Below are 121,896 nucleotides of genomic sequence, written 5' to 3' on the forward strand. Positions count from 1 at the left end.
CCAACTTGATCCTGGTGATGTGCAGAGAAATAACACAAGGAGACAGATAAGACTAGACAAAAAGGGACTGGTCCATCTGGCATTTGCCGGAAATTCCAGATGGCCAGTCCAGCCCTGATATCCATGCATGATGGGAATTGTAGGGTGGCAGTTTGGGCACCCCTGTTATACCAGATAGGCTAATCCCACTAGCTCGGGTACAATTGAAAAGTAGAGATGGCGCCTATAGAAGGGAAAACTATACTTATACTATATGACAGCCTATCCTTACACTTTACATATCTAATTTCTCCTTTTCTCTTTCAGCCAAGAGTTGCTGCACCATCTCGACTTTTTGTAAGATAATCAATCACCTCCTTGAACTTGTACAAAGACTTTAAACCAGGACTTTTCATGTAAAAACTGGTTCCTTGAGAACACGAGTGACCATGGACACTATGGACAGCTGATTCTAAGGAGTAGCAGAGACTACTACACCCACAAGCACCCACCGTGGTGGTACCAAAGTATGTGTGACCACAGAACATGCACTAAGACGCCCAGGGCGGGACGTTATTGAGTGACTGGAGGGGGCAGAGTGGGGGGGGGGGGGGGGGTGCCTTACTCTGGATCTCCACACTGTGTACCATAGCAGCGTCGCCCTCTGCTGGCTCAAGTCTACACCGGCATTGGTCCAGGACTGGACAATGACTGATGCCGGAGCCTCTGTCATTTTACTCTGCCTGCTGTATGGGATAAGCCGTACCCTCCGGGAAATAATTTTACAGTTTAATATTAAGTGTAATTAAGAATATAATCTCTGTTCTCAAAGTATTTATCACTGTTCTTGTAGTTTCTTTAATATTTATGTGGATAAGAATCTATAATAAAAGCTATCAAGTGGTAACTCAGCTTTTCCATCAGGTTCTGTACTCAACGCTCAGGTTGGCAATGTAAAGCATGGAGGATATAGCAGATGGAGGAAGTTATGGTCTGCTATTGCAGTTTGGTTCCATACAAGTGAATAGGTGTGAACTGCAATACCACACACAACCAGGTGTGGCACTGTTTTCTAAAGCAACTATGTTGGACAGCCCCTTTAAATCATATACACTGTATAGTCTCCAGTGTAACTTGTCCTTGTCCTGCAGGGGGAGCTCTACACTGTACGAATGTGTGCAGATTCTTTTTATGGCAATTGTAGCAATAAAGGTGAAAAAGTAACTAATCCAAGACTTAAGCTGCGCTACTCGTGTGCCATAAACCTTCATCTACCTTGATAAGGAGGCAGCTCCCACAGGTAGAGCGCAGAGCGGAGATACTGGTAGCTGAAGCTTCACGCCAGGTAAGAGCCATGGCTATAAAACCTGGGATTGTAAGAAGCTGTTTCTTTTGTGTCCAAAGAATGGAATGAGATAGACAGATAAATAAATAGATAGATAGATAGATAGATAGATAGATAGATAGATAGATAGATAGAAGATAGATAGATAGATAGATAGATAGATAGATAACAGATAGGAGATAGATAGATAGATAGATAGATAGATAGATAGATAGATAGATGATAGATAGATAGATAGATAGATAGATAGATAGATAGATAGAAGATAGATAGATAGGAGATAGATAGATAGATAGATAGATAGGAGATAGATAGGAGATAGATAGGAGATAGATAGGAGATAGATAGATAGATAGATAGATAGATAGATAGATAGATAAATAGATGATAGATAGATAGATAGATAGATAGATAGATAATAGATAGATAGATAGATAGATAGATAGATAGATAAATAGATGATAGATAGATAGATAGATAGATAGATAGATAATAGATAGATAGATAGATAGATAGATAGATAAATAGATGATAGATAGATAGATAGATAGATAGATAGATAGATAGATAGATAGATAGAGATAGATAGATAGATAGATAGATAGATAGATAGATAGATAGATAGATAGGAGATATATAATAGATAGATAAATAGATGATAGATAGATAGATAGATAGATAGATAGATAGATAGATAGATAGATAGATAGGAGATATATAATAGATAGATAGATAGATAGATAGATAGATAGATAGGAGATAGATAGATGGATAGATAGATAGATAGATAGATAGATAGATAGATGATAGATAGATAGATAGATAGATAGGCGATAGATAGATAGATAGATAGATAGATAGATAGATAGATAGATAGATAGGAGATAGATAGATAGATAGGAGATAGATAGGAGATAGATAGATATAGATAGGAGATAGATAGGAGATAGAGAGATAGATAGATAGAGATAGATAGATAGATAGATAGATAGATAGATAGGAGATAGATAGATGGATAGATAGATAGATAGATAGATAGATAGATAGATAGATAGATGATAGATAGATAGATAGATAGATAAATAGGAGATAGATAGATAGATAGATAGATAGATAGATAGATAGGAGATAGATAGATGGATAGATAGATAGATAGATAGATAGATGATAGATAGATAGATAGATAGATAGATAGATAGATAGATAGATAGGAGATAGATAGATGGATAGATAGATAGATAGGAGATAGATAGATGGATAGATAGATAGATAGATAGATGATAGATAGATAGATAGATAGATAGATAGATAGATAGGCGATAGATAGATAGATAGATAGATAGATAGATAGATAGATAGGAGATAGATAGATAGATAGATAGATAGGAGATAGATAGGAGATAGATAGATAGATAGATAGATAGATAGATAGATAGATAGATAGGAGATAGATAGATGATAGATAGATAGATAGATAGATAGATAGATAGATAGATAGATAGGAGATAGAGAGATAGATAGATAGATAGATAGATAGATAGATAGATAGATAGGAGATAGATAGATAGATAGATAGGAGATAGATAGATAGATAGATAGATAGATAGATAGATAGATAGATAGATAGGAGATTGAAGACCTGAAGACGCCCCATCTTGCGTAGCGTGGAGGAGAGTGGTTTCGGTCACATGCATTTCTCTACATGTAGAAACATTGTCTGAATCGCATTTTCATGGTTTTTAACTGCTTAAAACATAAATTTCCACATTAAATCAATGATTAGAGCAGTTTGCATATTATCTGAAGGAAATAGGTAGGCAATAGCTCCAGGCATCACAGCCATACCAGACCTGACCATACCTCCCCCCCCCACCCCTCTCAAAAACACACCAGATTTACTGGCAAGTCTGAACAAGAGGTGGGAGAAAAAAAAAAAAGTTGTTTCTTCCACCTGCTCCCTGGTGCTGCCCCCCTGGAAGGTGCTGCCCTAGGCACCGGACCACGGGTGCCTAGTGGTAAATACGGCCCTGTCTCTGGCAATTGCACTGTATATATCAGACATCAAAAATGTATCTGGTGGAAGAAAAACAAAGGGGCTTCTTTCAGTAATAGACAGCAGAATAGTGAGTGCAGCTCTGGGGTATAATACAGGATGTAACTCAGGATCAGTACAGGATCAGTAATGTAATTTATGTACACAGTGACCCCACCAGCAGAATAGTGAGTGCAGCTCTGAAGTATAATACAGATGTAACTCAGGATCAGTACAGGATAAGTAATGTAATGTATGTACATAGTGACCCCACCAGCAGAATAGTGAGTGCAGCTCTGGAGTATAATACAGGATGTAACTCAGGATCAGTACAGGATAAGTAATGTAATGTATGTACACAGTGACCCCACCAGCAGAATAGTGAGCGCAGCTCTGGAGTATAATACAGGATGTAACTCAGTAAAATATAAGTAATATAACATATATATATATATATATATATATATATATATATATATATATATCAGCTAATTTTACATAGATGATTTTTGGAAATAAATTATAAAATGAAGTGTAAGTGCAGAGACACATCCTATAGTAGAGTCCTCCAGGTTCCTGTCGGGCTATCACTGTACATTCTCACTATTGTTCTGTAATCTTTGTAAAGTACCTAATAATGTGTGATTGGATCCCGGCAGTAATCATGGGAATCCCCACTCAACAAAAGTCTGATTCTTTGAGGGATCAGACCGAGCTGCTTTCTGCCAGAAACAGCACCACTCCTGTTCCTATTTTGGGTGTGGTATTGCAGCTCAGGTCTGTTCAAGTGAATGGAGCAAAGTTGTAATAGCGCACACAACCCGAGGCGGCTCACCATATCTATACTCATGTAAAACTGAACATCCAGTGGTCCCCTGGACATAACACTCCCCTTTAAACAGTTTATTGTCCCACTGACGTCTGTATTACATCTGGTTACCTGTTTATGTTGTTTTATTAAAACAAGATCCATCAACAAGGAAGCTAGTTGCTGTTGATGGATCTCATACACAGATTTGTATAATACTAATACCTGGGGACCAATAGGACGGCTTCTGTCCATATGCCCCATTATGACTTATGGATATCAAAGGCCTGTGGCCACTATTAGCCAGAAAGGAGCGCTGCTGCAAATGTGGCCTCCACTTGATGCAAATCCTTTAAGTTGCGCCAAATCCCCCTACAGACATTGCACACAGCCTGTACAGAATGTATGTGCCCTATAGTTTATAGTAACAATTTATTTTGCAGGATGTCGCAGGTTATAAGTCAAGCTGACTCATCGAATGTTAAAGGTACCTAGATGATTAAGAACTTTTGTATAAATTTCGCGTAAACTTTATCTATATCTAATTTGCAGCTATAATCCATCTAACCCTATAGTAATTTAAAGGGGAAGTCCGGCAAGAGTTTAATTTTTTTTTTTCTTTCTAATATCAACTTGTACCAGAAAGTTATATAGATTTGTAATTTAGTTCTATTTAAAAATCTCAAGTCCTCTAGTACTTTTCAGCTGTTGTATGTTCTACAGGAAGTGGTGTATTCTTTCCAGTCTGACACAGTGCTCTCTGCTGCCACCTCTGTCCATGTCAGGAACTGTCCAGAGCCGGAGAGGTTTTCTATGGGGATTTGCTACTGCTCTGGACAGACTGGAAAGAATACATACCATATATACCAGCCAGACCACTGCTTTCAGAGCAGAGTGGTGGTCGGTAACCTAGACAATAAGCTGTCAACAATGGGAGGAAAAGAGCAGCATATCAGAAGAAGAGAGGTCTGCTAAATGAAAGTGTTTCCATAAGGAGACCAGTACTGTATATATAGGTGATGGTGAGGTACGGGACCTTATGATAGATTTTCCATCAGGGTCTGGGAGCTTTAACTACTAGTATGCGACTGCGAGAGAAGGCGAGATTGTTGGGTCTCTATTACTTGACTATTTAAACAGCAATAATGAAAACTTTTATCAATATTTTCAGATCCTGCCAATAAGGCCTATGAGATCGCCATGGTGGCCTTGGGTGGAGCCATCATGCTGCTGTGCGGACTCATCTTCATAGTGCTCTTACTGAAGAGGTAAGGTTCTCACATTCATATGTGTCCAAGTGCATTGCTGTGTCGCCTCTTACTGCAGCTACTCAATGTAAAAATGTAAAATAAATATATTATTAATTATTATTATTATTATTATTATTATTATTATTTATATTAATAATAATAATAATAATCATCTTAAAGATGGCATAACTATCCGAATTTTCAACATTCGGACATGGAGAGAAAGGAGCTGCTGTGCCTCAGACCTATGGCTCACACTGATGCCCCTTGGTTACATTTAAAAACCAACGCCAGGATGTTGGTATATAATTTGATCAAATTATATTGCCTCATGTACCACATGCAGGTCCTCTGGCCCACATGAGTGCCTACACTAACTCAACACTGTGTCAGTCAGCGACCGCCAATCCCGCAAAGCAAGTGCCAACAGGGGAGGGAGGGCCACAGAATGGCCCTGCAACCCCACTGTCACAGGACAAAACCCCAGAAGCCCCCCAAACCCAGCAGGCACCGCCAGCGGAGAAAGCGGCCACCGAGCAACACAAGTGGTAGAATGGGAAGAATAGGAGGTACTTGCCATGTGTTCACAGGTGCCTTCTGCTTATTGGGGTCACATGGGTCTTACAAGGAGGAGTGCTAGCCACACAGAAAAGGGGAGAAATAAAATACCTGCACGTGGTACATGAGGCAATATGGTTTAATCAAATTATATACTAACTTCTGATGTTGGTTTTTAATGTAGCTGAACAAGCTTTCATGTCAACCATGGGTGCGATGTGCAGCCATTTCTGTGCTTTAGGCCTGTGCATAATTTTTAACATTGCGCCAATGTCTCTTTCTTTGGTCAGGCGATGGTCTAGGGGTGCAATCTCTTATGATAACTGCACTGAAGAAAGCACAGTCTCCAACATCAACCTAAGCCGGACCTCTGATGACAACATCTCCACGGCCAACCTCCAAGGCCCGGTATACGTCAGCTATATCAATGAGAAGGGGGTACCGGCCACAGAGATACCGATCGGAAAAGTGAAGCTATCCAGAGACGCTCTGCTCTACATCTCCCTCATGACGTGTATGAACCTTCCCGATGATATAGACTCCGAAGCAAATCTCTAAAGTGACATCAATCGTATTCAATCCATTGACATCGAAATCTAACCGGTCATCGTATAATTAGGATATAGATAATGGATAAGTAATGGTCTCTGTGGCCACCATTCAGCTGTTGTGTCCATACCTGATGGTGGTGTACTCTATACTTAGTAGATAGAGTCATGTATATGGCACTTGTCATGACTATGAGATGATGGCCGGTGTTCACACCATACAGAATAGGTCAACATAGCAATGAAAGAGAACAATGATGATGTAAGAGATCCAGGGTAACAATGGCTATTGTCCTTCTATTAAGGTCCCCACAATACTGAGGCATACTGAATGGGGCTTCAGATAGTTTGAGGGTAGAGACTATGTGTGTGGTTCCTGTGCAAGAAGTGAGTGTGTGACCCTCTCTAGCGAACCACTTACACGTCAAACACTTTCCGCATAAACACCATTCACAACTGGACAAGTGCCACATATCGGCTGGACACATGGTACATAGACACCATACACACACTGGACAAGTGTCACATAAACACAACACACACTACTCAAAACCTAAACACATACCACACATGGACCACTTACACAGTGGACATGCACTACAAGCACCACTCACACTGGGTTAATACTGGACATTTGCAGTACAAGCACCACTCTAATACTGGACACATATAGTACAAGCACCGCTCTAATACTGGACACATATAGTACAAGCACCACTCTAATACTAGACACATACAGTACAAGCACCACTCTAATACTGGACACATACAGTACAAGCACCACTCTAATACTGGACACATACAGTAAAAGCACCACTTTAATACTGGACACATACAGTACAAGCACCACTCTAATACTGGACACATATAGTACAAGCACCACTCTAATACTGGACACATATAGTACAAGCACCACTCTAATACTAGACACATACAGTACAAGCACCACTCTAATACTAGACACATACAGTACAAGCAGCACTCTAATACTGGACACATATAGTACAAGCACCACTCTAATACTGGACACATATAGTACAAGCACCACTCTAATACTGGACACATATAGTACAAAAATGTAAAAAAAAAAACTATCCTTTTTTAAAAAAAAATAATGTAAGTCAATGGAAAATGGATCAAAACGCATGGCATACAACAGCATCAATTTTTACCACAATTTTTCATAGAGCGAATACATTAAACGGATAGCAAAATCGTGATGTGAACCTAGCCTTACACTGCTTACACAATGGACACATGGCACACAAGTATCACTTACTTATATGTATGTCACACAAACTCTGGTGAATTTTATTTGTTTAAAATCTCCAGGCTTTCAGTACTTATCAGCTGTTGTACGTCCTGCAGGAAGTGGTGTATTCTTTTTAGTCTGACACAGTGCTCTCTGCTACCTCCTCTGTCCATGTCAGGAACTGTGCAGAGAAGTAGCAAATGGCCATAGAAAACCTCTTCCTGACATGGACAGAGGTGGCAGCAGAGAGCACTGTGTCAGACTGGAGAGAATACACCACTTCCTGTAGGACATACAGCAGCTGATAATGACTGAAAGACTGGAGATTTTTCAGTAGAAGTAATTTACAAATCTGTATAACTGTCTGGTACCAGTTGATTAGATTTTTTTTTAAATTTAATACCTCACTGTGAACAAGAATAGGCTGATAACCACACTTGTATATTCTGTCCTATAGATCCTATCCCTTATGTTGCATAGTCACCATTTGGCATAATGTATATATGTTTTATGTGTTCTAAATAAATTATGTTGTGTACTGTACATTAAATATAATGCGGCGTCATGAATCTCAAGAAATAGATGGACATGCAAAGCACTGGGTTAGATTCATGAATAGTCTAATACATTGCTGTAATAGTTGCATTAACTTGTCTTCTAAAGTTCAGTTCTGATGCCAGGTTTTGCAATACAATGGGGGGGGGGATTTATCAAACATGGTGTAAAGTGAAACTGGCTCAGTTGCCCCTAGCAACCAATCAGATTCCACCTTTCATTTTCCAAAGAGTCTGTGAGGAATGAAAGGTGGAATCTGATTGGTTGCTAGGGGCAACTGAGCCAGTTTCACTTTACACCATGTTTGATAAATCTCCCCCAAATGTCACTATATGGGGACTTACTATTATCGAAAGGTGTACATGCTTTATATTATCAATGGTGATAAATGGGTCACACATCATTGCCCAAAAACACCAAATTGAACACCATATTGAACCATGGTCATCTGAATGGGGTGGATTACCCTGGATTGCTACCCTCCATATGAAGTTTGTGTATTACTGCATAATACTGCCACCAAGCAGGAAGAGAGCCGGCTCCAAGCCTTCCCGAATTCCCAGTAATAAGGCTTCCAAACCAAATGCCATACTGCCAGTATCCTGGCCATTCACTGTGAACCATAAAGCAGCGGACACGTGTCTATGTTTAAAGGGGTTATCCAGCGCTACAAAAACATGGCCACTTTCCCCCCTCTCTTGTCTCTGGGATTGGGTGGGGTTTCAAACTCAGTTCCATTGAAGTAAATGGAGCTGAAGTGCAAACCACACCTGAACTGGAGACAAAAGAGGGGGAAAAGTGGCCATGTTTTTGTAGCGCTGAATAACTCCTTTAAGGCATAGAAACATGTACTTCGCCATACATGATCCCCTGCCAGTGTCAGTCTCTACAGTTAAAGGGGTATTCCACCCAAAAACTTTTTTCTATTGTTAAATGGCCATCCATAGGTCAACATATTGCTCATAGTAAGGGACTGAGCTGTTTTCTGGCTTTTTCCCCTAACTCACCCCCTCTGGACACAAAAAAGGAGCTAAAATGAGTTCACTCCATCCTGCTCCCTGCTCTTGGCCCTTAGCTTTTAGGACATAAAACACGTGTCCTCACTCTTCTTAATGGGCTGGGTTATTTATTATAACCCTGCCCATTAAAGAAAGGAGGACATGTTAAATTGCCCCCCCCCCCCCACCCTCCATCCAATGCCACCCTGTCCCTGTGCATCCGATGCTACACCCAAGCAAACCCCCTCAGTACAACCACCTCCTGTGCTGTGATACCGCAAATGTGGTGTTGTAGAAGTATAATACCAGGAGGTGTTGCAGGAGTTATGCCAGGAAGTGTTGCAGGAGTAATGCCAGGAGGTATATACAGTAATACTATATTTTATAATGATTTCACAGATAACTTTTTTCAGGCATTGGTCCGCTCTGTCCGGGCTGCTTTCTTTCAGTTGCACATAGTAATAATAAGCAGTGGGCAGGAGAGAACGTTAAGGGGTGGGTATGTGAACTGACCAATCAGGGAGAAGAACTGCATAGGAAATGTAGTTTCCTGGCGGGCGCCATCTTAGATACAGACCAGCTTTTAGAAAAAAATTTAACTTGGGAACAGAGGCAGCTAGAAAGCCAAGAGATGGCTCAAATATTCAGAGGGACTAGGTGAGTAAGACCAGCTAGGTTTGGGAGCATTTCAATTTTAAGCTCTTGGGTGGAATCCCCCTTAAACATGCCTACATGGCCAATCACTGGTCTTGTTAGTTGCTTCCCTTATCAAGGGAGTAAAGATTTTCTATGTGTTGAGAAGAATTTAGGAAACACTCTGTCGGAATGGAGGCTTAGTTCTGCGGCGAGAACTACGGCTGTAGTTTTACGTAGTGTGAACATAGCCTTAAGTTGTATTACTATGAATAGTCACATCCCTAACAAAATAAATGTATATAAAGACCACAGGTCACATGGGCCCCATGCAAAACCATGAGGCCTATGAAGGAAATAATGGCTACCATCATTGAGCAAATCTATTTTAACTCTTCCTGGCACAGCTATATAACACAACCCATAATAACACATATGCCAAAGGTCTCCTCTTATCTCTATTACTCATCAATATTATCAGCTCAATAAATCTACAAATACTGATCTGTTCTGATAAAGCCGCCTTTCCCACTCACGTTTCTCTGGATGATAGAGTTTTATGATGTAACCAGTCCATAAGGAAAAGGAATTTTTCAATGTTTTGCTGCTTTAAAGGAGAACTCCAACACTTAAAACTTTGTATATAATTCTTCCCTTATATAAAACATAATAAGCATCTTATTCTTACCTCGCTCCCTCTGTGTCCTCCTGCAGTGTCTGCCGCTGCCAGTTCCGAAATGAACTCACTGGCCAATCACTGGCTGTCACTCTCCTTGCCTCACTGCTGCCACCACATGCCTCTACCTGGTGATGCATGAGGAATTTCTGCCACATCCAGGATTAGAAAAAGCACAGCTACTTTCTTGAAAAAACAGCGCCACCCTGTCTTCAGTTTGTGTGTAGTTTTACAACTTAGCTCCATTCACTTCATTGGAAAACCCACACCCAAACTGAGGACAGGACTGGTGCTGTTTCTGGAAGAAAGCGGATGTGTTTTGCTAAGGATAAATAAATTATAAACAGATGGAATGATTTTTGAAGGAGAATGGTGAATTTATTTTGCAAGTAAAACTGCCAAAATGTAACAGTGCCTAGTGATTCTCAGACTAATGGTGCGTTTACACAGACAGATTTATCTGACAGATCTTTGAAGCCAAAACCAGAAACAGACTATAAACAGAGATCAGGTCATAAAGGAAAGACTGGGATCTATCCTCTTTTCAAATCCATTCCTGGCTTTGGCTTCCAAAATCTGTCAGATAAATCTTTCTGTGTAAACGCACCATAACGCCAATGTATTTCAGGTGCAATGTGCACGCTTAGGGCCCTTTTACACAGAAAGATTATCTGACAGATTATCTGCCAAAGATTTGAAGCCAAAGCCAGGACTGGATTTGAAAAGAGGAGAAATCTCAGGCTTTCCTTTATGATCTGGTCTCTGTTTATAGTCTGTTCCTGGTTTTGGCTTCAAATCTTTGGCAGATAATCTGTCAGATAATCTTTCTGTGTAAAAGGGCCTTTACTTATGGCCTGACGTCCTAAGCCTGGACTACTCCTTTAAATGGAGAGACCCGTGTTAGCTGGTCAGTACTCGCTCCATGTCTGACTGACAAGGTTCCTCACCTCCTGAAAAGTTATAAAGCTTCTTCATAAATTAACAGGAGGTGAGGAATCTTGTCTGTTGTTATCCGCTGTTTTGGATTTGACCTGGACTGCTTCCCGTCTCCACATCGCCGCCTGCCCGGACCTGTACTTCTTTTGTGAACTAAGTTTACTTTATGCCCTGGAAAAACTCCATATAACAGTCTATAACAGTGATAGGGAACCTTCAGCACTGCAGTTTTTGCAAAACTACATTTCCATATTTGAACAGCCAAAGCCCTTTAAAGGGGTACTCCGACAAAAATGTTATTTCTTTCAAATTAACTGGTGTAAGAAAGATATATTTGTAATTTATTTCTATTTAAAGTGCTCTTTGCTGCCACCTCTGTCCATGTCAGGAACTGTCCAGAGCAGGAGAGGTTTTCTATGGGGATTTGCTACTGCTCTGGACAGTTCCTTACATGGACAGGGGTGGCAGCAGAGAGCACTGTGTCAGACTGGAAAGAATACACCATTTTTTTTTTGCAGGACATACAGCAGCTGATACGTACTGGAAGACTGGAGATTTTTTTTAAATAGAAGTAAATTACAAATCTATATAACTTTCTAACACCAGTTGACTTGAAAAAAAGAAAATAATTCACTGGAATATGACTCCTGATGGAATTCCAGCACAGTCCAAGTCTTGCCTTAGTCCAATCCCATTGGCCCACGGTTCAGATTCCTGTTAGGACAAATGCAAATGATGTCATATAAGCCCTTATGGTGCTTCATGGTGTCACTGTGTATACTCTATAGGTGGAGGCAATGTGACTGCAGGCCTCTCGTCTCTTCTTTCTCTCTAAGCTCAGGTGCCTGAAACTTCAACAATAAAGGAATTAAAGATCAACTGGAAATAAAATAAAACAAGCGGCCAAACCCTTTGTACATGTGATAAAAAGGTAAATGTACACAGCTTGTGAGGTCACGGAATCGGAACAATTTATCACGTGTTTTATCTGTGATTCATCTCCAGGTTATGTAGATAATAGATTCTGGATCAGATAAGATCCTCATATCTTGATTTTATCATTCACGTCACTACAGTAACTTACATAACACAATGAGCTGATCTGAACCACAACATCATCTTAATACTTAAAGGGATCCCTCCCTTTGTAGCACATGGGTAGGGAACTTTGACTCTACAACTGTTACAAAACTACAACTCCCATCATGCCTGGATAGCCAAAGCTTTAGCTGGGCATGATGGGAGTTGTAGTTTTGCTACAGCTGGAGAGCCAAGGTTCCCACCCCTGCTGTACGACTATCTGCTGGCAGGACTCCCCATGTGGTTGGGTTGTGGGTTCTTTTTTATTTACTAGAGTTTTATTAGATCATTTCATTAAGAAAGTCTCTAATTGCCCTATTACTGACCCTGTTTGGGACCCCTCTGTGTGAGCCATAGCAGAGCACTACTAGGAACGGCTGACCTAACCTGACTTTACTATTGGATGCAGACGTTAGCTGTTTCTCATACCCAAACTATAACTATGCCACCTTTGTCAATGTCAGGAACTGTCCAGAGCAGGAGAGGTTTTCTTTGGGGATTTGCTCCTGCTCTGGACAGTTCCTGACATGGACAGAGGTGGCAGTAGAGAGGTAGAGAGCACTGTGTCAGACTGGAAAGAATACACTACTTCCTGCAGGACATAGAGCAGCTGATGGAAGGATTGAGATTTTTAAATAGAAGTAAATTACAAATCTGTATAACATACTGACACCAGTTGAAAAAAATTGCTGGAATTCCCCTTTAAATTGCCTCCATAATCTATTAAAAGAAGAGATTCCTTGTACAATCTTTACACAAATTAGCTTGCACTGTTCATGAGTTACAATCTAAGTTATAGTTCAGTTATACTCCAGAGCTGCATTCATAGTTCTGCTGGTAAGCTTGTGACTTTAATGCAGGTGGACTGTTTTTCCTTCATCAGACTATTGTACAATAACTAGTGAAAATAGGAGTCAGATACAGATCCCCGTAACAAGCTGTGTGCACATAGTGAAACAGCGGAGAATAATAGGAAATTTTACCTGTGTTATAGTGATACTGTCACTCCCTGTAATCCTCATTTCATCGGTTATCAGTGTCAACTGGGCGGGGCTTCACAGCGGATGGGCCCCGTCGCCTGCCTGGGGAGAAGGCCCAACTGTCATATAGCCCCGCCTAGGTGACACTGTTCACCAATGAAATTAAACAATTTTAGAGCAGAAGACACAGACAAGTGTTATACATGTGGTGTCCCACTGTTGGTGTTGCTATTTTCCACACCCCCTCAGAAAAGTCTGTACTTGTTTGTGGTCTTGTTATAGCTGTAGTATTACCAAAGATGACCACTGGATGTCACTGTATAGTATAACTAAGGTCCAGAAGTTGCACAGCTGAAGTATCTCAAGGGTTATTTGTGTGTGTATGTACCAGATTCTGTTAGCAAGTAGGATCACTCCTTTCTTCTATCCTATTCTCTCTTTCTTTTCCCCTTCTCTATTGCACGCTTTCCACTCAACCACAGCGCATCGTACACGCTGGTTAGGAAGTTATTCCCTTGGGTGGAGGAGGAGTTTTAGCCAAGCTTTGATGGAGAAAGGACTCAGCTCAGATAGCACTCCGCTATTCTAGCTGGGCCCTGGCCCTCTGCCAGGTCCCCTCTACAAGCTAGTTCTTAGTCAGCACTCCGCATTGGTAGGACGCAGAACAAAACTTCTTTCTTGAAGCACCACATAATTTGTGTGATGCACTGCTAAGCCCTTCAAGAGAGGACTAGCCTACAGATGACCTCAACCCACACCGAGGACTAGGAGTCAGTACAGTGCAGCACAGTCTCCGCAAAAGAGCCAAAGAGCTAGGAATTGATCCGTAACTAAAACTAAAAGTCCATCTCGCTGCGCCGTTGTACTTAGGAAATCCTAACCATTCTGCTCATCCCAGGTAACAGGGTTTGAGGCCTGTGTCACCCATTAGTACGGTTCAGCCAAAGCTAGTGGGCATCAGGTAGTGTGAAGACTATAGGAAAGGTCAATACACAGACACAGGTTGTTTCTTCTTCTTCTTCTTCTTCTACAAGTATTCTTCTATGCACTCCAACATCCCGGCAGAGCACATAACTGCTGGGTTGAGACTCTCACGGCACCCCCCTCTCTACTATCTCAGTACAACCTTATCAACTCTACTACATCCTACTCTGCACCTCTCACACAGATCTGGTGGTTCTATGTTCATGTATTTATTGGAACTTTATCAAGTGTATATCAAGATTCATTGTATTACCTGCTGCACCTTAACAAGTAGTAAACCAAGTCAACATTATGTCTGTGATTACTCACTACCACCTGCACAGCACTTGTACCACAACCTTGGGACATTTCCCCTTTCTGTGGGTGGCGGGTCCTACCACTATTCGGGAGGGTTACTACACCACTCTGGACACCTGTGACTACACTATCCCAAAGGACCCGACAGGACACCAACCACAGGGGAGAAGGGTACAACCGGCCTTCACAGCTGTGTGCCCACTAGGCACTGGCATCACGTGACAAAACCCTTAAGGTCCGGCTGTATCTTGGCCATCAACCCCAAGTAGTGGCATCACATTTCCATCTAGCAAGTGGCGGGCTGTCCCATTGCTACAACATTCTCCGGGGGTCACCACATACAGATTTATATATCAAACGTGCAGCATCTAAGTTTGTGGTTGGTGCGGAGAGCCACACATAGAGTTAGGGGGTGACAGAATCACTTTAAGGGAATGCTGGGATATGAAGCACTGCAACAACTGGAGAGAGTACGAGTGTGATGTGATGTCTCCCAGTGGCCGTTAGTAGTACTGCAGCTTTTTATTACTATGTAACCTACTGAAAAATGTTAAGAGAGGGTTGGATTTTGGCATCCAGTGGTCAGGATATCTGTGGCCGGCGAGGCTCGGTGGTAGCCGGCTAACAGTACAAAGTCCAATCAGAACTGGTGCATTGTGCAACCTGAGCTCAGGAGATGGTGATTCATTATAATACCTGTCTGTGTTATAATAGGGGATTGTAATACTATGTGTGGGTTGCACCATCTCCATCTGTTACTATGTGGACATCAGGAAGCTGAGGATCACACCGGGTGTTTTAATACAGTCTTGATAATGTTGTAAACTGTGATTTATGTCCCAGTACATACACATAAAAGCGGACAGTGACGTATATGGGAGGCCTCTCCCATCCATGTGGTTAAACAGCCATTCATTGTACAAGACCCCTACTTGTCTCTACAGAGGACAGGGATGCCCATGCTAAAAAATATTATAATTTACATCCTACATTGTATAATGTTAATAATAATAATGATAATAATAAATGAAACAATAACATTATTTGTGTAATGCAAAACGTAAAAGTGATTGTCCAGTTTATATCCTCTTAGTCAGAGAGTAGAGCAGTAGAGGACCCTGCCACCAATGGCTGCACTGGGAACTACAGGGTTGCAGAAGCACTGTCTATATATTACATGCTACCACTAGAATAGACATTGCACAGGGGGAAGCTGTCTGTGTCACTAGTGCTGCAGCCTCCCCTGATGTCTATATAATACATATTATCATTAGAATAAACATTACACTGGGGGAAGCTATCTGTGTCACTAGTGCTGCAGCCTCCCCTGATGTCTATATAATACATATTATCATTAGAATAAACATTACACTGGGGGAAGCTATCTGTGTCACTAGTGCTGCAGCCTCCCCTGATGTCTATACATTACATATTACCATTAGAATAGACATTATTCGGGGGGGAGCTGTCTGTGTCACTAGTGCTGCAGCCTCCCCTGATGTCTATATAATACATATTACCATTAGAATAGACATTACACTGGGGGGAGCTGTCACTGTCAGTAGTGCTGCAGCAGTCGTTATGCTACAAAGTGCTGCACCAGCTGCGCTCCTAAACAGACAGCTTCCACAAATCCAATGTCTAGTCTATGACTAATGACCATCAGAACAGATATCGGGGAGGCCCAGTGTCTGCATGCAGCGGTGATAGTGATAAGTCACTGTGCCAGGACCAGGGCCTGAGCAGCCCTGTAGTTCCCAACACAGCCACTGGTGACCGCAGAGAGACCACATTACTCCTTGCTGCTGCTGCTGTCACTCTATATATATATATATATATATATATATATATATATATATATATATATATATATATGCATTTTCTTTAATAAACTTATCTAACTTTATTAAAGATTTTTTTTTTTTATGTATATGCCAGAATACCCCTTTAAGGAGGCTGCACTTAACAAAGTATCAGTTGCTGATTATCATAGACACTATCAAGGTAGTCACTATCATCCAATAAGCTTGGCTCAGGAACATCACAGTATATGGTGATGTACTTTTTAGCAGATACCCGTATCATAGCCCAATTTTTATTTGCAATGTTAATAATTGTCAAAGTCTATGTACCCTATAAGAATAAGTCCCATCTGAGCACTGACAAACAAGGTCTGCCCGGACTCCAATGGGACCTTTAAGGCATTGTGTAAAAAAATCATGAATGTAAATTTCACCGTCAAGAAAACAATCTAAACTGGAAAATGACATCTTGAGGGAAGGGACATATTTCCCATGGGGAGGACTGGGAGGTGAGATGGCGGTGTGAGGGAATGCTGGGTAATTCATACTGCCCGGTCCACCGCACACATATGAATATATAGCGTCTCTTATATACAGGTTTCAGGCTTATTATTAGAACATTGCATGACAAATCTGGAAAGATGTCACCAACCAAAAAATACAATGTGATGGTGTCCTCTCCCTGTTGAGGGGAGGAAATAATGCACTGCCACTATTGTAGCTGGCATATAGATGCCAAGGGTATATTATGTTGTAAAGGGCCGACGTATTTTATGTAAATGAAACTTCTTCATCATGTTCTGATGGTTTCCAATAGACTTGGGGGGGAGATTTATCAAACATGGTGTAAAGTGAAACTGGCTCTGTTGCCCCTAGCAACCAATCAGATTCCACCTTTCATTCCTCACAGACTGTTTGGAAAATGAAAGGTGGAATCTGATTGGTTGCTAGGGGCAACTGAGCCTGTTTCACTTTACACCATGTTTGATAAATCTCCCCCTTGGTGTTTCAATTTTCAAGACCTCTGCTTGCTGTCATTCAATGGAAACATTCTCGCAGCCCGACATTTTTTATTTACGACCCCAAAGAAAACAAAACAGGGAAATGGAGGATAAGTGACCACTGTTGGAGACAGTGGTGGGTACAGAAATCTATGGTACTAGGGACATCTAAGTATTATGCTTTTAGATTGGTACTGTTGAAAGGAGTGTGATGGTTGGTCCGGCAATTTTAAGTAAGCCGCTGTACTATGCCTTTGGGACCAGATGTTGATGGTCTTCGGCGGCCCCTAAGGTCGGTAACCTGCGGGGGTGTTTAGGGTCACCTTGACACTTGTCACGGTAGCCTGGAGTGGTAACAGACCCACCCCACGTTGTTGGTACCACCACTGACAGAAAGGGGAAATAACCCAAGTATACGATGGTGTGTGTCTAGGTGCAGGTACTAAAGGAGCAGACCAGAGTCCTGTGCGTTTAGTAACAAATATAATACTTTACTGTATAATAGCTCAAGATGAACAGTACACGTGATGAATATAATGCAATATTAATATACTGCAATAATAATAATGCAATACTTAACACAAAACGTAGGTGCTGACAGTGAGGTAGAATCAGTGCTTAAAGTAATAGGTGCTTTGAAGAGAGAGGAGAGGAGTTGCCAGAAGAGCCCTGCCCAAAGTAGTGAATGTGCTCTGCCGGAAAAGGTGTAGATACAGAAGAGATTGGAAGTTACTCAAACTCACGGATGCCTATAGTTGCTCTGAACCGCCTTATGCCCCCTAGTTGCAGGATACCCATCCTAAGTGGGTAATACGAGCCCTAGACGTCGGTTATCTGTGTGTGTAGCAGACTTCTGAAGTTTACCAGTCGTCCTGCACTGCACAGTAGGATACGTAGACCTTGCACTGAAGCTTTGTCCTACTGGGGTCAGTTCCTCTTGCTTCAGGTGCCCTTTTTAGAGAGGTTCCTGGCGTGAGCAAGGGTTTTTCTAGGTGGCTTCTCTCCTCTAAGTAGAGCTTAGGACTGTATACCGATCTTAGGATCTAGTAGGAAAACTTTGTAATGGAGTAGTGTCCCGCACATCTGTCCGCTTGGACCTTCAACTACTAATTCCCAACTTTCTCCCACCAGAAACTAACTCCTCCTATAGGGGCTAAAACTAAACCGTCTGTAAGTGGTGGGGCTGAGTGTGTGAGTGAGAGAGAGAAAAGAGATAGGACAGAAAAGAACAAGCACCTCAGATTGGTCAGAATGTAACACATGGTACAAAACAAATAACCCTTTGACTCCTTCAGCTGTGCAACAGGTTAAACAGAACAGTACTGACACCTAGTGGGGAAAACACAATACCACATCTCCCACTCTTGTGAACCTGAGGGAGTAACTTACTAAGGTGCTATAGAAAGCACCGGTGATGGGACACTACAGGAGCATGTGAGGATGGGGCAGGTATGGGGGCATTGTTATGTTGGTTTTGTATTATTTAATTCAGTATAGGTGCGGTTCACATGTATCCTCAGGCATCTCCAGTTTTTTCCCTCTTTGTGAGGGACACCTGCAAATCCTGTACAAGGACTTGTGGGCTATTGTAAATACCTCATCCCCAATCCACAGGACAAAGGATACGTGTCACATCCCAGGCCTGGACTGACAATGTTTCAAACCGGGCAGATTACCGGTGGGTCACAAAGTATTTTGCCTGAGTGGGCTGTTGGGCTACATATTAAACTAGTGTACCTTTCATCATATATAAAAAAAAAAACTCTCCAGCTTCTTCCAGGCTTCCTCCCTGGCAGTGTGCTCCTACATCATTATGATGTCATAGAAGGTTGTGATGTCATAGATGGTTGTGACGTCACACGTCTGTAAGGCAGGGGGATAGGTATGGAAATATACAGGAGGAGGCAGATATATAGACTGTATAGCTATATACATATTGGAGGAAGTTGCTTCAATAGATGGACAGCATCTTTGATACAACAATGTATAAAGATTTTTTTCTCCCATAGGGAATCACTTATATTATATAACTTCTAAGACATTAATGTAAAAGGACACAGCACAAGAATTCAAGTATTTTAAACAGAACAGATAAACCTATAAACTTTTTCATATATAGAATTAGTCTCACTTCGCGCTTTCATGCTTTATGTCCTACTATGCGATCCGTCCCAGCTGATGCCTCCGCTCGCCACTAGTCGCCGCCACGTCACACGGGGAGTCCACCAACAAGATGGCGTTCACTCTGTATACGCTGCTGCAGGCCGCTCTGCTGTGTGTGAACGCTGTGGCTGTGCTGCATGAGGAGCGGTTCCTGAGCAAGAGTGAGAGCCCCGGGCACCGGGAGGAAGACGGGGAGGAGGCGGAGAGCCCGGGGATGGAGTATGGAGGGCGGGTATAGGGTTGGCAACCTGTGGCTACGAAGCTTCTAGAGAACTACAACTCCCAGGATGCTTTGGTGTACCGCTAGACTTGGAGCTGTAATCAGAGGCTGTAGGGCATGCTGGGAGTTGTAGTTTCAACACACCCTTGCCTTAGAGCAGTGGTTTCCAGCCTGTGGTTGCTGTGGAACTAAAACTCTCAGCATGCTCTGGCTGGAGGAGTAGTTTCACAAGGAAGCCATTGGTTATAGAAGTGATGGGGAACCTATCGCCCTCCAGCTGTTGCAAAACTACAATTCCCATCATGCCTGGACAGCCAAAGGCTGTCCAGGCATGATGAGAATTGTAGTTTTGCAACAGCTGGAGGGCCAAAGGTTCCCTATCCCAGGATTATAGGCATCAGATCAGTGCTGTCTAGCTATTGCAAAACTACAACTCCCAGCATGCCCTGACCTGTGGCCCTTTAGCTATTGGGAAACCACAACTTCTATATATCTATCTATCACCATTGGTGGCTATACCACCATCCTGTTACTGCTCCCTGGTTACTTACTCTGGTGTCTTGTGTGTCTCTGCAGTCGGCTGGGGGGCAGATCAGGGGATCGGAGGTTTCGGAGAAGAACCAGGAATCAAGTCCCAGATGATGAACCTGGTGCGCTCAGTGCGGACGGTGATGAGAGGTAGGTTCCCCCTGGAACTCCAGGATTGCTCAAGCCCTGGCCCCGTCACAGAAACATATTACTAGTGCTGCCACCAGTGGTCACGTCTGGTACTGCAGGATTGCTCAAGCCCTGGTCCCGTCAACAGAAACATATCACTAGTGCTGCTACCAGTGGCCACGTCTGGAACTGCAGGATTGCTGAAGCCCTGGTCCCGTCACAGAAACATATCACTAGTGATGAGCAAACATTGGAGAAATGGGGTCGCACACAAACACTCAGCATTCAACTCCCGGCGTCTGTACAAATTGGATGCAGGATGTGGGTCTGGAAAGCATGGATACAGCCATAGGCTGTATCCGTCTTTTCCTAGCATCCATAGGGTGGCATCCAATTACTCCAGACACCGGAAGCTGAATGCCGAGTGTTTGTGTTAGGCGGAACATGGTCATGTTCGCTCATCATTAATCACTAGCTCTGCTGAATGCAGATACTGAGCCTCCCCTGATGTCTATGTAATACACAGTGTAATAGAGCAAGCGATGACTGACAGCTACCCCCACTTGTTCTGCTACACTGTGCAGCACTAGTGAGACAGACAGCTCCCCCCAGTGTAATGTCTATTCTAATGGTAACATGTATTATATAGACATTACACTGGGGGAAGCTGTCTGTGTCACTAGTGCTGCAGCCTCCCCTAATGTCTATATTATACATGATATCCTTAAAATAGACATTGGGAGGCTGCAACACTAGTGACACTGACCACATTCCCCAGTGTAATGTCTATTCTAATGGTAACATGTATTATATAGATATTAAGGGAGGCTGCAGCACTAGTGACACAGACAGCTCCCCCCAGTGTAATGTCTATTCTAATGGTAATATATTGACATCAGGGGAGACTACAGCACTAGTGACACAGACAGCTCCCCCAGTGTAATGTTTATTCTAATGGTAACATGTATTATATAGATATCAGGGGAGGCTGCAGCACTAGTGACACAGACAGCTCCCCCCAGTGTAATGGCTATATATTACATGTTACCATTAAAATAGACATTACACTGGGGGCAGCTGTCTGTATCACTAGTGCTGCAACCTCCCCTGATGTCTATATATTACATGTTACCATTAAAATAGACATCGGGGGGAGGCTGCAGCACTAGTGACACTTACAGCTCCCCCCAGTGATATCTGTTCTAATGATAACATGTATTATATAGACATCAGGGGAGGCTGCAGCACTAGTGATACAGACAGCTTCCCCAATGCAATGTTTATTCTAATGGTAACATGTAATAGACATCAGGGGAGGGTCAGTATTTCAACAGCACTAGCAGTTTGTAACAGTGCTGCAACCAGGGTTTGATCCTATCATCTCTGTGAACAGTCAGAAAAACATTCACAGCAAGTTTTAATTGATGTCACATTACTGTAGTCGGTGTCCAATAGTTAGGAGCTGACCTCTAGGGGAGAGTTTTCTAGGCATGCTCTGTGACCTGTACAAAGAGAGGCAGGAGGAGAAGCTGTGATCATTACCTATTCTGGGTGACCTGATCTTATTTTATCTATATACTGATGTCACACTTAACTGTACTGCTGGAAAGTGATCTCTACAGAACAGGAAGTTTCACATTATTATTAGGCTTAGTGGTCAGAATGAAAACTGCAAGTTTATCTTTTAACTAGTTAGTGACTTGAAAAGTGGGTCATTGTCTAATTCTTTTTTTGCAGTTCCCCTGATAATCGTCAACTCGGTAACCATTGTGCTGCTTCTCTTATTTGGATAAAGACTTCTTTGTCGCCTCTTGGGAACACCAGCGGGACTGATGGCTCCACCACCTGGCAGTGAATAGCCCCCACCTTCCTCCGCTCCTGCACTGACACCTCTGCCAGAGATTTTCTGAGAACTGATCTGATGCATTTTTGTAAAGTCTGCCATGTGCACCTGACCTGAAGACCAAGCGTTATTGGAATATATGAGCGCTGCTCGCCGTGCCCGCCAGTTACACTGTGCATACAGTCACTGACATGTACCACACTCCTAGATGTAGGCTGGTATGGGACTTGGTAGCGGTGTCCAGATTGTAATAAATAATATGGTGACAATGACCAAATCATCTGCAAGTCTCTCGATAGCATTACTCATGGATGGCAGTGGTGTACAACCTAGGGATCCCCAGCTGTTTGCAGGGCTACAGCTCCTATCATGCAGGTAGTAGTAGTTTTGTAACAGCTGAAGATGCACAAATTGCAAAGCATCAGTCATTGGTTTCTTTTATTCAGTCATAGATACATGCAGTCGGTCTCCAACCCAGTAATCTAAAACAGAATGGCTTCCTGGCTTTGGTCTTTTTGGTTGATAGGAGTGAGTTGGGATCTGTGGTGGCTACCAGAAGTCATAAGCCACCATGTAAGTTTACTGTGATCAGGTATCAAGGCCTCAGGAAAGAAGCTCGTACCTAAAATTCTACAAGTTATAGTCTACATTAGGCTGTCATGTGCCGTCTCTTTCATTCCATGTGTGAATAGTCTGCGTACACAAGTCTACATTCCAGTCCATGGTGTAGAGACCTGAGGGATGTATGGCCTGTACCTTGTGGATAGCTTTGCCTGAGAGCACCTATAGCTTTATTTGTCTGACAATGTATGCACAAGGACCTATGAATTTGAGGGGTTGTCCAGCGGAAATTTTTTTCCCTTCAAATCAACCTATAAGTCACTATATGTCCTACAGGAAGTGTTGTTTTATTTACATTCAGACACAGTGCTCTCTGCTGACATCTCTGGCTGAGACAGGAACTGTCCAGATCAGAAGCAAATCCCCATAGAAAACCTCTCCTGCCCAGGACAGTTCCTGTCTCAGCCAGAGATGTCAGCAGAGAGCACTGTGTCTGAATGTAAATAAAACAACATTTCCTGCATGACATACAGCAGCTGATAAGTATGGGAAGATTTTTTTTTTTAATAGAAGTAAATTACAAATCTATATAACTTTCTGACACCAGTTGATTTGAAAGAAAATTTATTTAGCTGGACAACCCCTTTAAAGGGGGTTATTCAGGGTTAGAAAAGCATAGCTGCTTTCTTCCAAAAATAGCACCTCTTCTGTCCTCAGGGTGTGTGTGAGCGGCAATACCACACACAAGAGCGGTGCTGTTTCTGGAGGAAAGCTGCAATGTGATTGTAATCCTGGATAACCCATTTAAGGTACTAGGATAAAAGCTGAAGCAATACACCAACTAGCAAAGACCTTGAGAGCCCTGATAAGTCTACCATTATCTATCACTATTTCAGTATAGCGCTATGACTGGAGGGGGAACACTCACTGAGTATGGCCAATGGTGATAGTCCCTAGTGTGTAAACATATTTTAGAGTCGACGTCTCTGATACTGATGTGTCCACCATTTTAGTGTTGCTAAAGAAGAGGGAGAACTCCAGGCCTGGGAGAATTTTGGGCAGCGCTGGTGCCAGTATCCTGCAGCTCTGGTCTGAGCGGGAACCTCGGACGTAACGTGTTAGGCTCGTTCAGCCAGTCAGCAGACGTAGTGGGTTCCTGCCTCAGTCACTGACTGGCTGAGCGGGCCTAACGTCACAAGCTGCGGGGGAGAGGAGAACATGTTGCTTCTTTCATGCTCCCCAGCACTCTGCCAAAACTCACCCCAGCCCAGAGTTCTCCTTTAATCCAGACTATAGCAGCAGAACATCTTTTGTATTTTGTCCTGTTTTTATATAAAGATCACGGGGGAAATGAATTAAAAATATCTTACAAAATCCTGTCTGAAAAAATGTTATTTATGGGAAAAAAAGAGCTTCTGCAACTATCCAAATGCAATGAGTGACTGTATAGACGTAAAGGGGTCATCCAGCTCTACAAAAACATGGCCACTTTCTTCCAGAGAGAGCACCACTCTTGTCTGCAGTTCAGGTGTGGTTTGAAATTAAGCTCCATTCACTTCGATGGAACTAAGTTGAAAACCCCACCCAAACTGGAGACAAGAGCGGTGCTGTCTCTGGAAGAAAGTGGCCATGTTTTGTAGCACTGAATAACCCCTTGAAAGGGGCTTTTGAGGCAAAACAGACTAAGGGTGGGTTCACACTACGGAATTCTCATTGATAATGTCCGCGTAATTTCGCTGTCCGCGTGCCTTTCTGCCGGCTCCATGGACACCATTCTATGGGCCGGCGTATTCCGCTATCCGCCGAAAGAAGTGACATGTCACTTCTTTCGGCAGATAGCGGAATACGCTAGCCCATAGAATGGTGTCTATGGAGCCGGCGGAAAGGCGCGCGGACAGACAGCGGAATTACGCGGACATTATCCATGAGAATTCCTCAGTATGAACCCACCCTCATGGCCTATCCACAGGATGTCTCACTAGTGACTGATCAGTGGAATTCCTGTGACAATCACCTGATCGGTGGCCACACTACACAGTGAAGTGTTTCTCTCCATTCACTGTGTGGCGATGTGTAATTGCAGCTCAGCTCCTATTTACTTGAATGGGTCCTGAGCGGCAGTTACACAATCATTCACACACAAAATCTGTTTATTAGGTTAGGATGTCTATTTGTCAGCGAATTGGGGAGAGTATCAACATATGGAATTGTACTTTTTTTTGCTGAAACGAGAATCCCACTGGTATTCAAATACCAAATGATTGGGCCTGGGTTGCACTTATTTCTATTCTTATGGTACTTGCACCATGACATCTCCGGAAGAGTCCCGTATGTTGTAAGGTGAGAGGTGCGGGCTCCATGGATGGGACTTGTTTCTCCAGCACATCCAAAAGATCATCGATCAGATTAATATCTGGGGAATCTGAAGGACGAGTCACCACCTTGATCTCTCATTCCTGAACAATGTCTGCAGTGTGGCCCTTGGGGCATTATCCGCTGCCATTAGGGGGTCCCACTGCCATGAAGGGGAGGACTTGGTGTGTACAACAGTTGGGTAGGTGTCACAGTAACATCCATATGATGCCAGGACACAAGGTCTCCAGCAGAACATTGCCCATCACACTGCCCCCGCCATCTTGTCTTCTTCCCATAATGCATCCTAGTGCCTTCCCCAGGTAAGTGACGCACATGGTCGTCCACATGGTGTAACGTGATCCATCAGTGCAGACGCCTTCCTAGGGTGGGTTCACATAACTTCACACTACGGAATCCGCGCTGAAAAGTTCCGGCTGACTCCACATCTCATACCAGCTTGCGGTGGCACGCATCTCTGCCCGTGCCATACACAACATTTTATAGCCGGGCAGATTTCGCCATCCGCTGAAAGAATTGCGTCAATTGTTTTGGCGGATGGTGGAATCGGCCTGACCATAGAATGGTGTCAATAGTACGAGCGGTGGAATCCGCCGGAACTTCTCTGTGCGGATTCCATAGTGTGAACCTACCCTTAGACAGTTTTAGTGATGCACAGGGTTTAGCAGCTACACAGCCCCATATATATATATATATATATATATATATATATATATATATATATATATATATATATATATACATACATACAAGCTGTAATGTTCCTTGTGCTCTGACACCTTTCTATCCCACCCAGGCACTGTCACAATAATTGACGTTAATGTTATTGCCAAGTGTAACTACAATACCCAGAATACCCTGCCAAACATCAGGAAATTAAAGATCTACACTTTCACAGCACTGGTTGCTGAATCTCTATGCGTTCCAGCGCTGTAGCACATAGCTATAATAACGGGAGTGAGGCGTGGAACGCACGATTTTAACTTCCTGTATGCAGGACCAGGGACCTTTTTAAATTAGCGCGTCCTGAGTATTGCCTGACTGAAGGGTATTGTGATCTAACACTACAATTGAGCCGGCTTCATTGAGGACACCTATAAACTGTCAGCACAAGGACTACATTGCTGCTGGTTAGGAGGTAAGGCTTATCTTATATATAGCTCCTGCTTTAGCACTGTGATTTGCTAGTTTATAACATGTACCTATATTTCTTCATATGTGTCCAGTGCATTCAGTATTTGCATCAAAAAGAGTTATAGCAAGAGATATGCAAGCAAAATGCAACTAATACAGAGCTATGAGTTCACAGCATGCTGAGACTTGTAGTCCTGACACCTTGTAGAACCCATAGGGTGCAGGAAGCATCCACTGCCTGAAAGGATTGGGTAACCAGGGCATGTATGACATGCACAGGCCCCCTGGTAACACCCCCAGTACTGTATATGATAGTGATAATGATGCTTAGGGGAAGGATCACACGTATATAATCCACTGACCTCAGTGGTTCTGCAAAACTGAAGGATTGGCCGTTGAACCATTGAAGTCGATGGGATAATGTAGGTGTCAGCGCCCATTATTTTACAACGAACACTAAGGCTACATTCACACACTCCTTTTTTGTGAACCGTATATTACGTCTGCAATTTTGCGTCCGTAATCTGCCAGAATGCATCTGTAATGTGTCCGCATTTTTATTTATTTTTTTGGGAGTGAATCTGATTGCAAAAAAAAGAAGGAAACAGATCTGTAATTTGTGGACATTATCGCCGCAACATCCGCAAATTATCGACCATAGACCTCAATTGGTTAATTCATGCCGCAATTATGGTCCTTACTAGGGCTTCTTAGCATTTTTTTGCAGAACAGGTTACGGCCAAATCACGGATCCTTTAACTGTACCTGTGGTTGTAAAAAAAAACTTTAGATATAAGTTTTGATCTCTGAGTGTTCAGAGCGGAGAGGGGATCGTGCTGCTGCGTGTCCGCTCCCTGCTCTGTTTGACAGTCGGGCTCCATAAACTTACACTATGAATGCGACTCATCATGTAAAATAACGGCCATCATTTGCCGTTAAATGGCGGCCAGCCACTAAATTTCAACAGTGTGTGAACTTAGCCTTTCTGTGTTTTCAATCCCCTCCTGGTTTGGGTTGAATAATACTAACCGAAATACTGAGCAAAAATACTTTGTGTGAACATAGTCTTATACTGTTGTATTTCTTTACGGTGATTTTTTTTTGTAAAATGATATGGTTCTGCAGCAGTTACAAGATTTGCAGCAAAAAAAAAACAAAAACTTTTTCCAAATTGGGAAAATGATGCATGAAAAAAAGTAATGTGTTCCTAGAATGCAGCAACATCAACCAGACACCCCAGGTGGATGGTAGACATTATGCAGTGAGTTGATCATGGCCTTGGTCTCAGTTAAAGGCAATGCAATCTTCATCTCGAAGTTGTAATCGATGTCTTGCTGATAAGTGTGAATATTATGTGTGCTTGTCATGACGGCCGATGGCTCATAGCTGGTGCTCAAGGACATAGATAATAACTCAGATAAGATAATGGCAGGAATCTCACTGCAGAATGTTTCCTACTTGGACAACAATGGGATATAAATAGCGTTCTAGAACAGATGTAGCAATGTAGCAGCCATTCCTCCATCCTGTCTATGCACAGGTACACTCAGGATGGCTGAGCGTGCATGTATTCTCAAAAGGTGAATAAGCTACTGCCAAAACAAAAGAATAGGGTAGTCGGCAGAAAAAGAGCACTGGGTCCATCTAGTCTGCCCCTTTAAGGCCCTATTCCACGGAACAATTATCGTCCGTATTCGGCCGATACCCGTGGAATAGAGTGCAACAATCAGCCGACATTGTTCATGTCGGCTGATCGTTGCAGTCGCTTGTTTCTCAACATGTTGAAAAACAAGCGACTGATATAGCAGCGATCTGCTGCCGTTGCTCCGTTGAATAGGAGCGTCGGCAGCAGACGCTGCTGTATCCTATGGGCTGCCCGGACGATCAGCAATCACCCAGGCAGCCGCCCCTCCCGCACTCACCCGCGGGGAACGAGGAGCAAACGAGCGTTGAGCGCTCGTTTGCTCCTCTAGACGACCGGTGTAATAGGCCCTTAAGTATTTCTCTTCTTACTATGTTAGGATAGATATATATGTTTATCCCAGGCAGGTTACATTCTGTTATTGTAGATTTACCTACCACATCTTCTGGAAGTTTGTTCCAAGCATCTACTACTCTGTCAGTAAAGTAATATTATATCATGTTGCTTCTGATCTTTACCCCAGCTATCCTCTCACTTTGTCCTCGTGTTCTTGAGTTCAGATTTTTTTTTCTTCTAAAAATACTTCCCTCCTGATCCTGAACCTTATTTAGACCTTTAACATATACCGGCACCGTGTTGTAGAGGTACTCATGCCGTGCACGGTTCGGGGGTGTGGCCTGTTTCCCAGTGCCGGTATTTAGAGGAAAAACGACTTTTATCAATGCAGGGCGGGCAGTCAAACTGGCGCGGCCTAGTGCCTGTGGCGCCTCTCTCCCTGCCACCATCCAGCCCAGGGGCGTGGTGAAAGTGAAGTGAGAGAGGCGCCGCAAGCCTAGGGCACTGATGCTCTAGGCCGCGCCAGTTTGACTGCTCGTCACGCTGCATTGATAAGTTGTTTTTCTAAATACATTTGGAGACAGCCGACCCCCGAAACGGGCATGGCGTGGGTACATCTACAACACGGTGCTTGCCATTTGGGGGCGGCAAGGTGTCAGTACAGAGTTGCTTTAAAGGCTATGATCATATCCCTCCTTTCTATTCTTTCCTCCAGACTATACAGATTTAAAACATATTGCAGTGTATTAACAACATTTTGTCATGTTATACTGGTCGCAAGTAGGGATCCATAGTGTTCAGGAAGTATTCAGTATATCCTGACCACAGTCCGTAATGCATCCGATCTGGAAATGTACTCACTGCCAGGCTTGGGCCTACAACTGGGAAAAGCCCTGCCGTTGCCTAGCAACGCTTCCGGAATTATGAACAGCTCTAGATATGTCTCCTTTGCTGTCTGTAATTCCGGACAGAAATAGTCTCATATTTCCACCTCATTTCTATGGGACGGACACCCTTCAGTAACTACACAGAAAGGTGTCCCATAGGAATGAATGGGTCAGGAAAATATCTGTTTTTACTGATCAGGAAACGCATAAGGCCTTACACATTAATTCAGATTTTTTATGTCTTGGTGTCACCAGTGTATGACTGGTTCATATATTTGGGCAATATATGGCACTTTATTTAGTACCATAAAGCATGGTTATTAGGCCTACATAACCACTATGGCAAAAACACACGTGGACGGACATATGTTTTCCTTTTATGTTGCAGGACTCTAGCATGATGGTCTACTGTAATTTTGAGTCATGCTAAATACTAGTTTACGTATGGTATGATGAGTGTACTCTAAGGAAATTCAGTAAAGATTGTAAGGTTTAATCCTGTTCCTTACTCTTTTGCAGAATGGCCGCTCGGCGAGCCCTTAAGGCCGTGTTGGTGGATCTCAGTGGCACCCTCCATGTTGAAGACACTGCTATACCTGGGGCTCAGGAGGCTCTGAAGAGGTAAGGGCCGCCATATGTCTAAAGGTACCTACACAATTGTGTGAGCTTCTTGTTCATAGTGCATGGTGGGAGCTTAAATGAGAAGAGGCAGATTGTGATCCCGCTGTATAGAGCTCTAGTGACATCACATCTGGAATACTGTGTCCAGTTCTGGAGACCTTATCTACAAAAAGATATTGATCAAATAGGACGGGTCCAAAGATGGGTTACAAAATCTTGGAGGGTGTGAAGCATAAAACATATCAGGAAAGACTTCTAAATCTAAATCTGTATAGTCTGTAGGAAAGAAGAGAAAGGGGGGGACATGATCAAAACCTTTATGTATGTTACAGGACTAAATAAGGGCCATATTACATGGCCCGATATCCTGGTTAAGTGAGCACCAATCTGTTAGATCGGTGCTTGCCTATTGAGCTTATTATATGGCTTGATTATCATGCAGCTCTTGCTTTAAAGGTGTAAAATAATAAAGATGTACTTACCTGTCCAGGCTCCCCCAGTCTCCTCCAGCCATGTTTGTGGGATTATCCTGGTCACCTCAGCCGCTTCCAGCAATTCCGAATCAGTCTCTGAAGTGACAGGCCGCTCAGCCAATCACTGGCTGAGATGGTAGAGCACCTCGGCCAGTGATTGGCTGAGAGACCTGTCACTGCAGAGATTGGTTCTGAAGTGCTGGAGGTAGCTGTGTTGACCGGGGGAATGTGGGCAGGTAAGCATACATCTTTATTACTTTCCTTTCCCTCGCATCAGCTGTTGGCTGCACATTACACGAAGTGATGCATGGCTGGCGATCAATGGTTTTTAAACATGTTAAAAGACAACAATCATCCATTGTTCGTTGCCTTTATTACACAGAGAGATATCTGCCTGAATCGGTCTGATTCTGCAAATAATCGCTCCATGTAATAGGGCCCTAGGGTTCAGGATGTAAGAAACTGAACACAAGAACAAAGAGGACACACTGAGGTTATTGGGGGGAAGTGTTAGAAACAACACAAGAAAATATTACTCTACTGAAAGAGTAGTAGATGGTTGGAACAAACTTCCAGCAGAGGTGGTTAGTAATTCTACAGTAAGTGATTATAAACCTGCTTGGGATAAACATATACTGTATATTTGTTACTCCATATGCCACATAGATTTACATTACATTCATTATGTTAAAGAAGACCCTGTCCCCAAATCCATGGAGAGTGGCCACATATGAATCATGACAGTGGTTTGTTTTTGGGGTTTTTTGTCTTTAAATGGGCACTGTCAATTTAAAAAACACATTTGCTATGTCTTTAGAGACATATCAAAAGTTTTGGTCAGTCTAAGTGAAAGTTTTCAGACCCCAAGCAATCAATAGAACAAAATGGGAGATGCATCCGCAAAAATGAGAAAAATGGGGCTGGATTCTTCCAAAAACAGCAACACTGTCCGCAGGTTGTTTGTAGTATTGCAACTTTGCTAACCTAATCCTGTGCAATCGCTTTAAAGGAAACTCTTTAGAGATCAAACAAACTGGGTTGTGTACAGATGTTGCGGAGTGACTCACTTTGTGTTCCTTGCTTCAGATTGCGCGATGCTCCTGTTACCATACGGTTTGTCACCAATACCACCAAAGAGTGTAAGAGGACACTGCTAGAGAGGCTGAGGGGGCTGCAGTTTGATATCAGTGAAGACGAGCTCTTCACCTCTCTGACTGCTGCAAGGAACCTGCTGGAGCAGAAAGATGTCCGCCCCATGCTGCTGGTTGACCATAGCGCTCTGCCGGATTTTGATGGTAATGTACTATTCATAATTCTGGAAGCACAAAAAATCTCAAATTAGTCCCAATCACACTTCGGCTGTCCAGGCATGATGGAAGCTGTAGTTTTGAGGAGCTGCAGGTTGTGCACCACTGTTCTACATAAAGCTTATTCAAATTTTGGCGATGAATCAGCCTTTGCAGGATGGCATCTTTTTATAAATTTCAACCATAAGGCTGAGTTCACACAGAGTATAACTGTCTGGAATCCTGCCAGCCTCCGTGTCATGCTGGCAGTCTATAGGAGGCTTGCGTGCCTCCTTTTTTCTCCCCTTTCTGTTTGGAAGAATTGACATGTCAATTCTTCAGCGAGAGAGAGGAGGCGCGCAAGCCTCCCATAGACTACCAGTATGACACGGAGGCAAGTCGGATTCCGCTCAGAATTTCCACCTGTTTTCCTCAGTTTCCTCAGTTCTCCCTATGTCAATTCTTTGAGTGGAAAATGGAACTGTGGCGGAATGTTTTGCCTGTAAATTTTGTGGTAATCCTATTGCACACTATGGGATATTGCTGTGTACATATTATACGGGCATAATTTCAAGCGGAATATGCATAAAATTAAAGGGCATCTGTCACTAGGTTTGTGCCACTTTAAACGAGGGCAGCATAAACTAGTGACAGAAATACTGAATAGATCGGTGTATTACTTACATCATTCTGGTCAGTCGTTCTTCTAATATGCAGGAGAATAGGATTTTAACCACATCTTTCCCCCCACCAGCTGCTGATTGACAGGTGACTGCCTATACACAGCATGGACAGATAACTGCTAGTCAGCAGCTGATGGGCAGATTTTTCTGCTTCTCATGAATATCCAGGACTAATGAGCTCATGCACATAATAGAGAGGACTACTTATTGCCCATGTTATTCAGGAGGATATCTCTGGATCAGCTGCACAGAACAATGTAAGTGATACATCATCCTGTTCAGCTTCGCCATCACTAGTTTATGATACCCTGAGATAGGACAGCAGAAACCTACTGACATAGCGGATTCCACTTAAAAATTCCTTGCCTATTCCTCAGTGTGAACATACCCTTGTGCTTGTCAGCCATTTCTTTAAAGAAAAAAAAACTGGACACACCATACTATGTTCTGCTCTAAGGCCAGGAAGGCCATTACTATGAGTTGGATGAATAGTCGTTCTCCATCAATTGAGCAATGGGAAAATATAGTTAGAATGTTTTTCCTATGTGAAAAAGTTGTATTAAAAAATTTGAAAACCCTGTTGCAAGACCCCCAAAAAGCCCTCAGGAACTAACCCCAGACCCTCGCGGCGCGGCCCCCATTAATACTCCTCAATCGATATATGTACTATGAAGAGTCTATATAATGTTAAATGTTTTTTTTTTTTTTTTTATTCAAATAAAAAGAAATTCAGTTGAGAGTCAGAAGGAAAAAAGGTTAGGGAAAGTTTGCGGCATCCGTCCCAGCCAGTAATGTAATGGCCGCCGTACGGATATAATGGAACAGAGGACAGGTATTTTAATACCGGGGCGAGAATTAAAGGTTTTTGCATTGATGAGAATTTTCTCCTTGGGCTTTGTATTGAAGCATGACTAAATTATAGACGCGACGTACAATTCAATTATGGCAGAGTCTTCCGGCTGTGACCTCTCTTTTCTCCGCTGGTAGGAATCGCCACCGACAGTCCCAACGCGGTGCTGATAGGATTAGCTCCAGAACACTTCAACTACCAAAGCATGAATCAGGCCTTCAGGTGAGTCCTGGCCTGATTGCGTTTTATGGCTCGTGTAATTGGCTGGTTACTTCTTAACAGACGGATTAATCCTTCCTGCTCCGGAGGGACTCGCTAACGTACGGAAAGCAGCTCCATCCGCGCCGCGGCTTTAATAAGGAACACACATAAAGACGTGCGCGGCCGTGCCCCAATTATCTGTCAGCTGTGCAGACATTTTCCTTCAATTTTTTTTATTTAAAGGGGACAGATGTAGCAGAGTTGGGTTTGTCATGGAGTTGTTTTAAGCGGTCAGGTACGACTTGGGTTATATGGTAACGTTCATTTGAAACTGCACAACGCCTTATTGATTTACGGGGACGGTTAAGGCCTTAAAGGAGTTTTAGAGAAAAAAATGCTATTTTCTTCCAGAAACAGCTCCACCCCTTTCTTCTTGTGTGCAGTATTACAATTCAGCTCCAGGATTAGGAAAAACAGTTACTTTCTTGCAAAAACAGCGCCACCCCTGTGCTCAGGTTGTGTGGGGTATTACAGTTCAGCTTCATTCACTTTAAAGGGGTTATCCAGGATTAGCAAAAACACAGCTACTTTTTAGCAAGAACAGCGCCACCCCTGTCCTCAGGTTGTATGTGGTATTACACTTTAGCTCCAACTTAACTGGCTTAAACTAAGAACAAGAGAGCTGCAGTTCCTGGAAGAATGCGGCCATGTTTATATGGTCCATGGTAATAACTAGCTGATAGAATGGGAATCTGACCGCTAGAACCAACTATTTATTTACTTTAAAGGGATTATCCAGGATTAGAAAAATCACAGCTACTTTCTTGCAAGAACAGCACCACTCTGGTTGTGTGGTGTATTACAGTTCAGCTCCGTTCACTTTAAAGGGGTTATCCAGGGTTAGAAACAACAGTTACTTTCTTGCAAAAATAGACACACCCTTGTCCTCTGGTTGTGTGCAGTATTGGGGTATGTTCACACGGAGTAAAATAGGCAGAATTCCGCCTGCCTCAGTGTGTCATAGCATCTCTATGGGAGTGCACACACTCTCCCATAGAGATGCTATGACACACTGAGGCAGGTGGAGAGTTCCGCCACGGAATTCCGCCCATTTTACTCAGTGTGAACATATCCTTAAAGTTCAGCTCTATTTACTTTAAAGGGATTATCCAGGATTAGAAAAAATACAGCTACTTTCTTGCAAGAATAGCGCCACCCCTGTCCTCAGGTTGTGTGGGATATTAGGATATTACACTTTAGCTCCAACTTAAAGGCCTTAAACTGATAACAAGAGCAGTGCTGTTTCTGGAAGAAAGCGGCCATGTTTTTTTTAAGGTCCATGGTGATAACTAGCTGATAGATAGGAAGTCTAGAACCAAAAAAATACACACAAAATTGCAAAAAAAAAAAAAGTTTGAGAATATTTATGAGCCTCAAAATACCCCGTGTGAACTGAGCCTAAGGATGTATTCACACTTGGCGGAAATTTTAGCGAGAGATCGGTTCCATTCATCTTAGATGTTCTGGCAGCAGATATATTTACATGAATGGGACAGTTGCACAAATTTCTGCCATGTGTGACCGCCCCCTGACGGTGCAGCTTCCCCGCATATGTCCGATATATGACATCCGGCTGCGGCAGTAAAATATTGCAGGGACCAGAATGTGGAACAAATCAATCAGTGTGAACAGGGCCCGAGGCAATTACTGCATACAAGAGCGTCGCTGAATAGAAAATGAAGCACTCGGTGTCGGAGCTATTTTCAGCCTTGGTGACCGGATGATTTTTAGCTGTTTTCACAATTCCTGATCTAACCTAGAAGTATGAAGATAGGGAAAAGTCTTATTAATTTTTTTTAATAGACTATTATAAAAGTTTTGTCTCCTTTAATATTCTCCAGCTTTATTTTTTACCATTTTTAGACACATTTCTTTATAGATTTTGTTTTGTATTCTTGTATACATTTTTGTTTTATATTTTAATATATATTTAATATTCCTTTTATTTTTCATCCTTATTTTCTTCATTATATTTTGCCTATTTATATATTTTAATGTTTTAATTTTAAGTCCATTTTTTTTCTTATTCCTTATTTTTATTTGCTTGTGTTTGAGTTTATTATTTTATTTATTATTAATATTTATTTTATTTATTTATTTTTACTTCTTCTTAAAGGGGTACTTCGGCAAAAATCTTTTTCTATCAAATCAACTGGTTTCAAAAAGTTATATAGATTTGTAATTTACTTCTATTTACAAATCTCAAGACTTCCACTACTTATCAGCTGCTGTATGTCCTGCAGAAAGTGGTGTATTCTTTCCAGTGTGACACAGTGCTCTCTGCTGCCACCTCTGTCCATGTCAAAAACTGTCCAGAGCAGCAGCAAAGCCCCATAGAAAACGTCTCCTGCTCTGGACAGTTCCTGACATGGACAGAGGTGGCAGCAGAGATCACTGTGTCAGACTGGAAAGAATACACCACTTCCTGCAGGACATACAGAAGTTGATAAGTACTGGAAGACTGGAAATTTTTAAATAGAAGTAAATTACAAATCAATATAACTTTCCAAAACCAGTTAATATGAAAAGAAAATATTTTTGCTGGAGTACCCCTTTAATTTTTATTTACTTTAATACTCTCATTTTTCATATTTTTACTTTTTTTTTTTTTTTTTTACAAGTTTTCACAAAAATTGAAAAGTGAAATCCTTTTCTGTTGTCACGGCTATAACACTTTCTTCCATGCATCCGTATAGTGAGGGAGGTCAGCTGGGTGCAGGGCAGGGACGTTGGGCCGGTCTATCTAATCTCATAGCGGCTCTTATCTTATCACCCCCATCATCGGCAGGTGATATAAAGCCGTGTTTCAGATTACATTGCTGTGTTCTATAACTTATATGTTGCTTTATTTACATAATTTTCCTTCTCAGTTATAATATGCTGAGGGCAGGGTAAGCCACAGTCTTACCCAGGTCATTGGTCTTACTGCCATTTGCCTGTGTAATAACCTGCGCACCACTGATCCAGTCCTTCCCAGAAAGATGCCACCTTCCTTAGGCTCCCATAGGAGCCTCTTGCTCTGTCTATGCTTATACATAACATTTTCTGAAAGAAATTCATGGTTTTACATGTCAGTTTTTTTAATGTATTTTTCTACCATTGAAGTCAGTGGAGGTTTTAGGAGTTACTGGCCCTTAAAGGTGTACTTTGGCATTTTTTGTTTGTCTTTTTCCTTTTTAATCTGCTGGTTTCAAAAAGTCATATAGATTTGTAATTTACTTCTATTAAAAAAATTAGTCTTCCAGTACTTATCAGCTGCTTAATGTCCTGCAGAAAGTGGTGTATTCTCTCCAGTCTGACACAGTGCTCTCTGCTGTCACCTCTGTCCATGTCAGGAACCGTCCAAAGCAGTAGCAAATCCCCATAGAAAACCTCTCCTGCTCTGAACAGTTCCTGTCATGGACAGAGGTAGCAGCAGAGAGCAGACTGGAAAAAATACTCCACTTCCTGCAGGACAAACAGCAGCTGATAAGTACTAGAAGTACTTTCAATCCTCACAGACTTCTTAAAGGTGTACTCCAGTGCAGTTGTTAGTCTCATCATGGTCAGCAACATATAAAAAGTTATGTTTGAGCGGTATACCCCTTTAAGGGTTGCTATCTGCTTTGAGAAGTAACACTAAAGCAAAGTGGATGAGAGTCTGGGCTTAGAAGTTATACTTTAATTTATCTATGCCTTAAAGGGGTACTCTGAAGGGGAATAAATGTTTTAAGTCAATTGGTGTTGGAAAGTTATCCAAATTTGTATTTTACTTCTATTTAAAAATCTCAAGTCTTCCAGTACTTATCAGCTGCTGTATGTCCTGCAGGAAGTGGTGTAGTCTTTCCAGTCTGACACAGTGCTCTCTATTGCTATCTCTGTCCATGTCAGGGACTGTCCCTTTAACCATCTCCATCATCTCTTTCCAGACTGGTGCTGGATGGCGCTCCCATCATAGCCATACACAAGGCCAGGTATTACAAGAAGAAAGACGGCTTATCGCTGGGTCCTGGACCATTTGTTACAGCTTTGGAATATGCAACAGATACAAAGGCCACCGTGGTGGGAAAACCTGAGAAGACCTTCTTCCTGGAGGCCCTGAGGAGCACAGGCTGCTGCCCGGAGGAGGCCGTCATGATAGGGGATGTAAGTGATAGAACTTAAAGGGTTTTTTCAGGCTTATTTTAATGGCCTATACTCATGGCAGGCCATCATTATCTGGTGGGGGTCCTACACCCAGCACCAAACTGTTCACCAGAACTACATTGCCTGTATACACAGAGGCAGCTCCATACATTGTATAGTGGCCATGCAGGGTTACTGCAGCTTAGCTCCCATTTTCTTTAAAAGGAGTACTCCAGCGAAAATCGTTTTCTTTCAAATCAACTGGTTTCAGAAAGTTATATAGATTTGTAATTTACTTCTATTAAAAAATATCAAGTCTTCCCATACTTATCAGCTGCTGTATGTCCTGCAGGAAGTGGTGTATTCTTTCCAGTCTGACACAGTGCTCTCTGCTGCCACCTCTGTCCATGTCAGGAACTGTCCAGAGCAGCAGCAAATCCCCATAGAAAACCTCTCCTGATCTGGACAGTTCCTGAGTAGCACATTATGATATCCCGAGTCTGGGATCACACTGTGTATTTGCTTATATTTCCCGTCTGTGATATCAGATGGTAGAAACTGATGCTGCTGTATGACATATAGCACAATCCACTTCAAATGACTGCTACACTGTGTGTTTATCCTCATAGAAATAGGCAGCCCATGGTTGAGTTTCTTCTCTGATGTGAGATAATGTACCGGGTGAAGAGGTGCAGTAGACTGTCCTGCAGTCCTATGTAAAACTCCCGGTAAAACATTATTATTGGGGGTTAGGGCCCATTTACACAGAAAGATTATCCAAAGCCAGGAACAGACTATAAACAGAGATCAGGTCATAAAGGAAAGCCTGAGATTTCTCCTCTTTTCAAATCCATTCCTGGCTTTGGCTTCAAATCTTTCTGTCTAAATGGACCCTTATCTAAAGGGTCCATTTACACAGAAAGATTATCTGACAGATTATCTGCCAAAGATTTAAAAGCCAAAACCAGGAATGGATTTAAAAGAGGAGAAATCTCAGGCTTTCCTTTATGACCTGATCTCTGTTTATAGTCTGTCCCTGGTTTTGGCTTCAAATCTTTGGCAGAAAATTTGTCAGATAATCTTTCTGTGTAAATGGACCCTAACTAACATAGACACGGATGTAGCAAATACTGGATTTGATTTTCAGAGCATTCCAAATGTAGCAGTGCCCCCTTGTGGTCTCACCTGGGAATAGCATCATAGCCTGGCCATCAGATTGTGGTACACAAGCTCCTTTTGAATCAGAGCCAAGTTATGTGGTATACAGCGGTTTATCTCCATCTTGGTGGGGGCTCCAGGTCTACATGGCAAGGGCATGAGGATGCAGCTCACTACTCACATGGGATCACCACAATCACATGTCCATCTCCACTACTGGGCTTTTAGTGGTTTCCCATCCTGGCCCCTATAGACATAATGTACATATTTATATAGGAGGATTGGTTTTCTTTCCATACAGGACTGCCGGGATGACGTCGGAGGAGCACAGGACACGGGCATGTTGGGAATTCTAGTAAAAACTGGTACGTATCTATTAGGTGACTACTTTTTTTTTTTTTAAAGTTTCACTGTCGTGTACATTTTTTTTTGCAGAAATCAATAGTACAGGTGATTTTAAGAAACTTTGTAATTGGGTTTATTAGCCGTAAAATGCATTATTATCATGGAAAAGCAGTCTTCATGGTTTTCTTTTGGAGAGGGGAGGGGTGGGGGCAGATGAGGCACCAAAACAGGACAACAAAGAGTTAATATACAGCTACATGACCGGGCTATCTCCTCTGAAGTCAGAACTGACCTCTGAATACCGGCTTTCAAACAGGTCCCGCTGTGTAATCCTTTATTCTCTGCTGGCAACTAATCTCCCTCCTGGAGACCTGGGGAAAGGCCTTTTGAATGCAGATAATGGTATATTTGCCAAATAAACCCTATTACAAAGTTTCTTAAAATCATCTGTACTATTGATTTCTGCAAAATAAATTTTTATATATATATATATATATATATATATATATATATATGACAGTGACACTTTAAGCCTGATCAAAATCTAGATCTTTTCCCATCAGGGTCTCAGTTTGATCCCATACTTCAGCTGTTGCAAAATTATAATTCCCATCATGCCTGGACAGCCAAGAATTGTAGTTTTGCAACAGCTGGAGGGGTGCATATTTTGATACCACTGACCTAGGTATCACCTATGCTTTACACTGTGACTATTTAGATTGTGCATAAGCCAAAGCTTAGCATTAAGGGTTATCCAGGCTTTCTTTCAGGAACAGCCCCTCCTTTATCCTCAGTTTGGGTGTGGGTTTTGCAGCTGGAGTTGTAATACCACACACAACCTGAGGGCAGGGGTGGCGCTGTTTTTACAAGAAAGTAGCTGTTTTTTTTTCCAATCCTGGATAACTCCTTTTAAACCAGATTTCCCTTAGATTAGAGAAGGAGTATAAACTGCACCCATGGAAGGAGCTGGGTTGGATGATGTAGTTTTTTTTCTTCTTTTTTTTTTACCTTGTTTGTTTTCTGTCCTAAACAGGAAAGTACAGGATAGGCGATGAGGCCAAAATCAACCCGGCGCCTCATCTGACCTGTGACAGCTTCCCTCAGGCTGTGGATCACATACTGAAGAATCTGCTGTGACTGTGGAAGAGAGTCCCAGAACTAACATGGAGTCCTAGTAGGAAAAAGGTCACATTGATGACTTATAGTGAGGAGGAGAAGGACTGCATGGACTGGATGTAAAAAAATAACTTCCCAGCGCTCCGAGACATCATGTACAGAAGAACCCGTGTGATGTCCTCACAATGTGTAGGGGAAGAGGTCACCGATTTCCCTCATATTTAGATACCACAACCCCTATTAAAGGAACACTTTATAAAAACGAATACGCTCTGTTATGCCTAGTGTCGTGCCTGAGTGGGTGGAGGATGACAAACACACCAAAGAGAGAATTTCTTTGTCATGCACCTGTCAGTATTTCTTTAAGGGTAGCTTCACATGTACCGTATAGCAGTGGATTTTCTGCTGCGGATCCGCAGCAGATTCTACAGTGCGGATCTGATGCTGTATTCATTTATTTAGTCAAATCTGCTGCGGATTAAGCTACCCTTAAGGGGTACTCCAGAGATTTATTTTTTTTTAATCAACTGGTGTCAGAAAGTTATACAGATTTGTAATGAAGTCTTCCAGTTCTTATCAGCTGCTGTATGTCCTACAGGAAGTGGTGTATTATTTCTAGTGTGACAGTGCTCTCTGCTGCCACCTCTGTCCATGTCAGGAAGTGTCCAGAGCAGGAGAGGTTTTCTATGGGGATTTGCTGCTGCTCTGGACACTTCCTGACATGGAAAGAGGTGGCCGTAGCGCGAGCACTGTGTCAGACTGGAAAGAATACACCACTGCCTGCAGCAGCTGATAAGTACCGGAAGACTGGAGATTTTTAAACTGACGTAATTTACAAATCACTAACTTTCAGACACCAGTTGAGTTAGGCTAGGTTCACACTGCGTTTTTTGCAATCCGTTTTTTTTTTTAAAAACGGATGCATTTGTGTGCATCCGTCCCTTGACTTCCATTGTAAAAAATGATGGATCAAAACGAATCCGTTTTTTTTGACTGACACAAAAACGTAGCTGACACTACTTTTGTGTCCGTCAAAAAACCCCGGATCCGTTTTGATTGTTTTTTTTTACAATGGAAGTCAATGGAAAAACAGATGCACACAAATGCATTAAAGACATTTTTTTTCTTCGGAGTACCCCTTTAAGGCATAGATAAATTACAGTATAACTTCTTAGCCTGGACTCTTTCCTTCCGTTTGCATTAGTGTTACTTCTCAAAGCAGATAGCAACCCTTAAAGGGGTATTCTGCTCAAACTTTTCATATGTTGCAGCCTATGCTGAGAATAACAATTCATTCCATACATGTCACTATTCAGTCTCCTTCCCCCAGTTCTGAGCTGCTGCTTTCTGCTGAAAACACAAAAATCTGTATGTGAGCTTTTCTCTCTGTCTCCCCCTCCTCCTTTCTGAGACAAGGGGGAGGAGACTGAATAGATAAGTCTGGAAGGAATTGTTAGTCTCACTATGGGCAGCAACATATCAAAAGTTAAGTTTGAGTGGAATACCCCTTTGAACAGTAGGAAAGCACAGCTTTCTTGCAGAAACAAAACCACTCCTGTCCTCAGGTTGCGTGTGGTATTACAATTCAGCTCCCTTTAATGGAAATGACCACACCTAACCTGATGACAAGAGAGGTCCTGTTTCTGGGAGAAAATGGCCATGTTTGTCTAAGCCTGGATAACCCCTTTTAAAGGGCTATTGCCTACTATTAACATATAGGGAATTCTCAGATTTCCGAGTGACCCCTTGTCAGCACAGACTCTTGTCTTCAACTATTTACCATGTATATGTAGAACCACATTATGATGTCCTGGCATTTATCATCTCTGGGGACAAATCCAAGCCTGGTACATCAAAAAATTATTATTTTATGGTTTTTATTACTTTTTTTTTTTTTTTTTAAATACAGTGCAAAATGTGCGAGAATAAACGGAATTGGAAACCCTGTGTCCATGTTGCAGAGCGTGCCGGGCTCCAGGTCTGAGGGCAGTTTGTTCCTCGTGCTGCGCAGTGTCCATCGCCATCGCTTCCTCTTACACAGACTCAAACTCCTTCTGCCAGGCGCTGTACTTTTCAGCCAGACTTTTGGCTGAGGGCTTTGTGTGCGCTAAAACTTCCAGAAAATCAGAAGTGGTCACTGTGTCCAGACGAATGATGGGCAGGTCCGGGCTCCCTGAAAGAGGGACATACATTTATTTATGGATTCACTGAGCAGCGGGGAGAGGGGGCATGGAGGTGCAGGGGTGGCAGTCACCCTTGAGTCCTGGTGTTTTTACCACATTAGAGGAGCAGTGCTTTCTAGTTACACAGAGCGATAATCGGCTGAATCGCGATGATTTGGCAGATTATTGCTCCTTGTAATAGAGACAACAATCATTGACTGGTTGTTGGCTTTGGACCTTAAAATCGACGGGTGTCAACTGCGCATCGCTACGTATAATAGTTCAAACACCTGATACCTTACCTCTCCCTGCTCCTGGTCTTGTCTGCTGTGCTCCACAGCTTCCCGGTCCTGGTGGCCGCAGCGTCAGAGTGACCTGTCAGCTGCCTGTGATTGGCTGCTGCCCCCAGGACTGGGAGGTGGGGAGAGGTAAGATATCAAATGTTTGGGCAAGGGCTGCATGGACATCGCTAATAATGTCCATGCAGCCCTTACTGCCCTTATCAGGCTGTCTAATAGGTCCAGTAAACGAGCACGATGTAGCAGATGGGAGCTCGTTTACTAAAATGATCAGGCAGTATGCTGCGTGTACACGGAACGATTATCGTTCGAATTTTCGCAATAACGATCGCATTTAAGCGATAATCGTTCCGTGTAAACACAGCAAACTATCAAGCGATGAGCAAAAAATCGTTCATTTTGATCTTTCAACATGTTCTCAAATCGTCGTTCACTAAAAATTCGCAGATCGTTTCGTGTAAACAGTCTTTCTAAGATTCACCCTAGTTACAAGATGGGCTTAAGCGATCTTAAAAACGATTGCATTAACGATTTTTCTTACAAATTTTCTTACGATTTATTCGTCTAAACGCTGATTGTTATAAAAACCAAATCGTTGCCTCGAAATCGTTAAACGATCGATTGGGCGAATTATCGCTTCGTGTAAACGCAGCAGTAGTCAGCCTGTGTAATAGTACTCCAAGTAGTGACAGCTGTCTATTATAGTTTCACAAGTTCTTGCTTCCTTCACTATGGCTGCCAATTTAGAGGTGTAGTCTGAGTTATATCTGTCAGTGAATGTAGTTGGGCATGTAAATCATCAAAGATCCTCAATCATCTGCTGGCAGCTGTCTGCAATTGGTGACCAATGACGTCCCAGATGTGCTTGATGGGACACGTTAGAGGACATAGGGGCCATGCAGGCTCCTCATGAGCAGCCAGGCCTCTGGGAGACTTATGAGATACAGATGTAACACTGGTTCCACCATCAAATCGGTGTGTAGCTGTAATGAAACCAGAGCAGTCCGGCTATTGTACATTATGCCACTGCACAACTATCCCTGGACACGCTCCTTCCTTAACACTAAAACTGCAACAATACCGTAAGGTTATGATGCAGAGCAAGATGCCAATGCAGGCTGGATTGGAGGTCTCTCTTCTCCTACTTTTATCCTGGATGCAATGGTAGCTGGAGACTGGACCACAAGGGCAACACCATGAAGGGGTCTCAGGAGACACCTGAGTGCACATGGTTTTAATCCCTCCTGTCTTTTCCCATTCTGTCTGCAGCAGCTATGGTGAGCGCAATACCTTATCCAGACTTGTGCTGTTTGGGGGCGACCTTCTCCGCCGGCGGTGCTGGCCGGGTTCTGGTGTGGTGTTTTTGGGTCTGGTCCTGTGGCATGGGGGTCGCAGGGCCGTCCCATGGCCCCCGTTCCCTGACTGTGCGTGCCTGCGGGGTTGGTGGCCACTGACTGGCACGGTGTGGACTTAGTGTAGGGACCCATGTGTATCAGATACCGGCACGAGGTACATGGGGCAGTATGGCTTGATCAATTCATACACAAAATTCTGATGTGTTTTTTATTTAGCCTAGGGGCACTAGTATCAGCCATAGGTGTGAGGTGCAGCGCTCTGTTTCTTCCGTGAACACCATGAAGGGGTCTCCACCAGGTAATGTCACGCCGGTGCTACTTACAGTGTGGGGTGGAATGATGTACAGTAGTTGGACCCCCCTAGTCTTCATTCCAGGTTCACTAACAGCTTGGCGTTACATTGATTTTATCATGGAACCAATGTTGAGGAATGTATATGGGTTGGGTGGCATCTGTTGTTTTGATGGCAATAATAGCAAAGCATTCTATACTATTCTTCTTATCAAATGTGAAGGACTTTCTGACACAGGTGTGAAAGCAGCCTTAGGCTATGTTCAGACTATGTAAGAGACCGGCCGTTCCGTGATCCGGCCGGTCTCTGAAAAGATCATTCCGGCCGGATGATCTTTGCAGCTGCAGAGTTCTGATATGGGCGCATCCGTGCGCGCCCGCATCAGAACTCCCCACTGCACACAATGGAGCATGTGGCCGGACCACAGTGTGTCGCTCCACAGTGTGCACTGAGAGGGTTTCCTGCGGCCGCTATTCAATGAATAAAGGCCGCAGAAAACTGACATGTCAGTTGTTTGCGGCACTGCTAGGGATCCCGGCCAGAGCGTATACTATGTGTATACACTCCGGCCGGGATCCCATAGACTGCAAGGTTGTACAACGACGTGGTTTTACGAAAATATACGTTGTGTGAACATAGCCTTAAAGTGCATGCAGGATTTCTGCCCATGATTGGCTGGACCCAGTCATGTAACTGATATCACAATATCAAGATGACTGCCAGCAGATGATACTTTTTTTATATTCAGAACAAAAAAAGGGGAGGGGATTATTTTGTGGAGGAATTCAAAGTATTGTTTTTAATGCTATTTTATAAAATGTTGAGGCCATTTTACTGCGATTACAAACTTTTCCCACCTCTCAGAAAACCCCTTTAAGTATTTGTGGCAATGACCCGCTTACCCGGTTGGTGATTTTCTAGTGCATTGAACACTTTCCTCACCGGCCTCATGGCGGCTTCTTTACACACCAGCTTAATATCTGATCCCGAGTAACCTTCAGTCTCCTACACACATAGAAGAGTGGCGTAAAGGAATAAACATACACATTACAGCAGCAATGGCCGCTTCCAATCATGTCAAAAATTTTAGGGCTCATATTCCACATTCTTAGAGGGCGTCAGTCAATCTGTTACACAACTATCTATTGTACTTCATATCTTCGTTACTTAAAGGGGTACTGAGGCAACAAGAAAAATCTTTCAAATCAACTGGTGTCAGAAGGTTTTTTTAGGGCCCTATTCCACGGGACATTTATCGTTCGCCTAATCGTTAACGATAAACGATCGCAATTACGAAAGACCTGAAAACGTTCACCCATTTACATGGAAAGATAATCGTTACTTATGGTCATTCTTGCGGTCGTTTTGTCGTCGCTATTGCGTTGTCACTACTGCGAACGACTTCTTATTCTATGCGAACGATTTGTGAACGAGCAACGATAAAAATAGGTCCAGGTCTTATTAAACGATCAACGATCTCTCGTTCGGTCGTTAGTCATTAACTGCTATTCAACCGAACGATTATCGCTTAGATTGGAACGATTCAACAATAATCTGAACAATAATCGTCCGGTGGAATAGGGCCCTTATTGTCAGCTCTTCTTTGTCCTCTTTGCCAGCACCTTATCCTTCTGGAGAAGGGCTAATCTGCATGCTTGCTTTCCCAGGAGGCATTGCTGGATCTCCACAAGGAGAACCAGCACCTTCCAGGAGAAAGCCCATGTGCAGATTTCAACCCACCAAAATTTTACTTTAGTATTGGGTGTGAATAGAGAAGAATACAACATATGTATACAATAAGTACAAAATAATAATAAAACTTCATAAAGTAACTAAAGTTTGGGTAAAATTCTGACTACGATCCCTGTAATCCTGACTACATGAGCAGAAGCCAAAGCCATAATGTATTCACCTCTCCCAGCATGCTGTATTCCAGCTCAGTTCTTAATTCCACCCCTCCGCTATTGCTCACTGGTGGCAGCCAGTGCTGGATCATGGACTCTCGTGCTTCTTTACTGGGTAAGTCCACTAAAATCCTCTTCTCCAGCCTCCGTAACATGGCGTAATCCAACTCCCTAATAAAAAGATAGAAAGACAGGGATTTTTTTGGGCACAAATTACTCCACAGTTCTGCCCATGGGCCCATGTTCTGAGGTCTTGAGGGGTCCACGCCTTACAGTTTGGTAGCATAAGGGAGACCTAAACAACGTTAGGCAGGTTTTAAAGGGGTACTCTGGAGTTAGAAAACATTTTATATATTGCTGCAGTTATATAGAAAATAATAAATAGGCTGTACTTACCTTACTCCACTCCTCCCATGATTCTGAACAACCCTTCCTCCACTTCCGAGATGGACTCGGCTTGGCATTGACAGCCTGCTCAGCCAATCAAAGGCTGCGGCACTGTCCCGTCAGTGATTGGCTGAGCAGGTTATTACTGCCGAGTCCAGCTCATCTCGGAAATGGGGGCAGGATTGTTCAGAGTCACAGAAAGACACCAGGGGAGCGGTGTGAGGTAAGACTCATGATATTTCGGCTATGTTCTCGCAAATTTTTTTCTGTGTCTGCCACCTTGGAACTAAGACATGGATTTATAATGCAAATTATGGCCACCGTAATTTGGTGTCAAAATGACATCTGTCCTAAAGAAGAGCTTTAAAAAAAACGGGCAAAAAAAAAAAAAAACATGGTGTGGGAACATAAAGGGCCTTAAAGTGTCGCTATTGCTTAAAACTTAACAGTAGTCTGTGTTTGGGCACTTTGACCCCCATCAAATGTCAAAATAAGCTGGGAGAAGCATCAAACTATGCGCTTTATCTCCCCGCCATCTCCACACTGCAGGAGACAGACCCTACAGCAAATCTTTGGTGACCATTTAAAGGAGTACTCTGGTAAAAATCTTCTGGTTTCAGAAAGTTATATAGATTTGAAAACCAATTCTTAGTAAAAATCTCCAGTCTAACAGTACTTATCAGCTGCTGTATGTCCTGCAGGAAGTGGTGTATTCTTTCCAGTCTGACACGGTGCTCTCTGCTGTCACCTCTGTCCATGTCGGGAACTGTCCAGAGCAGGAGAGGTTTTCTATGGGGATTTGTTACTGCTCTGGACAGTTCCAGACATGGACAGAGGTGGCAGCAGAGAGCACTGTGTCAGACTGGAGAGAATATACCACTTCCTGCAGGACATACAGCAGCGGATAAGTACTGGAAGGCTTGAGCTTTTTTTCAATAAAAGTAAATTACAAATCTATAATTCTTTTCTGAAACCAGTTGATTTATATAAAAAAAAAAAAAAAAAAAAAAAAAAAAGAGTACCTCCTTAATACAGCAGAGAGCGGGGGGAGAAGAGCTTAGTCGGGCACTTCAATTAATCGACCGATCAATACTTTTGACATGGTAAATGTCATAACTTTTTTTTTTTAATTTTTTTAAATGAACCCATATCTCATCCACACATGACCACAACGTTCTCAAACATCAGTGAAATAAGTTTCATTCTTAATCCCTAAAATATAAGAGCACAATGCTGATAACCTCTTGATAATAATGTTTTTTTTCCTAGCTTAAAGGAAGTAAAGTTAGAAGCAGAGGATGTCAATATAAGGACCTGAACAATAGTTTTTATATAGGAATGACATCAATATAGACCCCATGATGACCCCTCCAATGCTTATAGAAAGTATAGCTGTCACATAAGATTACAGAGAGATGATCAGGGCTGTGAGCTCCCCTCCCCCGCTGGCGGCAGAAGATCAGATGTCACATATGTACATGTCTATAAATCAGATTACAGCGCCCACATCCAGCCCGGACTTCTGCAGCTTTAAGTACTTTACACTTGGAAGTTAAAACCCTTCTCAGCTAAACCGTAGTAAATAACTTGGCTGGAAAAGTCCGAGGAGGCTCTGTAAATACTGGCATATGGCCGCCGGCAGGTTATTAAAGATTATATTCTATTCTGAGGAATAAACATTAGAGGGAAGAGCTCACAATTAATCTTTAAATGTTTTAAGCAAAACTAAGGCCCTTTCTGCTGATCTGAGCGGCTGCGGATCTGCGGCCTGATCTCTTACCAAGGGAGGTTGGAGGCGGCCAGAACGAAGACCAGGTCGTCTGATCGGGACAAGCCGTCCATCTGAACCAGCAATTCTGTTTTCATCCTGCGGCTTCCCTCGTGCTCTCCTCTGCCGGAAATAAACGGGATATCATCAGAAATGGGAGATGTCAAATGATTTATAAAATCGGTCTAGTGATAGTAATGGACAGAAGGGGGCTAGGTTCATACTGCTGTCTGCCCCTCAGTCACAGGTATCCATTGGTATCCCACCAAGAACAGGATGCTGATATATACTGTGACAGAGAACAGCAGGTAATCGTCATTTCAGTGGCCATATGTACTAATGTTAACAGAACTCAACACTTCTGCATTAAACATATAAGGCTGGGTTCACACTGCGTTTTTTGCAATCCGTTTTTTGCCAAAAACGGATGCATTTGTGTGCATCCGTTTTGATCCGTTTTTCCATTGACTTCCATTGTAAAAAAAAAAACGGATCAAAACGGATCCGTTTTTTTTTTTTTGACGGACACAAAAATGTAGCTGACACTATTTTTGTGTCCGTTAAAAAAAAAAAAAACGGGTCCGTTTTGATCCCTTTTTTTTTTTTTTTTTTTTTACAATGGAAGTCAATGGAAAAACGGATGCACACAAATGCATCTGTTTTTTTTGCAAAAAACGGATTGCAAAAACGCAGTGTGAACTTAGCCTAAGCCCCACACTAAGCCACTAGGTGACGTCATTCGGGCCATTAAAACTAATGGCACCTGCTGTTCTCCATCACAGTACACGTTGGCATCCCATGGTCAAATAGCATCCATAATACAGACACAAAAATGTGGCCATGATACACCTGTGTGTGAATCCTTATTCTAATACTAAGAAACTCTTTTGCCTATTGCTGTAAAATATTTGATGGCAAAAGAGTAGGCAAAGCCGACACGTGATTAGAGCCCTAACCTATACAAAGAATAAACGTTCTTCAGCTTTCTGATTTCAATTCCTCATTTGTAAGATATTAGTCAGCTGAGAAGTGATACAACTGTATCCAGTCTAGACAGTGCTCTGTGAGCTAAACAGCCTGGACTTTACTGTAAAAAACTAAAATAAAAAGAGCTTTTTCTCTACTAGCTAACATTACTAGCTATACACAGGGCTGCGGTCTTTTCATTCAGGAGTTGAAAATAAAAAAGTAATATTCAAAGAAAATTTTATAATTAAAGCGAATATGTACAATCAGGTCTATTACAGTAGTAGATTGGCGCTGGCACAGGGATCCTGGTGGAGTGGTCCTTTTTTTTTTAAACACTGCCTGGTTCGTGCACTTGGCCTGCCTCTATTAGAATCAATGGAGCCGCATCACAGAGGGAAGGGGATATGGTCCCTACTGGGGTGCGGCGGGCATGCCCCCAGTGCATAGAGCTGGGACGGTGCACAGGGACCAGGCGGCGTTTCATAAAAAGGACCGCGCCACCGGGATCCACCAGCACCAATCTGCTACTGTATATAAAAAAAAAAAAAAAAAAAAAAGAAAAAGAAAAAGCAATGTGCCTAAAGGAGAAGTCTGGCGACAATTTTTATTAAAGTATTGTATTGCACCCCCAAAAAAAGTTATACAAATCCCCAATATACACTTATTACGGGAAATGCTTATAAAGTGCTTTTTCCCTGCACTTACTACTGCATCAAGGCTTCACTTCCTGGATAACATGGTGATGTCACTTCCTGGATAACATGGTGATGTCACGACCCGACTCCCAGAGCTGTGGCTGCTGGAGAGGATAATGGCAGAGGGATGCTCAGTGTCTCTTCAGTGCCCTGTGTCCCTCAGTGTCCCTCTGCCATCATCCTCTCCAGCAGCCACAGCCCGCACAGCTCTGGGAGTCGGGTTGTGACATCACCATGTTATCCAGGAAGTGACATCACCATGTTATCCAGGAAGTGACATCACCATGTTATCCAGGAAGTGAAGCCTTGATGCAGTAGTAAGTGCAGGGAAAAAATCACTTTATAAGCATTTCCCGTAATAAGTGGATATTGGTGATTTGTATAACTTTTGGAGGACGATACAATACTTTCATAAAAATTTTCACCGGACTTCTCCTTTAATGGTACATTTGCTTTAAGTTAGCATATAAAACATCTAGAAACCTACCCCGGTCCTGCTCCTCTCTGACTCATTACAGATTCAAGTTCATCAAGAAATATGGTGGACGGGGCATGGTATCGGGCAAGTTCAAATAAAACCTAAACACAAAATAAGAATGTCATTAGGCACCTTAGTAAACACAAAGTGAGCTAATAAAGTTGTGTACTGCAAATGCAGAAGATATCCTGACACGTCAATGGCAGATTATATATATTATGCACACACACACACACACACACACACACACATACAGGACTATAGTGATTTCCTGACATACTCCAGAAGCATATATAACCATCCAAAGTGTGTGTGGGATATAGAGTATGGAGGGGTTAGATTGAAAGTTCCTGGGAAAGGGACTTAATATTGATGAAGCTACAATGTGTGTGCAATTCTACAATGTTATACAGATAAGTATCTTAAGCGGAACATGTACAGAAGGCTCCAGTGATAATGGTATCGGCAATGTTCCTACCCGCACTAGTTTCTCTGAGTCTCCTCTCCACTTGCTGACTATTGTGGAGGCAGAGATGTTGAAGAACGTGGTGTTACATTCTGTGGCCACGGCTTTAGCTAGCAAGGTCTTCCCAGTGCCTGAAACACAACATAAAGTATACCTATAAAGTTAAATAACTAAGAGTAATGGTGCGTTTACACAGGCAGATTTAATTGACAGATTTTTGAAGCCAAAGCCAGGAACAGACCATGAACAGAGAACGGGTCATAAAGGAAAGACTGAGATTTCTCCTTTTTTCAAATCCATTCCTGGTTTTGGCTTCCAAAATCTGTCAGATAAATCTGCCTGTGTAAATGCACAATTAGTTCTCAGGTTTAAGAATGATGCAAAGTGTAAAGGGTAAGGGTAATGGTAAAAGCATGATTGTGTAATAAGGGCACGTGTATATATTTATAATGGCTTTCCGAGCCTCATCAGATGCCATGGTCAGGAGAGAAGGCTGGGACATGCATGTTTGTCTGCCCAACAGCTATTGTATGTTTACGGCCAGCTAGAATGTCACACCTTTAGGCAGATCCGGGTGATCTCGGTGGGATCTGCAGACAATGATCTGTTTATGATTGGCCATAAACCTCAGATTGGTCAAATCTCACCAAATTTTGCCAGATCGGGCATGTTGGATTACTGTATACTGGCTCCACGCAGCCATATTTTTCATCCTTGAATAGACTGCTATCCTTAGTTTTCCCTGTTGGGTTAATGCAATTATATTGTGACAAAGAACAATGTATACTTTACCTGGCGGGCCGTACAGCAAGAGGCCTTTCCAAGGAGACAGAATGCCAGTGAAGAGCTGTGGATACTACAGACAAGAAGAAAAATACATTAATCATTAGGTCAGGGGTAGGGAACCTTGGCTCACCAACTGTTACAAAACTACAACTCCCATCATGCCCAGACAGCCAAAGCTTTAGCTTTGGCTGTCTGGGCATGATGGGAGTTGTAGTTTTGCAGCAGCTGGAGAGCCATGGTTCCCTACCCCCTGCACTAGGTGGTCATAATATAAGGGATATCCCCTTTTTACAGAATAGGTGATAACTACCGATCACAAGAACAAAGGGAAACAGTTCCCCAAGGGAATACACCAGAAATCTGCATACTTTGCTACCGATCCTTTCACCATCTATGGAACTAGAACTAAATCTTTCTAGCCCTATGCTAGTCTTACAAAAAGTAAATGATATTTAAATTGAAAAAAAAAATGTATAAAATGAAGCACCACTTTCTCACCCTTATAGGGTACACCACCGCCTCCTTCACCAATCGCTTTGCTGCATCCAGTCCGATGATGTCATCCCACCTTACATTGGGGTTCTGAAGATAAATGTCCTGGGAAAAAAACAAAACATAAAACAAAATCATCATTGCTGAACCATTGAAGATTCATAAAAATAAAAACAATAATAAAACAATGAAAAAAATAAAACAAACAAAAAAATAATACTACACTCACTCGACTTATTACCGCAGCCAGTTCTCTCATCTCACTATTGGCCCCAAGGAAAGCGCTGACCGGCTTGAGTAATCTTTCCTAGGAAATGGAAAATTAGTATCTACAATTTAACTGATTATTATAGCTTCAATTTAGAGTTATCAAAATTTCTGTTTGCCGTCATACAGTAGGAACTTTCTCCATTAAACATGGTATATTATGACACTAAGGCTGGGTCCACACTACGTTTTTGCAATTCGTTTTGATCCATTTTTCCATTGACTTCCATTATAACAAAAAACAGATCAAAACGCATCAGTTTTTTTTTTAACATACACAAAAATGTAGCTGACCTTACTTTTGTGCACGTAAAAAAAAAAAAAAAAGCGGATGCTTTTTGATCCGTTTTTTTTTTTTTATAATGGAAGTCACTGGAAAAACAGATGCACACAAATGCATCAGTTTTTTCCATCCGTTTTTTTTGCAAAAACGGATTGCAAAAACGTAGTGTGGACCCAGCCTAACAACGGCAGGGGTATCAAACTGGCGGCCCTCCAGCTGTTTTATAACTGCAATAGCCATCATGTCTGGACAGCTAAAGCAAAAGCTCTGGCTGTCCAGGCATGATGGAGTTGTAGTTTTCCAACAGCTGAAGGGCTGCCCGTTTGACACCCCTGCACTATGGCCATGGGTCACTAATGCATGACACACATGCATTAGGGATCCAAGGTAGCCCCATTTATTCATCTAACTACTACTAAGCTTTAGACAGTCCAACTTACTGAAGGGTCAGGATTGTAGTTGAGGGTATTCATAGCGATTTCATTGGATGCCCCCTTTATGGCGTCTTGGATCATTCCACGAAAGTCAATTATTTGGCCCTGTACAATCAAATAAAACTATTTATAAGAGTGTGAATTCTGTCATCTCTATTTAGGGGGATCGATTATGATTATGGCAGTCAAAGACAAGAGAGGTGCCCCCTTTAATCACATTACAAAGTGACACAATCGGGTCTATACCTTGGATCCACTGAAGGCTCCCAGGGCTATCTGCCTATTGACAGGGCTAACATGATCATACTTCCTATTGACAGGGCATACATGATCAGTACATACAGTAAAAAAAAAAACTGCATTGGAATAGATTTGCTGCCTTGATATCTTTAAAAAATAATAATAAATATATATCATTTAAATGCTAAAGGTTTTGTATAAAAAAAATGTCTTACAAAAAAAAAAGCCTCATGCTGCTGGGTGAAGCATAACCTTAAAGGAAACCAGTCACCCCCCCTGTCCCGGGGTGACACCCTCCCGAGCCTCCGGTGGAGCACCATATACTTACCCCTTTCCCGAAGTCCCGGTCCTGGACCCACTCCCTTTACCGCGATATCGCCGTCAGAAGCCGTGCTTACGCTCATCAGAGATGAGTCCGACGCTCATAGAGAATGACGGCTCCAGTCATTCTCTATGAGCATCGGACTCATCTCAGATGCGATATCGCGGCGGCGGAAGTGGGTCCAGGATCGGGACTTTCGGAAGCGGTAAGTATATGGAACCTGACAAACCTCATTATAATACAAATGGGTCTAATGGCAGTGTGAACATCAAAAAAATTGTTGGGGAAAAAATCCAAACACAGAAAAGAAATTTCAGCTTGATGTGTCAGTGTTGTTTGTCCAAAAAATTTGACATGTCATAGAGACAGGTCAAAAGTTTTGATTGGACCAGGCCTGAGTGTTCAGACCCGCACCAATCGGGAGAACAAGGCGAGAGCGCGCAATAGTCTCCTGGGTCTGTGTCACAGGATGAGTTGGGCTCATAGTGTAAGTTTATGAGGCCAGACTCTTTCTGCAGCATAGTCCTTTACCCGCTTGTTCTGCCAATCAGTACAGGTGTGAACACTCAGACCCAGACTGATCAAAACTTTTGACATGTCTCTTTTGACAAGTTTTTTTAAAAACAACAGTGACACTTTAAGGCTATGTTCACACAATGTAATAATAAGTGCAAATAACAGCCTTTATTTCCACTTATTTTTACATTGTGTGCAGTGGCGTAGCTACTAAGAAGGCAGGGAAGGCGACTGCTATGGGGCCCCTGCAGGAAGGGGGCCCGAGGAAGCCTGCCCTGCCTTCATGGTAGGTACCCCGCTCCCCCAGGGGTCCAGAGAGGAAGAGGGACCCCCACTGCACTGTTCAGCCCCCTCACTGTAGTGCCGGGTGAGCGGGCTGAACAGAGGAGCAGGACCTGCCAGAGGGCACAGGAGAGGAGTGAAGGACCTTTGGGTCACATGACCCAAAGGTCCTCAATACTTCTCTGTGAAGATCAGCCCGGACTACAGGAGGAGGAGGGGGAAGCCTGGGAGCTGTAAGTGCTGTGTATGTGTGTCAGTGAGTGTATATATGTATCTGTGGGTATATGTATATGTCAGTGAGTGTATATATGTGTCTGTGGGTATATATGTATATGTCAGTATGTGTATGTATCTGTGGCTATATGTGTGTGTATGTCAGTAATGTCTGTAGCACTGGTGTATATGTGTGTGTTTGTGTATGTCAGTAGTGTCTCAAGTGATTGACAGGTTTGCTCCCAAAGATGTTCTGCAGCAGCTTCTATTAATGCTGGGCTCTAATAAAAGAACCCACCACTAATATCTGCTGCATTTTCTTTTATTTCTGGTTGAGTATTTCTTATTACACTGAGATGATTTCCCTGTGTACAGTCTACTCATGGTGTATACATCAGCACTAGTGTAATCACATTACAGCGTATATATGTGTGTATGTCAGTGGCGTATCTGTATATACGTTAATGGTGCCTCGATGTGTGTATATGTGCGTCATTGTTTGTGTTTGCCGGGGGGGGGGGGGGGGGGGGTTGGGGGGGCGTACCCAGGGGACCCAGGGACTCATGCAGAAGCGAAACGAGGGAGTGCATGCAGGTAAGCAGGGGCTGTTTATTGTTTTTCCCGATATGGCAGCTAAGTAGTTAAACAAGGTAATCACTACATTCTCGCAGCAGAATGAAAATCCACTGTGAGAATAAAGAGCCATCAGCTATATCGCTATATCGGATTTCACTGTTAAATCTGCTATGAACCCGGTATGTGTATATGAAAAGGAACACTATTTTATATGAACTGAAAAATCAACTGGAAAAAATACAAGGCAAAGCCAGCTAAAAATTATACCACAGACCTTTCTATCAAGTCAGTGAATAAAAAAATAAATAAATTAAAATATATAATAATAATAATAAAAAATATATATACATATATTATATATATACACACACACACACACACACATAGATCGAAAGATAGATAGATGTTTATGAGATTATTAAACTGTTCTGTGTCTATGACGTTCACTGACCCTTCTTTGTGGAACATTTTCTCCTCCATTTTTATTTATAGCAGAGACATTCAATCCAAATTCTGAGACCTCGGGAGGACTGCTGCTACCATTCTCCTGCAAAACAGGAACAAAGAGCTGAAATAATAAGCAAACAAACCCTCAGACATCAGCATGTCTATCCATGAAACACAGACTACCATTAGCCTGCTGGAATCACAGGACTTCATTACCTGCAACTTTCTTCTACTGACATACAACACCTTGTAATTCCTTGTATGGGTCAGATAGTCAAGGAAATCTAAAGAGGGCAGCCAGCGAATTTTATATATATATATATATATATATATATATATATATATATATATATATATATATATATATAATCAGACTGGGTTTACACTGCATTAAATTTAAAAAAAAATTAAAAAAAAAAGATAAAAATGGATACATCCGTTTTAATCTGTTTTTTCCATTGACTTCCAATATTCAAAAAAAATGGATCGATAAGCAGATCAAAACACATCAGCTTTTATTTAGTGTACACAAAAACGTGGTTGATCATATTTTTTTATGTGTTTTTTCATAATGAAAGTCAATGGAAAAACAAATAAAAACCTGAATAAAATGCATCTGTTTTTTTTTTTTTTTTTTTGCATAAAACGGCTAAAACAAACGCAAAAACGCAATGTGAACCCAGCCTAAATAGCAACAAGTAATTTTTTTTTTTATTAGAACTCTGACTTTCTGTAAAGTGCGTGTCTTATGGAGACTTTTGAGAGTTTGTTTGCTGGAGGCAAGTGTGCTTTTGTATCCTTTATATTTTCAGGCAATTCCAGTCTCAGAACAAGTTTTTGAATCCAGTGTCCATGTAACTAGGTAGAAAACCCTTTGAATTATCCACTTTTAGAAGTTTTAGGCACCAAGACAGACAAGATACAAACGTCATCTATAATGTATTCACAGGATGATCACCACATCCCAGCAGCCCCAGGTCTGCACAGCGCCCCCTCCTGACTGATCATTCTCACACCTGTCTGGGGTTCTCTCTGTTCGTCCCCCTCTCTGCCATCCTTGGGTATGTTCTGGACACTGGCCGCTGGACGATATTATGGTTGGTGATTCTTGGAAGACCCTGGGAAGAATTACTGGGTGTTCTGAGGAAAGAATAGAGATGGATGTGATAGGTATATATAATCATATGATTATTTACATAGACGACATACAGTATTCGTCACCATTTAGAGACAAGAGTTTAGGATGATGTGAGATAGCCAGACATAGATAGATAGATAGTCTGTCAACAATTAAAGGGGTAGTGCGGCGCTAAAAAATTATTCACAGAATAACACACATTACAAAGTTATACAACTTTGTAATGTATGTTATGTCTGTGAATCGCCCCCTTCCTGTGTCCCACCACCCCCCACCCGTGTACCCGGAAGTGTGTGGTGCATTATACATTACCTGATCCGTGTCGAGCCCGTCCGCCATCTTGTGCCAAACGTCATCTTCAGATGGACGGCCGAATTGCTGCCGCCGTCCCCCCTCCGCTGCGTCATCAGCTGCTCAGCCGCGATTGGCTGAGCATAACTGTGCTCAGCCAATCGCGGCTGAGCACAGTTATGACGCGGCGGAGGGGGGACGGGCGGTGGGGGGTGGGGGGACACGGGAAGGGGGCGATTCACAGACATAACATACATTACAAAGTTGTATAATTTTGTAATGTGTGTTATTCTGATAATAATTGTTTAGTGCCGCACTACCCCTTTAAAGTGACAGTGACACTGTCCCCCCCCTTTTTGCATTAGGACTTCTCTACCTGTAAAGGGTACATTTTGCAGTTTTCATACCTTATTTTAGATCATACATCATGGTGCTTGTTCAAGTAAAAAGTGATCCTTTATCATCTGCAGATTGTGATAAGTGGTCGGGGCTTCGTGGCAACTGTGCTACTTAGCCCCGCCCACAGTGCCACACAGGCCCCGTCCCTCTGCGACGTCATTGGCACATACGCCCGCCCCCTCGTCGACCATTGTAACAGGCTGGCCTAAAGGTCTAGACCCCACCCCCTCTAGGTCGGCCCACATGGGCACTATGTGCCAATGACGTCACGGAGGGGCGGGGCCTGTGTGGCACTGTGGGCGGGGCTAAGTAGCACAGTTGCCACGAAGCCCCGACCACTTATCACAATCTGCAGATGATAAAAGATCACTTTTTACTGGAGCAAGCACCATGACGTATGATATAAAATATAGTGTGAAAACTGGCAAATTTACCCTTTACACCTGTGTAGAGAAGTCAGAATGCAAAAAAGGGGGTGACAGTGTCACTTTAAATATATAGTGTATAATTTAAAAGTAACTTGGATTAAGAGAGTTTTGATTTAAGAGCTCAGTTTTTCAAAATTGTGACTTGGTTTAAGAGCATTGCTTTGGTTTAAGAGCTCCCTGTACTGGGTGGAAGGGGGAGTGGGGGAGGGGCATGGTCTGCATAGCGGGATCTACAGCCCTGTACACTGACCCAGGAAGTCTCCCTCACCTTCCAAATCATAGCAGATCCACTTCAGGCTGGGGCTTGCATCAGGGGACAGGACTGTGGAGGTAATCTCTCCATAGCTGTAACCCCTCTCTCCCCGGACAGAGAGTGCTGCATGTATGTGCCCACATCTGCCCTGCTCATTCCTTCATACTCCCTGTAGTCTCTGTCAGCCCTTGCGTTTCCCATCCTCTCCAATACTGTACAGTAACTTATAATATCACATATTCTGCTGTTTCTGAATGTTTGTTTCATCTGTTTTACATGTTATTAAGAATAATAAATCATTATTTTTGGGGTGTGGAACCAATTGTCTGCATTTCTATGATTTCCTATGGGAAAATTTGCTTTGGTTTAATTAAGAGTGGATTTGGATTACAAGCACAGACCCGGAACATAATCCAAGGTACCACTGTATGTGTGTGTGTATATATATATATATATATATATATATATATATATATATATATATATATACACACACATGTATATGTATATATATATAAACAAGCAACTTCACCTTCTGAGTCTCCCTCCACTTCGAGGTTTCCCATACACTTTGCTATCTGTAAGAAAAAAAATAATTCATGATCAGAATGACCTAAGATCCTATACAGGCTTTACCAGACAATACTATATACTTCACTGCTGTATACTCTTAGTGGCGGAGTAGAGAGGTACAAACTGGTTTTATTATTGAGCACTATGGCACCTCAATTTGGCACGTATAGTGCCTTCCACTCATCTCTTAAGTAATCCCCTCCCCCGAGTCTTCTCTCTTCCTGACAGGGTTCTCCTAAGATTCAAAGCTATCCCCTATTTACATAATACAGGATAAGTCGCTGAATGATGGAAACCGCCAGTGATCACAGTTGTCCCCAGAGTTGCTGGGGGTCAGCATGCATGCTCAGCTATCGCTCCAGTCATGGTCTATGAGACTTCTGAACACTGTAGGGTTCAGTTCACAGCTATGTTTGGAAGCCCCATACACTATGAAGAGAGCAATGGCTGAGCATGCACGCTGCTGGTCCATTGACATGGGCAACAATTGACCTCCATTTTTGGGATCAGTAGGAGTCCCAGAGTCACCACCAATAAGATAGTTATCACAGGTATCTATTGCAAAACTACAATTCCCATTATGCCAAAACCTTGGTTGTCCAGGCATGATGGGAGTTGTAGTTTTGTGACAACTGGAGGAGCGCAAGTTGGACACCTCTGATCTCTACAATGCACATGTAGCACATAACTGATAGAAGGACTCAGATGTAGATTTTGCACTAAGGTCATCCTTACAGGGGCACTCCAGTAATTTTTTTCCTTTGAAATCAACTGGTGTTAGAAACTTATATAGATTTTGTTTGCAGGAGGTGGTGTATTCTTTCCAGTCTGACACCGTGCTCTCTTCTGCCACCTCTGTCCATGTCAGGAACTGTCCAGAACAGGAGAGGTTTTCTATGGGGATTTTCTACTGCTCTGGACAGTTCCTGACATGGACAGAGGTGGCAGCAGAGAGCACTGTGTCAGACTGGAAAGAATACACTACTTCCTGCAGAGCATACAGCAGCTGATAAGTACTGGAAGACTTGATATTTTTAAATAGAAGTAAAGTACAAATCTATATAACTTTCTGACAGCAGTTGATTTGAAAGGAAAAAAAAAAACACTGGAGTACTCCTTTAAGAAGCATGAGAGACGCCATTGTGACCCTTCTCCGCAGGACTCACCGTTATCTCCAGCTTTCTTAGTGATTTTAGGATATTTCTGGAATTTTATGTAATAGTAACTTTCATACTCCATGAGAATGGTTTCCAGGTCGATGTTATCACAGACTTCAAACCTCCTCAGGTTCAGCTTGGTCTCCTCTTCTAGAGTATTGGCCGAGTCCACGTACCTGCAACCAAACCAAAGCATTGAGCGCTGTATCCACGGATCTAACATAGACTGACGCTTTACGATATATCCGGCTGATACAAGAAAACGGACGTCTGATTTGGGGGGTAAATACTCTTTGTACTTTTATTACCTAACATTTTTTTTTTACAGATTACTTATATCCATCATACGTGTTTCCAGCCCTCTTACCATGACTAGGGTTGATATAACATGCACAGCGCGGACATTATAGTGCGCAAGATAGCGGTCATCTGAAAAATATGCCCTATAGTCTTTCAATTTTCCACAATTTTAGGGATTTTCCAGGATTAGAAAAAGCACAACTACTTTCTAGGAAAAACAGCACCACCCCCGACCCCAGGTTGTGTTTAGCATTACAACTCACCTCCCTTCACTTCAATGGAACTTACAGGCAATAGCACACCCAAACTGAGGACAGGAGAGGTGCCATTTCTGGAAGATAGCGGGCGTGTTTTTCTAAGGGCCCTATTCCACCGGACGATTATCGTTCAGATTATCGTTAAATCGTTCGAATCTAAACGATAATCGTTCGGTTGAAATGCAGTTAACGATTAACGACCGAACGAGAAATCGTTGATCGCTTTATAAGACCTGGACCTATTTTTATCGTTGCTCGTTCGCAAATCGTTCGCATTGAATAAGACGTCGTTCGGCCGTTCGCAATAGATACGAACGCAATAGCGAATAAATAGCGAAGAAAAAACGATCGCAATTGCGATCATAAGTAACGATTATCGTTCCATGGAAATGAGTGAACGTTTTCAGGTCTTTCGCAATAGCGGTCGTTTGAGATTGTTAATCGTTAACGATTATGCAAACGATAATCGTCCGGTGGAATAGGGCCCTAGGCCTGGATAACCCCTGACATTATTAATGTGCTGCAGTAGCATAGTGTAGTCCTCACCCCTCCTGCAGCATGTAATGCATGATGAGTATGAGCAGGTTCTTCCTCCGAGCCTCCGTCCTTTGTTCATCCTAAAAAAATATATATAGTTACAATGAGAAGGAATACATCGCTCCACAGAACAGATTCCCCTTTGTTCTTGGGTTCAGTAGTGACAGTGGCTTTACATCACTCCAGCTGCCTCCTGGCATTGAGCATCTGGATCTCATCCAACATGGAAAACCCGTCTACAAATGTCCTGACCCGCTGATCTTCTACTGATCTCACTTCCAGATGCAGATTATAGCTCTGTAAGTCAGTGGGGTCACCCTGGATTCTTACACCCCACTTGGCACCCTGTTTGTTTGCTGGTGTCTTTTCCACCAATTTTGGAGAATATTAAAGTGTTTTATTTTATTATTTTTATATTACAGGAAGAAAGCATGGCAGGGGGCATATTGTGTTATAGGTCTATGGTGCTGGGTGAGAACCTGTTTTCTGTGTATCGTACTGATGCTATTTGAGGTATATGTGACTTTTTAATTACTCTTGGATTTCAATACAGTTCCCTAGTGGTCACAAATCTGTTTCAGACACTTGGTTGGTGCTATATTCAAGTTAAAGGGGTACTCTAGCAAATTTTTTTGTCTTTCAAATCAACTGGTGTCAGGAAGTTATTCAGATTTGTAATTTACTTCTATTTAAAAAATCTCCAGTCTTCCAGTACTTATCAGCTGCTGTATGTCCTGCATAAAGCGGTGTATTCTTTCCAGTCTGACACAGTGCTCTCTGCTGCCAACTCTGTCCATGTTAGGAACTGTCCAGAGCAGGAGAGGTTTTCTATGGGGATTTGATACTGATCTGGACAGAGAGCCCCCTGTCGGACTGGAAAGAATGCACCACTTCCTGCAGGACATACAGCAGCTGATAAGTACTGGAAGACTGGAGATTTTTAAATAGAAGTTATTTACAACTTTACATAACTTTCTGACACCAGTCGATTTGAACTATTATTTTATTGATTAAGATACTGCTAAATGGGACATTGGTTTTTGAGACCATCAGAGGTGCAAGAGATCTGACCTCCGCTGATCACAACATCCTAGCAATATACCATAAAGTACTTAGAAGCAAAAACTTTATGAAAGAACTGACCCCGCTCCAACCAGCTGTTGGGGGCAGAAAACTGATACAAACTAATGCAATTTTTTGGAAGTTGCCCCTAAAGGTCCAGGAAGGGCCCTCACATGTGATCAACATATGCATGCTATACCAACAAAGGCTGAATAAGTCATCTACACATTTTAACATCTGTTCCCCTTGTTATTCTTTAGGGCACTGGTGTCAAACCTGCAGTCCTTCAGCTGCTGCAAATCTACAGCGCCCATAGCTTTGCCTGCCTGGGCATGATGGGAGTTGTAGTTTTGCTACAGCTAGACGGCAGCAGGTCTGACACCACTGGTTTAGGGTATATTCCCAGTGTTTCTCCAGCAAAATAAATCAAACATACTTAAAATCTGCAGCGTGTAAACGAACCCTAACAGTATGTGATGGTATAGAGTCTAGTACTCTGCTTGCAGAGGTCAGGGATTATGGAGGCCCGGGATGCGGTCAGAACACAATGGAGGCCGCCTCCTTGTAGCCAGGCTACGCTCTAATAGGAATACAAATAACCCGACCCCACGTGAAGAGGCGGCAAACCCTCTGTAATCCTACCTGAGTATAACACAATGGGGAGAGAAGCCGCCGTGGCTGGAGGCCTTATTGTATTCTCTTCTCATCTAACCATAGAGAATACTGTGCAGGTTGTTACAATGTATCAGAGGGGGACGATCATGTCAGCTTAAGAAAAGCACAAACCTCCTATCCTGGATTCCAAGATGTAACAAACTGCAATAACTGGTCACGCCTGGCTCTGTGTCACATGACCAGGACAGGCCCATAAGGTAAGTCTATGAAGCTGCCTTGGTCTCGTACACACAGAGAGCAGGGTGAGCGGTGAGCGGCAGAGGACTCGCTCCCAGACAGATGTCAGAATTGGTCAGGGTTGTAACACTCAGATACAAACTGATAAAAACTTTTGACCATACTCAGGTTGCATGTACATAAGCGACTGCAGATACCCTGTTTTCCCCAAAATAAGACCTAGTGGAGGTTTTGCTGAATTGATAAATATAAGGCCTCCCCTAAAAGTAAGACCTAGCAAAGTTTGTTTGGAAGCATGGCCGCCGAACAGAACACCAGGGCATGCCTCTGGGATTCTTTTTAGCTTGCCACCATTGTCCCTTACCTTAAAGGACAACCCCCCCCCCCCAAAAAAAACACAGACACACACAGACACCATACTCACCATCCCTCCGGTGACAATCCCCACTCCATTCGCCCGCTGTCCGCCTCACCGTCACCGCCGTCCAGCGATGTCTCTGACTTCCGGGTCCTGGGGATGGAAAAGGCTGCCAGTGCGCTTGCGCACCGGCAGCCTTTTCATTGGCTGGAGCGCATCACATGGCTTCCAGCAACCTCAGCCAATCAGGGCTGAGCAAGCTGGAAGCCATGTGATGCGCTCCAGCCAATGAAAAGGCTGCTGGTGCGCATGTGCACCAGCAGCCTTTTCTCTCCCATTCACTTTCAATGAAGACGCCGAGGAGGAAGAAGACCCGGACCGCCCCCCGGCTCTGACGTCGTCGTCACCAGATGCCGCCCGGGAGAAGAGGTAATGTATACATTCTTTAACTTCCGGGCGGGGGGTTTGGGGGTCCGAAAGTGGGGGAAGGGGGCCAGACCGGGTATTTAACCACATTACAAAGTTATATAACTTTGTAATGTGTGTTAAATAAGCTAAAAAAAAATTTTCATCGGAGTTGTCCTTTAACCGTCCGTTGCAGAGCAGCTGCATGCAGAACATGAAGACCGCCACCTGCCGCCAACCCGGATGTTACCTTCCGCGGCCGTCACCTGTGTATGTGCAGGCAAGGCATCAAGGGACCCATTGCCTGCCGTCATGCCAGTTGTCTGCTACCACCAGATGTAGAGCTGCACACAGTCTGCCGTTATCCCATTGCCTGACACCATACCGTACTCCGTGCCTGCTGTGCTGTACGAGTGTGCTGTGGTGAGCTCCCCCTGGTGGCCAGAAGCTGCCATATCATACACCCTGCCCCTGCTGTGCTGTACGAGTGTGCTGTGGTGAGCTCCCCCTGGTGGCCGGAAGCTGCCATATCATACACCCTGTCCCTGCTGTGTATGTGACATGTGAATTCTTATTCATGGAACAATAAGACATCTCCTAAAAATAAGACCTAGCGCATCTTTGGGAGCAAAAGTTAATATGCCATGTTCAAATTCTGTAAGAACATCAGCCACGCTCCAATTTACCATTGACCACCGGGAGCTGTACTCTACACTGTGCGCACAGACTATTTCTACGGCCACTGTTTACCAAACTGCAACGGTAGAGAATAGACCTGTCAATTATTTTCTGCGGCCGCAGTGGTGTATACAGCGTGTATACACTACGGCCGTTTTCCCATTCACTGCCATGCAATTAAGCAGTGGTAATATACAACCTCCAACCACGACCGTTGTTTTACTATCAAATACAGCGTGTGAACTTGGCCTTAAAGGGTCACTGTCGTTTCATTTTTTTTTTGCAGAAATCAATAGTCCGGGCGATTTTAAGAAACTTTGTAATTGGGTTTATGAGGCAAATCTGCCATTATCTGCATTCAAAAAGACTTTCCCCAGGTCCCCCCTCCCTCTAATCCACTGCTCATTATCAGGAAATCTCGTCTTGTTGCATCAGACATGCCCTGTCTGTTCTATGGAGAGGGGAGGGGGTGGGGGAGATTAGTCGGCAGCAGAGAACAAAGGATTACACAGCGGGACCTGTGTGAAAGCCGGTATTCAGAGGTCAGTGCTGACATCAGAAGAGATAGCCGGTGATGTCGCTGTAAATTAACTCTTTGTTGTCCTGTTGGTGCCTCATCTCCCTCCACCCCTCCCCTCTCCATAGAGAAACATGAAGCGGGGGGAGAGCTTCATACTGCTTTCTCAGTTTCGCCTGTACTTAAATTCAGCCTGTGGCTGCCATGATTGTAATAGGAAACTTCTAATATCAAATTACACTGCAATACCTTAGTATTGCAGTACACTTGACAAATGACTGACTGAAAATGTAATTTAAAAAAAAAATTGAAGGAAAAAAAAATTTCAAATATGACAAAAAAATTCAAATCGCACTTAAAAAAAAAAATAACATTTAAAACGAATGTACCGGCTGAAAGTAGCGAAATTATTTTATTTCTCTCGAGATAGATGAGAGTTGTCAGCAGTTGGACCCTCAGTGATCAGGAGTCCTGATAGGTATATACCCCTTTAAGGGCATAATATCCTATACATTTATATACACAGCAAGAATCTGAGTATTAGGAGAAATAAACAGGGGAGAGATAGGAGTATTATGACCACAAATCACTAAGATAGAAGAAGAAGAAGAAGAAGATGAGGCGTCGCCATGTGAACTCCCAGCTTCCTAACCAGCCACGTGCTGACAATCAATGGGTCACGTGACCAGAAGGCGCATGCGCGCAGCATAACAGGAAGCGCCGGAACCACCTGGTCCGTTACCATGACAACCAGTTAAAAACTCCATAGAAAACAGAAAGTAAACCTGAATAACGTTAGGCTCTCAGATATCCGACAGCGCTGCTGTATTTTTTTAGGACAACAAGCGCCAGCCAGCCCTGACGCCGCGGGTGTCACCAGAGTCGGAGTTGCTGAGCATCCCCCTAGTCGTGCAGTTAAGAAGCCGACATGACAGTGTAGCTGGCCTTACCGCCTCTCTGGTCTTGGACGCGGTCTTTATCGCCTGATAGGAGAGCTCCATGTTCTGCCCGGTGTATACTGTGCCTATAACCATTCATACCGCTGCCAGAGGGGGAGGAGCGGAGGGAAGAGTGACAACTCTACTGACCAATGGGAACGAAGCGTGCTAGAGCGGAGAGCCAATCAGAGCGCGGATACTGAGGCTGACCCGCACAGTGACCTCAACATGGCCGGGATACTATTACCTATAATAACATGATTATTACAGCTTGTCACTGGTTCTGTCAATGACACGTGACCTGAATACACCGTAAACCAAGCGTGGGGAACCTTTCTTCCCTCCAGCTGTTGCAAAACTACAACTCCCATCATGCTTGGACACCCAAAGCTTTAGCTTTGGGTGTCCAGGCATGATGGGAGTTGTAGTTTTGCAACAGCTGGAGGGAAGAAAGGTTCCATACACATTGACTGGGTTCGTATATTTCAGTCAGTATTGTGGTCCTCATATTGCAACCAAAACCAGGAGTGGATTAAAACCACAGAAAGGATCTGTTCACACAATGTTGAAATTGAGTGGATGGCCGCCATATAACGGTAAATAACGGCCGTTCTTTTAAAATAACAGCAAATATTTGCCATTAAATGGCGGCCATCCACTCAATTTTAACATTGTGTGAACAGATCCTTTCTGTGTTTTTAATCCACTCCTGGTTTTGGTTGCAATATGAGGACCACAATACTGACTGAAATATATGTAGTGTGAACACAGCCTAAGTTATAAGGCTATGTTCACACTGCGTATATGTCCGGCCGCATATTTTTGCGGCCGGACATATACGCGGTAAACTGCGGCCGGGAATTTACGCTACTTGTGGCCGGCTACGTACGGACCGTGAACTTACGCCCGTAGTCTACTTACGCTTCCCGAGCGCCCTACGTAGCGATCTGACAGCGGTCTTTTACTTGGAAATCTTCGCCTAGCCCCCGACACCTCACAGAACCTTTTGGATCGGCACAAAAAGATGGGAAAATGAAGAAATCACCACTCCGTACGGGACCGCATGTTACGCTACGGGCGTAAGTTACAGCATTTTCGTCCTCAAACAATGGTCTGGTTCATTTTTTACGGCGCCGCGTACGATCCGGGCGTAAGTTCTTATGTAGTGTGAACTGTGCCGCCGTATATCGTATACTTTCCATTGTACGCAAACTACGTAAGTCTCCGGCCGCTTATTCACGGAACGTGATACGTCCGGAGACTTACGTAGTGTGAACATAGCCTTAATGTGCATTCTACAAACTAAGCTAATTCGGCTTATCTCTCCATATACAATGCACACTATATACATATCTCTATATACAGTGCACACTAAATACATATCTCTATATACAGTGCACACTATATACATATCTCTATATACAGTGCACACTAAATACATATCTATATACAGTGCACACTAAATACATATCTATATACAGTGCACACTATATACATATCTCTATATACAGTGCACACTAAATACATATCTCTATATACAGTGCACACTATATACATATCTCTATATACAATGCACACTATATACATATCTCTATATACAGTGCACACTAAATACATATCTCTATATACAGTGCACACTATATACATATCTCTATATACAGTGCACACTAAATACATATCTATATACAGTGCACACTAAATACATATCTATATACAGTGCACACTAAATACATATCTCTATATACAGTGCACACTAAATACATATCTCTATATACAGTGCACACTATATACATATCTCTATATACAGTGCACACTATATACATATCTCTATATACAGTGCACACTATATACATATCTCTATATACAGTGCACACTAAATACATATCTCTATATACAGTGCACACTATATACATATCTCTATATACAGTGCACACTATATACATATCTCTCCATATACAATGCACACTATATACATATCTCTATATACAGTGCACACTATATACATATCTCTATATACAGTGCACACTATATACATATCTCTATATACAGTGCACACTATATACATATCTCTATATACAGTGCACACTATATACATATCTCTATATACAGTGCACACTATATACATATCTCTATATACAATGCACACTATATACATATCTCTATATACAGTGCACACTATATACATATCTCTATATACAGTGCACACTATATACATATCTCTATATACAGTGCACACTATATACATATCTCTATATACAATGCACACTATATACATATCTCTATATACAATGCACACTATATACATATCTCTATATACAGTGCACACTATATACATATCTCTATATACAGTGCACACTATATACATATCTCTATATACAGTGCACACTATATACATATCTCTATATACAATGCACACTATATACATATCTCTATATACAGTGCACACTATATACATATCTCTATATACAGTGCACACTATATACATATCTCTATATACAATGCACACTATATACATATCTCTATATACAGTGCACACTATATACATATCTCTATATACAGTGCACACTATATACATATCTCTATATACAATGCACACTATATACATATCTCTATATACAGTGCACACTATATACATATCTCTATATACAATGCACACTATATACATATCTCTATATACAATGCACACTATATACATATCTCTATATACAGTGCACACTATATACATATCTCTATATACAGTGCACACTATATACATATCTCTATATACAGTGCACACTATATACATATCTCTATATACAGTGCACACTATATACATATCTCTATATACAATGCACACTATATACATATCTCTATATACAGTGCACACTATATACATATCTCTATATACAGTGCACACTATATACATATCTCTATATACAGTGCACACTATATACATATCTCTATATACAGTGCACACTATATACATATCTCTATATACAGTGCACACTATATACATATCTATATACAATGCACACTATATACATATCTCTATATACAGTGCACACTATATACATATCTCTATATACAGTGCACACTATATACATATCTCTATATACAATGCACACTATATACATATCTCTATATACAGTGCACACTATATACATATCTCTATATACAGTGCACACTATATACATATCTCTATATACAGTGCACACTATATACATATCTCTATATACAATGCACACTATATACATATCTCTATATACAATGCACACTATATACATATCTATATACAATGCACACTATATACATATCTCTATATACAATGCACACTATATACATATCTCTATATACAGTGCACACTATATACATATCTCTATATACAGTGCACACTATATACATATCTCTATATACAGTGCACACTATATACATATCTCTATATACAGTGCACACTATATACATATCTCTATATACAATGCACACTATATACATATCTCTATATACAGTGCACACTATATACATATCTCTATATACAGTGCACACTATATACATATCTCATACAATGCACACTATATACATATCTCTATATACAGTGCACACTATATACATATCTCTATATACAGTGCACACTATATACATATCTCTATATACAATGCACACTATATACATATCTCTATATACAGTGCACACTATATACATATCTCTATATACAGTGCACACTATATACATATCTCTATATACAGTGCACACTATATACATATCTCTATATACAATGCACACTATATACATATCTCTATATACAGTGCACACTATATACATATCTCTATATACAGTGCACACTATATACATATCTCTATATACAATGCACACTATATACATATCTCTATATACAGTGCACACTATATACATATCTCTATATACAGTGCACACTATATACATATCTCTATATACAGTGCACACTATATACATATCTCTATATACAATGCACACTATATACATATCTCTATATACAGTGCACACTATATACATATCTCTATATACAGTGCACACTATATACATATCTCTATATACAATGCACACTATATACATATCTCTATATACAGTGCACACTATATACATATCTCTATATACAGTGCACACTTTATACATATCTCTATATACAGTGCACACTATATACATATCTCTATATACAGTGCACACTATATACATATCTCTATATACAATGCACACTATATACATATCTCTATATACAGTGCACACTATATACATATCTCTATATACAATGCACACTATATACATATCTCTATATACAGTGCACACTCAGCTCAGATGAGCGTCCATGTGTTCTGAATGTAGATTGGAGGCCACTGCAAGGTTCCTCTGGCAAATTGCCCCTGAGAACAAAAGAGTAGGCTAACTGAAAACAAACCAGATCCTCTCCCCCACATCATCCGCCAAGGGAATGTTTGGATGTTCCCAATAGACACCAGACGGTCGGCTGGCCCAGATAAACGTGGTGAAATCAGACAACTGTATTCTAGGTCATGTTCACATATACGCTGAATACATAGTTGAGCTCAGCATACAATCTGCAATGCAATGCAGTTTAGAGCGCAGAGGGGCCCCCTATGAATCATGGGCCCCTAGGCAGCCGCCTACCCTGCCCAATGAGACAGACGGCCCAGGAATAGGGTCTTTTGTATCTATGCCCATGGGGAGCGCTGTAAAGCATCTCTAACTGCCATTAAGAACAGTTCAATCCAAAAGTACTTGACCCCAAAAGAAAAAAATATATATTTTAAATCAACAGGTGTCATAAAGTGTCAAAGATTTGTAAATTACTTCTATTTAGAAATCTCAATTCTTCCAGTACTTATCAACTGCTGTGTGAGCTGCAGGAAGTGATGTATTCTTTCCAGTCTGACACAGTGCTCTCTGCTGTCACCACTGTCCATATCAGGAACTGTCCGGAGCAGAAGAGGTTTTCTATGGGGATTTGCTGCTGCTCTGGACAGTTCCTGACATGGACAGAGGTAGCAGCAGACTGGAAAGAATGCACCACTTCCTGCAGGACATACAGCAGCTGATAAGTACTGCAAAAATTAACTGCAAAGCTTGGGGCCACCATTAGTGCCCCATAGCTGTGGTGTCTAACCTGTGCGGCCCTCCAGCTGTTGCAAAATTACAATTGCCATCATGCCTGGACAGTCCAGGCATGATGGTAATTGTAGTTTTACAACAGCTGGAGGGTCGCACAGTTTGGACCCCCCCTGCCAATACAATGCCCCTACTGTGATCCCATTCACAAATAATACCCCAATGATACCCCCTGTACCACCACCAGGGGTCCTGTATTGCCTTCTTAGCATGATTCCATCCCTCCCATAGACATTAGTGGGGAGAAAGCTTTGCACATCCACCTTCTGCAGAATAGGGATTGGGGGGATGTTATAGAAAGTATAGCTGTCACATAAGATTACAGAGAGATGATCAGGGCTGTGAGCTCCCCTCCCCCGCTGGCGGCAGAAGATCAGATGTCACATATGTACATGTCTATAAATCAGATTACAGCGCCCACATCCAGCCCGGACTTCTGCAGCTTTAAGTACTTTACACTTGGAAGTTAAAACCCTTCTCAGCTAAACCGTAGTAAATAACTTGGCTGGAAAAGTCCGAGGAGGCTCGGTAAATACTGGCATATGGCCGCCGGCAGGTTATTAAAGATTATATTCTATTCTGAGGAATAAACATTAGAGGGAAGAGCTCACAATTAATCTTTAAATGTTTTAAGCAAAACTAAGGCCCTTTCTGCTGATCTGAGCGGCTGCGGATCTGCGGCCTGATCTCTTACCAAGGGAGGTTGGAGGCGGCCAGAACGAAGACCAGGTCTATGTAAGAATAATTCTGTATTGTTTAAAGCAGGGGTGAGTACAGGCTGGATCCACACTGCCTTTTTGCAGTCCGTTTAAAGGGATAGTTCACAATTCTTTTTCTTTCAAATCAACTGGTGCCAGTAAGTTATACTAAGAGGGCAGACTAGATGGACTCAGTGGTCTTTTTCTGCCGACATTCTTCTATGTTTCTATGTTATACAGATTTGTAATTTACTTCTATAAAAAAAATCTCCAGTCTTCCAGTACTTATCAGATGCTGTATAATCTGCAGGAAGTGGTGTATTCTTTCCAGTCTGACACAGTGCTCTCTGCTGCCACCTCTGTCCATGTCAGGAACTGCCCAGAGCAGTAGCAAATCCCCATAGAAAACTTCTGCTCTGGACAGTTCCTGACATGGACAAAGGTGGCAGCAGAGAGCGCTGTGTCAGCCTGGAAAGAATACACCACTTCCTGCCGGACATACAGCAGCTGATAAGTACTGGAAGACTGGAGATTTTTTAAAAGAAGTAAATTTCAAATTCCTGGCACTTGCTGGGAACGATTGATTTAAAATAAAAAAATAATTTGGTGAACAAGCCCTTTAATGGGAAAGACCGATAAAGAAAAGGATGCATTTTTGTGCATCCGTTTTCTTCACTGATTTCCATCATATAAAAAAACGGATCAAAACGCATCTGATTTTTTAGCGTTCACAAAAACTTGGTCGACAGCATTTTTGCATACGCATTTTGAAGTCAATGGAAAAACGGATCAAGACGCAGGTGATCATAGTGATTTTGTATGTCAAAATGATCGCTTTTTTTTTTTTTTATACAGTTATCGACATGTTATTTTAGAATAACGGACGGTATTTGTTGTTAAATGATTTCCATCCAATAAAAATAGCCATCTTTTTGACAGTGTGAGGCTACGTTCCAACTTCACAAACATAGCGGGGAAAGATGTCTGTCTCCTAATATGGACAGCCGCTAAAAATGATCACGATTAGAAACCATCCATATTGGGAGATGGACGGCTTTCACCGCTATGATGCTTAAGTGGAAACATAGCCTTCACTTCAATAAAAGAACCTGAATTATACACCAGCTAAGTGTTCCAAAGTTATAAAGTGTACCTCTACCACCATGAATGTAGGAAATAATATGGGTTGCAGTGCCATCTAGTGGTGATTGTGGGCATTACTCAGTATAAAGGTGATAATCACAGCTATATAAAGAATTTCTGATTGGTTGTGGTCAACAATATAGAGAGTGAGGGTCCTGTGTCCTCTGCAGGTGTCCTGAATCCAGGCCGAACTACAGACACAAATGTATCATGCAGCCTCAAGTGCGACTCAATGGAACATATGGAATAAAGCAGGGGCATAACTAGAAAGGGCTGGGCCCCATCGCCCTGTTTGTTAGCCCCTGTTGGACTCATCTGTCCATACACGGCTGCTGGCGGGGAAGTATATGGCCATACGGGTCACTGCGTCTCCTCTACAGCAGTATAAGAAGTAAGATTCTATATGGCTGAAAACCCATGTCAACGAAAACAGGTAAAAACAAGCAAAACACGCGGGAAATAGCATGTACACCGGATGTATAGTATATGCAGATAAGATAGAAATTTAAAGGGGTTATCCAGCACTACAAAAACATGGCCACTTTCCCCCTACTGTTGTCTCCGGTTTGGGTGGGGTTTTGAAACACAGTTCCATTGAAGTAAATGGAGCTTAATTGCAAACCGCACCTGAACTGGAGACAACAGTAGGGGGAAAAGTGGCCATGTTTTTGTAGCGCTGGATAACCCCTTTAAAGGGCAACTCCAGTAAAAAAAAATTCTGTCAAATCATCTGGTTTAAGAAAGTTAAACCGATTTGTAATTTACTTCTGTTAAAAAATCTTAAGTCTTCCAGCACTTATCAGATGCTGTATGTCCTGCATGAAGTGGTGTATTCATCTAGTCTGACACAGTGCTCTCTGCTGCCACCTCTGTCCATGTCAGGAACAGTCCAGAGCAGTAGCAAATCCCCATAGAAAACCTCTCCTGTTCTCTACAGTTCCTGACATGGACAGAGGTGGCAGCAGAGAGCACTGTGTCAGACTGGAAAGAATACACCACTTCCTGCAGGACATACAGCAGCTGATAAGTACAGGAATACAGGAGATTTTTTAATAGAAATAAATTAGAAATAAATTAGTAACTTTCTGACACAGTTGATTTGAAAAAAAAAATTCTGCAGTTGCCCTTTAAGACTGTCCATTGAATTTATGCTGCTTATTTTTAAGTGTACTTTTCAACATGGCAGCAATTAACTTAATACGACATGTCCAATTAGGCGTAAATTGGATTGTCATAATAAAATATGATTCAAAAAAAAATTTGAAAAAAATAAATAACTAAAATACAACGCGACTATCGTCCATTGTGTAAAATTTAAAAGCAATATGATTAAAGAGACCAAATGTAAGCATATAAATGTGTTATTCCAACAGTACTGAATATCTGGAATCCAGAAAATTCCACAGAGTAAGTATAATATATAATAGAATAAGGGATGAAAGAAGTGGACAGCTGTCTGCAGACTAACCTGAGATCTGAGCATGCGCAGAAATAGCATAAGTACACTTCCTCAACCAACATGGCCTCCCGTATAGGACCTTACGCCGCAACACGTGACAGGCTCTCAATGCTGATTGGCTCGCTGGGCGTCATGTGACGTAAAGAAGCCGCGGCGGGAGTTTGAGGCAGTGGACAAGAGATGGATGAGAAGAGTACGAAGGTGAAGACGTCCGGGCAGAATGGGGAGGGAATGTAAAGTTGTGTATAGAGCCTGTATAGGATTGTAGTTTGATATATAGGGTCTAGACTAGGGAAAGGGAACCTTTGGCCCTCCAGCTGTTGTAAAACTACAACTCCCATCATGCCTGGACAGCCTTCGGCTGTCCAGGCATGATGGGAATTGTAGTTTTGCAACAGTTAAAGGGCCAGAGGTTCCCCCATCTCTGTTCTTGATGTAAACTAATAACTCCATTCACTGACAGCAATCAGAGATATGGAAATTAGAAAAAAAACTGAATTCAATGCTTTCTCTATCTGACAGATCATCCTGTGGCTGAAGAAACTCTTTGGCGATAAGGTGCTGCCGCCCTATGAAGTGAACACCCGCACGGTGGAGCTTCTCTATCAGCTGGCCGAGTGGAATGAAGCCCGGGATAAGGATTTAACCCTTGTCTTAGAGGACCAGAAACTGAAGACCGCCGAGGTCAAAGCTGAAGGTGACCGCGACGTTCGCCCCGGGGATATCGAAGTTCTTATTGTTATCATGTAACGTACGAAAAAAAAATAGTTTATCCTCAAGGGGTTAATCTGGTGTTACGTCCCCTTATTGGTGGCCTATAGAACTACTAGAGCATCTCCTCTATAGAGAAATTGCAGAAAAAGACCTCCTGCTCCATGTAGTCCGCCCTTGTATCATTTCTTTTACTCTTATTTGTAGGATAGATATATGTAGGATATGAGGCAGATTTATATTGTGTATGTTTTATTCATAACATTATTCCATTTGTTTCCCTACAGCCATATACCTGCAGGAGCTGCTTAGTGATAGTCTGGGCCCCTCCTATACTAACCTGTCACGTATGGGGAACACTTACCTGAATCAACTAGTCGATAGCTGCCTCGCCCTAGAGATAAAGGACTCATCGCTTGCCAGGTACAAGGGTTTGCCTGTATTATATTCCAGAGCTGCACTCACTATTCTGCTGGTGGGGTCACTGTGTACATACATTACTGATCCTGAGTTACATCCTGTATTATTCTCCAGAGCTGCACTCACTATTCTGCTGGTGGGGTCACTGTGTACATACATTACTTATCCTGTACTGATCCTGAGTTACATCCTGTATTATACTCCAGAGCTGCACTCACTATTCTGCTGGTGGGGTCACTGTGTACATACATTACATTACTTATCCTGTACTGATCCTGAGTTACATCCTGTATTATACTCCAGAGCTGCACTCACTATTCTGTTGTGGTCTCTTTGTGTAGAAGAGTTGATTTCTTTACTGCAGTGCTGTACATTGTCCCCATATATATTAGTCTTCTGATCTGTTGTACTGGGCACCTGCCTCCTTCATATATTGAGAAGTCAGGCTGCTATAGATGTTACTGATTGCCACCATATTGTGTCATCCCCCCCCCAGCTACATTCCTGCTGTCAATGAGCTGAGTGCTGACCTGGTGAGCACTGAGGTCAGTAACCAGGAGCTGGAATCAGAGTTGACCAATATGAGGAAGAAGCTGACCAACGCTGTGGTGCTGGAGAAGACCCTGGAGCAGTAAGTGATAAGCGATGGCGGCTGTGTGGGCCCCATACTGTCATGATGGAGTCCTGTCTTCATACCTTATGTGTATAGTGCTGTCATAGTCTGCAGTGCTGTACACAGAATACAGGGTAGTAATCTGGGGACTGTACATACTTTATTAGGGATCTTAAAAAAGCGGAGGAGCAGTGTAGTATGGAGAAGGCCAAAGCAGAGGTCCGAGCCCAAAACCTCAAGATACTGAAGGATAAATCTGAGGAATATAAGTACAAGATCCAGGCTGCTAAGGTGAGTGCTGGGACTCGAGGTATAGACCCGGGGTAGGGAACATTGGCTCTCCAGCTGTTGCAGAACTACAACTCCCATCATGCCTGGATAAGTAAAGCTTTAGCTTTGGCTGTCCAGGCATGATGGGAGTTGTAGTTTTGCAACAGCTGGAGAGCCAAGGTTCCTCCACCCCTGGTCTAGGTCACTCGCTGTCTTCTACTTTTATGTTTGTATTTTTAATATTCAATTGAAATCTTAACACTTAAAATTTCTTTTGCAGGATCAGCTGACATCCACGGGGATGGAGGACTCCTTAACCCATCAGTCTCTGGTGTCACTCTCTGAGGTCAGTAGGTAGAATTCTGTTGTTGTCCATTATCGTTTTCATATATGGCTGGGGGTGGTGTAAAAGTTTGAAAAGAAGTCATACTCGCCCCCATTGATCATCATCCTTGCCAATCCCTTGCAGCTTCCAAGCTGACATGACCTGGTCCCCGCTTCTTCCTGCTTCTGAGAGCAGTTCAGCCAGTCACTGGCTGCAGCGGTGTCCCGGCTTATCACAGGAGTCAGGAAGAAGTGGGGACTGGATCACAACAGCCCTGGAGCTGTGTTGAATGGGTGGAGGCGAGTATGAAATATATACACACTGGGGGAGATCTATCAAACATGGTGTAAAGTGAAACTGGCTCAGTTGCCCCTAGCAACTAATCCTCACAGACTCTTTGGGAAAATGAAAGGTGGAATCTGATTGGTTGCTCGGGGAAAGACCGCGCTGCAGCACCTCTGCTCGCGGCTCTGTGTCGACATAATCAGTTGAGCTCCATAGACTTACATTATGAGCCCGACTGATCATGTGACACAGAGCTGGGAGTGGACCACGCTTAGGGTGGGTTCACGCTACGGAACGCGTCAATTCTTTCGTCGGAATCGCAAAGGCGCACGGCCGTGAACGGGTACGAGCTACGGAATCCGGTGGAAATGCTCCGCTCGGGTTTGGTAGTCTAACCCAGCCTTAGTGTGGTCTTCTCCCGGCTTGTTCTCCCGATCGGTACGGGTGTGAACACTCGGACTGATCAAAACGTTTGACATGGCAAAAGTTTTCTATGATGACAGGTGCACTTTAAAATTTCTGTAAGTGAATATCTCTTCCATTCAGGAGAATGGAGTTGTCTCGGCAGCACCTGCATTGCTTTCCCCCTGAATCCCCCTCTGTGTATAATCTTACAGACATTGGTAAATGATCCCTATTGTCATCTAATGAATACATGTTGGTTCTGATCCCTGCAGACACTGACAGAACTGAAGAAGCAATCCACAGCTACAAAGGAGAAACTGAAATCTTACCTGGACCTGGCGCCTGTAAGTGATGCCTATTATTTACAGAGTTTTACAGTCATGACCTCAGCCCTTTCTGACACATGGGAGATAAGCTGCCACTGAACAAGAGCTGTCAATCACTACAGTGCCCCGCCCACAGTTAGCTTTACAGCGTTCTAAACGCTCTGAGGTAACATATATAAGCACCCCATGATATGCAGATACATTGATTTAATTGTCATTGAAGTTTCATCTCATCTGACTTATTCTCTATTCTAGAATCCATCCTTGGTGAAGGTGAAGATTGAGGAAGCAAAGCTGGAGCTGGTAAATGATAGCATAATGTATTAGGAAATGCATGATACTCGGAAAGTTAGGTGTGATATTAAAGGGGTAGTTCCCAAAGAATGTTTTTCGTTCCAATCAACTGGTGACAAAATAGCAGAGATTTGTAATTTACTTCTATTAAAAAATGTTTTACGTCTTCCAGTATTTATCAGCTGCTGGATGTCCTACAGGAAGTGGTGTATTCTTTCCAGTCTAAAGAGCAGGAGTGGGTTTTTTTCTGTTTTTTTTTTAATGGGGGTTTGCTACTGTTCTGGACAGAGGTGGCAGCAGAGAGCAGTGTCAGACTGGAAAGAATACACCACTTCCTGCAGGACATACAGCAGCTGATTAAAATGGGAAGACTTTTTTTAAATTGAAGTAAACTACAAATCTCTGGCACTAGTTGATCTGAAAGAAATAAAAAAATGGTGAATAACCCCTTTATTTCTGAGAGGGAGACAAGTTGTCTAATACCAACAATTAAGCTGGGTTCCAGATACAAGTCACAGGAATCCCGTTTCCTATTGGATTTTGTGCACAATACTTGACACAATGCACAAAAAACCTGCAACTTATGTGAACCTGAGAGTTAGTTTATCCTAATGCAAAATCTTCTGTTTGTAATATACATTAATGGATATGGTATTTTGTATTTGCTAGAAAGCGACAGAGGAGGAGCTGAACGTGAAGGTGGACATGATGGAGTTTGTGTTACCAGAGCAAAAGAGACGCATAACGTAAACCTATTTACACATGATCAGAAGTGTGTAGATGCATCCCCACCCCAGCTGCAGCTCCATCTACCTGCTATTGTCTGGCTCCATCTCTAGTGACTTTACAGCTAACCCTAGATTCCCAGCAGGCAGAAGGCCATTTGCTAAGTATAAACTCTGGTGGTGGGGACTGGCAGCAGGGGGTATATCAACCTGAATGGATTGTTTAGTTTGTATCATTGTCTTGGCTGTATATTAAATTCTGTACATACTATCTGAGCACCATGACTATCTGTAATATTCCAATGTTAGTATTTCCTGCACTCATACATTGTAGCAGACAGATCACCATAGTGCAGGGGTAGGGACCTTGGCTTTCCAGCTGTTGCAAAACTACAACTCCCATCATGCCTGGACAGCCAAAGCTAAAGCTTTGGCTGTCCAGGCATGATGGGAGTTGTAGTTTTGCAACAGCTGGAGGGCTAAGGTTCCCTACACCTGCCTTTAGCATAGTACACACATATATTATGGCCACAATGCCTGGACCCACCATGATTGAGGTCCAGATTGTTCAGCTGTAAATGCAGATATGTTTATTGTACACGACTATGCAACCGGTGTAAACTGACCTGATCATAGATCAAATGTCTTCTCTACCTGGTTAATAGGAGCTGTCCAGACCAGGGGAGATAGCAGCATGGTAAACACAATGTATTACATAGCTTTATTTGTCAGAAATAAACATCTAGTGTAAAACACAAAACAGTCCATTCCCATATCCAGCAGCCTCAAAATATATAACTTACATCTCCCAGTATATCATCACACAATATATACGTATAACACCGTCCCCTGCACCATGTAGCAGACTGTGCGCTATAGAGCAGTAGTGAGCACTACCATACACGGGGTCATTTCCCACACAATAGATTTGTTGCTGATATTTCTGACTAGAAAAAAAAGTCAGTATTGTGTGTCTTCACTAGAGATCATGCTCAAGATCATCTGAACCAGGGCATGCAGCATTTTATTACTGGTGGCTAAAGAAGTTGGATGTAGCCCTAGGGAGTATTGGAAAACATTGGATACGGCCTATGGCTGTATCCCTGCTTTCCAGGCAGCCTTAGTACTTTAGCCACTGGTAATCACCACTCACACACTGGTTTACCTATCTCTAGTGTTCACCCTTAGAACTTAAAGGCCATGTCCATCATGTAAACAATTTTAGACCCTGACTTATTCGCTGGAAGTGTGTAATAAGTGTGATCTCTCCCAGCTCTGTGCCACATGACTGGGACAGACCCCAAATGTAAGTGTAAGGGACTATCCTGTGTTGTGAGCACAGAAAATAGTTCATAAGCTTTATATCTTAAAGCATTACAGCCATTTAAATAAATTACTTTTGATAAAGTTTAGTTCAGTCGAGATCCCAGTACTGAGACCCCTCTGAGTGTTCTAGCCAGGTGAAGCATGTGGGTGTACGCTTCGTTCCTTGCCACGCCGCTCATTCTGACTGATGGCAAAAGACGAACTCCAGTGTAAGGGCCCTATTCCACCGGACGATTATCGTTAAATTGTTTGAATCTAAACGATAATCGTTCTTTTGAATAGTAGTTAACGACCGAACGAGAAATCGTTGATCGTTTAATAAGACTGGACCTATTTTTATCGTTGCTCGTTCGCAAATCGTTTGCATTGAATAAGAAGTTGTTCGGTCGTTCGCAGTGGTGATGAACGCAATAGCGACGCCCGCAAAAACGATCATAAGTAACGATTATCTTTCCATGTAAATGGGCGAGTAATTTCAGGTCGTTTGGATCGTTTATCGTTAACGATTATGCGAACGATATTCATCCCGTGGAATAGGGCTCTAACTCTTCACCCAGTTATAACTAACAATGGAGGAGGTCTCTGCCCCGAGACCCCGATCTAACCTGTGCTAACCAACTGGTGTGGCTTTGGGCCTTGCCAAGTCTCTTCACGGGGGGTATTTAGCAGGGCTGTAGTGTCTGAGTCAGAGTTGGAAAAAATGTTTAGACTCCAGCTTTTAAAAAAAAAAAATTCTTAGAACAATTTAAAATATATATTATGAGCAACATTCTAATAGAACACTGGGCCTATTACAGGGTGGTCAGGGAAAAGTTGTTGGTCACTATTTGGCACTTTGTTTCTGAGCTGGAAGAGTCCATTGTGTGGGGGGAGATCTGTGCTGTTCTCTTCCTGGATGCTGAATGATTATATATGAGCAGCAGTGTAATATGAAGATATCCTGTGTAATATAGAGGAGGAGGAGAAGAAGAAGACATAAGTAGTGTAGCATTAACCTCTGTCCTCAATGTGGTGTTTTTCTTCAGTGTTCTATGGCTGCAGCAGGTTGTGTTTGCGCGCGCACTAGGGCGTGCCCCCATACCCACAGTGACCCCTCTATATCACAGGTATACGGCATTGTAAGCAGTGTGTATGGTGAATATTTAGTTAGAAACATAGAAGATTGTTAGCAGGAAAAGACCACCTGTTCATCTATTCTAGTTCTGAGTTGTTCAGGACATGGAGGCTGGAGACTAGCTGCATCCACTGTACACACAGGAGAATCTGCTTTATATACAGTATTCCTTTATTCCCTCAGAAGTCGCCCCAGGATCATGTAGGACATTAGGGAGCCAGTGTGATAAATAATTCCCCTGGTATATGACCGGCCATTTATGAAGGCGCAGGAGTCGGTCCTGATAAAATTCAGTAGATGGAGCTGCCGCTGACCAACTCCACAGCCCTGGTATCTAGGCTTAGAAAAACACTTTTTTCCAGAAACAACACCACTCCTATCCTCAGTTTGGGTGGAGTTTTGCAACACTATTCCATTGAAGTAAATGGTGTTGAACTGTAATACCACACCCAACCTGAGCATGGGGATGGCACTGTCTTTGCAAAAAAAAAAAAAGTGTCAGCTGTGCCTTTTTTAAACACCTTTTAATCCCACTCTACAGAACGGCTGATGCTAGAGGGTGTAAGATCATTTCCCCTGAGAAGGGGAAGATACTTGTTTCTTCTCTCCGCTTGTCTTGCTTTATGACTTAGATGAACACTTGACTATTTGCAAAAGCTCTTATTTTATTGCACTGGAGCAATAAAGAAACATGTTACCCCCATCCCTAAATTGTCAGATATCCCCTGCAACAATGGCTATCAGCTCCTACACACCCTATTCTCCCATCTCCGACAATAAATACTAAGGTGTCCAGCACTTCCCCTGTACCAATCTGTACGTCTGTTTCCCATCAGGGACAGGTAGTTGACATCTTACTATTTGATAGTTACATTTTGGTTTTAGCCAAGAGATCGGCTCTGATGAATATTTAGGTGAAGGTTCTCAGCAGAATGAGTTGAGTCGTTGGGGGTCTTAGGAATAAGACACAATAGTAACCCCCCTCCTCCTCCGCTCAGCGCACACTTCACCAGATACACATCCGCTTGTGCGTTACGTTGTGGATCAACCATTGGATTTGGCACAGACGTCCTCAGTGCGGTTTCGGCACGTGACCATCCACATAAAAGTTTCTAGTTACTTTAGGGAGCGTGAACTCGGCTCCGTTCAGTTCTTTAGTGAGGATGATCTGGCATCCCAGTCTGGAGTTCTCTTGAAGCATGGGGGCCATGTCCAGCATATCGTCCTCCCTGAAAGAGCAGTGAACAATAGGAGGCATCTCATACTAATACAGCAAAAATGCTCGTCTATAGAGCGCCATTTATACAATGTATTTTAATAAAAGGAATAAAGAAAATTCAGGCTGCTGTTCATGTGTTGTGACCACTTAAAGGGAACCTGTCACTAGGTTTATGGTGCCTTAAATATGGGTGGCCTAAACTAGTGATATAAATGCTGAACAGATCAGTGTGTTACTTACATCATTCTGTTCTGCCGTTCTCCTAATATGCAGGAGAATAGGATTCTTGCCACACCCCTCCCCCCGCCCTCCAGCTGCCGATTGACAGCTGACTGCCTATACATAGCATGGACAGATTACTGCTAATCAGCAGTTGGTGGGTGGAGTTTTCTGCCTCTCATGAATATATCCAGGAATACTGGGCTCATGCACATGATGTCGAGGACTACTTATTGTCCAGATTTGGATCAGCTGCAAAGAACAATGTAAGTGATCCATCATTCTGTGCACTAGTTTATGCCACCCTAGGACAGTATAAACCTACTGACAGTCTCGCCAACTATAAACATAAGACACCACCTCTTTAAATGAAAAAGGTTAGTCAAGATTTGAACACAGTTGCTGCTTTCTTTCACAAACAGCGCCTCTCCTGTTCTCAGTTTGGGTGTTGAGGTTTTGCAGCTCAGTTCCATTAGAGTGAATAGAGCTGAACTGTAATACCACACATAACCTGAAGACAGGGGGGTGATGTTTCTTTACAAAAAAAAAAAAAGCAGGTGCTTTAAGCAAAACATGGAGATTATTTTCAAGTACAGTGGTATCTTGGTTTAAGAGCTCACAGTTTTTCAAAATTGTGACTTGGTTTAAGAGCATTGCTTTGGTTTAAGAGCTTACTGTACTGGGTGGGAGGGGGAGTGGGGCAGGGGCATGGCCTGCATGGTGGGGTCTACAGCCCTGTACTCTGACCCAGGAAGTCTCCCTCACCTTCCAAATCATAGCAGATCCACTTCAGGCTGGGGCTTACATCAGGGGACAGGACTGTGGAGGTAATCTCTTCATAGCTGTATCCCCTCTCTCCCCAGAGAGTGCGGCATCTATGTGCCCACATCTGCCCTGCTCATTCCTTCATGCTCCCTGTCAGTCCTGATTGGTCCATGCTGAACACCCCCCCCCCCTTACCATTGCTGTCATATGACCACACAGACCTCTCACAGCAGCGCCGCTTCTCTATTCTACTATTGTACTACGCTACTGCATTATGGGGATCTGCAGCTCCATCCTCTACAATTTGCTGCAGTTTTTCAGGGTTATGCAGTTACTATACATTATACACCACATGCTGATTGCTATACTGTACAGTAACTTATAATATCACATAGTCAGCTGTTTCTAAATGTTTGTTTCATCAGTTCTACATGTTATTCAGAATATAAAATCATTATATTTGGGGCGTGGAACCAATTGTCCGCATTCTTATGGGAAAATTTGCTTTGGTGTAAGAGTGGATTTGGATTACAAGCACAGTCCCGGAACGAATTATGCTCGTAATCCAAGGCACCACTGTTATTTGCCTGGGGCAGTGTATATAAATCTGGGCCTCATTGGCACTCAAGTAGCTGTTACCCTTTATGTAAAGCGACCAATCAGTCATATATTACAAGGTTTTTTTGGTTTTTTTTTTTTTGGGGGGGGGGGGGGGGGGGGGGTGGTGGTGACAAGTGTAGCTGCTTGTCAACCCCCCCACCCCCCCTTACACCTTCCCATGTCTCCTAGAAGAATATTTTATAAACCTAGAGAGTTACCTTTCGTCCGGCACAGGAAGTTTATCGAAGTATTCTGGAGTCACATAGACGTGACAGGTGGAGCAGGCGAGAGAGGACTCACAGGCTCCTGTAATACAAGGGAGACGGTTACTGACTGATACCACAACACAATATTAAAGACTTCTCTCACTTGGTCGTGTCCTCCCGGTATTACATGCTTGATGTGAGGTCTGTTGGTCGCTGTTGCCTTCATATCCTCCTCTAAGCTGCTGTGTGTGTGTTCTCCTACCCAACTACACCTTGATACAGTTATAACCATTGTGATCTACCCTCTCTGAAGACTTGGATGCTCTGCCACCTCTCCACTCTCTGATCTGCCATTTCCAGCCTCCCCCACTCTACTTCTTTTTCTAACACTGTCAGAAGGAAGCGGGAGAGCAGAGACAGTCCATGTTACATCAGCAGCACCGCCAGCTATACACAAGGAGTTATACAGACACTGCAGCAGCAGCAGCGCCAGCAGCTATACAGACACCGCAGCAGCAGCACCTATACACAGAAGTTATACAGACACCGCAGCAGCAGCACCTATACACAGAAGTTATACAGACACCGCAGCAGCAGCACCAGCAGCTATACACAGAGTTATACAGACACCGCAGCAGCACCAGCTATACACAGCGAGTTATACAGACACCGCAGCAGCAGCACTGCCAGCTATACACAGCGAGTTATACAGACACCGCAGCAGCTATACACAGGGAGTTATACAGACACTGCAGCACCAGCTATACACAGAAGTTATACAGACACCGCAGCAGCAGCACCACCACCAGCTATACACAGGGAGTTATACAGACACCGCAGCAGCAGCACCAGCAGCTATACACGGAGTTATACAGACACCACAGCAGCACCACCAGCTATACACAGAAGTTATACAGACACCGCAGCAGCAGCACCAGCAGCTATACACAGGGAGTTATACAGACACTGCAGCAGCACTGCCAGCTACACACAGGGAGTTAAACAGACACTGCAGCAGCACTGCCAGCTATACAGACACCGCAGCAGCAGTACTGACAGCTATACACAGAAGTTATACAGACAGTGCAGCAGCATCGCTAGCTATACACAGGGACTTACACAGACATCACAGCAGCAAAATGGCAGGAAATTTTTAATAAGGACTATTTAGAAGGTTTTGGCATTTAGAAAGCAAACTACAACAAAACTTCAGTGCAAAGGTGTCCTGGTCTGTAACCCATCCTCGACATGTGACACCTCAAAAAATTGGGACCTGAGACTATGGTGTTCTGCAGGGAGATAACATAGGTCCATTTGTATCTCAAGATGTCACGGCATATAGTGACCCTGGCTTTTATGCAGCTGGACAAAAGGGCTGCTCTCATACAACTGCAGGGTGGTAAGCAGACCCCCCCAGATGATAGCTGGATTACCAGACTATGCATAAACCACTGCGACAGCAATATCTTATTGCTGAAATCCTGAGATATAGCAGTTATAGTGTTGGGTATACATACCTTCCAAGTCTATGCTATACCTATGAGCTAGGTATAACACGCTCTCTCCGACTTTCCCTTTCACTGGGATTCGCTTGCCTTCCCGATCCACAAATATCACATCCACCCTGCGGGTACAGGTACAGGATACATAAGATATTAAATATTAGGTGTCAAAGCAAAGGCCTTGTATTACCACAATTCATTCTACATAGGGTTTTACTTAATGTTCTCAAGATTTTACTGATCCTATACACCAGTTAGGCTAGGTTCACACTGCGTTTTCAGCATCCCTTTAACGGATCCGTTTTTTTTAACGGTCAAAAAAGTAGTGTCAACAGTACTTTATTGTGCGTCAAAAAAAACGCATCCGTTTTGATCCGTTTTTTTTTTTATAATGAAAGTCAATGGAAAAATGGATGCACACAAATGCATCCGTTTTTTGCAAAAAACGGATCCGTTAGACGGATGCTGAAAACGCAGTGTGAACCTAGCCTCACCTCCAGAGCTGAAAATCTAGTTGGTTTTCTGTTACACACATATAAATTAATTCTGATAACTTAAAAGGGTACTCCAGCGAAGATCTTTTTCTTTCATATCAACTGGCATCAGAAAGTTATATAGATTTGTAATTTACTATTTAAAAATCGGCAGTCTTCAAGTACTTATTAGCTGCTGTATGTCCAGCAGGAAGTGATGTATTCTTTCCAGTCTGACACAGTGCTCTCTGCTGCCACCTCTGTCCATGTCAGGAACTGTCCAGAGCAGTGCAGGTTTTCTATGGAGATTTGCTCCTGCTCTGGACAGTTCCTGACATGGACAGAGGTGGATGTGAATTGCAGTTTAGCAACAGCTGGAGAGATGCAGGGTCCCTATTGCTGCCATAGAGTAGGCACCTTTAGTATAACATTAGATGAGAGATCATGTGACTGGTCCTATCCATACATATGTGATATAGCAATAGGGGTGGCTGATAGAGCGGGTATATGTAATAACACATCATCACCTGAATCAGTCAGGACCCCCAGTCACCGCTATATAGGGGCCATGTGTCCCCAATGTGAACAGAACTCTACAAGACTTCCATATATAACTGACGCTGCTCTTGGCCCATAGACTTAGAATGAAGTGTCAGCCCACGTTCCCGTGACTTTTTATTACTGGAGTACCCCTTTAAGGCTTCAGAAGTTTTTCTTAGGAATTATTTGAGTGCATTTCAGTATTTTTCCCCCGCATTTCTGTTATTCCATATAAATCACATGACAGTATGACTTACGTCTCCTCGTGGGGATCTTTTGCAGACCCGTCCTCATCTGACTGGGAGGAGGAGGCTAAACAGAAAATAACTCAGTCAGGTCCTTGTCACCCATAGGTTATAATAAAAATGCACAAAATGTACTAAGATGTTATAGCGAATATATCACTGAAAAACCGCAGCCGGGTTCCCGCCATCTGCATTGCATTGAAACGTGATCTGCTGCGGGGTGGACAGTGAAACAGAGGTGCCCCTTCATTTTTACTCCTCTACTATGAGGATCTGAGCCTCACTGCGAGGGGCTATAGTCCTTACCTCTAAGAGTGGTCCCTATGTGGAAACACAGCTTAGGCTGAGTTCACATTCCGTTTTTTTATCCGTTTTATGCAAAAAAAAACAAAAAAAAAACGGATGAATTTCTGTGCATCCGTTTTTTCATTGACTAAAAAAACAAATAAAAAAAATCAAGAAGCATCTGTTTTTTTAGCATGGTTGATGGCACATTTATCCCAGGATACAAGCCCCTCTTACCCGCGTTCTGATCGCTCTGCACATTAGTTGGACTGTGCTGCCTGAAGCCGGCGGAAACCTGGGACATCCTGGATGCTACATTATTCCTCATACACCAAGAGGTCAGACATCCGGCTCTCATGCCCCTTCTTATCAGGGAGACGGCCATCTATCTGCCAGACACAGCAAAGGGGCAGCGGCAATTCCTTCCTCACTTCACTCCCCTCAACAGGATCCACAGGACTAAGAGAGAAAGAGTAGAAAATACATCATTGCAGATCAGCAAATGGAGAAAATACAAGACACCGTCATATAAGATAAGTAATGTAATGAATGTACACAGTGACCTCACCAGCAGAATAGTGAGTGCAGCTCTGGAGTATAATACAGGATGTAACTCAGGATCAGTACAGGATAAGTAATGTAATGTATGTACACAGTGACCCCACCAGCAGAATAGTGAGTGCAGCTCTGGAGTATAATACAGGATGTAACTCAGGATCAGTACAGGATAAGTAATGTAATGTATGTACACAGTGACCCCACCAGCAGAATAGTGAGTGCAGCTCTGGAGTATAATATAGAATGTAACTCAGGATCAGTATAGGATAAGTAATGTAATGTATGTACACAGTGACCCCACCAGCAGAATAGTGAGTGCAGCTCTGGAGTATAATATAGAATGTAACTCAGGATCAGTATAGGATAAGTAATGTAATGTATGTACACAGTGACCCCACCAGCAGAATAGTGAGTGCAGCTCTGGAGTATAATACAGGATGTAACTCTCTGGATCAGTACAGGATCAGTAATATAATGTATGTACACAGTGACCCCACCAGCAGAATAGTGAGTGCAGCTCTGGAGTATAATACAGGATGTAACTCAGGATCAGTAATGTAATGTAATGTATGTACATAGTGACCTTACCAGCAGAATAATGAGTGCAGCTCTGGGGTATAATACAGGATGTAACTCAGAATCAGTATAGGATAAGTAATGTAATGTACAGAGTGACCCCACCAGCAGAATAGTGAGTGCAGCTCTGGAGTATAATACAGGATGTAACTCAGGATCAGTACAGGATCAGTAATGTAATATATGTACATAGTGACCCCACCAGCAGAATGTGTGAGTGCAGCTCTGGAGTATAATACAGGATGTAACCCAGGATCAGTACAGGATAAGTAATGTAATGTATGTACACAGAGACCCCACCAGCAGAATAGTGAGTGCAGCTCTGGAGTATAATACAGGATGTAACTCAGGATCAGTACAGGATCAGTAATGTAATATATGTACACAGTGATCTCACCAGCAGAATAGTGAGTGCAGCTCTGGGTGTAATACAGGATATAACTCAGGATCAGTAATGTGATGTATGTACACAGCAGAATAGTGAGTGCAGCTCTGGAGTATAGTACATGGTGTATAGTGACTCCACATTTCTCCCCTCATCATGTGACCTATAAGACACAGCTAGTGAAGCATGCAGCTCCAATCACATGACTCGGCTGTAACTATCACACTGCCTAGGTGGCTGAATGATTGATGCCCCGGGTCACTATATAGATATGATCCCCTTTACAGTACCCGCTCCCAGCATTACTACACAGGGAACCACTGACGGACTCACAAATAACACTCACCTGGAAACCACTTCCGATTGGCCACTGTGCCTCCTCCAATATGGCGCCCCCACTCTCCCTCACCAGACGTATGACGTCATCAGAACGTCGCGCCCACCTTGTCAGTTAATACCATCGAGTTGCAGACACTCGTCCCTGAATGCCCTTTGTGGTGGAAGGTCCTCCGCTCCGCCCCCTCACTTTATTCTGATTGGTAGATGGCGTGCGGGCCCCGCCTTTCCCCTCTGCACCGGAAGTGGCTCCAGAGCGGATCGAGCGGCAGTGCGATGACATCTTGGCGGAGCTAGGTGTGCGGCGGCGGAGGAGGCTGAGGCGGGGGAGATGTGTCTGGCCGGCGGCGTAAGGAGGGGCCTGGACACCGACTGACTCCGGAGCCGGTGAGTTGCCTGGAGAGTGCGGGCCGCGCGTAGGCCTGAGCCGGCCACAGGGCGCTGACTGAGGGGAGGATGACACAGGACGGCTATGGAGGGGCTGCAGCCGCTCACTATACATCCTATAGCACTGGCTGCAGGCTATTACTCTCTGGTATCAGCCATATACTCTACATCCTATAGCACTGGCTGCAGGCTATTACTCTCTGGTATCAGCCATATACATCCTATAGCACTGGCTGCAGGCTATTACTCTCTGGTATCAGCCATATACTCTACATCCTATAGCACTGGCTGCGGGCTATTACTCTCTGGTATCAGCCATATACATCCTATAGCACTGGCTGCAGGCTATTACTCTCTGGTATCAGCCATGTAATATATATATCACTAACTGCAGGCTATTACTCTCTGGTATCAGCCATATACTCTACATCCTATAACACTGGCTGCGGGCTATTACTCTCTGGTATCAGCCATATACTATACATCCTATAGCACTGGCTGCGGGCTATTACTCTCTGGTATCAGCCGTATACATCCTATAGCACTGGCTGCGGGCTATTACTCTCTGGTATCAGCCGTATACATCCTATAGCACTGGCTGCAGGCTATTACTCTCTGGTATCAGCCATGTAATATATATAAATATATATCACTAACTGCAGGCTATTACTCTCTGGTATCAGCCATATACATCCTATAGCACTGGCTGCAGGCTATTACTCTCTGGTATCAGCCATGTAATATATATCACTAATTGCAGGCTATTACTCTCTGGTATTAGCCATATACATACTATAGCAGTGACTGCAGGCTATTACTCTCTGGTATCAGCCATATACATCCTATAGCAGTGACTGCAGGCTATTACTCTCTCGTATCAACCATATACTATATCTCCTATAGCAGTGACTGCAGGCTATTACTCTCTCGTATCAACCATATACTATATCTCCTATAGCAGTGACTGCAGGCTATTACTCTCTCGTATCAGCCATATACTATATCTCCTATAGCACTGATTACAAGCGATTGCTCTCAGGTATCAGCCATGTCATCCTGAGGAGGTGCTTAGTGTAGGGAAAAGTATACACGTGTCATCCAGTGGAGGAGCTAAGTGTAGAGTATATACTACAGGACTGAGTATATACTTTTGCCTCCTGTTCTGGACCATCATCCACAGCAGGGGAGTACATCTTACTATGGGAAAGGTGCACTGTATACAGGCTGACTGTGGTGTAGTGTATATATACAATATATATACTATAGGGCTGACTGTGGTGTAGTATATATACAGTATATATACTATAGGGCTGACTGTGGTGTAGTATATATACAATATATATACTATAGGGCTGACTGTGGTGTAGTATATATACAGTATATATACTATAGGGCTGACTGTGGTGTAGTATATATACAGTATATATACTATAGGGCTGACTGTGGTGTAGTATATATACAGTATATATACTATAGGGCTGACTGTGGTGTAGTATATATACAGTATATATACTATAGGGCTGACTGTGGTGTAGTATATATACAGTATATATACTATAGGGCTGACTGTGGTGTAGTATATATACTATAGGGCTGACTGTGGTACAGTATATATACAGTATATATACTATAGGGCTGACTGTGGTGTAGTATATATACAGTATATATACTATAGGGCTGACTGTGGTGTAGTATATATACAGTATATATACTATAGGGCTGACTGTGGTGTAGTATATATACAGTATATATACTATAGGGCTGACTGTGGTACAGTATATATACAGTATATATACTATAGGGCTGACTGTGGTGTAGTATATATACAGTATATATACTATAGGGCTGACTGTGGTGTAGTATATATACAGTATATATACTATAGGGCTGACTGTGGTGTAGTATATATACAGTATATATACTATAGGGCTGACTGTGGTGTAGTATATATACAGTATATATACTATAGGGCTGACTGTGGTGTAGTATATATACAGTATATATACTATAGGGCTGACTGTGGTGTAGTATATATACAGTATATATACTATAGGGCTGACTGTGGTGTAGTATATATACAGTATATATACTATAGGGCTGACTGTGGTGTAGTATATATATACAGTATATATACTATAGGGCTGACTGTGGTGTAGTATATATATACAGTATATATACTATAGGGCTGACTGTGGTGTAGTATATATACTATAGGGCTGACTGTGGTACAGTATATATACAGTATATATACTATAGGGCTGACTGTGGTACAGTATATATACAGTATATATACTATAGGGCTGACTGTGGTGTAGTATATATACAGTATATATACTATAGGGTTGACTGTGGTGTAGTATATATACAGTATATATACTATAGGGCTGACTGTGGTGTAGTATATATACTATAGGGCTGACTGTGGTACAGTATATATACAGTATATATACTATAGGGCTGACTGTGGTGTAGTATATATACAGTATATATACTATAGGGTTGACTGTGGTGTAGTATATATACAGTATATATACTATAGGGCTGACTGTGGTGTAGTATATATACTATAGGGCTGACTGTGGTACAGTATATATACAGTATATATACTATAGGGCTGACTGTGGTGTAGTATATATACTATAGGGCTGACTGTGGTGTAGTATATATACAGTATATATACTATAGGGCTGACTGTGGTACAGTATATATACAGTATATATACTATAGGACTGACTGTGGTGTAGTATATATACTATAGGGCTGACTGTGGTGTAGTATATATACAGTATATATACTATAGGGCTGACTGTGGTACAGTATATATACTATAGGGCTGACTGTGGTACAGTATATATACTATAGGGCTGACTGTGGTACAGTATATATACAGTATATATACTATAGGGCTGACTGTGGTGTAGTATATATACAGTATATATACTATAGGGCTGACTGTGGTACAGTATATATACTATAGGGCTGACTGGTACAGTATATATACTATAGGGCTGACTGTGGTACAGTATATATACTATAGGGCTGACTGTGGTACAGTATATATACAGTATATATACTATAGGGCTGACTGTGGTGTAGTATATATACTATAGGGCTGACTGTGGTGTAGTATATATACTATAGGGCTGACTGTGGTGTAGTATATATACAGTATATATACTATAGGGAATGTACGCTACTATTCCCTGTTATCAGCTTACTGCAGAGTAGTATGATGGAAACCAGTCTGCTAGTACCTTATACTGCGGGCATGCATGTAGTCTATTGTACCCTGTTATCAGCCAGTCCCTGTGACTTGTTAGATTCACATCACACACTTTTGGTTCTAGCAGCAGATTAAAGGGGTACTCCAGTGATTTTTTTTTTCTTTTAGATTAACTAATGTTATAAAGTTTTATTACTTCTATTTAAAATCTCCAGTCTTCCAGTACTTATCAGCTGCTGGATATCCTACAGGAAGTTGTGGTATTCTTTCCAGTCTGACACAGTGCTCTCTGCTGCCACCTCTGTCCATGTCAGGAACTGTCCAAAGCAGCAGCAAATCCCCATAGAAAACCTCTCCTGCTCTGGACAGTTCCTGACATGGACAGAGGTGGCAGCAGAGAGCACTGTGTCAGACTGGAAAGAATACACCACTTCCTGCAGGACATATAGCAGCTGATAAATACTGGATTATTTGAATTGTAATCCAAATCCGCTCTTAAAATTGTAATCCAAAGCAAATTTTCCCATAAGAAATCATAGAAATGCAGACAATTGGTTCCACACCCCAAAAATAATAATTTATTACTCTGAATAACATGTAACACAAATGAGACAAACATTCAGGAACAGCAGAATATGTGATATTATAAGTTACTGTACAGTAATGGAGAGGATGGGAAACACAAGGGCGGACAGAGACTGCAGGGAGCAGGAAGGAATGAGCAGGGCAGATGTGGGCACATACATGCAGCACTCTCTGTCCGGGGAGAGAGGGGTCACAGTCCTGTCCCCTGATGTAAGCCCCAGCCTAAAGTGGATCTATGATTTGTAAGGTGAGGGAGACTTCCTGGGTCAGAGTACAGAGCTGTAGACCCCGCTATGCAGACCGTGCCCCTCCCCCACTCCCCCTCCCACCCAGTACAGGGAGCTCTTAAACCAAAGCAATGCTCTTAAACCAAGTCACAATTTTTTAAAAACTGTGAGCTCTTAAACCAAGTTACTCTTAAACCAAGGTACCAATGTAATTTACAAATCTATATAACTTTCTGACAGCAGCTGATTTTAAAAGAAAAAGCATTTCACCAGAGTTCCCCTTTAAGTTGTAAAGCGTTTTGATTACCGCCCCTCTGTTTGTATATCTGGGCAGATCTGCCATTCAGAAGCTGTGTGTGTGGCTGATGGGGAGAGCTATTGTTCTATAGGATGTTATTGTTTCTGTGATGGTAAGTGTGTCGCTGGTTCCTGACTCTTAGGAGGAGGAGGGGGGGGGGGGTCTCTTCCTGAACTCTAATGTCTTATGACTGGTTCTCCTTGTTCTATATGTCTTTATGCCATAGACCATGGATTGGGAACCAGCGGCCCTCCAGCTGTTGTACAACTACAACTCACACCTAGATAGTCAAAAGCTTGCTTTGCATGCTGGGAGTTGTAGTTTTCCTGGTGCTGTAGGGGTCCTATGACGTGCGATGTATGTGCAGGAATAGTCAGGCTGTACGGCTGTCATGGAGCAGCGAGACCCCGGCCTACATCATGGTGGCAGCACAGCTCACAGCTCTCACGCCTTTGGCCGACCTCCATCTGTCTATGGTTTAACAGGTGATGACCAAGATGTTCTGCACAGTATTGTTTTCTTCCATTGTGGAGAATCCTTACCACTTTACTACAGTGCATATAGCATAAGACTGCGGTTACTAGTAAGGTGATCACACCGCAAGCATACACTGCACGGAGGACCTGGTCACAAGAGCTTACACTCTATAAGGAGGAGACGCAAGAGGAGTGAGGAGCCTGATCACAAGAGCTTACACTCTATAAGGATAGAGGGGACGCAAGAGGAGTGAGGAGCCTGATCACAGGAGCTTACACTCTATAAGGAGGACACACAAGAGGAGTGAGGAGCCTGATCACAAGAGCTTACACTCTATGAGGAGTGAGACACAAGAGGAGTGAGGACCCTGATCACAAGAGCTTACACTCTATAAGGAAATAGGAGACACAAGAGGAGTGAGGAGCCTGATCACAAGAGCTTACACTCTATAAGGAGGACACACAAGAGGAGTGAGGAGCCTGATCACAAGAGCTTACACTCTATAAGGATAGAGGGGACGCAAGAGGAGTGAGGAGCCTGATCACAGGAGCTTACACTCTATAAGGAGGACACACAAGAGGAGTGAGGAGCCTGATCACAAGAGTTTACAATCTATGAGGAGACAAGAGGAGTGAGGAGCCTGATCACAAGAGCTTACACTCTATAAGGAAATAGGAGACACAAGAGGAGTGAGGAGCCTGATCACAAGAGCTTACACTCTATAAGGAGGACACACAAGAGGAGTGAGGAGCCTGATCACAAGAGCTTACACTCTGAGGAGACAAGAGGAGCGAGGACCCTGATCACAGGAGCTTACACTCTGAGGAGAGAGACACAAGAGGAGTGAGGACCCTGATCACAAGAGCTTACACTCTAGGAGGAGACACAAGAGGAGTGAGGAGCCTGATCACAAGAGCTTACACTATGAGGAGACAAGAGGAGTGAGGAGCCTGATCACAGGAGCTTACACTCTGAGGAGACAAGAGGAGCGAGGACCCTGATCACAGGAGCTTACACTCTGAGGAGAGAGACACAAGAGGAGTGAGGACCCTGATCACAAGAGCTTACACTCTTGAGGAGAGAGACACAAGAGGAGTGAGGACCCTGATCACAGGAGCTTACACTCTGAGGAGACACAAGAGGAGTGAGGACCCTGATCACAAGAGCTTACACTCTGAGGAGAGAGACACAAGAGGAGTGAGGACCCTGATCACAGGAGCTTACACTCTGAGGAGAGAGACACAAGAGGAGTGAGGACCCCGATCACAGGAGCTTACACTCTATGAGGAGACACAAGAGGAGTGAGGAGCCTGATCACAGGAGCTTACACTCTGAGGAGACACAAGAGGAGTGAGGACCTTGCTCTCGAGCTTACACTCTATGTAAAGTGCATTGAGGCAGTGTACCCAAATAACCTTAAAGTCTTCTCTCTCCTGTAGCCTTAGTTAGGGGTCAGTCCTGAGGGATAGTGTTACTGCTTGTGGAGACCCAGCAGGTGTATGGAGTCTTGGGGTCCTATTACACAGAGCGATAAATGATTGCAAACAAGATTGTTTCTCGTTAACCTGAAATCATTCCCCATATTACACAGAATGATAATCGTTAGTTACGATCATTACTATGATCGTTACTGCGATTGTTTTGCGGTTTGTTACTATGATCTTTTGCTCCTTCTGATCCCAGCAAAACAATGAGCAATGTGCGATTACACTGAACGGTTAGTGAACAAATGTGGAACTTGAACGCACGTGGAATTACAGCGAACGATCAGTGATAATTTTAGGTTCAGATCTTAATCAACGATCAACGACATACAAACGATTTTTCGATCGTTGCCTGCAACTACACAGAACGATTATTGTTTAAATTCGAACAATATAACGATTTTTCGCACGATAATTGTCCTGTGTAATAGGGCCCTAACAGGCAATGCCTCCTGGGTAGTAATATGCATAATTGCTCTTCTGCTGAAGGAAGAAAACAACTTGGGGGAGCTCTGTCCAATAGGTGGCGCTAAGGGATGGTTTTCTATTTTCTATTTCGAGGTGATGATTTATGGTGTAGACATCCATATGTCACTTTAAGCTCCCCATCTGGTACATTTGCCTGCTGGGAGTTGTAGTTTAAGAGCTGTAGAGCCATATGTCAGAGACCGTTTACTGCAGGAGCCCAGCTGCTTTACTACAGACTGTCACCAGAAACTTGTCACCACTAGGAGGCCACTTATGGTGCCTTTACTCAGGGAGATTTATCTGACAGATTTTTTAAGCCAAAGCCAGGAACAGACTATAAACAGGGAGCAGGTCATAAAGGAAAGACTAAGATTTCTCCTCTTCTCAACTCTATTCCTGGCTTTGGCTTCAAATATCTGTCAGATAAATCTGTCTGCGTAAACGCACCATTACACCCTATTGTATGGTGTATCATTGCCACTGCCGTGTGCAGCAACTGATTGATTGTTGATTGATGGGGGTGCCGGGAGTCCCCACCAATCTAATATTAATGGACTGTCCCACAGGTGCCAAACTCCTACCAGTGGCCATGTCAGGAACTGTCCAGAGCAGCAAATCCCCATAGAAAACCTCTCCTGCTCTGGACCGTTCCTGACATGGACAGAGGTAGCAGCAAAGAACACTGTCAGACTGGAAAGAATACACCACTTCCTGCAGGACATACAGCAGCTGATGAGTACTGGAAGACTGGAGATTTTTAAATAGAAGTAAACTACAAATCTATATAACTTTCTGAAAGCAGTTGATTTGAATGAATGAAAATTTCACCGGAGTGCGCCTTTAAAGACTGGATAACGGATTAGAAGATGCTAATGAGCGCCATAGGGGAATAGGGGAATCCCATCTAAACACTAAAAATATATATATATATTATATATATATATATATATATATATATATATATATATATATATATATATATATATATATAATCTCCTATATCTATTAGGTCGTTGCTGCCCGCAGTATTACGGCCGCCTCCCACCCCGGCGGTGGCGTCTTTGACACTTCTGCCATACCACAGCTTTAAATAGCATTTAGCACATTTGTAGCCGCTCTGGCCTCAGCTTAACATCACATGCATCAGGAGCGATCACATCTCAAAATAGGAAACCAAGCAGATTAGCTAATGGAGCCGCCGCCGCTTCCCCCCCTGAGCATCGGCTGCAATGAAAATCCCACCCTTTAATGTTTTATAAAGGAAATACTCTGAGCGGCGGCTTCTCCCGAGGCCGGGGAGCTCCAGTGTCCCTCTGGCTGTGAAGTTCCTCTATTTGGAGTGTATTTGTTTCATGAAACCCAGCGCTGTAACCTTATGTCTCTTCTCGCATTCCCCCAAGGCCTTAATGCCGTATCTATGCAGTCACGGCCGCCGGGGTACGAGGGCGCTCAGCGTCTGATACCCACCGTGGACCTGCCCTGGATCAGTGCTTTACTATTCCTGGGGTCCCTATAGACTGCAGCCTTCTACCTGAGCACACCTGGGGATGTGTGTGTGTGTATGTATATATATATATATATATATATATATATATATATATATATATATATATATATATATATAATATTGCAATATGCTTCTCTCTCTCTCTCTCTCTCTCTCTCTCTCTCTCTCTCTCCCTCTTATATCCCTCTTATATCCCTCTTATATCCCTCTTATATCCCTCTTATATCCCTCTTATATCCCTCTTATATCCCTCTTATATCCCTCTTATATCCCTCTTATATCCCTCTTATATCCCTCTTATATCCCTCTTATATCCCTCTTATATCCTTCTTTCAACACAACCAGGGCCTGTCTCAGTTCATAGACTCCAGGGGGGTCCTTCACCTTTGTGGGCCCCCCTTTGTATGTAATTCAGGACTACTACTTTAGTAGGTCACCAAGATTTTTTTTTTTCTTTTAAATCAACTGGTGCCAGAGACTTAATTACTTCTATTAAAAAGAAATCTCAAGTCTTCCTGTACTTATCAGCTGCTGTATGTCCTGCAGGAAGTAGTTATTCTTTCCAGTCTGACACACTGCTCTCTGCTGTCACCTCTGTCCATGTCAGGAACTGTCCAGAGCAGGAGAGGTTTTCTATGGGGACTTGCTACTGCTCTGGACAGTTCCTGACATGGACAGAGGTGGCAGCAGAGAACGCTGTGTCAGACTGGAAAGAATCCACAACTTTCTGCAGGACATACAGCAGCTGATAAGTACAGGAAGACTTGAGATTTCTTTTTAATAGAAGTAAATTACCAATCTCTGGCACCAGTGGATTTAAAAGGATTTTGTTTTCTGTGAACTACCCCTTTAAGGTGCCTTGTGCTGTGAGCTTGTCAGCAGCGATTCATCCTCCTTGCCTCGGCCTGCCCCTCCATTTCTGAGAGCAGCACCCACATCTGTCACCGAATGACTCATTTCCCCAAGGAGTTATTCATCTTGGCTCCTATTAGTCGCGGCACGTGCCGGATAATACATGGCGCACGCTTAGTGCGACCTGTCACCAGACAAGTGGCTTCCTGCTATTACAGAAGCACTTGGTCCAGAGCTGTCAGTATATATATATAATATAATATATATATATGTCCTATACTGCTGGGAGGAGACTGTCGCCTGCTACTGACTACCGCATTGTATGGGCCTGCAGAGATTGATACACTACTGCATAGTGCCCAGCAGCACAGAGGATTTCAGGAGAGAAACTTCTTGTGGGAGCCAGTGGTGTGTACATGGTAAAGACAGGTATGTCTGTGTGATGGAGAGAACAGCTCACAGCAGCACAGAGGAATTCTGGAGAAAAGTTTATTGTGGGGGATGTACAGTAAGGATAGGTGTGTGTGTATGAAGAGGAATAGCGCTCACAGCAGCACTGAGTATAAAAGGAGAGAATTGTGTTATGGGAACCCATATAGTGCCTAAAGTTAAGGACTTGTGATATGGCGAGAACAGCTCACAGCAGCGCAGAGTATTTTAGGTGGGATATAGTGTCCATAATAAAGCAGGGATATGTGATTGCAGCAGGAACATCTCACAGCAGCACAGAGTATTTTAGGTGGGATATAGTGTCCATAATAAAGCAGGGATATGTGATTGCAGCAGGAACAGCTCACAGCAGCACAGAGTATTTTATGGAAGTTGTTATATCTAAGGACATAGATGTATGACAGCGGGAGGAATGTCTCACAGCAGCACAGAGTGTGTCAGGAGATATTAAGCGTCAGTAGTAAGAACTGGGCATGTGTGACAGTAAAACCTCACAGCAACACAGAGTATTTTAGGAGAGGTGTAGCATCCATACAGACAGTGATGTGTTTGTGTCTTGTAGTGTCCATAGTAAAGGTGGGGTGTGTTCGGGGGTAACTGCTCACAGCAGTACAGAGTATATAAGGAGAGAACCATGTGAGCCAGTGTATGGTGTGACAGCATGAACATAGGAGGAGATTTATCAAACATGGTGTAAAGTGACACTGGCTCAGTTGCCCCTAGCAACCAATCAGATTCCACCTTTCATTTTCCAAAGAGTCTGTGAGGGATGAAAGGTGGAATCTGATTGGTTGCTAGGGGCAACTGAGACAGTTTCACTGTACACCATGTTTGATAAATCTCCCCCATAGTGTTTTAGAAGGGTAGCGTCCATTGAGAGACAGTGTCGTGTCATGCCTATGGGGTATGATGGTATGACCAGCTCACAGCAGCACAGAGTATTTTAGAAGACTCTAGTGCAAGGCAGTGATAACAGAGCATACAATGGATGAGTCTCTCTGCCAGATGACCCCTTTATGCTAGGTTTACACGGAACGATAATTCGCCCAATCGAACGATTAACGATTTTGAAGCAACAATTTGGTTTTTTATAACAATCAGCGTTTAGACTGAGAAAAATCGTTAGAAGGTTCGAAAAAAAAAAAAACGTTATTGCGATCATTTTTTAGATCGTTTAAGCCCATCTTTCACATAGGGTGAATCTTTGAAAGACCGTTTACACGAAGCGATCTGCGAATATTTAGCGGACGACGATTTGAGAACATGTTGAAGGACCAAAATGAACGATTTTTCGCTCATCGCTTAATGGTTTGCTGTGTTTACACGGAACGATTATCGCTCAAAAACGATCGTTTTAGCGAAAATTCGAACGATAATCGTTCCGTGTAAACCCAGCATTAGTGTCTGGATAGATTTCTATGTTTCTTTCCCCATGGCTCTTGTGTTGCCTGTCTCTAACTGGCAGCTCTCCAGCTGGTGCCAAACTACAATTCCCATCATGCCTGGACAGCCAAAGCGAAGCTTTGGCTGTCCAGGCATGATGGGAATTGTAGTTTGGCAACAGCTGGTGGGCGGAAGGTTCCCCATCCCTGATCTATACTTTCGGTAAATGAACACTGTAACATGTGACGTAATGGCTGTAACCAGGACGGGAGAGAGACTGGCACAATATCCAGGACAATGAAACATTGTAACAAACTGCAGCCGTGTGAAGTCATGAATGGGGTGTCAGCAGCCGGTGGCATTAATAAGCATGCACAGTCACTTAGGCCTTTTATTATAGTGTATTGTGTGTGTGTATAGATATATATTGTTTTATGCTTTATTAAAAATTTATTTTTTAATTTATGTTTTATTAAACATTTTCTGATTAGTGACTGGACCGGCCCTTTTATTAATAGTTAAAGGAGTTCTCAACTTCCTGGAGACCTTGGACGGTAAAATGTTTCGCTCAGCTCCAATCTATCAGGAAACAGTGTTCAGTTTCTCTGCAGCGCCACCACAGGAGCAAGGAAGCATTGCACAGGATTAAAGGGGAGCTCCGGCAATAATCTTTTTATTTATTTTTTTATTTAAATCAACTGGTTTCAGAAACTTATACAGGTTTTTACATTATTTTCTATAAAAAAAAAAAAACCTCAAGTCTTCAAGTACTTATCAGCTGCTGTTTGTACTGAAGGAAGTGGTCTTTCCAGTCTGGAGAGCAGGAGAGGTTTTCTATGGGGATTTTCTACTGTTCTGGACAGTTCCTGACATGGACAGAGGTGGCAGCAGACTGGAAAGAATATACCACATAAAGCAGCTAATAAGTATGGGAAGACTTGAGATTTTTTTTAAATAGAAGTAAATTACAAATCTATATAACTTTTGGAAACCAGTTAATTTGAAAGAAGAAGAGTACCCCTTTAATTCTGATCAATGGGTTGTACAATCTAGGATTGGTCCTTCAGAGAGACGCTCCTGGTAGCTGCCTTCCATCTCTTTCTCTTTACTCCCAAAGGGTTTTCTATGTGGATATTTTCCTTGTTTTTTTTTTTCTTGTAATTTTACGTAACTTTTATATATATATTTTTTTTTTCTTCTCTTCTAGTATATGCCAGAGTTAGCTGCTGCTAAACAACCTGACGAGAAGTCTTCCAGCTCATACTCCCATGTTCTGAAAACTGGACACACTTGTGTACTTGTCATGAAGATGGAGGCGGTCGGCAAGGATGAACAACTTCTAGACTCTGAAGTGCCTCCTCACGTCACCCAGGAGAAAGCGGACTCTCAGGCCGAAGAAGGAGCTCTGGATCTGCAGCCACCTTCTCTCAAAGATGGCGCCGAAGACGTCCCGGACTCTTCTGGGCTGGCGTCAATGCCTTGCCTGCTGATGGAACTGAGAAGAGACTCCTCTGAGTCTCAGCTGGCGTCTACTGAAAGCGACAAACCCACCACTGGCCGGGTGTACGAGAGCGACTCCTCTAACCACTGCATGCTTTCTCCTTCTTCCAGCGGACACCTGGCCGACTCCGACACACTGTCTTCCGCCGAAGAAAACGAGACCCGACGCCCCCAAGCAATAACCGAAGGCTGCGACGCTGCTGGCCAAGGAGCAGCTGCCACCGCCGTGGCTCGCAAATCCCGGAGATCTCGGTCAGAGAGTGAAACCTCCACTATGGCTGCCAAGAAAAATCGCCAGTCCAGCGAAAAGCAGAACGGTCGCGTCACCAAGATCAAAGGTCACAGGAGCCAAAAGCACAAAGAGAGGATCCGGCTGCTGAGGCAGAAGAGAGAGGCGGCCGCTCGCAAGAAGTATAACTTGCTGCAGGACAGTAGTACAAGCGACAGCGACCTCACCTGCGACTCGAGTACGAGCTCATCGGATGAGGACGAAGAGGTTTCAGGGAGCAGTAAGACAATCACAGCGGAGATTCCAGGTAAGATGGCGGCCTCGGCCTAATGCAGTTCTCAGAGCTGACAATCTAACGCCTCGTTGAGTTAGCCCTTGTTGAGTTAGCTTGATCTAGTGACTTGTGTTTTATGCCGCCACATGGAGGTCTCTTGCTCTAGTGTCACACAAGCGGTGGCTGACCGGCGCAGTAGTATGGGTTTTGCACATGAACTGATTTACTTGTTGACTCAACCTATTTTGCATCCACATTCAAGACCTAGAAGAAGTCATCACCTGATCCTACCCGATTATTAAAGGACTGTAAGGTGAAAGCCATGTGTCTTCAAGGGTCTGTCTGCTGCACAATTGCTATAGGACGCATAAGACCAGGGATGAGGAACATTCAGCCCTCCAGCTGGTGCAAAACTACAATTCCCATCATGCCTGGACAGCCAAAGCTTTAGTTTTGGCTGTCCAGGCATGATGACATTTGTAGTTTTGCAACAGCATGAGAGCCAAAGGTTCCCCATCTCTGCATTAGACTGTATAGTATAGTCTGAATACTAATTTAGTGATAGAATTCAACCCATGAGACAAGTTATAAATCAGTAATTGCAAGATGGGGCAACAGCTAGAAAGTCCTGGCCATGATACCCACCATAGACATTGATGGTTGTTACTAGTGATGGTTGTTACTAGAATAAACTATAAGTCTGACATGGGGGGGGGCTTTACTTCCTCCATGACAAATGGGGGTCGTGTAAAGGCCCCCCATACACTTTTAATAACTGACGTCCAGACAATTATTCAGCCATCCGTTATCTGGCTTTGACTTATCTCTCCTGAAACAAAGGAGTCAGGCTTGATTATCCATCACATCCAACCTCTATTTGCACCAACGTCATCTTCATCTGTCGGTTGGAAAAGGTTGAGGGCCAAACTCCCTCATGAATGGTGTTTGTTGATTGCACGTAGGAACTTAACTCTCCCTGTGCCTGCGGTGAGCAGCGGGACCGGCCTTGGGAACCCCGTCAGAAGGCATTTTTTTTCGAGTTGTGATGACCTGTCCCAGCTGATTGACTGGCCGCTCAGCCAACTCGTGACTGCAGCAGTGTCCTGCCCCAGCCGGTGGACAGCTGAGCGAACATGTCAGCCCTGGAGATCCCAAAGTCCGGCGGGGGTCCCAAGGCCGGTTCTGCCACTTACCGGCAGCACGGGTAGAGGTAAATTCCTCCCCCCCGGAGGAGCGATCCCTCCATCTGAGCCGGCCGGGGGTCTGCATCATAATGATGCTGATCCCGGCTCAGTGATCTATGGTTCCTGGCTGTAGCAAGCCAAAGCAATAGATCACCTATCTCATTGATCTATGCAGTATATCTATACTGCATAGATCTCAATGAGAGACCAGAGTAGTGATAAAACGTAAGTGCAAAAAAATTCCAAAGTGCAAAATTGCGCATTTTTTGGTTGCATCAAATCCAGAAAAATTGTAATAAAAAGGTGATCAAAAAGTCACATATGCGCAATCAAGTTACCGATAGAAAGAACACATGGCGCAAAAATGACGCCCCACACAGCCCCATAGGTCAAAGCAGTTATAAGTATGGTAATAGAGCAATATTAAGGAGCATTTTTTTTTTTTTAAAAGGCTTAAATTTTTTTAAAGGCCATCAAATAAAATAAAAGCTACACAAGTTGCATATCATTGTAGTCGTACCAACTTGAGCAACATATATAACAAGACACATAATCCACCCCCCCCCCCCCAAATAGAAAAATGTGTTAAATGCGTTAAAATTCACCACACCTGTAATTATTTTCTGTTTTTGCTGCATATTTTATGCAAAAATTAAGTCTCTTATTGCAAGGTACAATTAGTGGCACAAAAAAAGGGCTTATCTGGGCCTTTAGGTGAAAAAATACAAGTGGTATGGATTTTTAAACATGAGGAGGAAGACGAAAGTGCGAAAATGAAAATTGTCCCGGTCTTCTAAGGGTTAAAACATACATTGAGGGTGCATTCACAAGTACAGCATCCGCAGCAGATTTGATGCTGTGTTCAGTTATTCAGATCAAATCTGCTGCGATGCGGTGTGTGTGAAGCTACCCTTAAACTACTTCTGACATTTCAAGTTTTGAGTAACCAGGGGACACTTTAAATAGGGAATGGCTTATGTCTGATGCTATGCCACAAGTTGCAAGAGTTGGGGTGGGGGATAAACTTTGGTCCCCCCAGTCTGCAGTACATTTTAGGGCCATCTGAGGGGTGTAAAATACACACACTAGTTACTGGTCATCAAGGAGGCACCCCTAAAGTGATAGTGGGAGCACATACACAGTCTTCTCTAGTGTTACTATACTACGGCCACAGTAGGCTCCTTTGAGAGTATTTGACAGGACTGAACTCGAGTGCTTGCTGAGGGAAATATCTTCCCATCTGCCTCAGCCGCTGCGAGGGGTCAGGAATGTATTACATGACTCTGTAGGCATCCCGGGAACTAACACGTCGCTGATGACGGAGAACACAAGTGGTAGGAGACTCATGATAGGGATACTTTGCTCCCTCTTTCATGCCGACACTACAGCTAAAATGTAGCAGATGCCCCAGCCCCTCCTGCTATACCCCATCAGTCACTATGGTGGAAATCCAACAGGGAAGTAAAGGGTGATGGGAATACCTCTTTAAAGGGGGTCAGACGCTGTTGGCAATATAGTGTAAGTATAATGTGATTATAAGTCTCACATCTGACAAGTCGTGTTCAGATGACTTGGGTAGTGGAGATTACCTCATCCAAAACACATTTCCTTATCTTGACGCTTAACCAGAGCGACCAGATTCCAGATGAAGTGTCTGCATCTCTTATCGACATCACTGACCAGTCATGGCATGTTCAGACGGTGAGCCAGCCACGCTGATCCTGTACAATACATAGTGTAATTAGAAGAGTACAGGTGAGGTACCATACAACATAAAGGGAACCTGTCACTAGATTAGCCAATACTAAAGCACCAGCAGCAGGACATTATCCTGCGGGAAAATAACAATATAACTACTATAATACTGCCTCCTATATAATACTGCCTCCTATATAAAAGAATATAACTACTATTATACTGCTCCTATATACAAGAATATAACTACTATAATACTGCTCCTATATACAAGAATATAACTACTATAATACGGCCTCCTATATACAAGAATATAACTACGATAATACGGCCTCCTATATACAAGAATATAACTACTATAATACTGCTCCTATATACAGGAATATATCTACTATAATACTGCTCCTATATACAAGAATATAACTACTATAATACTGCCCCTATATACAGGAATATAACTACTATAATGCTGCTCCTATATACAGGAATATAACTACTATAATGCTGCTCCTATATACAGGAATATAACTACTATAATACTGCCCCCTATATACAAGAATATAACTACTATAATACGGCCTCCTATATACAAGAATATAACTACTATAATACGGCCTCCTATATACAAGAATATAACTACTATAATACTGCTCCTATATACAAGAATATAACTACTATAATACTGCTCCTATATACAAGAATATAACTACTATAATACGGCCTCCTATATACAGGAATATAACTACTATAATACTGCCCCCTATATACAAGAATATAACTACTATAATACGGCCTTCTATATACAAGAATATAACTACTATAATACTGCTCCTATATACAAGAATATAACTACTATAATACTGCTCCTATATACAAGAATATAACTACTATAATACGGCCTCCTATATACAAGAATATAACTTCTATAATACTGCTCCCTATATACAAGAATATAACTACTACTAGTATAGAAAACACTATCCTGTACCTTTATAGATAAGTCTGTGTGTGCAGCAGACGGGTCCGTGCAGATCATTGCTGTACCTGTAGACCTCGGCCCGATCACCACGCTGGGTGGAGTGGTGCTCGTATACGGTTTGCAGCCCTGATGCTCTTACAGTCTGATTTTTGGATGCAGCTGGTTGACTCTCCATTCAGTTCTGTTCCTGAGCCCGGCCTATGATGTCACTGCGTCTGTGTGACCTCTTATTACATTATATTATAGTATTGCATTCTATATGTGTCCTACTGACTGTGCCGTGTGAGATATTGGTCACCCCCCCCCGTTGGCGGCCCCCGTTCTGTGCGTCCCATCAGTCTCCATACTAAGGCATGCTTACTCTGGATAGACACGGCTTGATATGTTGTCTGCTTGCTTGCTTTTTATGTTTTCTTACCCGATGGCCTCAATGTCTTTAAAGCTGGCTTCAACCGCGCTGGGGGATCTGCAGGAACGCCCAGGGATATTCCACGATTGCTTGAGAGGGGCACCGTGTGGGATAGGAACTGCATAGGCAATGTCCTGGAAGAAGCTATGAACTGTTTTGCAGAGATGCAGAGACAGACAGAGGAGAAGTTCCGTATGTGGATAGAGAAACTGACCCGACTAGACACAGACGAGGAGAGTAAGCAGCAGCTGGAGCCCGGCGACACCAAGCTGCACCTAGGCGGCCAGAGCTTTACACCCAGCAGCTCGTCCAGTACATTCGTGGCGGGCCCAGAGAGTCCCACCTTCCCGCCCCAGCAGCAGCAGGCGCTCAGCTCCTACGTCAGCTACCAGAATGTCGACACCTTAGATTTCCCACCATTAAATAACAACTTCCCCGACACTACCTTCCCAGAGAATGGGAACAACATAACCGATCCGGAAATTAACCAATCCTAAGCTGAAATTTACATTGGTCTCCAATTGCACTAGACGCCGGCCCCCTCTTCCCTCGGTTATCGAGAGGCTGATGGTTACCAAAGCTTGGCTGTACGCAGGATATACCCGTCTGCGCCATTTGCATGCCAACCATGATGGAGGGAGCCAGTCTAGGAAAGCAATCTCTATAGATCGGGGGGAACCCCCAAATTATAGGATTCTGATATAGCGCAGATGGAAATATTTTGACAGATCCTATAAAAGTATTATAATTTATGCAAGTAGGCGTAGGTCCGGCCCATGCATCGCTTCCCCAGCGCCCCCACCCCGGTAACGTCCTCCTCCTCATCCGGTGTGTGCCTCGATAAGCTGCCTCCTTTATAAGAACTTTATGAGATGTATTAGAGTTTCCTATATGTAAAGAATGTTCTGACTATACTGTAACCTGCTTTACTGTCTGTAATGTTTCTGCTACCTAAAGACACGGTTTCTATGCTCTATGTGAATCATAAGAGAACGTACAAGTGGCCTGATGGTGCCCCCCCCCCCCCCCCCCCCCAGCTGGGGCGAAGCTGCAGTCTCTATCAGGCCCAGACGGCCAGCTGCTACCAAGGCATGATGAGAACTGTAGTTTAAAGGGGTTGTTCAACTGGAAAATATTCCAGTACTTATCAGCTACTGTATGTCCTGCAGGAAGTGGTGTATTCTTCAGTCTGCTGCCACCTCTGTCCATATATTCTTCAGTCTGCTGCCACCTCTGACCATGTCAGGAACTGTCCAGAACAGTAGCTAATCTCTATAGAAAACCTCTACAAACTGTAAAGAATCCACCACTTCCCGCAGGACACATAGCAGCTGATAAGTACTGGAAGACTTGAGCTTTTTTGTTGTTTTTTTGAAAATTACAAATCTGGCACCAGTTGATTTAAAAAAAAAAAAAAAAAAAAAAAAAATTGGGAGAACAACCCCTTTTAAGGGCTGGAGAGTGGTGGGTTGAGGGAACGCCGCCATAGATAATTTCTATTACCTGGTGTTGAGGCTCCAGAAGAGTAAGGTTCTTCCTGTACCACTGTCTCTGATCTTTGGGCTTCCATCACAAAAAGGCGTGGAAACCTTTCCCGGATAGGGGAGGAGTTTTCAGTACTTTCCTAAAGGATCCAATAACATTGACACACAAGATATTAAAAAAAAAAAAATCCCTTTAAGGCAGGGATGGGGAAACCTTTGGCCCTCCAGCTGTTACAAAACTACAACTCCCATCATGTAAAGCTTTGGCTGTCTAAACATGATGGGAATTGTAGTTTTGTAACAGCTGGAGAACCAAAGGTGTCCCCAACCCTGGGATCTTAGAGAATTGGCAACTTAAAGTTTCACCTTTTTGTGCGCAGATTCTACTTCACCACAAGTGACGCCAAGTAATGTAGAGTTAACAAAAAATAGAAAAATACTTGGCACAACTCCAAAAACATCCACAATCCGAGTACAAACAATGGGATTGCTCACCTCGAGTCCTTTTTGGCACTATGGCTATTATGGTGCGCTGCATGTAGTAACGTAAAGTCCATGTATAGTAAAATTCATAAGAAAGATGATCATGCGGCACTCACCAAATCTTTGTGCAAATTCTTGATTCATTTAATTCATAGTAACAAAAACAACCTCAAGTGCTGTACAGGTTACATGGCAGGTGCAGGTGTGCTCCACGAGAGCAACGGCCGTTAGATGGTCCTACGCATCAACAGGTTTAGTGGTACACGAAGATTTGGTGAGTGCCGCATGATCATTTTTTCTTATAAATTTTAATGTTGAGTTGCTTTGTTAGGGTTCTGAGCACCCACCCATATGATTGGGTTATCGAGACCCCTATTCTCTGAGGAGCTGGAGACTGAACTACAGTACCCTCAGGCCCTCACGGAGTATAGCTTATGTTTTGGAAAAGAAGGGCTAGCAAGCATTACCTATTCATCCCTGAGCTCCAGTACCAGACACTACCTGTAGGATAAGAGTAGCGCTGTTTCAATATTGTACTACCCCCCAGTAGTCAGACTAGCGTTCCCCGGGATAGTTGCAGAAGTGTCCCCTCCTAGTGGTAGTATAAGAAGGGGGGGTCACCCGCTTTTCTATCAGTCACAGCAAGCCCATAATCACTATTTAGACTGAATATGCAGCGGGTAGGAAATGCTTGCATATACATAGATTTTTTTTTTCTTTTATTAGAACTTAATATTTTGTATTTCATTAGACTTTTTTGCTCAAGACAGAGACGTTTCATTTCATTACACATTAAAAAAAAAGTCACTTTTCCCTTTTGAGAAATGGGTTAATCTTTTTTTGTTCATTTTATTTAATTGAGGGTACACAATCCCTATCTGATCAGTGAGGGGGTCTTGCGTTGCATCCCCCTGATCAGTTTGCCATACACTGAACAGGGCAATCGGGGAACAGCGCCAGACATTGTGTAGTGGCCATGTTGTGTTACTACAGCCTTGCTGAGGTGTATTGACCCTGCATGGCCACTTCTCAACGTATGCCGCTTATACTTTGTTCCCGCTATCTGCTGATAGTGGGGTCATTGGGTTTTGGACCCCTTCCAACCAGATACTGATACATCTGGATCTATCAATGTATGGAAATGGCACAGGGTCCACAAAATACTGGATCTTCAGTAAATGCACACATAAAAGGCTTGTATCTATGCAGGGCCTTTGAAAAAAAAAAAAATTGCCAAAAAAAATCTGTCCCATGTGAGCTTGCCATGATGCAGCCTGTTCACATTCACCCTAGAAGCCGCCACCAAAGTGCTCTGTACCAGTTCATTCCTATCATACATCAGGGCAGTACAGGTGCTGTGCAGGTTTCTTTCATTTTCTTTTGACTTTAGTGTTTTTTGCATAGGTCTTTATGAGAAATTTTACTTAGTTTCTCTTCTACAGCCAATGTGTTACTTATAATGCAGGTCTGTCTGTCCCATTGGAAAAGGAGTCCCTTTTTTTTTTTTTTTTTTTAAATAAAGGTTAATGTATTATCAGACAGATGAGAACCAGACAGAGCAGCCTGTATGATATGTAGGAACACACGGGCTGTAGAAGAAAAATGCAGCAAATTATTTAATATAGAGCTACTGAGCAAAACTTAGCTACTTTCTTGCAAAACAGTGCCAAACCACCCCCAGTTGTGTGCGGCATTACAGTTCATCTTCAATAGAAATGACTGCACACACACACAATAGAAATGGTGCTGTTTCTGCAAGAAAGTGGCCATGTTTTGTAAACTTGGACAACATCCATTAGAGGGGCTATCCAGCCTTAGAAAAACATGGCTGCTTTTAAGAATTGTAAGACCACACACACAACCTCAGGACTGGGTGGCGCTGTTTTTGCAAGAAAGTAGCTGTGTTTTTGGCTAACCCTAGATACCCCTTTTAAAGGAAAACTATCAGTAGGTTTATACATAGGAACCTGCTGATATGTACCTGTTGTAGTTGAGCTCCTAATTCAGGTGTCGTCTTTTTCTCAGCAGTGCTTGTTAGCAGGATTGTATTCCGAGATAAACATGCTCATTAGTCTGGTGCACTGGGGGCGTTCATCAGCTCCTTAGTACCAAGCCCTCCCTCCCCCCACTAGCTTATATGTCTCCTCCTACTTGTGCGTATTTACCTATGCATATTAGTAGGAGAGGACTCAGGGGCAACATCTATCCCTAAACTGCACCACCCAGAAAAATAAGACCAGCACCGGAATATGGAGCTTTGCGGCAACTGATACCTATCAGCAGGTTCATATATACACACACCTGCTGATAGTTTCTCCTCAAAGGAGAAACTATCAGCATGTTAGAAAAATGTAACATGCTGATAGCCTCCTATTGTGCTCAGGGGGGCAGCAGAGTTGGGATAAAACAGATTATACTGTAGGCATAGTAGTTGGTTGTGCATTATGGGGCTAGGAAAACAAATACAGACCAGAGTGTGGCACTACTTTAAAGAGGAACTATCAGCAGGTTAGACAAAGCTAACTGCTCCTTTCACACATGGGACGCCGAGGATGAAGGTTTGTCTCTTACCTTCCCCATTTTCCTTGTTCCCGTGCTGTTAGCAGTGTATTCCTCGATCTGGAGCACTACCCCACCCTCAGAGCTCCGATCCGGCCCGCTTCTAATGATGATCAGTGAAGTGGGCGTGCATGATCGGCGCTCTGTGCTTACACCACTGGAACTGTGCCGAGGAGGAAGGTAAGAGACATACCCTCCTCCTCAGCGCCTCCTGCGCAATAGGGGCTATCTGCATGATAGATTTGTCTAATCTGCTGATAGTTCCCTTTCAAGAAGCGCCATACTCTGGTTTGTTGGTTCTAAACACCCCCACCTTCCCCGGCCCATAATGCACAGCCAACTACTATGCCTGCAGTGTAATCTGTTACATCCTAGCTCTGCTGCATCCATTTACATTACTACTCCATTTGGATCACTACGACTCCTTTAAATGAGCTGGGGGGGTAGGGCAGTCCCCAAGGGACCTTACTCTAATGGAAGCTTCCTCTAGTGCTCATCATCACCCCCTGCTGGGTATATTGCACTCTGCTGTGCTTTAATATTGAACTACTGTCTCTATATACTGTTTACAGGAAGTGCCGCCACCTTGTTGTATGAGGGTTGCCTGTCTGCTGCTGTTCTTAAAGGGCTCGTCCCCACTGCCATATAATCAGTCCCGGTTATATCCCTAACATTTCATGCCAAGTATTTTGGAGTGGATCCCATCAGCAGACACTGAGTAGGGAATAACGTTTACCAACTTTGACGGGATTTGCACTTATTTTCTGAAAAAAAAATTACAATATTTAAATGGACTAGACTAATGGTTAACCCCGCCATTGCCAGAGGGTTGACCGCACACTGCAAGGTGTGAAGGCTGGTATGCTAGGAGGCCATGGCCGCCCACTTACTTTCCTATGACCTGGGACTATACAGAGCTATAGAGTGTCCTCCACTAGAGATTACGGTGCGGCTGTAAAGTGTTGATGCATTTCATTGTGTAACATAAAGGAAACCCTGTAACTTTATTCTGTAACTAGTGTACCTTAGTATAAATAAAGAACTATACATTGTGTCTACCCTGTGTCAGACTGCGTTACTGGCCCCTGCCCCTGCCATTAAGGTCCGGGGCAGGCGTCACTCTTATACTACATGATATGGAGCCTGAAGGACTCTAATGAGCTTAAAGGGGTGTTCCACTGATATGTTGCTGCCTATGGTGAGACTAACAATTCCTTCCATACTTGTTGTTATCTATTCAGTCTCCTTCCCCCAGTTCTGAGCTGCTGCTTTCTGCTGAAGAGACAAAAAACTATGAATGTTCATTTCTCTGTCTCCCTCCTCCCCCCTCCCTTCTGAGACGGTGATGTAAAAACAGGTCCCTGACATGCTTTATCTGCAACATTGTAGTTTCTTTGTAATGCTGGGAGGGTCAATATGAGGTCAAGTTGCTTGATGAACTTGCCAAGATTAACCCTCCCAGCATTACAAAGAATCTACAAAGTTGCAGATAAAGCCTGCCAGGAACTTGTTTACATTAGCCGGTCTCTGAAGGGAGGGGGGGGGGAGACGGGGAGAGAGGTGGTTTTAGCAGAAAGCAGCAGCTCAGGACTGGGGGAAGGAGTCTGAATAGATAAGTATGGAAGGAATTGTTAGTCTCACTACGGGCAGCAACATACCCAAAATTATGTTTGAGTGGAATACCTCTTTAAGAATCTTAAAGGAATGGTCCACACTTGAGAAATCAAGCTTGTCTGATATTACTCCCCAGCCCCAGTTATTTGAATGGGGATGAGTTGCAGTACCAGAAGAGGACAGGTGTGGCGCTGCATGTAGAGGAGTCTATTACCCCATAGTATGACCATGTAATTGAAGCAGTGGCCTGCAGCCTGTAGCTCTCCAGCTATTCCATACTAATACTCCCTAATACTAGTACGGTGGCAGTCGTGGTGCCACGCTGGGAGTAGTAGTCTGGAAATGGCTGGAGAACCACAGCTTGCCGGCTACTGGCTCAGTGATTGAAGAGTCTGTAACCTGGGTTGTATCTTATATACTGATAACACTGTCGTATTGTATTCTCCATACACATATGTACATATATATTACTGCTGCTGTACAATGTTATACTGTTCTTCCCTGTGATCACTGATGATTATAATGAATGTGTTGAAGTAATTGTACTGTTTAAGGGCATGTCCACCTCTGACCTGTCCTCCAGCTTACCTATAGAAGGAATCTACATAAGAAATGTCTGTGTGGTCCTGGGGTGTAATACAGGATGTAACTCAGGATCAGTAATGTATGTACACAGTGACCTTTCCAGCGGAATAGTGAGTGCAGCTCTGGGGTATAATACAGGATGTAACTCAGGATCAGTAATGTATGTACACAGTGACCCCACCAGCAGAATAGTGAGTGCAGCTCTGGAGTATAATACAGGATGTAACTCAGGATCAGTACAGGATAAGTAATGTAATGTATATACACAGTGACCTCACCAGCAGAATAGTGAGTGCAGCTCTGCAGTATAATACAAATGTAACTCAGGATCAGTACAGGATAAGTAATGTAATGTATGTACACAGTGACCCCACCAGCAGAATAGTGAGTGCAGCTCTGGAGTATAATACAGGATGTAACTCAGGATCAGTACAGGATAAGTAATGTATATACACAGTGACCCCACCAGCAGAACAGTGAGTGCAGCTCAGGAGTATATGTATGTAATGTATGTACTCAGTACCTCTATTTTTTTATGTAGATTTCTTCTATATTTCATTCTTTGTTCACATCTGCATTGTGGCCACCATTTATAATGGAGGAGGACAGAACGACGCCACAGATCTGTCCCATTAGACACCAGACAAATAGTAAAGCGTTATCTCTCCTCCCATCAGTAATAGCAATAAAGCGCAGATGTGAACTAAGATGTACAATGATGATGATAGGTGGACACTCCCTTTTAATCCTGTTAACACAAGGCGATTGCAGGGGGTGGTCTCTGGGTTGCACTTGGTGGTGGTCTTGCATGTCCTGACTCTGTATAGAAGTGTCTGCTTCCTCTGTACACTGTGTGACCTATGATAAGTCATGAGCTTTTCTGTTTGGGAGTGTGGAAGATACCAGAGTGCAGTTAATACTGATGAAGATATGACGTAGCCCCCTCCCCTTCCGAGTCTATCCTCTGGGTAGGTGGTACAATCTCAATCACTCTGCATGTATATACATTTCGGATACATTTTTTTTTTTGCATGAATGTACATGTAGGAGTGGTACAATTTTGACTTGATCTTTTTGCCTTTTTTTTTTTCCTTCTCAATCTCCAACATGCAGAGTAATTTCCTTATTCTCCTCAATTCCAGAACATTGAATTCCTCCAAAATCCTAGTCCTCAAATTACAAATAAAATGACCAAAAAATATAGAAAAAAAATGGCTGCATGTCCAGTGTAACTGCGGATCCGGAGAGGGGGGTTACACTGCTGAGCAGACGGCGAGCGCCGTGTACACCATCGGCTTGTCAATATTGTACTTGACCCTTGTATCTTCTGCACTGAGCTAATGTCACTGAGATGGATGTGGAAGCTAATATACACCCGCAATTCTGAGGTCGGCCGTCGCTATCTTGTCGCACAATACAAAGAGCCCCCCTTCTTTTGTCTCCTATCCTGAGCTACTTACACATCTCTGCTGGTCGCCATTGGAATCTGACAGCGAGTTAGCTCCACCCCCTGATGTCAGACATGTGACCTGTCCATCTAAGCTCCCATTTAGACTTGATCCTGTTATGACCATGCTATGCATGCTCATGCAAATCACATCTCCCAGAATGCTTTGCATGGGGAGAGGATGTTTGCTGAGCGGTTAGTGACAGGTTCCAAGAAAGAGTGGGCAGATTTGGAGGATATGGTAATAGAGTATAGAGTTAAAGGGGTATTCCACTCAAACACATTTCGATATGTTGCTGCCCATGGTGAGGCTAACAATTCCCTACTTACTTGTTATTATCTATTCACTCCTTCCCCCAGTTCTGAACTGCTGCTTTCTGCTGAAGACATAAAAATCTTGTGTTTTGAGCTTTTCTCTCTTTCTCCCCCCTCTTCTGAGATGGCCGATGTAAGCAAGCCCCTGGCAGGCTTTATCTGCAACATTGTAGCTTCTTTGTAATGCCAGGAGGGATAATCACAGTTCAATAACAACTTGACCTCAGATTAACCCTCCTAGCATTACAAAGAAGCTACAATGTTGCAGATACAGTGAGTCAGGGGCTTGTTTACATCAGCTGTCTCAGAAGGGAGGGGGGAGGAGGGGGAGACAGAGATGAAAGCTCACACACAGATTTTTGTGTCTTCAACAGAAAGCAGCAGCTCAGAACTGGAGACCATCATAGTTATAGATCAGTTCCCACTGACTTAAGTTCAGCCAGTACCCATATCAGTACATTTGTAAATTTAATTCTATTCTAAAGTCTTCCAGTGCTTATCAGCTGCTGTATGTCCTGCAGGAAGTGGTGCATTCCTTCCAGCCTGACACAGTTCTCTCTGCTGCCATCTCTGTCCATGTCAGGAACTGCCCAGAGCAGGAGAGGTTTTCTATGGGGATTTGCTACTGCTCTGGACAGTTCCTGACATGGACAGAGGTGGCAGCAGAGAGCACTGTGTCAGACTGGAAAAAATACACCACTTCCTGCAAGACATACAGCAGCTGATAAGTACTGGATGACTGAATATTTTTTTAATACAAGTAAATTACAAGTCTATATAACTTTCTGACACCCGTTGAGGCGAAATTTCAGTCTGGTCCCCCTTTATCCGTCTTCATCACAAACTGCAGGGTGGGGGTCTGCATTTTTCCCAGTAGACTCGGCCATTATCACCTTTCAGACCCCCAGCACGCTGCATTGTGCGGCCGTGACCCTGACCTCAGAGTTGCCATTGATTGACCATTGTATTAACATCATGTTCTGTATCGCACTAATAGCCATGTCATGTTCTGTGTCCATGTGCTTTATGATGTTCTGTACTGCAGCATTGTGGGTGTCTTTTATTATATTATGTATGGGTATTGTCTACACATGAGGACATCGGGACCCCCCCACCACAGCCTGTGACTATTAGACAGATTCAGGACCCCATTTATATTAGTCCTAGTCGCACCTTATTATAATAACACAAAGTAACCGCTTCACGGTGTAACTTTTTAACTTTTTCAATTTCCCACCAAGATCTCTGCTTGCTGTCAGTGACTGGAGCATCATCTTATGTACAGGTGGTGGCCAGACTGATACATTGTAGAGAATCCTGAAGCCAGAGATGTGTCAGGGTCATGGACTCCCATATGTATATTAGAGCCGAACATCTACATAGGTACCGTGACCATGTCTCCTGCCAGGTCAGGGTAGGCTCAAGACCTGCCCATCCTTGCCTATAGACCTGTTCACACTAGTAAATCCACGTGGATTTCTCCCATTTAAAATCAATTTTGGCACCTAAAGAAAGAGTTTACACACACACACACACACACACACACACACACACACACACACACACAAATTATTTCAAATCAACTGGTCCCCGCAAGTGCCAGATTTGTAATCCAGTCTTCTGGTACTTATCAGCTGCTGTATGTCCTGCAGGAAGGGGTGTATTCTTTTCCTCTGAATTCTTGCTCTCTGCTGCCACCTCTGTCCATGTCAGGAACTGTCCAGAGCAGTAGCAAATCCCCCATAGAAAACCTCTCCTGCTCTGGACAGTTCCTGACATGGACAGAGGTGGCAGCAGAGAGCACTGTCTCAGACTGGAAAGAATACACCACTTCCTGCAGGACATACAGCAGCTGATAAGTACTGGAAGACTGGAGATGTTTAAATAGAAGTAAATTACAAATCTGGCACTTGCTGGGACCAGTTGATTTAAAAAATGGTCTTATTTTTCTGTAGTACCCCTTTAAGGCCCTCATACACATGAACATTCAGTTCAGCCGATCTACTATTCAAGTGTTCTGAATGGAGAGAGCAGGGGTAAGCCGCTACAAGACACTTCTGGCAGTGGATTATCGCTTTGAGAACCATAGGTGAAATCCAAAATAATTTATCACGGGAGAATCGGGAGACCCCCATACACATTAGCCAATTTAGCCGATCCAGCTAAAATCAATCGTTTTGACTGACTTTGGGCAGTTTAGACAAGTCTGGTCTTACCTGGAGACATGTGGTAGTGGTGGTGGCGGCAGGACCCCCACTAGTACATAGATAAAGGTCCCAGTTGTGAGACCCCCCACCTGTTAGGCATCTATGGTGTATCCACAGGATGAGCCTCAGATACCTAAGATTAAACTTAGAGCTACCATTGTATCTAAGAGTCAAGGAAGGTTTTCAGGCTCTGGATAGAATTTTTTTTTCTCCTTTCCCGGTCACAGCAAGCAGAGATCTTGCAACTTTGTGATAAAACTTTACAGAAAGTTGGAGGACCAGACAGCCCCTTCTAACCCCCCAGACCTCCCCTTTTCCTTATGTCTGGATAGGACTTGCTATATCTGTCTACAGTAAATTGTGATTGCTGCTCTGAAGGCGACAGAAATTAAGATCCTAAGGGGGAGATTTATCAAACATGGTGTAAAGTGAAACTGGCTCAGTTGCCCCTAGCAACCAATCAGATTCCACTTTTCATTCCTCACAGACTCTTTGGAAAATGAAAGGTGGAATCTGATTGGTTGCTAGGGGCAACTGAGCCAGTTTCACTTTACACCATGTTTGATAAATCTCCCCCTTAGTTCCTAACTTTATCCCCCCTGTCTGGTCTAAGCCGATAGGTGACACATTTAGTTTCAGGGCTTTATCGGGGTCCGATGCATTCTGTATGGCGCAGTATTATAGCGATGAGTCGGCAGTATGCATTGGGTTGACAGTCTCTTCCTCTCTCTCTCTACAGATGGCCCACCCGTCGTCACCCATTATGACATCTCTGACACGAACTCCGACCCTGAAGTGTTGAACGTTGACAACATGTTGGCTGCCACCGTTGTCAAGGAACATAACAATTCTGTGCCCAAGCAGGAACCCCTGGCAACATGGCGCACGCGGGGGCTACTGGAAGAACTGAACGCCGATTCTGGTACGCCCCTGCTGATCACTGCTTTTTTTGTGGGCTTGTACACCTGTCGAAAACATCGCTACCGTTGTCCAAATATAGCGTCACGCCTGTCCGCCATTTGTGTGCTGTATTGCTGTTTGACTCCATTGGGCTCAGACTCATCTGGTCTTAAAGCAAGTTATCCAGCATTAGAAAAACATGGCTGCTTTTTTTGGGGGGACAACAAGACTCTTGTCTCCAGTTCATGTTTTATGATTTTTCTGAAAGGAAGTAGCCATGTTTTTTTTAACGCTGGATAACACCTTTTAAAGGGGTACTCCAACATGCGGAGGCCCATAGCATTGCTTACCTGCTTGCAGCAGTTCTGAAACCAGCAACAATTTGTGCTATGTGACGGTCTTCCCTACCATGTCCTCTATCTGGTTGAGCAGTTGCTCACAATACTCAGAATACATTGGTGTTGATCACAGTCCTCCCACCCTGCCTACTCCCTCCCACAGCACAGTGTCCCGCCCAAAGCTGCTGCAGAACATTACTCTGTACAGCAAACTATCTCTCCACATAAAGCTGCTGTAATCACTGTCTGCTCCTCAGCCTGTGGCATTGTCCAGTACAAGACAGCATGCTGTAATCACGCCTCATTCTTCCCTGATTATATATAGATATGTGTATCTGTATATATGATGGGGGATGTAGGCTGGTGGGGTTGGTCAAAGATGGTGACATCTCTCTGCGGAGGGGCTTCAGACAAAATTCAGCCACGCCTAATGAGACATCACAGAATGATGCGGGAGGGAGGGGCCAGAGATCTGGAGACAATACATATCATGTACTTCTCTCATTATCAACTTCCTGTCAGGGGTGACTTGCGATAAAGCCGGTGCTATTACTGATACTGCTATATTAGTTATATACCTTGGAGTGATGGCTTTATTTAAGGACAATTTCCTGATACTGGAATACCCCTTTAAGTGTTGGATTTTCTTGATAAATCTGATGTTTTTTTCTGCAGGTCATTTAGATCCAGGGCTGCCATCCTGTGATAAGGCGCCCCCCAGCAGCGCACAGAATAATGATGAAATTAACATAGCGTCTTCTGGCAGTGAGGTGGAGATTGTGGGGGTGCAGGAACACGCCAGGTAGGTTCACAGTCACATGACTCGCACAGACCGGCTGCACTTCACAAGGAGAAACTACAAACACAGCCGTCTTTAGGTTTTTTTGTTTTTTTTTTGTTTGTCTTTTGTTTTTCTTTTCCTTGTATTATGCAGTTTTCAAACTCAACATTTTATTTTGTGCTGAAAATGGACCAAAGTATATAGAAAAATAAAGTGGTCAGGGGAACGGGTAGAGAGACATGAGCAGCCCACTGTCACTCATCTCTGGCTAGGCAGCTTGATAGACTTACAATAGAGCTGCCTAGATGGAGATCACAGCGAGCCAGGACATGAAATGCTGCTCCTGCCACAATAGAAAGGTTGGATTACTTTTTTTTTTTTTTTTACTTAAATGTTATTAAATATTTTAAAGGGGTATTCCACCCAAGAGGTAAAAAATTAAAATCTTCCAAACCTGTCTGGTTTTACTCACCAAGTCTCCCTGAATATTCTAAGAAGTCTCCAGTCTTTCTAGCTGCCGCCATTCCCAAGTTGCAAGTTTTTCTAAAAGCCGATCTATATACAAGATGGTGCTGGCCAGGAAACTACATCCCCCATCATGCATTGCACCTCAGAGCCAACTGCCAAGTATCCTCCTCATCTTGTTGTATCCGCCCATTGCTGGCTCAATCTGCTTCTGCTTTACACTGTAACCAAAATGTCTGTCTATCCTACAAATTGATAAAAAACCACAATCAAGTAGTGAAACAATTAATCTTTACTGTACAAATGTAATAAAATTATTTATATAAAATCACATACATTACTGGTTACTATACAGACAAAGAAACAACAACCAGGGGATTGCACAGGGTACTGGTAAATAAAAAGCCAGGCCACAATAGTTACACACCAGTATGCAGTGTGACAATAACATAGAAAAGTATTAGATTACATCGTATTCTGGCTCCATCTGCTGACTACACACAATAATGCATATAAATATTTTATCTATCTAGATTAGAAAGAGAGAGATAGACGAAACAACTGTTTCCCTTTTCCCCTATACTGCTCAGGAGGCTGTCACTCTTGTTTCCCCTCTCTTGGCCTGGTTCTCACTGATTGGTGTGATGTCAGTGATGGGCGGCATTACAGATAAGAGGTTACAGCTTGCCTGGCAACAGAAGACACAGATCATGTGACTTTGGTCTCAGAAGAGAGGGGGAGGAGAGACAAAGTGGACCAGCAAGTGAGGATCACTCTAGCCCCCCCCAGATGTTCCAAATGTACAATTCGCTGTCGAAGCATGATGGGAATTGTAGTTTTGCAACAGCTAGAGGGCTGAAGGTTCCCATCTCTGGCCTAATGTAGATGTGGGTAAGGAATCTCTATTCTTATGTAGTTTATCCCCACAGGTTTGTTCATCCCCGCGGGGGCGTCATACAGAGTGTGTCTTCCTGGAAGCACGCCACCGGCTCTCAGTACCACAGCTCGCACCAAACTCCGTCATGGACAAGCGTCAACCCCCAGCAGAACTGGACTTCACCCCCAGAAGTAGTTGACCTTACGCTGGATGAGGATTCCAGGCGCAAATACTTACTGTAACATTGACTCCTCCCTGTTTCTGTCCCCCCCCCCCCCCCCCCTCCCCTCTTCCCTGTGGCACAAGTGTCTCTTGTAAAGTTTCCGTCGCTCTCTTCCAGGAGGCCAGGAACACATCCTATGGAAAGGATCCTGAATTACTCTATTGGTAACTTTATTTTATCGTTCTCCAGCCAAATCGCTTCTTGCCGACGCCCCCCCTCCCCCATTGAGTTACTTATCAAAAAGAAATCATGAGATAAAGCACTTTTCAGGTCTAGTTTTTCTCCCCTTTCCCTTTTGTGCTTAATTTAAATGCTTTGGTTAAAAAAAAAGAAAAAAAATTAATATATGCATTAATATTTATACTGTATCTTTAGGACTGATAATGGGTAAGGACCCCTCCGCAGCACATACACTGAGCACTTACAGCAAGGAGACTTGGTTCAGGGAATATTTACAGTCGGAGGCATCCGTATTGTGGGGGAGGATTTAGTAGCCCTTGGTGCTGCTACCTAACCGGACGTTTTTGGCGTTACTAGCGGGATGTTTTGATAAAGTGGCCGCCGTTGTGTCAGATATGTTTTTAGACTGCCTGTGATATATGGAACCTGTAGCTTGAAGTAAGTCACAAGCACATACATCATCGC

General features: G+C 43.0%; 7 protein-coding genes across 16 annotated transcripts in view; 5 read left to right on the forward strand and 2 right to left on the reverse strand.

Annotated features, from left to right (window-relative positions):
- Positions 1-534, forward strand: part of SKOR2 (SKI family transcriptional corepressor 2) — a 68,217-nt gene extending 67,683 nt beyond the window's left edge. For all 7 annotated transcript variants that reach the window (XM_069964831.1, XM_069964832.1, XM_069964833.1 and 4 more), the window contains one exon: positions 307-534. The gene's annotated coding sequence lies outside the window, so the exon portion shown is untranslated. The remainder of the gene's footprint in view (positions 1-306) is intronic.
- A 19,378-nt stretch (positions 535-19,912) lies between these two features.
- IER3IP1 (immediate early response 3 interacting protein 1) lies at positions 19,913-22,879 on the forward strand. Its single transcript, XM_069963226.1, has 3 exons — positions 19,913-20,038; positions 20,674-20,775; positions 22,492-22,879. The coding sequence occupies exons 1-3, from the start codon at positions 19,948-19,950 to the stop codon at positions 22,545-22,547; spliced, it is 249 nt and encodes an 82-aa protein (XP_069819327.1). The 5' UTR covers positions 19,913-19,947; the 3' UTR covers positions 22,548-22,879.
- A 3,715-nt stretch (positions 22,880-26,594) lies between these two features.
- On the forward strand, positions 26,595-40,693 carry HDHD2 (haloacid dehalogenase like hydrolase domain containing 2). Of its 3 annotated transcripts, none has more exons than XM_069963224.1 (7): positions 26,595-26,669; positions 30,050-30,151; positions 31,711-31,919; positions 33,581-33,665; positions 37,613-37,829; positions 39,268-39,331; positions 40,345-40,693. In XM_069963224.1, exons 2-7 carry the CDS (start codon positions 30,051-30,053, stop codon positions 40,446-40,448), a joined length of 780 nt encoding a protein of 259 aa, XP_069819325.1. In that variant the 5' UTR covers positions 26,595-26,669; position 30,050; the 3' UTR covers positions 40,449-40,693. The 3 variants fall into 3 exon arrangements, with proteins under 3 accessions (XP_069819325.1, XP_069819326.1, XP_069819322.1); XM_069963225.1 differs by lacking the exon at positions 26,595-26,669 and adding an exon at positions 29,251-29,297; XM_069963221.1 differs by lacking the exon at positions 26,595-26,669 and adding an exon at positions 29,676-29,699.
- Positions 40,694-42,287: 1,594 nt separating this feature from the next.
- KATNAL2 (katanin catalytic subunit A1 like 2) lies at positions 42,288-66,367 on the reverse strand. The gene is made up of 16 exons (XM_069964836.1): positions 66,216-66,367; positions 61,403-61,473; positions 60,309-60,475; positions 59,102-59,147; positions 57,077-57,200; positions 56,065-56,160; positions 53,471-53,569; positions 52,710-52,787; positions 52,487-52,585; positions 51,995-52,058; positions 51,215-51,333; positions 50,746-50,837; positions 48,607-48,717; positions 46,448-46,610; positions 45,438-45,540; positions 42,288-42,600 (listed from the first exon to the last, which is right to left on the reverse strand). The coding sequence occupies exons 1-16, from the start codon at positions 66,297-66,299 to the stop codon at positions 42,461-42,463; spliced, it is 1,656 nt and encodes a 551-aa protein (XP_069820937.1). The 5' UTR covers positions 66,300-66,367; the 3' UTR covers positions 42,288-42,460.
- Positions 66,368-74,757: 8,390 nt separating this feature from the next.
- On the forward strand, positions 74,758-79,042 carry HAUS1 (HAUS augmin like complex subunit 1). The gene is made up of 9 exons (XM_069964837.1): positions 74,758-74,840; positions 75,162-75,336; positions 75,638-75,773; positions 76,267-76,401; positions 76,551-76,674; positions 76,934-76,999; positions 77,941-78,012; positions 78,250-78,297; positions 78,958-79,042. Exons 1-9 carry the CDS (start codon positions 74,820-74,822, stop codon positions 79,036-79,038), a joined length of 858 nt encoding a protein of 285 aa, XP_069820938.1. The 5' UTR covers positions 74,758-74,819; the 3' UTR covers positions 79,039-79,042.
- A 3,058-nt stretch (positions 79,043-82,100) lies between these two features.
- Positions 82,101-89,551, reverse strand: FDX2 (ferredoxin 2). Its single transcript, XM_069963229.1, has 6 exons — positions 89,373-89,551; positions 87,745-87,966; positions 87,235-87,289; positions 85,980-86,086; positions 84,475-84,562; positions 82,101-82,682 (listed from the first exon to the last, which is right to left on the reverse strand). Exons 2-6 carry the CDS (start codon positions 87,890-87,892, stop codon positions 82,526-82,528), a joined length of 555 nt encoding a protein of 184 aa, XP_069819330.1. The 5' UTR covers positions 87,893-87,966; positions 89,373-89,551; the 3' UTR covers positions 82,101-82,525.
- On the forward strand, positions 89,458-121,513 carry ARK2N (arkadia (RNF111) N-terminal like PKA signaling regulator 2N). 2 transcript variants are annotated; one of them, XM_069963227.1, is made up of 5 exons: positions 89,474-89,749; positions 101,911-102,739; positions 118,407-118,589; positions 119,581-119,707; positions 121,081-121,513. In XM_069963227.1, exons 2-5 carry the CDS (start codon positions 101,914-101,916, stop codon positions 121,268-121,270), a joined length of 1,326 nt encoding a protein of 441 aa, XP_069819328.1. In that variant the 5' UTR covers positions 89,474-89,749; positions 101,911-101,913; the 3' UTR covers positions 121,271-121,513. The 2 variants fall into 2 exon arrangements, with proteins under 2 accessions (XP_069819329.1, XP_069819328.1); XM_069963228.1 differs by lacking the exons at positions 118,407-118,589; positions 119,581-119,707; positions 121,081-121,513 and adding an exon at positions 107,007-108,000 and having other exon boundaries at positions 89,458-89,749.
- Positions 121,514-121,896: the final 383 nt, after the last annotated feature.

The sequence above is a fragment of the Dendropsophus ebraccatus genome, chromosome 3 (assembly GCF_027789765.1).
Source record: "Dendropsophus ebraccatus isolate aDenEbr1 chromosome 3, aDenEbr1.pat, whole genome shotgun sequence".
Classification (NCBI taxonomy): domain Eukaryota; kingdom Metazoa; phylum Chordata; class Amphibia; order Anura; family Hylidae; genus Dendropsophus; species Dendropsophus ebraccatus.

What these genes read in the sequence shown, in the direction of transcription:
- IER3IP1 (XM_069963226.1), top strand. Translation starts at nt 19,948, where the DNA reads ATGGCGTTCACTCTGTATACGCTGCTGCAGGCCGCTCTGCTGTGTGTG. An exon ending in GGAGCGGTTCCTGAGCAAGA is followed by an intron (nt 20,039 to 20,673) that starts GTGAGAGCCCCG and finishes GTGTCTCTGCAG; the next exon opens with TCGGCTGGGGGGCAGATCAG. An exon ending in AGTGCGGACGGTGATGAGAG is followed by an intron (nt 20,776 to 22,491) that starts GTAGGTTCCCCC and finishes CTTTTTTTGCAG; the next exon opens with TTCCCCTGATAATCGTCAAC.
- HDHD2 (XM_069963221.1), top strand. An exon ending in CGCTCTGCCGGATTTTGATG is followed by an intron (nt 31,920 to 33,580) that starts GTAATGTACTAT and finishes CTCCGCTGGTAG; the next exon opens with GAATCGCCACCGACAGTCCC. An exon ending in AGGCCGTCATGATAGGGGAT is followed by an intron (nt 37,830 to 39,267) that starts GTAAGTGATAGA and finishes CTTTCCATACAG; the next exon opens with GACTGCCGGGATGACGTCGG.
- KATNAL2 (XM_069964836.1), bottom strand. Translation starts at nt 66,299, where the DNA reads ATGGTTATAGGCACAGTATACACCGGGCAGAACATGGAGCTCTCCTAT. An exon ending in ACTCAGAGAAACTAGTGCGG is followed by an intron (nt 50,838 to 51,214) that starts GTAGGAACATTG and finishes TTTTGTGTTTAG; the next exon opens with GTTTTATTTGAACTTGCCCG. An exon ending in AATACAGCATGCTGGGAGAG is followed by an intron (nt 45,541 to 46,447) that starts GTGAATACATTA and finishes CTATGTGTGTAG; the next exon opens with GAGACTGAAGGTTACTCGGG.
- HAUS1 (XM_069964837.1), top strand. Translation starts at nt 74,820, where the DNA reads ATGGATGAGAAGAGTACGAAG. An exon ending in AAGGACTCATCGCTTGCCAG is followed by an intron (nt 75,774 to 76,266) that starts GTACAAGGGTTT and finishes TCCCCCCCCCAG; the next exon opens with CTACATTCCTGCTGTCAATG. An exon ending in CTCTGGTGTCACTCTCTGAG is followed by an intron (nt 77,000 to 77,940) that starts GTCAGTAGGTAG and finishes TGATCCCTGCAG; the next exon opens with ACACTGACAGAACTGAAGAA.
- FDX2 (XM_069963229.1), bottom strand. Translation starts at nt 87,892, where the DNA reads ATGGCCGTCTCCCTGATAAGAAGGGGCATGAGAGCCGGATGTCTGACC. An exon ending in GCAGAGCGATCAGAACGCGG is followed by an intron (nt 87,290 to 87,744) that starts GTAAGAGGGGCT and finishes TTTTCTGTTTAG; the next exon opens with CCTCCTCCTCCCAGTCAGAT. An exon ending in AAAGATCCCCACGAGGAGAC is followed by an intron (nt 86,087 to 87,234) that starts GTAAGTCATACT and finishes CTGTACCCGCAG; the next exon opens with GGTGGATGTGATATTTGTGG.
- ARK2N (XM_069963227.1), top strand. Translation starts at nt 101,914, where the DNA reads ATGCCAGAGTTAGCTGCTGCTAAACAACCTGACGAGAAGTCTTCCAGC. An exon ending in AATCACAGCGGAGATTCCAG is followed by an intron (nt 102,740 to 118,406) that starts GTAAGATGGCGG and finishes CTCTCTCTACAG; the next exon opens with ATGGCCCACCCGTCGTCACC. An exon ending in GGGGTGCAGGAACACGCCAG is followed by an intron (nt 119,708 to 121,080) that starts GTAGGTTCACAG and finishes TTATCCCCACAG; the next exon opens with GTTTGTTCATCCCCGCGGGG.